The sequence below is a fragment of the Lampetra planeri genome, chromosome 81 (genome assembly GCF_965212315.1).
Source record: "Lampetra planeri chromosome 81, kcLamPlan1.2.h2, whole genome shotgun sequence".
NCBI classification, from domain to species: domain Eukaryota; kingdom Metazoa; phylum Chordata; class Hyperoartia; order Petromyzontiformes; family Petromyzontidae; genus Lampetra; species Lampetra planeri.
In genome coordinates, this window is record NC_136185.1 from 2,360,366 (window position 1) to 2,482,261 (window position 121,896).

The 121,896-nt window shown below is 46.1% G+C and overlaps 6 protein-coding genes across 9 annotated transcripts in view; 5 read left to right on the forward strand and 1 right to left on the reverse strand.

The window, feature by feature from the left end:
- The window catches only part of LOC144738301 (nipped-B-like protein), a gene marked incomplete at its 3' end in the record, with an annotated part of 20,441 nt that extends 6,982 nt beyond the window's left edge, over positions 1–13,459 (reverse strand). The window contains exon 1 of the mRNA XM_078621307.1: positions 13,038–13,459. The remainder of the gene's footprint in view (positions 1–13,037) is intronic.
- Positions 13,460–21,055: 7,596 nt separating this feature from the next.
- On the forward strand, positions 21,056–39,937 carry LOC144738323 (uncharacterized). Of its 3 annotated transcripts, none has more exons than XM_078621344.1 (2): positions 21,056–21,106; positions 23,963–27,052. In XM_078621344.1, exon 2 carries the CDS (start codon positions 24,003–24,005, stop codon positions 25,377–25,379), a length of 1,377 nt encoding a protein of 458 aa, XP_078477470.1. In that variant the 5' UTR covers positions 21,056–21,106; positions 23,963–24,002; the 3' UTR covers positions 25,380–27,052. The 3 variants fall into 3 exon arrangements, with proteins under 3 accessions (XP_078477470.1, XP_078477469.1, XP_078477471.1); XM_078621343.1 differs by lacking the exon at positions 21,056–21,106 and adding an exon at positions 22,805–23,025; XM_078621345.1 differs by lacking the exon at positions 21,056–21,106 and adding an exon at positions 36,223–39,937 and having other exon boundaries at positions 23,032–25,008.
- Positions 39,938–46,802: 6,865 nt separating this feature from the next.
- LOC144738345 (uncharacterized) lies at positions 46,803–49,035 on the forward strand. Its single transcript, XM_078621392.1, has one exon. It carries the CDS (start codon positions 47,243–47,245, stop codon positions 48,656–48,658), a length of 1,416 nt encoding a protein of 471 aa, XP_078477518.1. The 5' UTR covers positions 46,803–47,242; the 3' UTR covers positions 48,659–49,035.
- A 9,346-nt stretch (positions 49,036–58,381) lies between these two features.
- Positions 58,382–121,559, forward strand: LOC144738302 (uncharacterized). The gene is made up of 7 exons (XM_078621308.1): positions 58,382–59,560; positions 68,244–68,777; positions 85,063–85,398; positions 101,810–102,155; positions 107,230–107,235; positions 111,282–111,611; positions 119,387–121,559. The coding sequence occupies exons 1-7, from the start codon at positions 58,406–58,408 to the stop codon at positions 120,370–120,372; spliced, it is 3,693 nt and encodes a 1,230-aa protein (XP_078477434.1). The 5' UTR covers positions 58,382–58,405; the 3' UTR covers positions 120,373–121,559.
- LOC144738348 (uncharacterized) lies at positions 73,170–77,612 on the forward strand. 2 transcript variants are annotated; one of them, XM_078621394.1, is made up of 3 exons: positions 73,170–73,229; positions 73,785–73,851; positions 75,021–77,612. In XM_078621394.1, the coding sequence occupies exon 3, from the start codon at positions 75,049–75,051 to the stop codon at positions 76,273–76,275; it is 1,227 nt and encodes a 408-aa protein (XP_078477520.1). In that variant the 5' UTR covers positions 73,170–73,229; positions 73,785–73,851; positions 75,021–75,048; the 3' UTR covers positions 76,276–77,612. The 2 variants fall into 2 exon arrangements, with proteins under 2 accessions (XP_078477520.1, XP_078477521.1); XM_078621395.1 differs by lacking the exon at positions 73,170–73,229 and having other exon boundaries at positions 73,243–73,851.
- LOC144738279 (uncharacterized) lies at positions 111,716–113,427 on the forward strand (the record flags this gene model as incomplete). Its single annotated transcript, XM_078621289.1, has 1 exon — positions 111,716–113,427. A coding segment is annotated over one exon (1,572 nt), but the record flags the coding sequence as incomplete, so codon positions are not given.
- Positions 121,560–121,896: the final 337 nt, after the last annotated feature.

Below are 121,896 nucleotides of genomic sequence, written 5' to 3' on the forward strand. Positions count from 1 at the left end.
GAGACACACTGAGACACACTGAGATATTGGGAAACACAGAGACACTGAGAGAGACTGTGAGACAGAGACGGCAGGAGAGACCGTGAGACACTGAGAGATATACTATGAGACACTGGGAGACACACAGAGACACAGAGAGACTGTGAGACACTGGGAGACACACTGAAACACACTGGGATATTGGGAGACACAGAGACACTGCGAGAGACTGTGAGACAGAGACGGCAGGATGGGGCCTTTTATCTCCGCAGGGTGACAAAGACTCAATCTGTCGCCTGCACTTAGCACTGTACACATAACACGATGCACCCCACAGACAAAGATCCCCCGCGTAGCCTCTAGCAGGCTGTAGGGGCAAGTGCTGTTAGTAGCATCTATACAGACAAAGATCCCCCGCGTAGCCTCTAGCAGGCTGTAGGGGCAAGTGCTGTTAGTAGCATCTATACAAAGATCCCCCGAGTAGCCTCTAGCAGGCAGTAGGGGCAAGTGCTCTAAGTAGCATCTACACAGACAAAGGTCCCCCGTGTAGCCTCTAGCAGGCTGTAGGGGCAAGTGCTGTTAGTAGCATCTATACAGAGACAAAGATCCCCCGTGTAGCCTCTAGCAGGCTGTAGGGGCAAGTGCTGTTAGTAGCATCTATACAGACAAAGATCCCCCGTGTAGCCTCTAGCAGGCTGTAGGGGCAAGTGCTGTTAGTAGCATCTATACAGACAAAGATCCCCCGTGTAGCCTCTAGCAGGCTGTAGGGGCAAGTGCTGTTAGTAGCATCTATACAGACAAAGATCCCCCGTGTAGCCTCTAGCAGGCTGTAGGGGCAAGTGCTGTTAGTAGCATCTATACAGACAAAGATCCCCCGCGTAGCCTCTAGCAGGCTGTAGGGGCAAGTGCTGTTAGTAGCATCTATACAAAGATCCCCCGAGTAGCCTCTAGCAGGCAGTAGGGGCAAGTGCTCTAAGTAGCATCTACACAGACAAAGGTCCCCCGTGTAGCCTCTAGCAGGCTGTAGGGGCAAGTGCTGTTAGTAGCATCTATACAGAGACAAAGATCCCCCGTGTAGCCTCTATTAGGCTGTAGGGGCAAGTGCTGTCAGTGGCACCTACACACAGACAAAGGTCCCCCGTGTAGCCTCTAGCAGGCTGTAGGGGCAAGTGCTGTTAGTAGCATCTATACAGACAAAGATCCCCCGTGTAGCCTCTAGCAGGCTGTAGGGGCAAGTGCTGTTAGTAGCATCTATACAGACAAAGATCCCCCGTGTAGCCTCTAGCAGGCTGTAGGGGCAAGTGCTGTTAGTAGCATCTATACAGACAAAGATCCCCCGTGTAGCCTCTAGCAGGCTGTAGGGGCAAGTGCTGTTAGTAGCATCTATACAGACAAAGATCCCCCGTGTAGCCTCTAGCAGGCTGTAGGGGCAAGTGCTGTTAGTAGCATCTATACAAAGATCCCCGTGTAGCCTCTAGCAGGCTGTAGGGGCAAGTGCTGTAAGTAGCATCTACACAGACAAAGGTCCCCCGTGTAGCCTCTAGCAGGCTGTAGGGGCAAGTGCTGTCAGTAGCACCTACACACAGACAAAGCTCCCCCGTGTAGCCTCTATCAGGCTGTAGGGGCAAGTGCTGTTAGTAGCATCTATACAGACAAAGATCCCCCGTGTAGCCTCTAGCAGGCTGTAGGGGCAAGTGCTGTTAGTAGCATCTATACAAAGATCCCCGTGTAGCCTCTAGCAGGCTGTAGGGGCAAGTGCTGTTAGTAGCATCTACACAGACAAAGGTCCCCCGTGTAGCCTCTAGCAGGCTGTAGGGGCAAGTGCTGTCAGTAGCACCTACACACAGACAAAGCTCCCCCGTGTAGCCTCTATCAGGCTGTAGGGGCAAGTGCTGTCAGTAGCACCTACACACAGACAAAGCTCCCCCGTGTAGCCTCTCGCAGGCTGTAGGGGCAAGTGCTGTCAGTATCGAGTAGTAGTTTTACCTCAAATACTCTCACAATCCCTACACTGATGAGAGTTTTACCTCAGACATACACTCACACACCACCACTGATTCACCACAATCACTACACTGATGAGGTTTTTACCTCAGAAATACACTCACACTCCCACTGATTCACCACAATCACTACACTGGTGAGGTTTTACCTCAGAAATACACTCACACTCCCACTGATTCACCACAATCACTACACTGGTGAGGTTTTACCTCAGAAATACACTCACACTCCCACTGATTCACCACAATCACTACACTGATGAGGTTTTTACCTCAGACATACACTCACACAGCCACTGATTCACCACAATCACTACACTGGTGAGGTTTTACCTCAGACATACACTCATACTCCCACTGATTCACCACAATCACTACACTGGTGAGGTTTTACCTCAGAAATACACTCACACTCCCACTGATTCACCACAATCACTACACTGGTGAGGTTTTACCTCAGAAATACACTCACACTCCCACTGATTCACCACAATCACTACACTGGTGAGGTTTTACCTCAGAAATACACTCACACTCCCACTGATTCACCACAATCACTACACTGGTGAGGTTTTACCTCAGAAATACACTCACACTCCCACTGATTCACCACAATCACTACACTGGTGAGGTTTTACCTCAGAAATACACTCACACTCCACTGATTCACCACAATCACTACACTGGTGAGGTTTTACCTCAGATATACACTCACACTCCCCACTGATTCACCACAATCACTACACTGATGAAGTTTTACCTCAGACATACACTCACACAGCCACTGATTCACCACAATCACTACACTGATGAGAGTTTTACCTCAGACATACACTCACACTCCCACTGATTCACCACAATCACTACACTGATGAAGTTTTACCTCAGACATACACTCACACAGCCACTGATTCACCACAATCACTACACTGATGAGGTTTTACCTCAGACATACACTCACACCACACCACTGATTCACCACAATCACTACACTGATGAAGTTTTACCTCAGACATACACTCACACTCCCACTGATTCACCACAATCACTACACTGACGAAGTTTTACCTCGGACATACACTCACACTCCCACTGATTCACCACAATCACTGCACTGGTGAGGTTTTACCTCAGACATACACTCACACTCCCACTGATTCACCACAATCACTACACTGATGAAGTTTTACCTCAGACATACACTCACACTCCCACTGATTCACCACAACCACTACACAACCACAAAGAGTGACTTTACCTCAGGAACACAACCACAACAACCACCACTACCACCACCACTACCACAACCACCACCACCATAGCCACAACAACCACCACCACTACCACCACCACGATTAATTTCAACTCAACAACACAGACAACCCGACACGGCTTTACACAACCAGAGTGAAATTACATCAGAAACACGACCACCACCAACAACAACCACCACCACCAACCACAACAACACCCACCACCAATCACAACCAAAACCACCAACCACAACAAAACCAACCACCGCTACAACCACAACCACCACCACAAAACCATCAACCACCGCCACCACCACCAACCACAACCATCACCAACCACAACAACCACAAAAACAACAACCACCACCACAACAACAATCACCGACACAACAATCACCACCACAACAACCGCCACCACAACAATCACCGACACAACAATCACCACCACAACCGCCACAACAACCACCACCACCACTACAACAACTACCACAACAACAACAACAACCACCACCACAATAATCACAACAACCGCCACCACCAACAACAACCACAACAACAACTCTGAACCCCAACCACCCACCAAGGCCCAAGGCTTCTCCTGTCCAGCGGCTCGCTCAGCCCACCGCGGGGGAGGGGCGAGTGGGGGAGGGGAGGGGCGAGTGGGGGGGTGGGAGGGGCGAGTGGGGGAGGGGGAGGGGCGAGTGGGGGGGGTGGGAGGGGCGAGTGGGGGGGGGGGAGGGGCGAGTGGGGGGGGGTGGGAGGGGCGAGTGGGGGGGGGGAGGGGCGGAGTGGGGGGGGTGGGAGGGGCGAGTGGGGGGAGGAGAGGGGGCGAGTGGGGGAGGGGAGGGGCGAGTGGGGGAGGGGAGGGGCGAGTGGGGGAGGGGGAGGGGCGAGTGGGGGTGGGAGGGGCGAGTGGGGGAGGGGGCGAAGTGGGGGAGGGGAGGGGCGAGTGGGGGAGGGGAGGGGCTAGTGGGGGTGGGAGGGGCGAGTGGGGGAGGGGCGAGTGGGGGAGGGGAAGGGCGAGTGGGGGGGTGGGAGGGGCGAGTGGGGGGTGGGAGGGGGCGAGTGGGGGAGGGGAGGGGCGAGTGGGGGGGTGGGAGGGGCGAGTGGGGGAGGGGAGGGGCGAGTGGGGGGGTGGGAGGGGCGAGTGGGGGGGAGGAGAGGGGGCGAGTGGGGAGGGGAGGGGCGAGGTGGGGGGGTGGGAGGGGCGAGTGGGGGGAGGAGAGGGGCGAGTGGGGGAGGGGAGGGGGCGAGTGGGGGTGAGAGGGGCGAGTGGGGGGAGGGGGAGGGGGCGAGTGGGGGGTGGGAGGGGGCGAGTGGGGGGGGAGGGGAGGGCGAGTGGGGGGTGAGAGGGGCGAGTGGGGGAGGGGGAGGGGCGATGTGGGGGAGGGGAGGGGCGAGTGGGGGGAGGGGAGGGGCGAGTGGGGGGGTGGGAGGGGCGAGGTGGGGGGAGGAGAGGGGCGAGTGGGGGAGGGGAGGGGCGAGTGGGGGAGGGGAGGGGCGAGTGGGGGGGGTGGGAGGGGCGAGTGGGGGGAGGAGAGGGGCGAGTGGGGGAGGGGAGGGGCGAGTGGGGGGGGTGGGAGGGGGCGAGTGGGGGGTGGGAGGGGCGAGTGGGGGAGGGGAGGGGCGAGTGGGGGGGTGAGAGGGGCGAGTGGGGGAGGGGAGGGGCGAGTGGGGGAGGGGAGGGGGCGAGTGGGGGAGGGGGGGGGGCGAGTGGGGGAGGGGGGTGGGAGGGGCGAGTGGGGGGGTGGGAGGGGAGGGGCGAGTGGGGGGGTGGGAGGGGAGGGGCTAGTGGGGGGTTGGAGCACCAATCCGCGGCCGTCTTTGTCTCTCCTCGCACTGTGCTCGCCACAACGCGCGCGCGCGCACTGTACACGGCAGTTCAACTCGCTGAGGTAAGCCCCGCCCCCCGTTAGGCCCCTCCCCCCCGTTAAAGCCCCTCCCCCCCCCCCCCCAGTTAGGCCCCCCCTCCCCTCGATAACCCCCTCCCCCCCCCGGAGCCCCTCCACCCCAAACTCGCGCGCGCCAAGCAGCCCCGCCCCTCTATACCACCAGCCCCCCCCCCAAACTCCACCCGGCCCCTCCCCACTCCCGGCCACTCGTCCTTGTCGCGCGCAGAAGGCGGGAAAACAAGAGACGAAAGGGGGGGGGGGGTTAGGTCAGTCAGGCAGAGCCAATAGGAATGCGGGGGAAAGTGAGGGAGAGTAGGAGGGGTGGGTGAGAGGCGGAGCCAATAGGGAGCCGGGGAAAGCGGGCGAGAAGGGGGGGGGGGGTTAAAGAGGCGGAGCCAATAGGGAGCCGGGGAAAGTGATGGGAGACTCAGCACTGCAACCCATAGACTCAGCACTGTCACCCACAGACTCAGCACTGTCACCCACAGACTCAGCACTGTCACCCACAGACTCAGCACTGTCACCCACAGACTCAGCACTGTCACCCATAGACTCAGCACTGTCACCCACAGACTCAGCACTGCAACCCACAGACTCAGCACTGTCACCCACAGACTCAGCACTGTCACCCACAGACTCAGCACTGTCACCCACAGACTCAGCACTGTCACCCATAGACTCAGCACTGTCACCCATAGACTCAGCACTGTCACCCACAGACTCAGCACTGTCACCCACAGACTCAGTACTGTCACCCACAGACTCAGCACTGTCACCCATAGACTCAGCACTGTCACCCACAGACTCAGCACTGTCACCCATAGACTCAGCACTGTCACCCATAGACTCAGCACTGTCACCCATAGACTCAGCACTGTCACCCATAGACTCAGCACTGTCACCCATAGACACTCAGCACTGTCACCCACAGACTCAGCACTGTCACCCATAGACTCAGCACTGTCACCCATAGACTCAGCACTGTCACCCACAGACTCAGCACTGTCACCCATAGACTCAGCACTGTCAGCCATAGACTCAGCACTGTCACCCATAGACTCAGCACTGTCACCCACAGACTCAGCACTGTCACCCATAGACTCAGCACTGTCACCCATAGACTCAGCACTGTCACCCACAGACTCAGCACTGTCACCCATAGACTCAGCACTGTCACCCATAGACTCAGCACTGTCACCCATAGACTCAGCACTGTCACCCACAGACTCAGCACTGTCACCCACAGACTCAGCACTGTCACCCATAGACTCAGCACTGTCACCCATAGACTCAGTACTGCCACCCATAGACTCAGCACTGTCACCCATAGACTCAGTACTGCCACCCATAGACTCAGCACTGTCACCCACAGACTCAGCACTGTCACCCACAGACTCAGCACTGTCACCCACAGACTCAGCACTGTCACCCATAGACTCAGCACTGTCACCCATAGACTCAGTACTGCCACCCATAGACTCAGCACTGTCACCCATAGACTCAGTACTGCCACCCATAGACTCAGCACTGTCACCCACAGACTCAGCACTGTCACCCACAGACTCAGCACTGTCACCCACAGACTCAGCACTGTCACCCATAGACTCAGCACTGTCACCCAGAGACTCAGTACTGCCACCCATAGACTCAGCACTGTCACTCAGACTCAGTACTGTCACCCATAGACTCAGCACTGTCACCCATAGACTCAGCACTGTCACCCATAGACTCAGCACTGTCACCCATAGACTCAGTACTGTCACCCATAGACTCAACACTGCCACCCACAGACTCAGCACTGTCACCCACAGACTCAGCACTGTCACCCGTAGACTCAGCACTGTCACCCATAGACTCAGCATTGCCACACATAGACTCAGCATTGTCACCCATAGACTCAGCACTGCCACCCACAGACTCAGCACTGTCACCCATAGACTCAGCACTGCCACCCACAGACTCAGCACTGTCACCCACAGACTCAGCACTGCCACCCACAGACTCAGCACTGCCACCCACAGACTCAGCACTGTCACCCACAGACTCAGCACTGTCACCCATAGACTCAGCACTGTCACCCACAGACTCAGCACTGCCACCCACAGACTCAGCACTGCCACCCATAGACTCAGCACTGCCACCCACAGACTCAGCACTGCCATAGACTCAACACTGCCACCCACAGACTCAGCACTGTCACCCACAGACTCAGCACTGCCATAGACTCAGCACTGTCACCCATAGACTCAGCACTGTCACCCACAGACTCAGCACTGCCATAGACTCAGCACTGCCACCCATAGACTCAGCACTGTCATCCTTAGACTCAGCACTGTCACCCACAGACTCAGCACTGCCATAGACTCAGCACTGTCACCCATAGACTCAGCACTGCCATAGACTCAGCACTGCCACCCACAGACTCAGCACTGTCACCCACAGACTCAGCACTGTCACCCATAGACTCAGCACTGTCACCCATAGACTCAGCACTGCTACCCATAGACTCAGCACTGCCACCCACAGACTCAGCACTGCTACCCATAGACTCAGCACTGCCACCCACAGACTCAGCACTGTCACCCACAGACTCAGCACTGCCACCCACAGACTCAGCACTGTCACCCACAGACTCAGCACTGTCACCCACAGACTCAGCACTGTCACCCATAGACTCAGCACTGTCACCCATAGACTCAGTACTGCCACCCATAGACTCAGCACTGTCACCCATAGACTCAGTACTGCCACCCATAGACTCAGCACTGTCACCCACAGACTCAGCACTGTCACCCACAGACTCAGCACTGTCACCCACAGACTCAGCACTGTCACCCATAGACTCAGCACTGTCACCCAGAGACTCAGTACTGCCACCCATAGACTCAGCACTGTCACTCAGACTCAGTACTGTCACCCATAGACTCAGCACTGTCACCCATAGACTCAGCACTGTCACCCATAGACTCAGCACTGTCACCCATAGACTCAGTACTGTCACCCATAGACTCAACACTGCCACCCACAGACTCAGCACTGTCACCCACAGACTCAGCACTGTCACCCGTAGACTCAGCACTGTCACCCATAGACTCAGCATTGCCACACATAGACTCAGCATTGTCACCCATAGACTCAGCACTGCCACCCACAGACTCAGCACTGTCACCCATAGACTCAGCACTGCCACCCACAGACTCAGCACTGTCACCCACAGACTCAGCACTGCCACCCACAGACTCAGCACTGCCACCCACAGACTCAGCACTGTCACCCACAGACTCAGCACTGTCACCCATAGACTCAGCACTGTCACCCACAGACTCAGCACTGCCACCCACAGACTCAGCACTGCCACCCATAGACTCAGCACTGCCACCCACAGACTCAGCACTGCCATAGACTCAACACTGCCACCCACAGACTCAGCACTGTCACCCACAGACTCAGCACTGCCATAGACTCAGCACTGTCACCCATAGACTCAGCACTGTCACCCACAGACTCAGCACTGCCATAGACTCAGCACTGCCACCCATAGACTCAGCACTGTCATCCTTAGACTCAGCACTGTCACCCACAGACTCAGCACTGCCATAGACTCAGCACTGTCACCCATAGACTCAGCACTGCCATAGACTCAGCACTGCCACCCACAGACTCAGCACTGTCACCCACAGACTCAGCACTGTCACCCATAGACTCAGCACTGTCACCCATAGACTCAGCACTGCTACCCATAGACTCAGCACTGCCACCCACAGACTCAGCACTGCTACCCATAGACTCAGCACTGCCACCCACAGACTCAGCACTGTCACCCACAGACTCAGCACTGCCACCCACAGACTCAGCACTGTCACCCACAGACTCAGCACTGTCACCCATAGACTCAGCACTGCTACCCACAGACTCAGCACTGCCACCCACAGACTCAGCACTGCCACCCACAGACTCAGCACTGTCACCCACAGACTCAGCACTGTCACCCATAGACTCAGCACTGCTACCCATAGACTCAGCACTGCCACCCACAGACTCAGCACTGCTACCCACAGACTCAGCACTGCCACCCACAGACTCAGCACTGCCACCCACAGACTCAGCACTGTCACCCACAGACTCAGCACTGTCACCCATAGACTCAGCACTGCTACCCATAGACTCAGCACTGCCACCCACAGACTCAGCACTGCCACCCACAGACTCAGCACTGTCACCCACAGACTCAGCACTGCCACCCACAGACTCAGCACTGCCATAGGACTCAGCACTGCCACCCACAGACTCAGCACTGCCATAGGACTCAGCACTGTCACCCACAGACTCAGCACTGCCACCCATAGACTCAGCACTGCCACCCACAGACTCAGCACTGCCATAGACTCAACACTGCCACCCACAGACTCAGCACTGTCACCCACAGACTCAGCACTGCCATAGACTCAGCACTGTCACCCATAGACTCAGCACTGTCACCCACAGACTCAGCACTGCCATAGACTCAGCACTGCCACCCATAGACTCAGCACTGTCATCCTTAGACTCAGCACTGTCACCCACAGACTCAGCACTGCCATAGACTCAGCACTGTCACCCATAGACTCAGCACTGCCATAGACTCAGCACTGCCACCCACAGACTCAGCACTGTCACCCACAGACTCAGCACTGTCACCCATAGACTCAGCACTGTCACCCATAGACTCAGCACTGCTACCCATAGACTCAGCACTGCCACCCACAGACTCAGCACTGCTACCCATAGACTCAGCACTGCCACCCACAGACTCAGCACTGTCACCCACAGACTCAGCACTGCCACCCACAGACTCAGCACTGTCACCCACAGACTCAGCACTGTCACCCACAGACTCAGCACTGTCACCCATAGACTCAGCACTGCTACCCACAGACTCAGCACTGCCACCCACAGACTCAGCACTGCCACCCACAGACTCAGCACTGTCACCCACAGACTCAGCACTGTCACCCATAGACTCAGCACTGCTACCCATAGACTCAGCACTGCCACCCACAGACTCAGCACTGCCACCCACAGACTCAGCACTGTCACCCACAGACTCAGCACTGCCACCCACAGACTCAGCACTGCCATAGGACTCAGCACTGTCACCCATAGACTCAGCACTGTCACCCACAGACTCAGCACTGCCATAGACTCAGTACTGCCACCCACAGACTCAGCACTGTCACCCACAGACTCAGCACTGCCACCCACAGACTCAGCACTGCCACCCAGACTCAGCACTGCCACCCACAGACTCAGCACTGCCATAGACTCAGTACTGCCACCCACAGACTCAGCACTGTCACCCACAGACTCAGCACTGCCACCCACAGACTCAGCACTGCCACCCAGACTCAGCACTGCCACCCACAGACTCAGCACTGCCATAGACTCAGCACTGTCACCCATAGACTCAGCACTGCCACCCACAGACTCAGCACTGCCACAGACTCAACACTGCCACCCACAGACTCAGCACTGTCACCCACCGACTCAGCACTGTCACCCACAGACTCAGCACTGCCACCCACAGACTCAGCACTGTCACCCACAGACTCAGCACTGTCACCCACAGACTCAGCACTGCCACCCACAGACTCAGCACTGTCACCCACAGACTCAGCACTGTCACCCATAGACTCAGCACTGTCACCCACAAACTCAGCACTGCAACCCACAGACTCAGCACTGTCACCCACAGACTCAGCACTGCCATAGACTCAGTACTGCCACCCACAGACTCAGCACTGTCACCCACAGACTCAGCACTGCCACCCACAGACTCAGCACTGCCATAGACTCAGCACTGCCACCCATAGACTCAGCACTGTCATCCATAGACTCAGCACTGTCACCCACAGACTCAGCACTGCCACCCACAGACTCAGCACTGCCACCCACAGACTCAGCACTGCCATAGACTCAGCACTATCACCCATAGACTCAGCACTGCCACCCACAGACTCAGCACTGTCACCCATAGACTCAGCACTGTCACCCACAGACTCAGCACTGTCACCCATAGACTCAGCACTGTCACCCACAGACTCAGCACTGCCACCCACAGACTCAGCACTGTCACCCACAGACTCAGCACTGTCACCCACAGACTCAGCACTGCCACCCACAGACTCAGCACTGTCACCCACAGACTCAGCACTGTCACCCATAGACTCAGCACTGCCACAGACTCAGCACTGTCACCCACAGACTCAGCACTGCCACAGACTCAGCACTATCACCCATAGACTCAGCACTGCCATAGACTCAGCACTGCCACCCATAGACTCAGCACTGCCACCCATACTCAGCACTGCCACAGACTCAGCACTGCCACCCACAGACTCAGCACTGCCACCCACAGACTCACACCATTGCACCACATCAACACTGAGGCTGGCTCTGCCCACGGTAAGGCTTCCGTGGAGGAGGATGTTTAGCTTAGGACGCTGCTTGCTGGGCCAGTGTGCCAGGCTAGGTGCACCTTGAGGCGGCTGCTGGGCAGCTGGAGAGGCAGTCGCCCCTCCAGAAACAACGGAGGAGCGACGCTCACAACAACGAGCGGAGTGCCGGGCGGTTAAAGCACAGCAAGTTGGCACAGTGTGGTGGTACAGCTGGTGCACCTAGCCTGGCAGTGGGGGGGAACATCTGTGCGTATCTGTGTGTGTCTTTGTGTGTCTTTGTGTCTGTGTGTATCTGTGTATTTATGTGTGTATCTATGTGTCTGTGTCTGTCTGTGTGTGTGTGTATCTATGTGTCTGTGTGTGTATCTGTGTGTGTGTCTGTGTGTGTATCTGTGTGTGTATCTGTGTGTGTATCTGTGTGTGTATCTGTGTGTGTATCTGTGTGTGTATCTGTGTGTGTATCTGTGTGTGTATCTGTGTGTGTATCTGTGTGTGTATCTGTGTGTGTATCTGTGTATCTGTGTGTGTGTATCTGTGTGTGTGTATCTGTGTGTGTGTATCTGTGTGTGTGTATCTGTGTGTGTGTATCTGTGTGTGTGTATCTGTGTGTGTGTATCTGTGTGTGTGTATCTGTGTGTGTATCTGTGTGTGTATCTGTGTATCTGTGTGTGTGTATCTGTATGTATATTAGTGTGTGTATCTGTGTGTGTATCTGTGTGTGTATCTGTGTGTGTATCTTAGTGTGTGTATCTGTGTGTGTATCTGTGTGTGTATCTATGTGTGTATGTATGTGTGTCTGTGTGTGTCTGTGTGTGTATCTGTGTGTATCTGTGTGTATCTGTGTGTGTCTGTGTGTGTATATCTGTGTGTGTCTGTGTGTGTATCTGTGTGTGTGTCTGTGTGTGTATCTGTGTGTGTATCTGTGTGTATCTGTGTGTGTGTCTGTGTGTGTATCTATGTGTGTTTGTGTGTATGTCTATGTATCTGTGTGTGTATCTGTATGTGTGTCTGTATCTGTGTGTATCTGTGTGTATCTGTGTGTGTATCTGTGTGTGTATCTATGTGTCTGTGTGTGTATCTGTGTGTGTATCTGTGTGTGTATCTGTCTTTGTATCTGTGTGTCTGTGTGTGTATCTGTGTGTGTATCTGTGTGTGTGTCTATGTGTGTGTGTGTATCTATGTGTATCTGTGTGTGTATCTGTGTGTGTGTATCTGTGTGGGTCTCACCGTCTATAGACTGCAGCTGTGTACTGTACATACTGTGGCTGTGTATACTGTACATAGACTGTAGCTGTATACTGTATATAGACTGTAGCTGTGCACTGTATATATACTGTAGCTGTATACTGTATAGACTGTAGCTGTGTACTGCATGCACTGTAGCTGTGCACTATACGTACTGTATATGTACTGTAGCTGTGTACTGTGTATACTGTATATACAGTACGTACTGTACGTACTGTAGCTGTGTCTCACCTCTTCACTCGCGGTCCAGGCGCCAGCATCGCAGCCTCGGGGCCCTCGTCCCGCGGCCGCCTGTGTCTCTCCCCCCCCCCCCCCCCCCCCACGACCGCCTTTGTCTCTCTCGCTCTCTCTCTCCGACCGCCTGTGTCTCCACCACCACCTACACCACCTCCACCACCACCACCTCCACCACCACCTCCACCACCACCACTCTCTCACTCACCCACCACCTAGGCCGCCTCTGTGTCTCTCTCGCTCTCTCCTCTCGCGCGCGACTCGACCGTCTTTGTATCTCTCTCTCTCTCTATCGTCACGTCCACCTTTGTCTCCCCTCCTCCACCACCACCTCCACCACCTCCACCACCACCTCCACCTCCTCCTCGCGCGGAGCGCCGCTCGCTAAGGCGTCCCTCCACAGAAGAAGAAGCAGAAAATGTCTACCGCGTGACGTCACCCGCGGTAGCCGCTACAACTTTATAGACAACACTTCACTACAACTTTATAGACAACACTGATACAACTTTATAGACAACATTGATACAACTTTATAGACAACACCGATACAACTTTATAAACAACACTGATACAACTTTATAGACAACACTTCACTACAACTTTATAGACAACACTTCACTACAACTTTATAGACAACACTTCACTACAACTTTATAGACAACACTTCACTACAACTTTATAGACAACACTGATACAACTTTATAGAGAACACTTCACTACAACTTTATAGACAACACTGATACAACTTTATAGACAACACTGATACAACTTTATAGACAACATTGATACAACTTTATAGACAACACCGATACAACTTTATAGACAACACTGATACAACTTTATAGACAACACTGATACAACTTTATAGACAACACTTCACTACAACTTTATAGACAACACTGATACAACTTTATAGACAACACTTCACTACAACTTTATAGACAACACTTCACTACAACTTTATAGACAACACTGATACAACTTTATAGACAACATTGATACAACTTTATAGACAACACCGCTACAACTTTATAGACAACACTGATACAACTTTATAGACAACACTGATACAACTTTATAGACAACACTTCACTACAACTTTACAGACAACACTGATACAACTTTATAGACAACACTTTACTACAACTTTATAGACAACACTGATACAACTTTATAGGCAACACTGATACAACTTTATAGGCAACACTGATACAACTTTATAGACAACACTGATACAACTTTATAGACAACATTGATACAACTTTATAGACAACACCGATACAACTTTATAGACAACACTGATACAACTTTATAGACAACACTGATACAACTTTATAGACAACACTTCACTACAACTTTATAGACAACACTGATACAACTTTATAGACAACACTGATACAACTTTATAGACAACACTTCACTACAACTTTATAGACAACACTTCACTACAACTTTATAGACAACACTTCACTACAACTTTATAGACAACACTGATACAACTTTATAGACAACACTTCACTACAACTTTATAGACAACACTGATACAACTTTATAGACAACACTGATACAACTTTATAGACAACATTGATACAACTTTATAGACAACACCGATACAACTTTATAGACAACACTGATACAACTTTATAGACAACACTGATACAACTTTATAGACAACACTTCACTACAACTTTATAGACAACACTGATACAACTTTATAGACAACACTTCACTACAACTTTATAGACAACACTGATACAACTGTATAGACAACACTTTACTACAACTTTATAGACAACACTGATACAACTTTATAGACAACACTGATACAACTTTATAGACAACATTGATACAACTTTATAGACAACACCGATACAACTTTATAGACAACACTGATACAACTTTATAGACAACACCGATACAACTTTATAGACAACACCGATACAACTTTATAGACAACACCGATACAACTTTATAGACAACACCGATACAACTTTATAGACAACACCGATACAACTTTATAGACAACACTGATACAACTTTATAGACAACACCGATACAACTTTATAGACAACACTGATACAACTTTATAGACAACACTGATACAACTTTATAGACAACACCGATACAACTTTATAGACAACACCGATACAACTTTATAGACAACACCGATACAACTTTATAGACAACACTGATACAACTTTATAGATAACACTACAACTTTCTAAACAACACTAATACAATATAACTTTATAGACAAGACAGACGCTGTCTTCCCGACAGACCTGTCTTTAAATTTCGATTTAAAGCTTTCGTGACTGCAGGGATTCATCTTCTTGGTTCAATAATAAAAATAATAAAATAAAACATCTTCAGGTGAAGACGGATGCTTGCGTTGTAGCCGAAACGTCGTGAGAATTATTTTATTATGTTTTATTTTATTATTTTTATTGTTTCCATTCTACGTGACTTTACCGAAAGAACCAAGAAGATGAAGACCTGCCTTTCTCCTGAGGACGGCTGCTTGCGTTGTGGCCGAAACGTCGTGAGAATTGTATTTTATTATTTTATTTTTATTATTTTATAATTATATTTTATTATGTTTTATTTTTATCATTTTATTATTTCCCTTCTACGTGAAAGAACCAAGAAGATGAATCCCTGCAGTCACGAAAGCTTTAAATCGGAATCAAAACACCGTTTGCCGACCTCTGCCGTAAAATGCTACTGCTGCTGTCACCGCGCCAGGCACTGCAGTTGTAGCATGTGACCACAAGGTGGCGATGCAGCACCATGATGGTTAAGTTGGTTAGCGAGTGTCCATGATGGTTAGGTTATTTAGCGAGTTAATTTTAGAACTTTCGTGACTGCAGGAATTATTATTTGGTTCTTTCGGTTAAGTCACGTCTAAAGATAAAATAATAAATTAAATTAAATAATAGAATACGACGTTTCGATTGCAACACAAGCAATCATCATCAGGTATAATGAAATAGCGACATCAAATCTAACCAGAAAACTATAGACAGACATATTAGCAGACAGATATTACCAAAATACATAGCGAGAGTAACACAGGTAACAGAGAGGGGTGATCGTCTCTGTGTGGTGGCCTTAAATAGACAGAGGGGGGGGGGCGGAGGCAGAGAGAGGGAAGGGGGTAGAGAAAAAATTAGCATATCAATTGGTGCTGCAAGAACGATTACACGGCAAGCACGCCTGAAAATCAGGAGAAAGACACACTAAAATTAAATAACCTAGTAAAATTTCGAAATGTTTGAAATACGTAATCAACCAGGCTATGCGTTAATTGTGTGTTGACCGACCCTCTGTGTTGTATTACATTACATTTCGAAATTTTACTAGGTTATTTAATTTTAGTGTGTCTTTCTCCTGATTTTCAGGCTTGCTTGCCGTGTAATCGTTCTTGCAGCACCAATTGATATGCTAATTTTTTCTCTACCCCCCTCCCTCTCTCTGCCTCCGCCCCCCCCCCTCTGTCTATTTAAGGCCACCACACAGAGACGATCACCCCTCTCTGTTACCTGTGTTACTCTCGCTATGTATTTTGGTAATATCTGTCTGCTAATATGTCTGTCTATAGTTTTCTGGTTAGATTTTATGTCGCTATTTCATTATACCTGATGATGATTGCTTGTGTTGCAATCGAAACGTCGTATTCTATTATTTAATTTAATTTATTATTTTATCTTTAGACGTGACTTAACCGAAAGAACCAAATAATATTTAGCGAGTGTCCATGTTGGTTAAGTTGGTTAGCGAGTGTCCATGTTGGTTAGGTTATTTAGCGAGTGTCCATGATGGTTATGTTATTTAGCGAGTGTCCATGTTGGTTAGGTTATTTAGCGAGTGTCCATGTTGGTTAGGTTATTTAGCGAGTGTCCATGATGGTTAGGTTATTTAGCGAGTGTCCATGATGGTTAGGTTATTTAGCGAGTGTCCATGTTGGTTAGGTTGTTTAGCGAGTGTCCATGTTGGTTAGGTTGTTTAGCGAGTGTCCATGTTGGTTTGGTTGTTTAGCGAGTGTCCATGATGGTTAGGTTATTTAGCGAGTGTCCATGTTGGTTAGGTTATTTAGCGAGTGTCCATGTTGGTTAGGTTATTTAGCGAGTGTCCATGTTGGTTAGGTTATTTATCGAGTGTCCATGATGGTTAGGTTATTTAGCGAGTGTCCATGATGGTTAGGTTATTTATCGAGTGTCCATGATGGTTAGGTTATTTAGCGAGTGTCCATGATGGTTAGGTTATTTAGTGAGTGTCCATGTTGGTTAGGTTATTTAGCGAGTGTCCATGATGGTTAGGTTATTTAGCGAGTGTCCATGTTGGTTAGGTTATTTAGCGAGTGTCCATGATGGTTAGGTTATTTAGCGAGTGTCCATGATGGTTAGGTTATTTAGCGAGTGTCCATGATGATTAGGTTATTTAGCGAGTGTCCATGTTGGTTAGGTTATTTAGCGAGTGTCCATGATGGTTAGGTTATTTAGCGAGTGTCCATGTTGGTTAGGTTATTTAGCGAGTGTCCATGTTGGTTAGGTTATTTAGCGAGTGTCCATGATGGTTAGGTTATTTAGTGAGTGTCCATGTTGGTTAGGTTATTTAGCGAGTGTCCATGATGGTTAGGTTATTTAGTGAGTGTACATGATGGTTAGGTTATTTAGCGAGTGTCCATGTTGGTTAGGTTATTTAGCGAGTGTCCATGATGGTTAGGTTATTTAGTGAGTGTCCATGATGGTTAGGTTATTTAGCGAGTGTCCATGATGGTTAGGTTATTTAGCGAGTGTCCATGATGGTTAGGTTATTTAGCGAGTGTCCATGTTGGTTAGGTTATTTAGCGAGTGTCCATGATGGTTAGGTTATTTAGCGAGTGTCCATGATGGTTATGTTATTTAGCGAGTGTCCATGATGGTTATGTTATTTAGCGAGTGTCCATGTTGGTTAGGTTATTTAGCGAGTGTCCATGTTGGTTAGGTTATTTAGCGAGTGTCCATGTTGGTTAGGTTATTTAGCGAGTGTCCATGTTGGTTAGGTTATTTAGCGAGTGTCCATGTTGGTTAGGTTATTTAGTGAGTGTCCATGTTGGTTAGGTTATTTAGCGAGTGTTCATGTTGGTTAGGTTATTTAGCGAGTGTCCATGTTGGTTAGGTTATTTAGTGAGTGTCCATGTTGGTTAGGTTATTTAGCGAGTGTTCATGTTGGTTAGGTTATTTAGCGAGTGTCCATGTTGGTTAGGTTATTTAGTGAGTGTCCATGTTGGTTAGGTTATTTAGCGAGTGTTCATGTTGGTTAGGTTATTTAGCGAGTGTCCATGATGGTTAGGTTATTTAGCGAGTGTCCATGATGGTTAGGTTATTTAGCGAGTGTCCATGTTGGTTAGGTTATTTAGCGAGTGTCCATGTTGGTTAGGTTATTTAGCGAGTGTCCATGTTGGTTAAGTTATTTAGCGAGTGTCCATGTTGGTTAGGTTGTTTAGCGAGTGTCCATGATGGTTAGGTTATTTAACGAGTGTCCATGATGGTTAGGTTATTTAGCGAGTGTCCATGATGGTTAAGTTATTTAGCGAGTGTCCATGTTGGTTAGGTTATTTAGCGAGTGTCCATGTTGGTTAGGTTATTTAGCGAGTGTCCATGATGGTTAGGTTATTTAGCGAGTGTTCATGTTGGTTAGGTTATTTAGCGAGTGTCCATGATGGTTAGGTTATTTAGCGAGTGTCCATGTTGGTTAGGTTATTTAGCGAGTGTACATGATGGTTAGGTTATTTAGCGAGTGTCCATGTTGGTTAGGTTATTTAGCGAGTGTCCATGATGGTTAGGTTATTTAGCGAGTGTCCATGTTGGTTAGGTTATTTACCGAGTGTACATGATGGTTAGGTTATTTAGCGAGTGTCCATGATGGTTAGGTTATTTAGCGAGTGTCCATGATGGTTAGGTTATTTAGCGAGTGTCCATGATGGTTAGGTTATTTAGCGAGTGTCCATGATGGTTAAGTTATTTAGCGAGTGTCCATGTTGGTTAGGTTATTTAGCGAGTGTCCATGATGGTTAGGTTATTTAGCGAGTGTCCATGATGGTTAGGTTATTTAGCGAGTGTCCATGTTGGTTAGGTTATTTAGCGAGTGTCCATGTTGGTTAGGTTATTTAGCGAGTGTCCATGTTGGTGTGTATGTTGAACTTCTTTCACACCATACATAGCCAACCATGCTCACAGGAGGTGCGGGATGAGGACAAAAAACTAAGCACAAAAGCAGTTCTCAAGAAAATTTATTTTCAAACTAGATTCTACAAATGCGTAGCCCCAGTGACTTCCATATAAGAACGGGAGACAGAGCAGAGCCTCACCATTCTGGCGAATTGCCCGATGATGCTGGATGCAATTACCAGCGAAACGTTGTACTACTCAAATTATAAATGTTGTGGTTTCACGCTTCAACACACCGGTGGGCTAAAGCAGTGAACTATTTTGTCTTTTGTCAACGTGACACTTTTTTACTGATTGGCCGTGTCGGGTGGTGGAGGGTTACGACACATTTATAAATAACGCCATCTAAATCCAAAAACGTTGATTATGAATAATATTGGTCGCAAAAACCTCACACGTGTTAAGCTGACTTCCTAATATCGGAAGTGCATCTGAAAGCGTGCAATGCAGCGGCCGTCTTTGTTCAATGACAAGCCAAAATCTGCTGAGAGGATGACCAGAGTTTGCTTGATGGTTTATGCTCTTTGATGATACCAGCAAGGTATTGTGGTTCATTTGTGGCAAGCGCTTTATCTGTAATGAGTGCAACCTTCTAATGTGTGAGTTGGGCAACAGGAAGCCAATGCAGTTCGGTGAGCACTGGACAGATATGGTCGGATTTTGCAGAACGCGTCATGACGCCTGCCAAAGAATTTTGTACACGCTTCAGCTTGGTAATGTTTTTGCCAGATGTGCCGGAGAGTAGCGAGTTGGAATAATTGAGCCCTAACCCTATCCCTAACCCTAAACCCTAACCCCTTACCATAACCCTAAGCTTAACCCCTACCCTAACCCATAACCTTAACCCCTAACCCCAAACGCTAACTCCTAACAATAACCCTCTAACCTTAACTAACCCTAAACCTGTAACCCTAACCCTATAACCCTGAACGCTAAACATTAACCCTAACCCTAGCTCTAAACCCAACCAAAACTAATCCTACCCCTAACCCCTTCCCCTAAACTATAACCCTAACCCCCAACCCTAACTTCTAACCCCTAACCGTTATCCCTACCCTAACCCAACCCTAACACCTAACACTAACCCCTAAACCCTAACCGCTACCCTAACCCCTAACACTAACCCCTACCCATAACCCCTAACCCCTACACGTAACCCTAACCACTAGCCCTAACACATAACCCCTACCACTAACCCCTAACCCTAACATCTAACTTCTAACCCTAACCCCTAACCCAACCCTAACCCTTACCCCTAACCGTAAACCCTAACCCCTAACCGTAAACCCTAACCCCTAACCTAACCCCTAACCGTAAACCCTAACCCCTAACCGTAAACCCTAACCCCTAACGTAACCCCTAACCGTAAACCCTAACCCCTAACCGTAAACCCTAACCCCTAACCGTAAACCCTAACCCAACCCACACCGGGTACTCGTTTGAGGCCGAGTGGACACTGCTGCTCCCTTTCTGTCAACAAACTTGAACTCTGACCCCGCTCTCTGACGTCACCGCGCGGCGTGACCTCATCGGCGTCAAACGCTAGGGGGAGGTGTGCCTCGCTAGTGACGTCATGTCACCTACCCCGACCACCGCGCTTTTGAGCGTGACGTCACCTCTGCTCGGCCACTGCCGATATCTGTCCCAGTGCAAATCCTTATTTGGGCAAAGCCACGCCCGGTGACTGGCGCCTCATTAACATAATTTATTCGTGAAAGCCGTCGCTAGTTGAGAGCCGTTCATTGTGGGAGGGGAGTGTCATCGTACCCCGCAAGTGACGTCATGTCACCTGCTGCCGCGTGACGTCGCGAGGGACCAGAAAGTTGCCGCTCCGCCCGGGAACTGAAATCCGAGGTGAGAAATTCTCATCGCGGTTGTGGTGGTTGTGGTTGTGGTGGTGCTTGTGGTGGTGGTGGTGCTTGTGGTGGTGGTTGTGGTGGGGGTGATGTTGGTTGTGGTGGTGGTACCAATGGTGTAAATGCTTACCCCGAGCTCTCATACTCTTGTAGTAAGTATTTAGGACGCTTTGACGACGGGGTCGGAGGCACACTTATTTATGAATACCAACTCGTGTACAGTAACGGGTACACACACCACTTGAAGGGGTATCGTCCCCTTCACTCGTCTAACAGGGAGACACAACGCCTAACCCCGCTAACCTACGCCCGAGTCCTCCACTACGGAGTCTCCAGACTGGCTCTTATAAGAACGTCAGTCTGGGCTCTCGGGGCCACGCCACCGGCTTTCCCTGGTCGGTCCTGACAAGGACAGCGAGCCAGGGGAGCTCCGGGGCCTATTCTAGCTGGTCTTCACTCTTCACTGGTTAAAGCTAACACTCGACCTCGAGCACTCCGGCTCACCACCTTTTATAGCACTCGGCCCCTGGGAGGGGCCCGTGGGGGATGCAGGTGCGGACGTCGGTGTGAGCACCTCCTCTGTGTACGGCCCTAGCCACGCCCCTTGTGTTTGTTACCCATCCGTGCCCATACATTTCCACAATTACACCTCTACACTCTTATGGTGCATTGTCTTTGAGTTGTGCGCCTTTTGGCGTCATCTGGTCCAACACCATGTGAGACTAGGCTCTAAGGAAAGCTGTCTCGGGTGTGGACCAATCAACTTCAAGGACAGTGCACATACATTATCAGAGTTATGTTTTTTTGTTTGCATTACGACTGCAGGTATTGTGGTCTATGCAAACAAGACTCCTCGTAAAAAAAGGTGTCAGTTTTGTTGCCAGATAGAAAGGTAAAAAACCAATTATCTCTCGCTTAAGTTGAATTTGTCTTCACCCGACTCGCCACTTTGTAACTTTGTTTTACTTTAAATATTAACACAGTTTTTATTTTTACCAGGCCAAGCCCGCTTGAGCTGCTGTACCGCTCTTGTTTTCAGAAGCGACCTGCCCACAACAACAATAACAACAAGGTGGGGCTTGTCAACAGCGTGGTGGTGTTCACTCTGGACGTGTGACGGTGTTCACTCTAGACGCGTGGAGGTGTTCACTCTAGACGCGTGGCGGTGTTCACTCTGGACGCATGGCGGTGTTCACTCTAGACACGTGGCGGTGTTCACTCTAGACACGTGGCGGTGTTCACTCTAGCCACGTGGCGGTGTTCACTCTGGACGCGTGGTGGTGTTCACTGTAGACACATGGCGGTGTTCACTCTAGACACGTGGCGGTGTTCGCTCTGGACGCGTGGCGGTGTTCATTCTAGACGCGTGGTGGTGTTCGCTCTGGACGCGTGGCGGTGTTCACTCGAGATGCGTGGCGGTGTTCACTCTGGACGCGTGGTGGTGTTCACTGTAGACACGTGGCGGTGTTCACTCTAGACACGTGGCGGTGTTCGCTCTGGACGCGTGGCGGTGTTCATTCTAGACGCGTGGCGGTGTTCGCTCTGGACGCGTGGCGGTGTTCATTCTAGACGCGTGGTGGTGTTCGCTCTGGACGCGTGGCGGTGTTCACTCGAGATGCGTGGCGGTGTTCATTCTAGACGCGTGGCGGTGTTCACTCTGGACGCGTGGCGGTGTTCACTCTAGACGCGTGGTGGTGTTCACTGTAGACACGTGGCGGTGTTCACTCTAGACACGTGGCGGTGTTCACTCTGGACGCGTGGCGGTGTTCACTCTCTGCATGTGGAGTGGGGACAAGCGGGGGATCCGGAGGGAAATCCACGCGACCACGGGAAGAGAGAAAGAGACACGCAAACTCCAAATATACAGCAGGCGTCAGGGTCGCGATTGAACCCACGACTTCCTGTATGCCAGGAGAGGTAGTTAACATCTCACCACAGAGAGACACGCAGCCTTGGCAATGTTGATTGATCCTCAATGAATTACTTGGTGGAGTCAGGAAGCATTAATAGTGAGCGGATGAAGGTGGTTAGGCATGGGTCTGGACACACCTCTTAACCATGCCAGTGTGTGACAGTGTAAAGTTTGTGTTGGCAGTAAAGTCTATTAACTCTATTGAACACGGAGGTTATATCACAACAATAGTTTGTTTTCGTTTTCCTCTGAAACGCTTCATAAGAATGGAAACAGTCGAGAAGTTAACACAGCACACACATGCAGCTGAAGTCAGATCAGCATTCAAGGACATCGTAAGCCTGGCTGGCTTCACACCTCTAAGTTGCGATTGAACATTAATTTATGCATTTCTGCATAACACAAATAGTATTATTTTCAACACCTTTTGCTATATCAACTGATCTTCTTGGTTCGGAAAGACAGCGTCTGAATGACGCATTCAGACGCTGCCTTTCCGACAGACCTGTTCTTCACCTGAGGATGGCTGCTTGTGTTGTGGCCGAAACGTTGTGATAATTGTATTATGTTTAATTATTTCATTATTTCCCTTATACGTGACTTTACCGAAAGAGCCAAGAAGATTAATCCCTGCAGTCATGAAAACTTTAAATCGAAATTCATGTAAACTGAATTTAGCTTTTAGAAATATTCCTTTTGTAGCCAGACAGCCGAAATTGTGTGCTCGGAGTTTTGGGTTAACATTCATTTTGAAGATACGAGGGCTTCCAGGCATGTTTATGACCATTCACCCTCATTGTGTGCCATAACAGCCCGTGTGATGAATTTGGTAAACTTTTTCACTATGTCATGAATATATGAATAAGTATAGACTTGTAATTCACGTGTCACTGTGTATATATGCATTCCTCTGTGTGGATATTATTTTTTTTCTGTCTGCAGCTGTCGCTGCCTCTGTCGCTTCATCTGCCGAATTTGTCTGATGGAGCAAAGGCACTCGGCGAAGCTCGGTACGACAAGGCAACAATGCGACCGGTGTGCATACAGCACGGATCATCCTGGAAAATTGACACGGCACCAGAGAACTCACACACGAGAGAAACCCTTCAAGTGCAGTGTGTGTGGGAAGCCGTTTGCACATTCATCTATTCTTGTAATACACCAGAGAACACACACGGGAGAGAAACCTTTCAAGTGCAGTGTGTGTGGGAAGGCGTTTGCACAGTCATCTGCTCTTGTAGCACACCAGAGAACACACACGGGAGAGAAACCCTTCAAGTGCAGTGTGTGTGGGAAGGCGTTTTCAAAGTCATGTGCTCTTAAAAAACACCAGAGAACACACACGGGAGAGAAACCCTTCCAGTGCAGAGTGTGCGGGAAGGCGTTTGCACAGTCATTTGCTCTTGTAGCACACCAGAGAACACACACGGGAGAGAAACCCTTCCAGTGCAGAGTGTGTGGGAAGGCGTTTGCACAGTCATTTGCTCTTGTAGCACACCAGAGAACACACTCGGGAGAGAAACCCTTCAAGTGCACTGTGTGTGGGAAGGCGTTTTCAAAGTCATCTGCTCTTCAAAGACACCAGAGAACACACACGGGAGAGAAACCCTTCAAGTGCAGTGTGTGTGGGAAGGCGTTTGCACATTCATCTGCTCTTGTAATACACCAGAGAACACACACGGGAGAGAAACCCTTCAAGTGCAGTTTGTGTGGGAAGGCGTTTTCAGATCCATCTGCTCTTCATGTCCACCAGAGAAGACACACGGGAGACAAACCCTTCAAGTGCAGTGTGTGTGGGGAGGCGTTTGCACAGTTATCTGCTCTTGAAAGACACCAGAGAACACACATGGGAGAGAAACCCTTCAAGTGCACTGTGTGTGGGAAGGCGTTTGCACATTCATCTGCTCTTGAAAGACACCAGAGAACACACACGGGAGAGAAACCCTTCAAGTGCAGTGTGTGTGGGAAGGTGTTTGCACAGTCATCAAATCTTCAAAGACACCAGAGAAAACAGAAGCATCAGAAGATCCACAAGGAGTGGAGTCTGAAATCAGCTTGTGAAAGTCAAAGTGCCGCAATGAGCCCATCCCTCGTGAAACAAGAACCGGAAGAAAATCCCAGCTTGGACACTTTTAAGGGTATCGAGGTGAAATATGAAGAGGTGAACGTGAAATGTGAAGACGTGATGGTGAAGAGCGAAGAAGTGAAGGTAAAATGTGAAGATGAAGATTCAACTCCCAAATGGGACCTTCACTTCGATGGAGGCAACGTGAAGCAGGAGGAGAATTCTGACTGTGAGGCAGAGCGAGGCAACTCCCAGCAGTTTGTGGAAGTGGAGGTGTGGGTGGACTTCCTCTGAGAATACAAAGTCAAATGGAGACCCGGTAGATGTGTAAGCCTGAGACGATGTCGCTCCAATAGATGCACCTTTGTCACAGGCTGTTAATGACAAGAATGTGAAGTTGAACACTCAATTCCTATGTTCAACCTGCAGGGTAAGAGCGGCCAGTCTTTGTGGACCTGTGGGTTGGGTAGATCTCTAACCAGGAGCGAGAGCCAATAAGCTCCCAAGCATTCACTATGTTATCAATTGCATTTATATGGTGCTTGCTTAATCGCCTCGGCAACTCGGAGTTTTGCATCGTATCTCGTTTCAAACACTCGAAGAGCATCCCCAAGTAGCAGCTGCCCCTGTGTGGCACAAGGTGGTGGCCCTGCACCGGCCTGCATGTGGACAAGAGCCTGTCAGTAGGGGGCGATGGTTGATGTGGCATCTCAGTTGTGGAGTTTGTCGGTAATGTTTAGAATTTCATCAATTTTGACCCAGACGCCAGCATGCAATGGCCGACTCGTTTTGAATGGTGCATTAGTATGTTGTACATACACTGTTAAGCAGATGGTGCGTATATTTTTAATTAGCTTCTTGTTAATAGGATGTAACGTAATGCAGTATATTTCAGTGCAGTAATTCAATTTTGTTAATATGCCTGTCAATAATTTAGAATGAATACTTGTATGATGGTGTGCGTACATGTACCATTTTGTCTATAAGGGTCAAACATTGAATAAGTGATGTTAGGACAAAGTGTGTGTTTTGCAAGTAGCCTGTACAGATCACTCAGGTGAGACTCATTGTTCTTGTGGTACAGGTCAAAGGGTACTTTTGTGTTTTCAGGAAGCATCTCCCTCTGGAGCAACTCATCGTCTTTGAAATAGGGAGCACACTCGGATCATTCATCTGTTACAAGGCATACCACTCAAAAGTTACACATAGTGGAGATACATTCTCAACAACACGAATTATAATTTTGTATTACGTGTTGACGTAGATTTTGTCGAATTAGGACGAGAAATGGTCCTTGCCGATTAACGTCTGGATGTTGACAACCATGGGGTGTAGCAAGCCTGACCGCCTGCGGTGCCCCTCACAACCATTTACGGCCTTGGGCCAGGAAAGTCACGAAAAAAATTGTCCACGAACGACGCATCCACGCAAGCACCCGATGCTCCGTTTTGAAGTTTTAATATGAAACAACTTTGAATTGTATATTGTTTTGCATTTGATAATTGTATTTCTTCATTAAAAGCTTATTCATTGAAAACGACATTTCGTGTGAATTTTCTCTCGTCGTTAAGTAGATGGCCTTTCCGGGGATTGGGTTCGATGCGGACTTTCACCTGGTTGGGATCGCGGGATTGAGATGAGGCGACACAGAGCTGGCCGTGCGAGAAGACCGCCGTCTGCAGATCAATTCCAACGTGATCGAACGTCTGTCCCTGCGCCTCCGTCGTTCATGCAAGGGGAGCGTAGGTTTACAGCGCCCCCTGCATGAAAACGACAAAGTGCAGCGTTCATCACAGTTAAAGTAGTGCGCTTATATATAAATTCATTTTTTGTCTGTCTGTGTGTTCACGCGCTTGCGAGGGATTTGTCTCTCTAACAGTGGGGTTTATGAAAAAAATTTGCCCGGTACCACGCCATAAGCCCTGCGGTTGGCAAACACTATTCAGTTTTCACATCCGTCACCATAAAATTAGTTTAATTAGCGATTTTGTGCGATATTTCGTTATTTATTTATGTAGTTTTGCCGCCCGCTGCGGGACAAAGCACGCAATTGCGCCCCGAGCAACGCACACACGATCGATAAAAATTTCATTCGCGTTAACAATGCTTAAAAATATACACAACACTGAGGTTCATTCTTCACAGTCATATGTTCCCCCCACCCCAATGCGTGCAGTTACTGCTATAAAGTCCGTAATTATTAATATTAGAGCGCTTAGATGGCATTATTGCAGCGTGGGTGGGGAGAGCGGCCCAGCCCCCAGCCTGGCAATGTGTCACCTCCTCCGGCTTGGCAATCTAGGCGAGGCCGCGGGCTCTGCATGGGACTAGGCCTCACCACGGCAATGTGAAGTACAATTTTATTTAATCTTTCGCTAAGAACTCAGGTTTATTGTTTACTATTATGAAACAAATAAGTTGGCAAATATTACAATAAAAATGTTTGTGTGTAGAAAACTAATATTGCACTATTTGGTTGCTAAATATGTTCTTGTTTAACTGTGTTTCTATGAAGCTGAGATGGTGTACTGCCAGTCCGTGCTGTTGCCTGCTCGTTAATTCACGTCGGTGCACTGGCACCATTCTGGCGAATTGCCCGATGCTGGATGTGATTACCAGCGAAACGTCGTACTCAAAAATTGTAAATGTTGTGGATTCACTCTTCAACACACCGGTGGTCTAAAGTAGGGAACTTTTTGTCTTTGTCAACGTGACAGTTTTTTGCTGATTGGCCGTGTCGGGTGGTGGAGGATTACGACACATAAATAATAACGCGATCTAACCCAAAAATGTTTGTAATAAATAATATTGGTCGCGAAAGCCTACATGTTAAACTATTATCTACACTGCTAATTTTGCTTTTGGGCATTGAGTGTATGCCAGTCTATAATCTGTTGCCTGCTTCTTTACCTCACTCGGTGTACTACCAGCCTTTCATGTCGACTGTACCCTGCTTTATCAGCTGCTGACCATATTGCCAGCCTTTCATGTCGACTGTAGCAATGCTTGTGTCATTGAGTCGGCGTACTGGCAGTCTATAATCTCGACTGTAGCCTACTTCTCAACTTACCTATGCGTAATGCTGCTCTTTAATGTAAGCTTATTTAATCATTTCTTCAATGCATTTCTATTGTTTTGATTGCACACGTCACGCTATTTACTGATACGTAGTACTGCGATGCCGATTAATTTGTTATACTGCTAAATACGTTGGATTTTCTTAGCTACAGCCCATTGCATTTCGTCTACCGTTTTGTTACATTCGTGGGAACATCACCCATTAAATTTTTGCCGTACCGCACCTTTACTTTCCACCAAAGCGGGGAGCATGCAGGGAGGTTCAATGCCCCAAATATTGTTGACCTTGCTTTCTTACGGTGGGTGAGGAACATTGTGAGAGAGACATTGTTCCATACCAAGAAAACACCATCGCACAATTTCTTGACACTAACAGAGCATACGATGCCCTACAATAACACATTTTCTTGTCGCAAGGCCAAGATGGGTACCACGTCAAGATTCCTCCAATTACAAATCTGCAGGACAAAGACATCCTCACGAAACTGTCTCCTCTAAAAAAACTTCTATTCCTTCGTGATCATGGACAGAGGAGGACACCACATTGTGGTGCGCCAGCCTCTTTCACCAGTATGTTGTCGATGAGTATGCCAACATTGAGAGTGAGCGCCTTCTTTTACATTCTACTGAATCAAAACCGCCTGCGTGTGAACAGTATGCTCATCTCTGGGACGCCATCAATGCCAAAGGAGATGCAAACTGTCACAATGTGGGCTGATTAGTTTTGCCTTCATCCTTCACAGCTCCACCAAGATACATGCTTGAGAAGACTCGGGATGCCATGACGTACATCAGCCAATATGCCACTCCCCATCTCTTCATCACCTTCACTTGCAATCCCAAATGAAAGGAGTTGCAGGTTTACCTTTATCCAATCCGAAAGCCACCAGACAGACATGACATCTTAGCGAGTGTATAAAACTCAAAGTTTATGGCCTCATGATGCTAATTATGACCAACGAAGGCGGCGTGTTTGGATAGACAAGCAGTAACTTGCACACCGTTGGGTGGCAAAATCGTCGTCCACCTCATGCTCACATTTCGCTATGGATGAGGGAAACAATTGATGCAAGTCACGTTGACACATTTATCAGTGCTGAGCTATCTCACCCCCATCCAGACCCTGCCCTTTTTCTATGCGGTCTGCAACCAAATGGTCCATGGCCCATGTGCCCAGTTCTAGCCAAATGCGCCATGTATGCAAGACCACAGGTGTACCAAGAGGTATCCACGGAACTACTTGCAAGACACTCAGTCGGCCCATGATGGCTATCCTCGATATCGTCACAGAAATACTGAGCATGGTGGATTTCAAACAATGCTCAGACCTGCCACTAACTCGCTAATTAAGGTTCACAACCGGTGGATCGTTCCCTACTGCCCTCTTCTGTGCAAGATCTTCCAGGCCCACTTCACCGTGAAATTCTGCTATTCTAAAAAAAGCCATCAATTATGTTTGCCAATACATCAACAATGGCTCTGACATGGCTGTTTTTGCATTACAAAACAGAGGGGCAAAGTGTGCATGAGCTCAAATTTTTTATCCAAGGAAGATACATCAGCAACAATGAGGCCATTTGCTGAATTCTTGGCTTCCCCATCCATGATCGTCCCCCACAGTCGTCCATTTGGCACTTCACCTCCAAAATGGTCAACGCATCTACGTCACCAAAGGAAATGCCCAACAACAGGCACTGGCTCCACTAGATACCACCCTGATGGCGTTCTTTGTTTTGTGCCCAAGTGACCCATTTGCTGCCAACCTGCTCTACCATTAAGTTCCCTCCTACTATACATGGACTGCTAAAAACATGGAAGCGACGTGCTGCTGACGGTGAATCTGATGGCTTAGGACGAGTCTACACAGTTCATCCCAAGGCAGTGTACGCACACACGCAGTGTACACACACACAATAATGTCCACGTTGTTGTTGTTGAGCTCACACACCCAAGGGGTCTCTGTTCAAGGGAGGGAGCGATGGAAAATGAATCTAAATCAACTTAAACTCTAACCCCGCTCTGTGACGTCACCATTCAGCATTACCTCATCGGCGTGACACGCCAGAGGGAAGTGTTCCTCGCTAGTGACCCCACCCGGCAGAACGGGCCCTTGAGCGTAACGTCACTTCTGCCTGTTTGACTTCCGTTATCTGTTCAAGTACTATCCTTATTTGGGCAAAGCCACACCCAGTGACTGGTGGCTCATTAACACAATTTATTTAAGTTAGAGCCGCTCATTGTGGGAGGGGAGTGTCTTGTACCACGCAAGTGACGTCATGTCACCTGCTGCTGCCGCGTGACGTCACGAGGTAACGGAAAGTTTCCGCTCCGCGCGGGAACTGAAATCCGAGGTGAGAAATTCTCATCGCGGTTGTGGTGGTTGTGGTTGTAGTGGTGGTTGTTGTTGTGGTGGTTGTGGTTGTTGTTTACCGAGGTAGAGCCTCGCTCTCTCTCTCTCGCAGGGATGTTATTTGAGTAGCAGCGAGCATGGAAGCGATGTCCAGATTTAAACTTTACAACGCGGGGCCTTGCCTCCTGCCCTCGCCTGGTCGCGTTCGCTTCAATTCTCTCGCTTAGTTTAGCAATTTCGATTTAAAGCTTCTTTCGTGACTGCAGTGATTCATCTGCTTGGTTCTTTCGGTAAAGTCATCACGTAGAATGGAAATAATAAAACAAAATAATACAAATAAAACATAGCATTTTATTATGTTTTATATCACGTAGAATGGAAACAAAAAATAGTCTTATTTTTAATATTTGTATTATTTTATTATTTCCATTCTACGTGACTTTACCGAAAGAACCAAGAAGATAGTTTAGCAACCTGTGGAAGAACGCGATCAGCCAGGCGATGCGTTAGTTGTGTTAACTCTAGATTTGAAGCTTTCGTCACTGCAGTGATTCATACTCTTAGGTTTGTTCGGTAAAGTCACCGTGTAGGTGAAAAATTTAATAAAAGTAACAATAGAAATAAAATATAAAATAATAAATCACGACGTTTCGGAGGCAACACAAGTCATCAGGTGGGACCGTCACAGCCAGATTTGCTGCATCAAGTGAGGCGTGATTTTTTATTATTTTATTTCTATTTTTACTTTTATTAATTTTAAATTAATTTGTTACCGACATGGTGACTTTACCGAAAACAACCTAAGAGTACGTCAGTTGGTGTGTTGACCGACTCTCTGTGTTGTATTACATTTCAAATATTAAGTTTGTTTGATTAAGTGTCTCTCTCTGTGTGCAGTCACCAAAGCTCCAAATCTCTCATTGACACAAGGCCGTAATTATAATGTTATAATAAATATAATATATATTAATTATAATGTTATAATAAGTATATGTTATAATAATTATAACATGTTATAATAATCATAATATGTTATAATAATTATAATAATCAAATATGCCCCTCCAATATATTTCTGTAAAATATTTGTAAATAATAATTGCGATGCTCTGTTAATAAAAAGAACAATTTGCTAAACCTTGGCCACGAAATCTGGAGTTGTCTTCATATCACAATGCATAGATTTCTGTTCATATGATTGCGTTGTACTTTATGAATCCCTAATCTCTGCCATTACATACTATGAAACAAGAAAAGGTAAAAAAGAAAAAACAGAGCAATGTAATACAATACACTATTAGACATTATTGTATCAAATAAAACAAATTCCATCCCATGTGTTAGTGAACTTTTAAAAATATGTTTGGGAGGAAATGGCAGGAAATGAGTTTTCAAATTTAGATATTTTTCTGGGGGGGGGGACCCCAGACCCCCCTGGAAGATTTGGTCCCCCCCAATGTTGACTCCATGGCTACGGCCTTGCATTGACGTGCTAATTTCTCTACCCCCCCCCCCCTCTCTACCCCCCCCCCCTCACTCTGCCCCCCCCCCCTCTCTCTGCCCCTCTCTCTATTTAAGGCCTCGACACAGGCGTTGTTTCTCTGTGTGCTTGTGTCTCTCTGTGTGTCTCTGTGTCATCTCTCTGTGTCTATGTGTGTGTGTCTCTCTCTGTGTGTCTGTGTCATCTGTCTGTGTGTCTACAGTGAGGGAAAAGAGTATTTGATCCCCTGCTGATTTTGTACGATTGCCCACTGACAAAGAAATGATCAGTCTATAATTTTAATGGTAGGTTTATTTGAACAGTGAGAGACAGAATAACAACAACAAAAATCCAGAAAAACGCATGTCAAAATGTTATAAATGGATTTGCGTTTTAATGAGGGAAATAAGTATTTGACCCCTCTGCAAAACATGACTTAGTACTTGGTGGCAAAACCCTTGTTGGCAATCACAGAGTTCAGACGTTTCTTGTAGTTGGCCACCAGGTTTGCACACATTTCAGGAGGGATTTTGTCCCACTCCTCTTTGCAGATCTTCTCCAAGTCATTAAGGTTTCGAGGCTGACGTTTGGCAACTCGAACCTTCAGCTCCCTCCACATATTTTCTATGGGATTAAGGTCTGGAGACTGGCTAGGCCACTCCAGGACCTTAATGTGCTTCTTCTTGAGCCACTCCTTTGTTGCCTTGGCCGTGTGTTTTGGGTCATTGTCATGCTGGAATACCCATCCACGACCTATTTTCAATGCCCTGGCTGAGGGAAGGAGGTTCTCACCCAAGATTTGACAGTACATGGCCCCGTCCATCGTCCCTTTGATGCGGTGAAGTTGTCATGTCCCTTTAGCAGAAAAACACCCCCAAAGCATAATGTTTCCATCTCCATGTTTGACGGTGGTGATGGTGTTCTTGGGGTGATAGGCAGCATTCCTCTTCCAAACGCGGCGAGTTGAGTTGATGCCAAAGAGCTCCATTTTGATCTCATCTGACCACAACACTTTCACCCAGTTGTCCTCTGAATCATTCAGATGTTCATTGGCAAACTTCAGATGGGCATGTAAATGTGCTTTCTTGAGCAGGGGGACCTTGCGGGCGCTGCAGGATTTCAGTCCTTCACGGCGTAGTGTGTTACCAACTGTTTTCTTGGTGACTATAGTCTCAGCTGCCTTGAGATCATTGACAAGATCCTCCCGTGTAGTTCTGGGCTGATTCCTCACCGTTTTCATGATCATTGCAACTCCACGAGGTGAGATCTTGCATGGAGCCCCAGGCCGAGTGAGATTTACAGTTCTTTTGTGTTTCTTCCATTTGCGAATAATCGCACCAACTGTTGTCACCTTATCGCCAAGCTGCTTGGCGATGGTCTTGTAGCCCATTCCAGCCTTGTGTAGGTCTACAATCTTGTCCCTGACATCCTTGGAGAGCTCTTTGGTCTTGGCCATGGTGGAGAGTTTGGAATCTGATTGATTGATTTCTACTGTGAACAGGTGTCTTTTATACAGGTAACAAGCTGATATTAGGAGCACTCCTTTTAAGAGTGTGCTCCTAATCTCAGCTCGTTACCTGTATAAAAGACACCTGGGAGCCAGAAATCATTCTGATTGAGAGGGGGTCAAATACTTATTTCCCTCATTAAAATGCAAATCAATTTATAACATTTTTGACATGCGTTTTTCTGGATTTTTGTTGTTGTTATTCTGTCTCTCACTGTTCAAATAAACCTACCATTAAAATTATAGACTGATCATTTCTTTGTCAGTGGGCAAACGTACAAAATCAGCAGGGGATCAAATACTTTTTTACCTCACTGTATGTGTGTGTCTCTCTTTGTGTGTCTCTGTGTCATCTCTCTCTGTGTGTCTATGTGTGTGTCTCTCTCTCTGTGTCTTTCTGTCATCTCTCTCTGCTTATGTGTCTGTCTATGTGTCTCTGTGTCTGTTTTGTCTCTCTCTCAAATTGAGCAATCTTTGGAAGAACGTTATCAACCAGTTGGGGTGTTGACTGTTATGTTAGCTGACTCTCTGTTGTATTGCATTACATTTCTAAGTTTACTAGGTTTTTTTTCTCTTTCATTTGTACCTGATGATGATTGCTTGTGTTGCAATCGAAACGTCGTATGCTATTTGCACACAGCGTTGGTTTAGGTGCTTTTTGTGGAATATTTTGCTGTTTTTCCCTGGATTTTAATGTTTGCACAGTCACATAGTCACTTTAAGATGTTTCCTCGTTCATGTTTTAGTTTTTTGTTTGTTACGGTTGCATCCGATTCAAGAGCCGAATGGCTCACGCGGCTATACCAAATAAATGAAACAGAAACTATAAATGTATTTATTTATTTATTCTACGTGACTTTACCGAAAGAACCAAAGAGTATCTTGCTTAAGTTTTAATTTCTCTTCACCTGGCTCGCTACTTTGTAACTTTGTTTTATTTGAAATATTCACACTTTTTTTTTTCATTTTTTACCAGGCCACGCCCGCTTGAGCTGCTGTACCGCTCTTGTTTTCAGAAGCGACCTGCTCACAACAACAACAACAACAAGGTGAGGCTTGTCAACAGCGTGGTGGTGTTCACTCTGGACGCGTGGCGGTGTTCACTCTGGACGCGTGGCGGTGTTCACTCTAGACGCGTGACGGTGTTCACTCTGGACGCGTGGCGGTGTTCACTCTGGACGCGTGGCGGTGTTCACTCTGGACGCGTGGCGGTGTTCACTCTGGACGCGTGGCGTTGTTCACTCTGGACGCGTGGCGGTGTTCACTCTGGACGCGTGGTGGTGTTCACTCTGGACGCGTGGCGGTGTTCACTCTGGACGCGTGGCGGTGTTCACTCTGGACGCGTGGCGTTGTTCACTCTGGACGCGTGGCGGTGTTCACTCGGGACGCGTGGCGGTGTTCACTCTGGACGCGTGGCGGTGTTCACTCTGGACGCGTGGCGGTGTTCACTCTGGACGCGTGGCGGTGTTCACTCTGGACGCGTGACGGTGTTCACTCTGGACGCGTGGCGTTGTTCATTCTGGACGCGTGGCGGTGTTCACTCTGGACGCGTGGCGGTGTTCACTCTGGACGCGTGGCGGTGTTCACTCTGGACGCGTGGCGGTGTTCACTCTGGACGCGTGGCGGTGTTCACTCTGGACGCGTGGCGGTGTTCACTCTGGACGCGTGGCGGTGTTCACTCTGGACGCGTGGCGGTGTTCACTCTGGACACGTGGCGTTGTTCACTCTCTGCATGTGGAGTGGGGACAATCGGGGGATCCGCAGGGAAATCCACGCGACCACGGGAAGAGAGAAAGACACACAAACTAAATATACAGCAGGCGTCAGGGTTGGGATGAATCCACGACTTCCTGTATGCCAGGAGAGGTAGTTAACATCTCACCACGGGGAGCGAGAGAGACACGCAGCCTCAGGGGTGTTGATTAATCCTCATTGAATTACTTTGTGGAGTCAGGAAGCATTAATAGTGAGCAAATGAAGGTGGGTAGGCATGGGTCTGGACACACCTCTTAACCATGCCAGTGTGTGACAGTGTAAAGTTTGTGTTGGCAGTTAAGTCTATTAACTCTATTGAACACGGAGGTTATACTGTATCACAACAATAGTTTGTTTTTGTTTTCCTCTGGAACTTTATAAGAATGGAAACAGTCAAGAAGTTAACACAGCACACACATGCAGCTGAAGTCAGATCTGTTCATTCCAGCGTGCAAGGACATCGTGAGCCTGGCTGGCTTCACACCTCTAAGTTGCGATTGAACATTAATTTATGCATTTTTGCATAACACAATTAGTATTATTTTCAACACCTTTTGCTATGTCAGCTAAATTTAGCTTTCATAAATATTCCTTTTGTAGCTAGACAGCCTAAAATTGCGTGCTCTGAGTTTTGGGTTAACATTCATTTTGAAGATACGAGGGCTTCCAGGCATGTTTATGACCATTCACCCTCTCATTGTGTGCCCTACCAGCCCGTGTGATGAATTTGGGAAACTTTTTCACTATGTCATGAATATATGAATAAGTGTCGACTTATAAGTCATGTGTTACTGTGTAAATATGCATTCCTCTGTGCATCGATACTGACGTGGATGTAACTTTTTTTCTGTCTGCAGCTGTCGCTTCCTCTGCAGAATTGGTCTGATGGAGCAAAGGCACTCGGCGCGGCTCGGTGCAAAAAGGCATCAATGCGACCGGTGTGCATACAGCACGGATCATCCTGGACATTTGACAAGGCACCAGAAAACTCACACAGGAGAGAAACCCTTCAAGGGCAGTGTGTGTGGGAAGGCGTTTTCAGATTCATCTACTCGTGTAAAACACCAGAGAATGCACACGGGAGATAAACCCTTCAAGTGCAGTGTGTGTGGGGAGGCGTTTGCACAGTCATCTGCTCTTGAAAGACACCAGAGAACACACACGGGAGAGAAACCCTTCAAGTGCAGTGTGTGTGGGAAGGCGTTTTCACAGTCAACTAATCTTGTAGCACACCAGAGAACACACACGGGAGAGAAACCCTTCAAGTGCAGTGTGTGTGGGAAGGCGTTTTCACAGTCAACTAATCTTGTAACACACCAGAAAACTCACACGGGAGAGAAACCCTTTAAGTGCAGTGTGTGTGGGAAGGCGTTTTTATTTTCATCTCATCTTGAAATACACCAGAGAACACACACGAGAGAGAAACCCTTCAGGTGCACTCTGTGCGGGGCGGCATTTGCACGTAAAGATTATCTTCAAGTACACCAGAGAACACACACGAGAGAGAAACCCTTCAAGTGCAGTGCGTGTGGGAAGGCGTTTTCAGATGCATCTACTCTTGTAACACACCAGAAAACACACACGGGAGAGAAACCCTTCAAGTGCAGTGTGTGTGGGAAGGCGTTTTCACAGTCAACTAATCTTGTAGCACACCAGAGAACACACACGGGAGAGAAACCCTTCAAGTGCAGTGTGTGTGGGAAGGCGTTTTCACAGTCAACTAATCTTGTAACACACCAGAAAACTCACACGGGAGAGAAACCCTTCAAGTGCAGTGTGTGTGGGAAGGCGTTTGCACTGTCATCTGGTCTTGAAAGACACCAGAGAACACACACGGGAGAGAAACCCTTTAAGTGCAGTGTGTGTGGGAAGGCGTTTGCACAGTCATCTACTCTTCAAAGACACCAGAGAACACACAAGCATCAGAAGATCCACAAGGAGTGGAGTCTGAAATCAGCTTGCGAAAGTAAAAGTGCCGCAATGAGCCCATCCCTCATCAAACAAGAACCGGAAGACAATTCCAGCTTGGACGCTTTTAAAGGTATCGAGGTGAAACGTGAAGAAGTGATGGTGAAGAGTGAAGAAGTGATGGTGAAGAGCGAAGAAGTGAAGGTAAAATGTGAAGATGAAGATTCAACTCCAAAATCGGACCTTCACATCGATGGAGGCAACGTGAAGCAGGAGGAGAATTCTGACTGTGAGGCAGAGCGAGGCAACTCCCAGCAGTTTGTGGAAGTGGAGGTGTGGGTGGACTTCCTCCGAGACAATACAAAGTCAAATGGAGACCCGGTAGATGTGTAAGCCAGTGACGATGTCGCTCCAATAGACGCACCTTTGTGACAGGCTTTTTGTGACAAGAATGAAGTTGAACACTCAATTCCTCGGTTCAACCTGCAGAGTAAGAGCGGCCAGTCTGTGTGGACCTGTGTGTTGGGTAGATCTCTAACCAGGAGCGAGAGCCAATAAGCTCCCAAGCATTCGCTATGTTATCAATTGCATTTATATGGTGCTTGCTTAATCGCCTCGGCAACTCGGAGTTCTATAAACATACAAACAGACATAATTTCAACCGTGATGATGGGTACAAACTTAGTAATCATTGGAAAGATGTTAGCAACCACGCAAAAAAGACTTAATTACACATTTTTGGACCATCTTATCTGACAGGCACTATTTTACTTTACTTTACCGAGTGTTAACATCCCCAGTGTTTAACAGTACTCTCTTCATTGTTCAGCCAGCACTGGTATAAACATGGGCATTTTCGTTCTTTTCTATCATGTGTATCAACAGGTGCTTGTACACAAACATGTCCACGTACACTTGCACCCCACACTCTCTTTTGGCCTCCCCTCCCCCTCTCTGTCCAATGCGTTGGCGTGTGCAGCAGTAGTTGCTTGCGCACAACCACGTCCACGCCGCCGACTCTCGTGTACCACGTCGTGTATTCTTTTGGCCCCGCCCCCCCTCCCCCTCCCGATGCGTTCTACGTGGCACGTCGTGCCGTCTTTGAGCCCCGCGCCCCTCCCTCCCGATACGTTCCATTCATTGGCTACCACATTCTGATGAGCTCCCCCCCCCTCTCCTCCCCCCTCAACTTGCTTTTAAGGGATTACATCTTGAATCATTGCCTCACTTGATGCAGCAAATCTGGCTGTGACGGTCCCACCTGATGACGGAGACTTGTGTTGCCTCCGAAACGTCGTGATTTTTATTTTATTTTACTTTCATTAATTTTAATGTTTTACCTACGTGACTTTACCGAAAGAACCTAAGAATTTGAATCCTTGCAGTCACGAAAGCTTCAAATCTAGAATGAGTTCTATATCGTTTCTCGTCTCAAACACTCGAAGAGCATCCCCGAGTAGCAGCTGCCCCTATGTGGCACAAGGTGGTGGCCGTGCACCGGCCTGCATGTGGACAAGAGCCTGTCAGTAGGGGGCGATGGTTGATGTGGCATCTCAGTTGTGGAGTTTGTAGATAATGTTTTTAGAATTTGCTACATTTTGACCCAGATGCCAGCATGCAATGGCCGACTCGTTTTGAGTGGTGCATTAGTATGTTGTACATACACTGTTAAGCAGACGGTGCGTATTTTTTTAATTAGCTTCTTGTTAATAGGATGTAACCTAATGCAGTATATTTCAGTGCAGTAATTAAATTTTGTTAATATGCCTGTCAATAATTTAGAATGAATACTTGTATGATGGTGTGCGTACATGTACCATTTTGTCTATTAGGGTCAAACATTGAATAAGTGATGTTAGGACAAAGTGTGTGTTTTGCAAGTAACCTGTACAGATCACTCAGGTGAGACTCATTGTTCTTGTGATACAGGTAAAAGGGTATTTTTGTGTTTTCAGGAAGCATCTCCCTCTGGAGCAACTCATTGTCTTTGAAATAGTGAGCACACTCGGATCATTCATCTGTTACAAGGCAAACCACTCAAAAGTTACACGTAGAGGAGATACATTCTCTACAACACGAATTATAATTTTGTATTACGTGTTGACGTAGATTTTGTCTAACTAGGAAGAGAAATACTCCTTGCTGATTAACGTCTGGATATTCGTAATTGTCAGTTGAAGCAACCCCGGCTGCTCTTGAGACGCTGTGCACCAATACGGGTCCACAGGTGGCTTGCACTGAATCAATGACGGACTCCCAGAAGGCTGTGCTAGTTATAGTTTGTGTAAAATATTCCTCTGTTTCATGGAGAGATCGATAAATGAAAGATGTCGTGTCTGCTGATCTGCTTCATAGCAAGGAGGTAATTTTAAGAGCACATTTGAAATGCATTTTTGGTACAGATTTGTATTCGGTTACAAGGCAGAGCACATCTACTAGATACATTCTGCACAACAACACTCATTTTAAATTTGCATGACGTCTTATATGTTGGCGAACTAGGACAAGAAATGGTCCTTGCCGATTAACGTCTGGATGTTCACAACCATGTGTTGAAGCAAGCCTGACCGCCTGCGGCGTCCCTCACAACCATTTATGGCCTTGGGCCAGGAAAGTCACGAAGAAATTGCGCACGAACGACGCATTCACGCAAGCTCCCGATGCTCCGTTTTGAAGTTTTAAAATGAAACAACTTTGAATTGTATTATGTTTTGCATTTGATACTTGTATTTCTTCATTAAAAGCTGATATCATTTTCCATCTGGAAGACTTAATTGAAAACGACATTTCGTGTGAATTTTCTCTAGTCGTTAAGTAGATGGCCTTACCGGGGTTCGGTTCGATGCGGACTTTCACCTGGTTGGGATCGCGGGGCGGAGATAAGGCAACACAGAGCTGGCCGTGCCAGAAGACCGCCATCTTCAGATCGATTCCAACGCGATCGAACGTCTGTCCCTGCTCCTCCGTCGTTCATGTAGGGGGCGCGTAGGTTTGCAGCGCCTCCTGCATGAAAACGAAGGAAAGTGCAGGGTTCATCACAGATGAAGTTGTGTGCTTATATAAGAGTACTCGCGGGAAGTACCCGGCGTGAAATTTCCCGCTTTTTATCGTAATATATAGGATACTAAGGCTAAGCACACCCGAGGATTGCACTTTTGTTAAAAAATGAAGCTGTAAAAATGTGTCCATTATTGGCCAAAAACGGCATATGTTAGTATGCCGATTTTCTATACTGGGACGTGAACATTTCATCATAAAATGTTCCACTTTTAATCTAATACATGGCATACTAAGGGTAAATACAATTGATGAATGAACTTTTTGTTGAAAAAGAAAGCTATGAAAATTTTGCTTATTTTGGTTAAAACCGGCATAAGTATGGCGATTTTATTTTTGGGACGTGAAAATGTAATGGTGAAATTTCCCACTTTTAAAGTAATATAGAGCTTAACAAAATGGAGGAATTCACTTTTTCTTGGAAAATCTAGCTATGAAAATTGAGCAAATTTTGGCCAAGAACGGCATTGGTTAAATATGCTGATTTGATGTTTTTACTTCAAATTTCATGGTGAAATTTCCCACTTTTAATGTAATATATAGGCTACTCAGGCTAACCACAACCGAGGAATGCACTTTTTCTTCAAAATACAGCTGTAAAAATTCGTAAAATTTTAGCCAAAAACGGCAGTATGCCGATTTCCTGTTTGGGACGTGAAAATTTAATGGTGAAATTTCCCACTTTTAATGTAATATAGAGCATACTAATCCTTAACAAAATGGAGGAATTCACTTTTTCTTTTTACTTCTAAATTTCATGCATGAAATTCCACACTTTTTAACGTAATATATAGGCTACTCAGGCTAAACACAACTAAGGAATGCACTTTTCGTTGAAAAATAAAGCTAGGAAAATTGGACCAATTTTGCCAAAAAACGGCCTAGGTTAGTATGGCGATCATCTTTTTAAGGACGTGAAAATGTCATCGTGAAATGTCGAGAGCCAAGCCACGACATCTACAAAGTGCTGCTCATAGCGAGTAGCAGCACCGATGGAGGTCGTCACGGCACACACAGAGGGGGTGGGTGGCCAGCCCCACGCCCGGCCGCCTTTGTCTCCCCAGTGCTGGCGATGTTGACACACCGCACCGGGTTCTCGTTTGAGGCCGTTTCGACACTGCCGCTCCCCTTCTGTCAACAAACTTGAACTCTGACCCCGCCCTCTGACGTCACCACTCAGTGTGACCTCATCGGCGTCAAACGCCAGGGGGAGGTGTGCCTCGTTAGTGACGTCATGTCACCAATCCCCCCACCCCCCGACCGCGAAGCTCTTGAGCGTGACGTCACCTCCGCTCGGCCGCTGCCGATATCTGTCCCAGTGCCAATCCTTATTTGGGCAAAGCTACGGCCGGTGACTGGCGCCTCATTAACATAATTTATTCGTGAAATTCGCGAGTTTTTATGCGACGGGTTCAGCAGCCCCGCCCCATCCCTCCACGTCTGGGCTTGTCTCATTAACATAATTTGTTCAAGTTAAGTCCCGTTCGTCGTGGGAGGTGAGTGTCTTGTAACACGCAAGTGACGTCATGTCACCGCCTGCTGCCGCGTGACGTCACGAGGTAACGGAAAGTTTCCGCTCCGCGCGGGAACTGAAATCCGAGGTGAGAAATTCTCATCGCGGTTGTGGTGGTTGTGGTTGTAGTGGTGGTTGTTGTTGTGGTGGTTGTGGTTGTTGTTTACCGAGGTAAAGCCTCGCTCTCTCTCTCTCGCAGGGATGTTATTTGAGTAGCAGCGAGCATGGAAGCGATGTCCAGATTGAAACTTTACAACGCGGGGCCTTGCCTCCTGCCCTCGCCTGGTCGCGTTCGCTTCAATTCTCTCGCTTCGTTTAGCAATTTCGATTTAAAGCTTCTTTCGTGACTGCAGTGATTCATCTGCTTGGTTCTTTCGGTAAAGTCATCACGTAGAATGGAAATAATAAAACAAAATAATACAAATAAAACATAGCATTTTATTATGTTTTATATCACGTAGAATGGAAACAAAAAATAGTCTTATTTTTAATATTTGTATTATTTTATTATTTCCATTCTACGTGACTTTACCGAAAGAACCAAGAAGATAGTTTAGCAACCTGTGGAAGAACGCGATCAGCCAGGCGATGCGTTAGTTGTGTTAACTCTAGATTTGAAGCTTTCGTGACTGCAGTGATTCATACTCTTAGGTTTGTTCGGTAAAGTCACCGTGTAGGTGAAAAATGTAATACAAATTAATAAAAGTAACAATAGAAATAAAATATAAAATAAAAAATCACGACGTTTCGGAGGCAACACAAGTCTCCGTCATCAGGTGGGACCGTCACAGCCAGATTTGCTGCATCAAGTGAGGCGTGATTTTTTATTATTTTATTTCTATTTTTACTTTTATTAATTTTAAATTAATTTGTTACCGACATGGTGACTTTACCGAAACAACCTAAGAGTACGTCAGTTGGTGTGTTGACCGACTCTCTGTGTTGTATTACATTTCAAATATTAAGTTTGTTTGATTAAGTGTCTCTCTCTGTGTGCAGTCACCAAAGCTCCAAATCTCTCATTGACACAAGGCCGTAGTTATAATGTTATAATAAATATAATATATATTAATTATAATGCTATAATAAGTATAATATGTTATAATAATTCTAACATGTTATAATAATCATAATATGTTATAATAATTATAATAATCAAATATGCCCCTCCAATATGTTTCTGTAAAATATTTGTAAATAATAATTGCGATGCTCTGTTAATAAAAAGAACAATTTGCTAAACCTTGGCCACGAAATCTGGAGTTGTCTTCATATCACAATGCATAGATTTCTGTTCATATGATTGCGTTGTACTTTATGAATCCCTAATCTCTGCCATTACATACTATGAAACAAGAAAAGGTAAAAAAGAAAAAACAGAGCAATGTAATACAATACACTATTAGACATTATTGTATCAAATAAAACAAATTCCATCCCATGTGTTAGTGAACTTTTAAAAATATGTTTGGGAGGAAATGGCAGGAAATGAGTTTTCAAATTTAGATATTTTTCTGGGGGGGGGGACCCCAGACCCCCCTGGAATGTTGACTCCATGGCTACGGCCTTGCATTGACGTGCTAATTTCTCTACCCCCCCCCCTCTCTACCCCCCCCCCTCACTCTGCCCCCCCCCCCTCTCTCTGCCCCTCTCTCTATTTAAGGCCTCGACACAGGCGTTGTTTCTCTGTGTGCTTGTGTCTCTCTCTGTGTGTCTCTGTGTCATCTCTCTGTGTCTATGTGTGTGTGTCTCTCTCTGTGTGTCTGTGTCATTTGTCTGTGTGTCTACAGTGAGGGAAAAGAGTATTTGATCCCCTGCTTATTTTGTACGATTGCCCACTGACAAAGAAATGATCAGTCTATAATTTTAATGGTAGGTTTATTTGAACAGTGAGAGACAGAATAACAACAACAAAAATCCAGAAAAACGCATGTCAAAATGTTATAAATGGATTTGCGTTTTAATGAGGGAAATAAGTATTTGACCCCTCTGCAAAACATGACTTAGTACTTGGTGGCAAAACCCTTGTTGGCAATCACAGAGTTCAGACGTTTCTTGTAGTTGGCCACCAGGTTTGCACACATTTCAGGAGGGATTTTGTCCCACTCCTCTTTGCAGATCTTCTCCAAGTCATTAAGGTTTCGAGGCTGACGTTTGGCAACTCGAACCTTCAGCTCCCTCCACATATTTTCTATGGGATTAAGGTCTGGAGACTGGCTAGGCCACTCCAGGACCTTAATGTGCTTCTTCTTGAGCCACTCCTTTGTTGCCTTGGCCGTGTGTTTTGGGTCATTGTCATGCTGGAATACCCATCCACGACCTATTTTCAATGCCCTGGCTGAGGGAAGGAGGTTCTCACCCAAGATTTGACAGTACATGGCCCCGTCCATCGTCCCTTTGATGTGGTGAAGTTGTCATGTCCCTTTAGCAGAAAAACACCCCCAAAGCATAATGTTTCCATCTCCATGTTTGACGGTGGTGATGGTGTTCTTGGGGTGATAGGCAGCATTCCTCTTCCAAACGCGGCGAGTTGAGTTGATGCCAAAGAGCTCCATTTTGGTCTCATCTGACCACAACACTTTCACCCAGTTGTCCTCTGAATCATTCAGATGTTCATTGGCAAACTTCAGATGGGCATGTAAATGTGCTTTCTTGAGCAGGGGGACCTTGCGGGCGCTGCAGGATTTCAGTCCTTCACGGCGTAGTGTGTTACCAACTGTTTTCTTGGTGACTATAGTCTCAGCTGCCTTGAGATCATTGACAAGATCCTCCCGTGTAGTTCTGGGCTGATTCCTCACCGTTTTCATGATCATTGCAACTCCACGAGGTGAGATCTTGCATGGAGCCCCAGGCCGAGTGAGATTTACAGTTCTTTTGTGTTTCTTCCATTTGCGAATAATCGCACCAACTGTTGTCACCTTATCGCCAAGCTGCTTGGCGATGGTCTTGTAGCCCATTCCAGCCTTGTGTAGGTCTACAATCTTGTCCCTGACATCCTTGGAGAGCTCTTTGGTCTTGGCCATGGTGGAGAGTTTGGAATCTGATTGATTGATTTCTACTGTGAACAGGTGTCTTTTATACAGGTAACAAGCTGATATTAGGAGCACTCCCTTTAAGAGTGTGCTCCTAATCTCAGCTCGTTACCTGTATAAAAGACACCTGGGAGCCAGAAATCATTCTGATTGAGAGGGGGTCAAATACTTATTTCCCTCATTAAAATGCAAATCAATTTATAACATTTTTGACATGCGTTTTTCTGGATTTTTGTTGTTGTTATTCTGTCTCTCACTGTTCAAATAAACCTACCATTAAAATTATAGACTGATCATTTCTTTGTCAGTGGGCAAACGTACAAAATCAGCAGGGGATCAAATACTTTTTTACCTCACTGTATGTGTGTGTCTCTCTTTGTGTGTCTCTGTGTCATCTCTCTCTGTGTGTCTATGTGTGTGTCTCTCTCTCTGTGTCTTTCTGTCATCTCTCTCTGCTTATGTGTCTGTCTATGTGTCTCTGTGTCTGTGTTTTGTCTCTCTCTCAAATTGAGCAATCTTTGGAAGAACGTTATCAACCAGTTGGGGTGTTGACTGTTATGTTAGCTGACTCTCTGTTGTATTGCATTACATTTCTAAGTTTACTAGGTTTTTTTTCTCTTTCATTTGTACCTGATGATGATTGCTTGTGTTGCAATCGAAACGTCGTATGCTATTTGCACACAGCGTTGGTTTAGGTGCTTTTTGTGGAATATTTTGCTGTTTTTCCCTGGATTTTAATGTTTGCACAGTCACATAGTCACTTTAAGATGTTTCCTCGTTCATGTTTTAGTTTTTTGTTTGTTACGGTTGCATCCGATTCAAGAGCCGAATGGCTCACGCGGCTATACCAAATAAATGAAACAGAAACTATAATTTTATTTATTTATTTATTCTACGTGACTTTACCGAAAGAACCAAAGAGTATCTTGCTTAAGTTTTAATTTCTCTTCACCTGGCTCGCTACTTTGTAACTTTGTTTTATTTGAAATATTCACACTTTTTTTTTTCATTTTTTACCAGGCCACGCCCGCTTGAGCTGCTGTACCGCTCTTGTTTTCAGAAGCGACCTGCTCACAACAACAACAACAACAAGGTGAGGCTTGTCAACAGCGTGGTGGTGTTCACTCTGGACGCGTGGCGGTGTTCACTCTGGACGCGTGGCGGTGTTCACTCTAGACGCGTGACGGTGTTCACTCTGGACGCGTGGCGGTGTTCACTCTGGACGCGTGGCGGTGTTCACTCTGGACGCGTGGCGGTGTTCACTCTGGACGCGTGGCGTTGTTCACTCTGGACGCGTGGCGGTGTTCACTCTGGACGCGTGGTGGTGTTCACTCTGGACGCGTGGCGGTGTTCACTCTGGACGCGTGGCGGTGTTCACTCTGGACGCGTGGCGTTGTTCACTCTGGACGCGTGGCGGTGTTCACTCTGGACGCGTGGCGGTGTTCACTCTGGACGCGTGGCGGTGTTCACTCTGGACGCGTGGCGGTGTTCACTCTGGACGCGTGGCGGTGTTCACTCTGGACGCGTGGCGGTGTTCACTCTGGACACGTGGCGTTGTTCACTCTCTGCATGTGGAGTGGGGACAATCGGGGGATCCGCAGGGAAATCCACGCGACCACGGGAAGAGAGAAAGACACACAAACTAAATATACAGCAGGCGTCAGGGTTGGGATGAATCCACGACTTCCTGTATGCCAGGAGAGGTAGTTAACATCTCACCACGGGGAGCGAGAGAGACACGCAGCCTCAGGGGTGTTGATTAATCCTCATTGAATTACTTTGTGGAGTCAGGAAGCATTAATAGTGAGCAAATGAAGGTGGGTAGGCATGGGTCTGGACACACCTCTTAACCATGCCAGTGTGTGACAGTGTAAAGTTTGTGTTGGCAGTTAAGTCTATTAACTCTATTGAACACGGAGGTTATACTGTATCACAACAATAGTTTGTTTTTGTTTTCCTCTGGAACTTTATAAGAATGGAAACAGTCAAGAAGTTAACACAGCACACACATGCAGCTGAAGTCAGATCTGTTCATTCCAGCGTGCAAGGACATCGTGAGCCTGGCTGGCTTCACACCTCTAAGTTGCGATTGAACATTAATTTATGCATTTTTGCATAACACAATTAGTATTATTTTCAACACCTTTTGCTATGTCAGCTAAATTTAGCTTTCATAAATATTCCTTTTGTAGCTAGACAGCCTAAAATTGCGTGCTCTGAGTTTTGGGTTAACATTCATTTTGAAGATACGAGGGCTTCCAGGCATGTTTATGACCATTCACCCTCTCATTGTGTGCCCTACCAGCCCGTGTGATGAATTTGGGAAACTTTTTCACTATGTCATGAATATATGAATAAGTGTCGACTTATAAGTCATGTGTTACTGTGTAAATATGCATTCCTCTGTGCATCGATACTGACGTGGATGTAACTTTTTTTCTGTCTGCAGCTGTCGCTTCCTCTGCAGAATTGGTCTGATGGAGCAAAGGCACTCGGCGCGGCTCGGTGCAAAAAGGCATCAATGCGACCGGTGTGCATACAGCACGGATCATCCTGGACATTTGACAAGGCACCAGAAAACTCACACAGGAGAGAAACCCTTCAAGGGCAGTGTGTGTGGGAAGGCGTTTTCAGATTCATCTACTCGTGTAAAACACCAGAGAATGCACACGGGAGATAAACCCTTCAAGTGCAGTGTGTGTGGGGAGGCGTTTGCACAGTCATCTGCTCTTGAAAGACACCAGAGAACACACACGGGAGAGAAACCCTTCAAGTGCAGTGTGTGTGGGAAGGCGTTTTCACAGTCAACTAATCTTGTAGCACACCAGAGAACACACACGGGAGAGAAACCCTTCAAGTGCAGTGTGTGTGGGAAGGCGTTTTCACAGTCAACTAATCTTGTAACACACCAGAAAACTCACACGGGAGAGAAACCCTTTAAGTGCAGTGTGTGTGGGAAGGCGTTTTTATTTTCATCTCATCTTGAAATACACCAGAGAACACACACGAGAGAGAAACCCTTCAGGTGCACTCTGTGCGGGGCGGCATTTGCACGTAAAGATTATCTTCAAGTACACCAGAGAACACACACGGGAGAGAAACCCTTCAAGTGCAGTGCGTGTGGGAAGGCGTTTTCAGATGCATCTACTCTTGTAACACACCAGAGAACACACACGGGAGAGAAACCCTTCAAGTGCAGTGTGTGTGGGAAGGCGTTTTCACAGTCAACTAATCTTGTAGCACACCAGAGAACACACAACAGAGAGAAACCCTTCAGGTGCACTCTGTGCGGGACGGCATTTGCACGTGATCAAACTCTTCAAGTACACCAGAGAACACACACGGGAGAAAAACCCTTCAAGTGCAGTGTGTGTGGGAAGGCGTTTGCACTGTCATCTGGTCTTGAAAGACACCAGAGAACACACACGGGAGAGAAACCCTTCAAGTGCAGTGTGTGTGGGAAGGCGTTTGCACAGTCATCAAATTTTCATGTACACCAGAGAACACACAAGCATCAGAAGGTCCACCAGGAGTGGAGTCTGAAATCAGCTTGTGAAAGTCAAAGTGCTGCAATGAGCCCATCCCTCATCAAACAAGAACCAGAAGAAAATCCCAGCTTGGACACTTTTAAAGGTATCGAGGTGAAATATGAAGAGGTGAAGGTGAAATGTGAAGAAGTGATGGTGAAGAGTGAAGAAGTGATGGTAAAATGTGAAGATGAAGATTCAACTCCCAAATGGGACCTTCACTTCGATGGAGGCAACGTGAAGCAGGAGGAGAATTCTGACTGTGAGGCAGAGCGAGGCAACTCCCAGCAGTTTGTGGAAGTGGAGGTGTGGGTGGACTTCCTCCGAGACAATACAAAGTCAAATGGAGACCCGGTAGATGCGTAAGCCTGAGACGATGTCGCTCCAATAGATGCACCTTTGTCACAGGCTATTAATGACAAGAATGAAGTTGAACACTCAATTCCTAGGTTCAACCTGCAGGGTAAGAGCGGCAAGTCTGTGTGGACCTGTGTGTTGGGTAGATCTCTAACCAGGAGCGAGAGCCAATAAGCTCCCAAGCATTCGCTATGTTATCAATTGCATTTATATGGTGCTTGCTTAATCGCCTCGGCAACTCGGAGTTCTATAAATATACAAACACAGACATAATTTCAACCGTGATGATGGGTACAAACTTAGTAATCATTGGAAAGATGTTATCAACCACGCAAAAAAGACTTAATTACACATTTTTGGACCATCTTATCTGACAGGCACTATTTTACTTTACTTTACCGAGTGTTACCATCCCCAGTGTTTAACAGTACTCTCTTCATTGTTCAGCCAGCACTGGTATAAACATGGGCATTTTCGTTCTTTTCTATCATGTGTATCAACAGGTGCTTGTACACAAACATGTCCACGTACACTTGCACCCCACACTCTCTTTTGGCCTCCCCTCCCCCTCTGTCCAATGCGTTGGCGTGTGCAGCAGTAGTTGCTTGCGCACAACCACGTCCACGCCGCCGACTCTCGTGTACCACGTCGTGCATTCTTTTGGCCCCGCCCCCCCTCCCGATGCGTTCTACGTGGCACGTCGTGCCGTCTTTGAGCCCCGCGCCCCTCCCTCCCGATACGTTCCATTCATTGGCTACCACATTCTGATGAGCTCCCCCCCCCTCTCCTCCCCCCTCAACTTGCTTTTAAGGGATTACATCTTGAATCATTGCCTCACTTGATGCAGCAAATCTGGCTGTGACGGTCCCACCTGATGACGGAGACTTGTGTTGCCTCCGAAACGTCGTGATTTTTATTTTATTTTACTTTCATTAATTTTAATGTTTTACCTACGTGACTTTACCGAAAAAACCTAAGAATATGAATCCTTGCAGTCACGAAAGCTTCAAATCTAGAATGAGTTCTATATCGTTTCTCGTCTCAAACACTCGAAGAGCATCCCCGAGTAGCAGCTGCCCCTATGTGGCACAAGGTGGTGGCCGTGCACCGGCCTGCATGTGGACAAGAGCCTGTCAGTAGGAGGCGATGGTTGATGTGGCATCTTAGTTGTGGAGTTTGTAGGTAATGTTTAGAATTTTATCTATTTTGACCCAGATCCCAGCATGCAATGGCCTACTCGTTTTGAATGGTGCATTAGTATGTTGTACATACACTGTTAAGCAGACGGTGCGTATTTTTTAAATTAGCTTCTTGTTAATAGGATGTAACCTAATGCAGTATATTTCAGTGCAGTAATTCCATTTTGTTAATATGCCTGTCAATAAGTTACAATGAATACTTGTCTGATTGGGTTTGTACATGTAACCTTTTGTCTATAAGAGTCAAACATTGAATAAGTGATGTTAGGACACTGTGTTTTTGGAGTTACCTGTACAGATAACTCAGGTGAGACTCATTGTTCTTGTGATACAGGTCAAAGGGTACTTTTGTGTTTTCAGGAAGCATCTCCCTCTGGAGCAACTCATTGTCTTTGAAATAGGGAGCACACTCGGATCATTCATCTGTTACAAGGCATACCACTCAAAAGTTACACGTAGAGGAGATACATTCTCTACAACACGAATTATAATTTTGTATTACGTGTTGACGTAGATTTTGTCTAACTAGGGCTAGAAATGCTCCTTGCTGATTAACGTTTGGATGTCAGTAACTATCGGTTGAAGCAAGCCCGGCTGCTCTTGAGACGCTGTGCACCAATAAGGGTCCCCAGGTGGCTTGCACTGAATCAATGACGGACTCCCAGAAGGCTTTGCTAGTTATAGTTTGGGTAAAATATTCCTCTGTTTCATGGAGAGATCGATAAATGAAAGATGTCGTGTCTGCTGATCTGCTTCATAGCAAGGAGGTAATTTTAAGAGCACATTTGAAATGCATTTTTGGTACAGATTTGTATTCGGTTACAAGGCAGAGCACATCTAGTAGATACATTCTGCACAACAACACTCATTTTAAATTTGCATGACGTCTTATATGTTGGCGAACTAGGACAAGAAATGGTCCTTGCCGATTAACGTCTGGATGTTCACTACCATGTGTTGAAGCAAGCCTGACCGCCTGCGGCGTCCCTCACAACCATTTATGGCCTTGGGCCAGGAAAGTCACGAAGAAAATTGCGCACGAACGACGCATTCACGCAAGCTCCCGATGCTCCGTTTTGAAGTTTTAAAATGAAACAACTTTGAATTGTATTATGTTTTGCATTTGATACTTGTATTTCTTCATTAAAAGCTGATATCATTTTCCATCTGGAAGACTTCATTGAAAACGACATTTCGTGTGAATTTTCTCTAGTCGTTAAGTAGATGGCCTTACCGGGGTTCGGTTCGATGCGGACTTTCACCTGGTTGGGATCGCGGGGTGGAGATGAGGCGACACAGAGCTGGCCGTGCCAGAAGACCGCCATCTTCAGATCGATTCCAACGCGATCGAACGTCTGTCCCTGCTCCTCCGTCGTTCATGCAGGGGGCGCGTAGGTTTGCAGCGCCTCCTGCATGAAAACGAAGGAAAGTGCAGGGTTCATCACAGATGAAGTTGTGTGCTTATATAAGAGTACTCGCGGGAAGTACCCGGCGTGAAATTTCCCGCTTTTTATCGTAATATATAGGATACTAAGGCTAAGCACACCCGAGGATTGCACTTTTGTTGAAAAATGAAGTTGCAAATATTTGTCCATTATTGGCCAAAAACGGCATAGGTTAGTATGCCGATATTCTATATTGGGACGTGCACATTTCATCATAAAATTTTCAACTTTTAATCTAATACATAGCATACTAAGGATAAATACAATGGAGCAATGAACTTTTGTCGACAAATAAGGCTGAAAGTTTGGCCAATTTTATTCTTTTACTTTTAAATTTCATGGTGAAATTTCCCACTTTTTTTTTACGTAATCTATATAGGATACTAAGGCTAAACACACCCGAGGATTGCACTTTTGTTAAAAAATGAAGCTGTAAAAATGTGTCCATTATTGGTACGTGAACATTTCATCATAAAATATTCCACTTTTAATCTAATACACGGCATACTAAGGGTAAATACAATTGATGAATGAACTTTTTGTTGAAAAAGAAAGCTATGAAAATTTTGCTTATTTTGGTTAAAACCGGCATAAGTATGGCGATTTTATTTTTGGGACGTGAAAATGTAATGGTGAAATTTCCCACTTTTAAAGTAATATAGAGCATACTAATGCTTAACAAAATGGAGGAATTCACTTTTTATTGGAAAATCTAGCTATGAAAATTGAGAAAATTTTGGCCAAGAACGGCATAGGTTAACTATGCCGATTTGATCTTTTTACTTAAAATTTAATGGTGAAATTTCTCACTTTTAATGTAATATATAGACTACTCAGGCTAAACACAACCGAGGAATGCACTTTTTGTTAAAAAATACAGCTGTAAAAATTCGTTAAATATTAGCCAAAAACGGCAGAGGTTAGTATGTTGATTTTCTGTTTGGGACGTGAACATTTCATCGTGAAATTTTCCACTTTTAATCTAATACATAGCAAACTAAGGCTAAATACAATGGAGCAATGAACCTTTGTCGACAAATAAGGCTGTGAAATTTTGGCCGATTTTATTTTTTTACTTTAAAATTTCATGGTGAAATTTACCACTTTCTTTTTACGTAATATATAGGATACTAAGGCTAAGCACACCCGAGGATTGCACTTTTGTTGAAAAATGAAGCTGTAAAAATTTGCCCATTATTGGCCAAAAACGGCATAGGTTAGTATGCTGAAAACGGCATTTTAATCTAATACATGGCATACTACGGGTAAATACAATAGAGGAATAAACTTTCGTCCTAAAATAAAGCTGTGAAAGTTGGGCTTATTCAGCCTAAAAACGGCACAGTATGCCGATTAACTTTTTTACATAAGAAAATTTCATGCATGAAATTCCCCACTTTTTGACGTAATATATGGGCTACTCAGGCTAAACACAACCAAGGAATGCACTTTTCGTTGCAAAAAAAGCTAAAAAAAAATGGATCAATTTTGCCAAAAAACGGCCTAGGTTAGTATGGCGATTTTCCTTTTATGGACGTGAAAATGTCATCGTGAAATGTCGCCAGCGGTGTGCTGGAGAGCCAAGCCACGACATCTACAAAGTGCTGCTCATAGCGAGTAGCAGCACCGATGGAGGTCGTCACGGCACACGAGGGGGTGGGTGGCCAGCACCACGTCCGGCCGCCTTTGTCTCCCTAGTGGCGATGTTGACACACCGCACCGGGTACTCGTTTGAGGCTGAGTCGACGAAGGGGAGGCTCAGGACCGGCTCAGAAAGTCGTCACTGGCGGTGTTGGCCACGAGCGGGAATGGAACTCGGCTGGTCGGTACGGAGAGTAGCGCTCACCACGACACTGCCGCTCCCCTTCTGTCAACAAACTTGAACTCTGACCCCGCCCTCTGACGTCACCGCTCAGCGTGACCTCATCGGCATCAAACGCGAGAGGGAGGTGTACCCCGCAAGTGACGTCATGTCACCTGCTGCCGCGTGACGTCACGAGGTAACGGAAAGTTGCCGCTCCGCGCGGGAACTGAAATCCGAGGTAAGAAATTCTCATCGCGGTTGTGGTGGTTGTTGTTGTTGTGGTGGTTGTGATGGTGGTTGTTGTTGTGGTGGTGGTGGTGGTTGTGGTTGTTGTTTACCGAGGTAGAGCCTCGCTCTCTCTCTCTCGTAGGGATGTTATTTGAGTAGCAGCGAGCATGGAAGCGATGTCCTGATTGAAACTTTACAACGCGGGGCCTTGCCTCCTGCCCTCGCCTGGTCGCGTTCGCTTCAATTCTCTCGCTTCGTTTAGCAATTTCGATTTAAAGCTTCTTTCGTGACTGCAGTGATTCATCTGCTTGGTTCTTTCGGTAAAGTCATCACGTAGAATGGAAATAATAAAAGAATAAACATAAACCAATGAAATAATAAAAAAAAACATAATAACCTTTTAATATGTTTTACATCACGTAGAATGAAAATAATAAAATAGTAAAACTAATATGTTTAATATTTGTATTATTTTATTATTTCCATTCTACGTGACTTTACCGAAAGAACCAAGAAGATAGTTTAGCAACCTGTGGAAGAACGCGATCAGCCAGGCGATGCGTTAGTTGTGACTGCAAGGATTCATGCCCTTAGGTTTGTTCGGTAAAGTCACCGTGTAGGTGAAAAATTAAATAAAAATTAATAAAAGTAACAATAGAATAAAATATAAAATAAAAAATCACGACGTTTCGGAGGCAACACAAGTCATCTGGTGGGACCGTCACAGCCAGATTTGCTGCATCAAGTGAGGCGTGATTTTTTTATTATTTTATTTCTATTTTTACTTTTATTAATTTTAATTTAATTTTCTACCTACATGGTGACTTTATCGAAATAACCTAAGAGTACGTTAGTTGGTGTGTTGACCGACTCTGTGTTGCATTACATTTCAAATATTAAGTTTGTTGTGTCTCTCTCTGTGTGCAGTCACCAAAGCTCAAAATCTCTCATTGACACAAGGCCGTAGTTATAATGTTATAATAAATATAATATATATTAATTATAATGTTATAATAAGTATAATATGTTATAATAAATATAACATGTTATAATAATCATAATATGTTATAATAATTATAATAATCAAATATGCCCCTCCAATATATTTCTGTAAAATATTTGTAAATAATAATTGCGATGCTCTGTTAATAAAAAGAACAATTTGCTAAACCTTGGCCACGAAATCTGGAGTTGTCTTCATATCACAATGCATACATTTCTGTTTACATGATTGCGTTGTACTTTATGAATCCCTAATCTCTGCCATTACATACTATGAAACAAGAAAAGGTAAAAAAGAAAAAAACAGAGCAATGTAATACAATACACTATTAGACATTATTGTATCAAATAAAACAAATTCCATCCCATGTGTTAGTGAACTTTTAAAAATATGTTTGGGAGGAAATGGCAGGAAATGAGTTTTCAAATTTAGATATTTTTCTGGGGGGGGGGGACCCCAGACCCCCCTGGAAGATTTGGTCCCCCCCCAATGTTGACTCCATGGCTACGGCCTTGCATTGACGTGCTAATTTCTCTACCCCCCCCCTCTCTACCCCCCCCTCTCTCTGCCCCTCTCTCTATTTAAGGCCTCGACACAGGCGTTGTTTCTCTGTGTGCTTGTGTCTCTCTCTGTGTGTCTCTGTGTCATCTCTCTGTGTCTATGTGTGTGTGTCTTTCTCTCTGTGTCTGTGTCATCTGTCTGTGTGTCTACAGTGAGGGAAAAGAGTATTTGATCCCCTGCTGATTTTGTACGATTGCCCACTGACAAAGAAATGATCAGTCTATAATTTTAATGGTAGGTTTATTTGAACAGTGAGAGACAGAATAACAACAACAAAAATCCAGAAAAACGCATGTCAAAATGTTATAAATGGATTTGCGTTTTAATGAGGGAAATAAGTATTTGACCCCTCTGCAAAACATGACTTAGTACTTGGTGGCAAAACCCTTGTTGGCAATCACAGAGTTCAGACGTTTCTTGTAGTTGGCCACCAGGTTTGCACACATTTCAGGAGGGATTTTGTCCCACTCCTCTTTGCAGATCTTCTCCAAGTCATTAAGGTTTCGAGGCTGACGTTTGGCAACTCGAACCTTCAGCTCCCTCCACAGATTTTCTATGGGATTAAGGTCTGGAGACTGGCTAGGCCACTCCAGGACCTTAATGTGCTTCTTCTTGAGCCACTCCTTTGTTGCCTTGGCCGTGTGTTTTGGGTCATTGTCATGCTGGAATACCCATCCACGACCTATTTTCAATGCCCTGGCTGAGGGAAGGAGGTTCTCACCCAAGATTTGACAGTACATGGCCCCGTCCATCGTCCCTTTGATGCGGTGAAGTTGTCCTGTCCCTTTAGCAGAAAAACACCCCCAAAGCATAATGTTTCCATCTCCATGTTTGACGGTGGGGATGGTGTTCTTGGGGTCATAGGCAGCATTCCTCTTCCAAACACGGCGAGTTGAGTTGATGCCAAAGAGCTCCATTTTGGTCTCATCTGACCACAACACTTTCACCCAGTTGTCCTCTGAATCATTCCGATGTTCATTGGCAAACTTCAGATGGGCATGTAAATGTGCTTTCTTGAGCAGGGGGACCTTGCGGGCGCTGCAGGATTTCAGTCCTTCACGGCGTAGTGTGTAAACCAACTGTTTTCTTGGTGACTATAGTCTCAGCTGCCTTGAGATCATTGACAAGATCCTCCCGTGTAGTTCTGGGCTGATTCCTCACCGTTTTCATGATCATTGCAACTCCACGAGGTGAGATCTTGCATGGAGCCCCAGGCCGAGTGAGATTTACAGTTCTTTTGTGTTTCTTCCATTTGCAAATAATCGCACCAACTGTTGTCACCTTATCGCCAAGCTGCTTGGCGATGGTCTTGTAGCCCATTCCAGCCTTGTGTAGGTCTACAATCTTGTCCCTGACATCCTTGGAGAGCTCTTTGGTCTTGGCCATGGTGGAGAGTTTGGAATCTGATTGATTGGTTTCTACTGTGAACAGGTGTCTTTTATACAGGTAACAAGCTGATATTAGGAGCACTCCCTTTAAGAGTGTGCTCCTAATCTCAGCTCGTTACCTGTATAAAAGACACCTGGGAGCCAGAAATCATTCTGATTGAGAGGGGGTCAAATACTTATTTCCCTCATTAAAATGCAAATCAATTTATAACATTTTTGACATGCGTTTTTCTGGATTTTTGTTGTTATTCGGTCTCTCACTGTTCAAATAAACCTACCATTAAAATTATAGACTGATCATTTCTTTTTCAGTGGGCAAACGTACAAAATCAGCAGGGGATCAAATACTTTTTTACCTCACTGTATGTGTGTGTCTCTCTTTGTGTGTCTCTGTGTCATCTCTCTCTGTGTGTCTATGTGTGTGTCTCTCTCTCTGTGTCTTTCTGTCATCTCTCTCTGCTTATGTGTCTGTCTATGTGTCTCTGTGTCTGTGTTTTGTCTCTCTCTCAAATTGAGCAATCTTTGGAAGAACGTTATCAACCAGTTGGGGTGTTGACTGTTATGTTAGCTGACTCTCTGTTGTATTGCATTACATTTCTAAGTTTACTAGGTTTTTTTTCTCTTTCATTTGTACCTGATGATGATTGCTTGTGTTGCAATCGAAACGTCGTATGCTATTTTTACACAGCGTTGGTTTAGGTGCTTTTTGTGGAATATTTTGCTGTTTTTCCCTGGATTTTAATGTTTGCACAGTCACATAGTCACTTTAAGATGTTTCCTCGTTCATGTTTTTGTTTTTTGTTTGTTACGGTTGCATCTGATTCAAGAGCCGAATGGCTCATGGGGCTATACCAAATAAATGAAACTGAAAGTATAATGTAATTTATTTATTTATTCTACGTGACTTTACCGAAAGAACCAAAGAGTATCTTGCTTAAGTTTTAATTTCTCTTCACCTGGCTCGCTACTTTGTAACTTTGTTTTATTTGAAATATTCACACTTTTTTTTCATTTTTTACCAGGCCACGCCCGCTTGAGCTGCTGTACCGCTCTTGTTTTCAGAAGCGACCTGCTCACAACAACAACAAGGTGAGGCTTGTCAACAGCGTGGTGGTGTTCACTCTAGATGCGTGGCGGTGTTCACTCTGGACGTGTGGCGGTGTTCACTCTGGACGCGTGGCGTTGTTCACTCTGGACACGTGGCGTTGTTCGCTCTCTGCATGTGGAGTGGGGACAATCGGGGGATCCGGAGGGAAATCCACGCGACCACGGGAAGAGAGAAAGACACACAAACTAAATATACAGCAGGCGTCAGGGTTGGGATGAATCCACGACTTCCTGTATGCCAGGAGAGGTAGTTAACATCTCACCACGGGGAGCAAGAGAGACACGCAGCCTCGGCGATGTTGATTAATCCTCATTGAATTACTTTGTGGAGTCAGGAAGCATTAATAGTGAGTGGATGAAGGTGGCTAGGCATGGGTCTAGACACACCTCTTAACCATGCCAGTGTGTGACAGTGTAAAGTTTGTGTTTGCAGTTAAGTCTATTAACTCTATTGAACACGGAGGTTATGCTGTATCACAACAATAGTTTGTTTTTGTTTTCCTCTGGAACTTTATAAGAATGGAAACAGTCAAGAAGTTAACACAGCACACACATGCAGCTGAAGTCAGATCTGTTCATTCCAGCGTGCAAGGACATCGTGAGCCTGGCTGGCTTCACACCTCTAAGTTGCGATTGAACATTAATTTATGCATTTTTGCATAACACAAATAGTATTATTTTCAACACCTTTTGCTATGTCAGCTAAATTTAGCTTTCATAAATATTCCTTTTGTAGCTAGACAGCCTAAAATTGTGTGCTCGGAGTTTTGGGTTAACATTCATTTTGAAGATACGAGGGCTTCCAGGCATGTTTATGACCATTCACCCTCTCATTGTGTGCCAGAACAGCCCGTGTGATGAATTTGGGAAACTTTTTCACTATGTCATGAATATATGAATAAGTGTCGACTTATAAGTCATGTGTTACTGTGTAAATATGCATTCCTCTGTGCATCGATACTGACGTGGATATAACTTTTTTTCTGTCTGCAGCTGTCGCTTCCTCTGCAGAATTGGTCTGATGGAGCAAAGGCACTCGGCGCGGCTCGGTGCAAAAAGGCAACAACGCGACCGGTGTGCATACAGCACGGATCATCCTGGACATTTGACAAGGCACCAGAAAACTCACACAGGAGAGAAACCCTTCAAGGGCAGTGTGTGTGGGAAGGCGTTTTCAGATTCATCTACTCGTGTAAAACACCAGAGAATGCACACGGGAGAGAAACCCTTCAAGTGCAGTGTGTGTGGGAAGGCGTTTTCACAGTCAACTAATCTTGTAGCACACCAGAGAACACACACGGGAGAGAAACCCTTCAAGTGCAGTGTGTGTGGGAAGGCGTTTTCACAGTCAACTCATCTTGTAGCACACCAGAGAACACACACGAGAAAGAAACCCTTCAAGTGCAGTGTGTGTGGGAAGGCGTTTTCACAGTCATCTACTCTTGTAACACACCAGAGAACACACACCGGAGAGAAACCCTTCAGGTGCACTCTGTGCGGGACGGCATTTGCACGTAAACAAAATCTTCAAGTACACCAGAGAACACACACGGGAGAGAAACCCTTCAAGTGCAGTGTGTGTGGGGAGGCGTTTGCACAGTCATATGCTCTTGAAAGACACCAGAGAACACACATGGGAGAGAAACCCTTCAAGTGCAGTGTGTGTGGGAAGGCGTTTGCACGTTCATCTGCTCTTGAAAGACACCAGAGAACACAGAAGCATCAGAAGATCCACAAGGAGTGGAGTCTGAAATCAGCTTGCGAAAGTCAAAGTGCCGCAATGAGCCCATCCCTCGTGAAACAAGAACCGGAAGACAATTCCAGCTTGGACGCTTTTAAAGGTATCGAGGTGAAACATGAAGAGGTGAAGGTGAAATTTGAAGAAGTGATGGTGAAGAGCGAAGAAGTGATGGTGAAATGTGAAGAAGTGATGGTGAAGAGTGAAGAAGTGATGGTGAAGAGCGAAGAAGTGATGGTGAAGAGCGAAGAAGTGAAGGTAAAATGTGAAGATGAAGATTCAACTCCAAAATCTGACCTTCACATCGATGGAGGCAACGTGAAGCAGGAGGAGAATTCTGACTGTGAGGCAGAGCGAGGCAACTCCCAGCAGTTTGTGGAAGTGGAGGTGTGGGTGGACTTCCTCCGAGACAATACAAAGTCAAATGGAGACCCGGTAGATGCGTAAGCTTGAGACGATGTCGCTCCAATAGATGCACCTTTGTCACAGGCTTTTAATGACAAGAATGTGAAGTTGAACACTCAATTCCTAGGTTCAACCTGCAGAGTAAGAGCGGCCAGTCTGTGTGGACCTATGGGTTGGGTAGATCTCTAACCAGGAGCGAGAGCCAATAAGCTCCCAAGCATTCGCTATGTTATCAATTGCATTTATATGGTGCTTGCTTAATCGCCTCGGCAACTCTGAGTTTTGCATCGTATCTCGTTTCAAACACTCGAAGAGCATCCCCAAGTAGCAGCTGCCCCTGTGTGGCACAAGGTGGTGGCCGTGCACCGGCCTGCATGTGGACAAGAGCCTGTCAGTAGGGGGCGATGGTTGATGTGGCATCTTAGTTGTGGAGTTTGTAGGTAATGTTTAGAATTTCATCAATTTTGACCCAGATGCCAGCATGCAATGGCCTACTCGTTTTGAATGGTGCATTAGTATGTTGTACATACACTGTTAAGCAGACGGTGCGTATTTTTTTAATTAGCTTCTTGTTAATAGGATGTAACCTAATGCAGTATATTTCAGTGCAGTAATTCAATTTTGTTAATATGCCTGTCAATAATTTAGAATGAATACTTGTATGATGGTGTGCATACATGTATAATTTTGTCTATAAGGGTCAAACATTGAATAAGTGATGTTAGGACAAAGTGTGTGTTTTGCAAGTAACCTGTACAGATCACTCAGGTGAGACTCATAGTTCTTGTGATACAGGTCAAAGGGTACTTTTGTGTTTTCAGGACGCGACGGCCTTTGGAGCAACTCATTGTCTTTGAAATAGGTAGCACACTCGGATCATTCATCAGTTACAAGGCGACCACTCAAAAGTTACACGTAGAGGAGATACATTCTCAACAACACGAATTATAATTTTGTATTACGTGTTGACGTAGATTTTGTCGAATTAGGACGAGAAATGGTCCTTGCTGATTAACGTCTGGATGTTGACAACCATGGGTTGAAGCAAGCCTGACCGCCTGTGGTGCCCCTCAACCATTTACGGCCTTGGGCCAGGAAAGTCATGAAAAAAATTCACACGAACGACGCATCCACGCAAGCACCCGATGCTCCGTTTAAAAGTTTTAAAATGAAACAACTTTGAATTGTATTATTTTTGAATTAGATAATTGTATTTCTTCATTAAAGCTTATTTCATTTTACAACTGGAAGACTTCATTGAAAACAACATTTCGTGTGAAATTTCTCTAGTCGTGAGGTAAATGGCCTTACCAGGGTTCGGTTCGATGCGGACTTTCACCTGGTTGGGATCGCGGGGTGGAGATAAGGCGACACAGAGCTGGCTGTGCCAGAAGACCGCCGTGTGCAGATCGATTCCAACGCGATCGAACGTCTGTCCCTGCTCCTCCGTCGTTCATGTAGGGGGCGAGTAGGTTTGCAGCGCCTCCTGCATGAAAACGAATGCAAAGTGCAGTGGTCATCACAGATGAAGTTGTGTGCTTATATAAGAGTACTCGCGGGAAGTACCCGGCGTGAAATTTCCCACCTTGTATCGTAATCTATAGGATACTAAGGCTAAGCACACCCGAGGATTGCACTTTTGTTGAAAAATTAAGTTGCAAATATTTGTCCATTATTGGCCAAAAACGGCATAGGTTAGTATGCCGATTTTATATATTGGGACGTGCACATTTCATCATAAAATGTTCAACGTTTAATCTAATACATAGCATACTAAGGCTAAATACAATGGAGCAATGAACTTTTGTCGACAAATAAGGCTGAAAGTTTGGCCAATTTTGGCCGATTTTATTCTTTTACTTTAAAATTTCATGGAGAAATTTCCCACCTTGTATCGTAATGTATAGGAAACTAAGGCTAAACACACCCGAGGATTGCACTTTTGTTAAAAAATGAAGTTGTAAAAATGTGTCCATTATTGGTACGTGAACATTTCATCATAAAATATTCCACTTTTAATCTAATACACGGCATACTAAGGGTAAATACAATTGATTAATTAACTTTTTGTTGAAAAGGAGAGCTATGAAAATTTTGCTTATTTTGGTTAAAACGGGCATAAGTATGGCGATTTTATTTTTGGGACGTGAAAATTTAATCGTGAAATTTCCCACTTTTAAAGTAACATAGAGCATACTAATGCTGAACAAAATGGAGGAATTCACTTTTTCTTGGAAAATTTAGCTATGAAAATTGAGAAAATTTTGGCCAAGAACAGCATTGGTAAAGTATGCCGATTTGATCTTTTTACTTCAAATTTCATGGTCAAATTTCCCACTTTTAATGTAATATATAGGCTAGTCAGTCTAAACACAACCGAGGAATGCACTTTTTGTTAAAAAATACAGCTGTAAAAATTCGTTCAATTTTAGCCAAAAACGGCAGAGGTTAGTATGTCGATTTTCTGTTTGGGACGTGAACATTTCATCGTGAAATTTTCCACTTTTAATCTAATACATAGCATACTAAGGCTAAATACAATGGAGGAATTAACTTTCGTCCTAAAATAAAGCTGTCACAAAGTTGGGCTTATTGAGCCTAAAAACGACACAGTATGCCGGTTAACTTTTTTACATTCGAAAATTTCATGCATGAAATTCCCCACTTTTTAACGTAATATATGGGCTACTCAGGCTAAACACAACCAAGGAATGCACTTTTCGTTGCAAAAAAAAGCTAAAAAAATGTTGATCGATTTTGCCAAAAAACGGCCTAGGTTAGTATGGCGATTATCTTTTATGGACGTGAAAATGTCATCGTGAAATGTCGTCAGCGGTGTGCTGGAGAGCCAAGCCACGACATCTACAAAGCGCTGCTCATAGCGAGTAGCAGCACCGATGGAGGTCGTCACGGCACACACAGAGGGGGTGGGTGGCCAGCCCCACGCCCGGCCGCCTTTGTCTCCCCAGTGCGAGCGATGTTGACACACCGCACCGGGTTCTCGTTTGAGGCCGTTTCGACACTGCCGCTCCCCTTCTGTCAACAAACTTGAACTCTGACCCCGCTCTCTGACGTCACCGCTCAGCGTGACCTCATCGGCATCAAACGCCAGGGGGAGGTGTACCCCGCAAGTGACGTCATGTCACCTGCTGCCGCGTGACGTCACGAGGTAACGGAAAGTTGCCGCTCCGCGCGGGAACTGAAATCCGAGGTAAGAAATTCTCATCGCGGTTGTGGTGGTGGTTGTTGTGGTGGTTGTTGTTGTGGTGGTTGTTGTGGTGGTGGTTGTGGTTGTTGTTTACCGAGGTAGAGCCTCGCTCTCTCTCTCTCGTAGGGATGTTATTTGAGTAGCAGCGAGCATGGAAGCGATGTCCTGATTGAAACTTTACAACACGGGGCCTTGCCTCCTGCCCTCGCCTGATCGCGTTCGCTTCAATTCTCTCGCTTAGTTTAGCAATTTCGATTTAAAGCTTTCGTGACTGCAGTGATTCATCTGCTTGGTTCTTTCGGTAAAGTCATCACGTAGAATGGAAATAATAAAATAATAAACATAAAACAATAAAAATGTAACATAATAAACTTTTAATATGTTTTACATCACGTAGAATGGAAATAATAAAATAGTAAAACTAATATGTTAAATAATTTTTATTATTTTATTATTTCCATCTACGTGACTACCGAAAGAACCAAGAAGATAGTTTAGCAACCTGTGGAAGAACGCGATCAGCCAGGCGATGCGTTAGTTGTGTTAACTCTAGATTTGAAGCTTTTGTGACTGCAAGGATTCATGCCCTTAGGTTTGTTCGGTAAAGTCACCGTGTAGGTGAAAAATTAAATAAAAATTAATAAAAGTAACAATAGAATAAAATATAAAAGAAAAAATCACGACGTTTCGGAGGCAACACAAGTCATCAGGTGGGACCGTCACAGCCAGATTTGCTGCATCAAGTGAAGCGTGATTTTTTTATTATTTTATTTCTATTTTTACTTTTATTAATTTTAATTTAATTTTCTACCTACATGGTGACTTTACCAAAATAACCTAAGAGTACGTTAGTTGGTGTGTTGACCGACTCTGTGTTGCATTACATTTCAAATATTAAGTTTGTTTGATTAAGTGTCTCTCTCTGTGTGCAGTCACCAAAGCTCCAAATCTCTCATTGACACAAGGCCGTAATTATAATGTTATAATAAATATAACATGTTACAATAATCATAATATGTTATAATAATTATAATAATCAAATATGCCCCTCCAATATGTTTCTGTAAAATATTTGTAAATAATAATTGCGATGCTCTGTTAATAAAAAGAACAATTTGCTAAACCTTGGCCACGAAATCTGGAGTTGTCTTCATATCACAATGCATAGATTTCTGTTTATATGATTGCGTTGTACTTTATGAATCTCTAATCTCTGCCATTACATACTATGAAACAAGAAAAGGTAAAAAAGAAAAAACAGAGCAATGTAATACAATACACTATTAGACATTATTGTATCAAATAAAACAAATTCCATCCCATGTGTTAGTGAACTTTTAAAAATATGTTTGTGAGGAAATGGCTGGAAATGAGTTTTCAAATTTAGATATTTTTCTGGGGGGGGGACCCCAGACCCCCCTGGAAGATTTGGTCCCCCCCCAATGTTGACTCCATGGCTACGGCCTTGCATTGACGTGCTAATTTCTCTACCCCCCCCTCTCTACCCCCCCCCCTCTCTCTGCCCCCCCCCTCTCTCTGCCCCTCTCTCTATTTAAGGCCTCGACACAGGCGTTGTTTCTCTGTGTGCTTGTGTCTCTCTCTGTGTGTCTCTGTGTCATCTCTCTGTGTCTATGTGTGTGTGTCTCTCTCTGTGTGTCTGTGTCATTTGTCTGTGTGTCTACAGTGAGGGAAAAGAGTATTTGATCCCCTGCTTATTTTGTACGATTGCCCACTGACAAAGAAATGATCAGTCTATAATTTTAATGGTAGGTTTATTTGAACAGTGAGAGACAGAATAACAACAACAAAAATCCAGAAAAACGCATGTCAAAATGTTATAAATGGATTTGCGTTTTAATGAGGGAAATAAGTATTTGACCCCTCTGCAAAACATGACTTAGTACTTGGTGGCAAAACCCTTGTTGGCAATCACAGAGTTCAGACGTTTCTTGTAGTTGGCCACCAGGTTTGCACACATTTCAGGAGGGATTTTGTCCCACTCCTCTTTGCAGATCTTCTCCAAGTCATTAAGGTTTCGAGGCTGACGTTTGGCAACTCGAACCTTCAGCTCCCTCCACAGATTTTCTATGGGATTAAGGTCTGGAGACTGGCTAGGCCACTCCAGGACCTTAATGTGCTTCTTCTTGAGCCACTCCTTTGTTGCCTTGGCCGTGTGTTTTGGGTCATTGTCATGCTGGAATACCCATCCACGACCTATTTTCAATGCCCTGGCTGAGGGAAGGAGGTTCTCACCCAAGATTTGACAGTACATGGCCCCGTCCATCGTCCCTTTGATGCGGTGAAGTTGTCATGTCCCTTTAGCAGAAAAACACCCCCAAAGCATAATGTTTCCATCTCCATGTTTGACGGTGGTGATGGTGTTCTTGGGGTGATAGGCAGCATTCCTCTTCCAAACGCGGCGAGTTGAGTTGATGCCAAAGAGCTCCATTTTGGTCTCATCTGACCACAACACTTTCACCCAGTTGTCCTCTGAATCATTCAGATGTTCATTGGCAAACTTCAGATGGGCATGTATATGTGCTTTCTTGAGCAGGGGGACCTTGCGGGCGCTGCAGGATTTCAGTCCTTCACGGTGTAGTGTGTTACCAACTGTTTTCTTGGTGACTATAGTCTCAGCTGCCTTGAGATCATTGACAAGATCCTCCCGTGTAGTTCTGGGCTGATTCCTCACCGTTTTCATGATCATTGCAACTCCACGAGGTGAGATCTTGCATGGAGCCCCAGGCCGAGTGAGATTTACAGTTCTTTTGTGTTTCTTCCATTTGCGAATAATCGCACCAACTGTTGTCACCTTATCGCCAAGCTGCTTGGCGATGGTCTTGTAGCCCATTCCAGCCTTGTGTAGGTCTACAATCTTGTCCCTGACATCCTTGGAGAGCTCTTTGGTCTTGGCCATGGTGGAGAGTTTGGAATCTGATTGATTGATTTCTACTGTGAACAGGTGTCTTTTATACAGGTAACAAGCTGATATTAGGAGCACTCCCTTTAAGAGTGTGCTCCTAATCTCCTAATCTCAGCTCGTTACCTGTATAAAAGGCACTCCCTTTAAGAGTGTGCTCCTAATCTCAGCTCGTTACCTGTATAAAAGACACCTGGGAGCCAGAAATCATTCTGATTGAGAGGGGGTCAAATACTTATTTCCCTCATTAAAATGCAAATCAATTTATAACATTTTTGACATGCGTTTTTCTGGATTTTTGTTGTTGTTATTCTGTCTCTCACTGTTCAAATAAACCTACCATTAAAATTATAGACTGATCATTTCTTTGTCAGTGGGCAAACGTACAAAATCAGCAGGGGATCAAATACTTTTTTACCTCACTGTATGTGTGTGTCTCTCTTTGTGTGTCTCTGTGTCATCTCTCTCTGTGTGTCTATGTGTGTGTCTCTCTCTCTGTGTCTTTCTGTCATCTCTCTCTGCTTATGTGTCTGTCTATGTGTCTCTGTGTCTGTGTTTTGTCTCTCTCTCAAATTGAGCAATCTTTGGAAGAACGTTATCAACCAGTTGGGGTGTTGACTGTTATGTTAGCTGACTCTCTGTTGTATTGCATTACATTTCTAAGTTTACTAGGTTTTTTTTCTCTTTCATTTGTACCTGATGATGATTGCTTGTGTTGCAATCGAAACGTCGTATGCTATTTGCACACAGCGTTGGTTTAGGTGCTTTTTGTGGAATATTTTGCTGTTTTTCCCTGGATTTTAATGTTTGCACAGTCACATAGTCACTTTAAGATGTTTCCTCGTTCATGTTTTAGTTTTTTGTTTGTTACGGTTGCATCCGATTCAAGAGCCGAATGGCTCACGGGGCTATACCAAATAAATGAAACAGAAACTATAATTTTATTTATTTATTTATTTATTCTACGTGACTTTACCGAAAGAACCAAAGAGTATCTTGCTTAAGTTTTAATTTCTCTTCACCTGGCTCGCTACTTTGTAACTTTGTTTTATTTGAAATATTCACACTTTTTTTTTTCATTTTTTACCAGGCCACGCCCGCTTGAGCTGCTGTACCGCTCTTGTTTTCAGAAGCGACCTGCTCACAACAACAACAACAACAAGGTGAGGCTTGTCAACAGCGTGGTGGTGTTCACTCTGGACGCGTGGCGGTGTTCACTCTGGACGCGTGGCGGTGTTCACTCTGGACGCGTGGCGTTGTTCACTCTGGACGCGTGGCGGTGTTCACTCTGGACGCGTGGCGGTGTTCACTCTGGACGCGTGGCGGTGTTCACTCTGGACGCGTGGCGTTGTTCACTCTGGACGCGTGGCGGTGTTCACTCTGGACGCGTGGCGGTGTTCACTCTGGACGCGTGGCGGTGTTCACTCTGGACGCGTGGCGGTGTTCACTCTGGACGCGTGGCGGTGTTCACTCTGGACGCGTGACGGTGTTCACTCTGGACGCGTGGCGTTGTTCACTCTGGACGCGTGGCGGTGTTCACTCTGGACGCGTGACGGTGTTCACTCTGGACGCGTGGCGGTGTTCACTCTGGACGCGTGGCGGTGTTCACTCTGGACGCGTGGCGGTGTTCACTCTGGACGCGTGGCGGTGTTCACTCTGGACGCGTGGCGGTGTTCACTCTGGACGCGTGGCGGTGTTCACTCTGGACACGTGGCGTTGTTCACTCTCTGCATGTGGAGTGGGGACAATCGGGGGATCCGCAGGGAAATCCACGCGACCACGGGAAGAGAGAAAGACACACAAACTAAATATACAGCAGGCGTCAGGGTTGGGATGAATCCACGACTTCCTGTATGCCAGGAGAGGTAGTTAACATCTCACCACGGGGAGCGAGAGAGACACGCAGCCTCAGGGGTGTTGATTAATCCTCATTGAATTACTTTGTGGAGTCAGGAAGCATTAATAGTGAGCAAATGAAGGTGGGTAGGCATGGGTCTGGACACACCTCTTAACCATGCCAGTGTGTGACAGTGTAAAATTTGTGTTGGCAGTTAAGTCTATTAACTCTATTGAACACGGAGGTTATACTGTATCACAACAATAGTTTGTTTTTGTTTTCCTCTGGAACTTTATAAGAATGGAAACAGTCAAGAAGTTAACACAGCACACACATGCAGCTGAAGTCAGATCTGTTCATTCCAGCGTGCAAGGACATCGTGAGCCTGGCTGGCTTCACACCTCTAAGTTGCGATTGAACATTAATTTATGCATTTTTGCATAACACAATTAGTATTATTTTCAACACCTTTTGCTATGTCAGCTAAATTTAGCTTTCATAAATATTCCTTTTGTAGCTAGACAGCCTAAAATTGCGTGCTCTGAGTTTTGGGTTAACATTCATTTTGAAGATACGAGGGCTTCCAGGCATGTTTATGACCATTCACCCTCTCATTGTGTGCCCTACCAGCCCGTGTGATGAATTTGGGAAACTTTTTCACTATGTCATGAATATATGAATAAGTGTCGACTTATAAGTCATGTGTTACTGTGTAAATATGCATTCCTCTGTGCATCGATACTGACGTGGATGTAACTTTTTTTCTGTCTGCAGCTGTCGCTTCCTCTGCAGAATTGGTCTGATGGAGCAAAGGCACTCGGCGCGGCTCGGTGCAAAAAGGCATCAATGCGACCGGTGTGCATACAGCACGGATCATCCTGGACATTTGACAAGGCACCAGAAAACTCACACAGGAGAGAAACCCTTCAAGGGCAGTGTGTGTGGGAAGGCGTTTTCAGATTCATCTACTCGTGTAAAACACCAGAGAATGCACACGGGAGATAAACCCTTCAAGTGCAGTGTGTGTGGGGAGGCGTTTGCACAGTCATCTGCTCTTGAAAGACACCAGAGAACACACACGGGAGAGAAACCCTTCAAGTGCAGTGTGTGTGGGAAGGCGTTTTCACAGTCAACTAATCTTGTAGCACACCAGAGAACACACACGGGAGAGAAACCCTTCAAGTGCAGTGTGTGTGGGAAGGCGTTTTCACAGTCAACTAATCTTGTAACACACCAGAAAACTCACACGGGAGAGAAACCCTTTAAGTGCAGTGTGTGTGGGAAGGCGTTTTTATTTTCATCTCATCTTGAAATACACCAGAGAACACACACGAGAGAGAAACCCTTCAGGTGCACTCTGTGCGGGACGGCATTTGCACGTAAAGATTATCTTCAAGTACACCAGAGAACACACACGGGAGAGAAACCCTTCAAGTGCAGTGCGTGTGGGAAGGCGTTTTCAGATGCATCTACTCTTGTAACACACCAGAGAACACACACGGGAGAGAAACCCTTCAAGTGCAGTGTGTGTGGGAAGGCGTTTTCACAGTCAACTAATCTTGTAGCACACCAGAGAACACACACCAGAGAGAAACCCTTCAGGTGCACTCTGTGCGGGACGGCATTTGCACGTGATCAAACTCTTCAAGTACACCAGAGAACACACACGGGAGAAAAACCCTTCAAGTGCAGTGTGTGTGGGAAGGCGTTTGCACTGTCATCTGGTCTTGAAAGACACCAGAGAACACACACGGGAGAGAAACCCTTCAAGTGCAGTGTGTGTGGGAAGGCGTTTGCACAGTCATCAAATTTTCATGTACACCAGAGAACACACAAGCATCAGAAGGTCCACCAGGAGTGGAGTCTGAAATCAGCTTGTGAAAGTCAAAGTGCTGCAATGAGCCCATCCCTCATCAAACAAGAACCAGAAGAAAATCCCAGCTTGGACACTTTTAAAGGTATCGAGGTGAAATATGAAGAGGTGAACGTGAAATGTGAAGAAGTGATGATGAAGAGCCAAGAAGTGAAGGTAAAATGTGAAGATGAAGATTCAACTCCAAAATCGGACCTTCACTTCGATGGAGGCAACGTGAAGCAGGAGGAGAATTCTGACTGTGAGGCAGAGCGAGGCAACTCCCAGCAGTTTGTGGAAGTGGAGGTGTGGGTGGACTTCCTCCGAGACAATACAAAGTCAAATGGAGACCCGGTAGATGTGTAAGCCTGAGACGATGTCGCTCCAATAGATGCACCTTTGCACAGGCTGTTAATGACAAGAATGTGAAGTTGAACACTCAATTCCTATGTTCAACCTGCAGGGTAAGAGCGGCCAGTCTTTGTGGACCTGTGGGTTGGGTAGATCTCTAACCAGGAGCGAGAGCCAATAAGCTCCCAAGCATTCACTATGTTATCAATTGCATTTATATGGTGCTTGCTTAATCGCCTCGGCAACTCTGAGTTTTGCATCGTATCTCGTTTCAAACACTCGAAGAGCATCCCCAAGTAGCAGCTGCCCCTGTGTGGCACAAGGTGGTGGCCCTGCACCGGCCTGCATGTGGACAAGAGCCTGTCAGTAGGGGGCGATGGTTGATGTGGCATCTCAGTTGTGGAGTTTGTAGGTAATGTTTATAATTTCATCAATTTTGACCCAGACGCCAGCATGCAATGGCCGACTCGTTTTGAATGGTGCATTAGTATGTTGTACATACACTGTTAAGCAGATGGTGCATATATTTTTAATTAGCTTCTTGTTAATAGGATGTAACGTAATGCAGTATATTTCAGTGCAGTAATTCAATTTTGTTAATATGCCTGTCAATAATTTAGAATGAATACTTGTATGATGGTGTGCGTACATGTACCATTTTGTCTATAAGGGTCAAACATTGAATAAGTGATGTTAGGACAAAGTGTGTGTTTTGCAAGTAACCTGTACAGATCACTCAGGTGAGACTCATTGTTCTTGTGGTACAGGTCAAAGGGTACTTTTGTGTTTTCAGGAAGCATCTCCCTCTGGAGCAACTCATCGTCTTTGAAATAGGGAGCACACTCGGATCATTCATCTGTTACAAGGCATACCACTCAAAAGTTACACATAGTGGAGATACATTCTCAACAACACGAATTATAATTTTGTATTACGTGTTGACGTAGATTTTGTCGAATTAGGACGAGAAATGGTCCTTGCCGATTAACGTCTGGATGTTGACAACCATGGGGTGTAGCAAGCCTGACCGCCTGCGGTGCCCCTCACAACCATTTACGGCCTTGGGCCAGGAAAGTCACGAAAAAAATTGTCCACGAACGACGCATCCACGCAAGCACCCGATGCTCCCTTTTGAAGTTTTAATATGAAACAACTTTGAATTGTATATTGTTTTGCATTTGATTATTGTATTTCTTCATTAAAAGCCGATATTTTCCATCTGGAAGACTTCATTGAAAACAACATTTCGTGTGAATTTTCTCTAGTCGTGAGGTAAATGGCCTTTCCGGGGTTCGGTTCGATGCGGACTTTCTCCTGGTTGGGATCGCGGGGTGGAGATAAGGCGACACAGAGCTGGCCGTGCCAGAAGACCGCCGTCTGCAGATCGATTCCAACGCGATCGAACGTCTGTCCCTGCTCCTCCGTCGTTCATGTAGGGGGCGAGTAGGTTTGCAGCGCCTCCTGCATGAAAACGAAGGAAAGTGCAGCGTTCATCACAGATGAAGTTGTGTGCTTAGATAAGAGTACTCGCGGGAAGTACCCGGCGTGAAATTTCCCACTTTTTATCGTAATATATAGGATACTAAGGCTAAGCACACCCGAGGATTGCACTTTTGTTGAAAAATTAAGTTGCAAATATTTGGCCATTATTGGTCAAAAACGGCATAGGTTAGTATGCCGATTTTCTATATTGGGATGTGAACATTTCATCACAAAATGTTCCACTTTTAATCTAATACATAGCATACTAAGGGTAAATACAATTGATGAATTAACTTTTTGTTCAAAAAGAAAGCTATGAAAATTTGGCTTATTTTGGTTAATACCGGCATAAGTATGCCGATTTTATTTTTGGGACCTGAAAATTTAATCGTGAAATTTCCCACTTTTAAAGTAACAGAGCATACGAATGCTTAACAAAATGGAGGAATTCACTTTTTCTTTGAAAATCTAACTATGAAAATGTACCAAATTTTGGCCAAGAACAGCATTGGTAAAGTATGCCGATTTGATGTTTTTACTTAAAATTTCATGGTGAAATTTCTCACTTTCAATGTAATATATAGACTACTCAGGCTAAACACAACCGAGGAATGCACTTTTTGTTCAAAAATACAGCTGTAAAAATTCGTAAAATTTTAGCCAAAAACGGCAGAGGTTCGTATGGCGATTTCCTGTTTGGGACGTGAAAACTTAATGGTGAAATTTCCCACTTTTAATGTAATAGAGCATACTAATGCTTAACAAAATGGAGGAATTCACTTTTTTAAATCCTTTATATCAAGTTCGCTTGCTTGCTTGCGTGCTTGCTTGCTTACGACCGTGCAAATCTTTCGGTCGTTTTTTAACCCACTTCCCGTGATCCAATCGAGCTGACATTTTGCACACAGACTCGTTGTGCGAGACAATGTTCGTGAAAAAAATGTCAAAAATTTTACACTTTTTAGGCAAAAAAAAGTATTTTACATTTATTCAAATAGAACTCATTCATGGCTTTGGCTGAACGTCACAGTGTAGGAGCCCAGAGCGTAACCCCTCCACAGGCCGTGGTGGAGTAGCGCAGTTGGTAGCGCCCTCGCTTCCCATGCCAAAGGTCGCGGGATCGATCCCCGCGTCCTCCACAGGCGAATATATTTTTAAATCCTTTATATTAAGTTCGCTTGCTTGCTTAGGACCGTGCAAATCTTTCGCTCGTTTTTTAACCCACTTCCCGTGATCAAATCGAGCTGACATTTTCCACACAGACTCGTTGTGCGTGACAATAAATTTTCGTGAAATTTTTTTTCCAAAATTTTACAGTTTAGGGAATTTTTTTAAAATATTTAATTACCAATTGCTTAATGGTGGCAGACAATCATCTGACCCATAGGTGGCAGCCATCTCAAGCCAGAGAACGAGAGGACTCTAGCCGCCACGCATATAAAGGATTTAGAGTGAAAAACTTTGTTTTTACGGGTTAATTTTTCTTTTTACTTCTAAATTTCATGCATGAAATTCCACACTTTTTAACGTAATATATAGGCAACACAACCAAGGAATGCACTTTTCGTTGAAAAATAAAGCTACGAAAATTGGACCAATTTTGCCAAAAAACGGCCTAGGTTAGTATGGCGATTTTCCTTTGATGGACGTGAAAATGTCATCGTGAAATGTCGCCAGCGGTGTGCTGGAGAGCCAAGACACGACATCTACAAAGTGCTGCTCATAGCGAGTAGCAGCACCGATGGAGGTCGTCACGGCACACGAGGGGGTGGGTGGCCAGCACCACGCCCGGCCGCCTTTGTCTCCCCAGTGCTGGCGATGTTGACACACCGCACCGGGAACTCGTTTGAGGCCGTTTCGACACTGCCACTCCCTTTCTGTCAACAAACTTGAACTCTGACCCCGCTCTCTGACGTCACCGCTCAGCGTGACCTCATCGGCATCAAACGCGAGGGGGAGGTGTACCCCGCAAGTGACGTCATGTCACCTGCTGCCGCGTGACGTCGCGAGCGACCAGGAAGTTGCCGCTCCGCCCGTAAACTGAAATCCGAGGTGAGAAATTATCATCGCGGTTGTGGTGGTGGTTGTTGTAGTGGTGGTTGTAGTGGTGGTGGTGGTTGTAGTGGTGGTTGTAGTGGTGGTGGTGGCTGTAGTGGTGGTTGTTGTGGTGGAGGTTGTGGTGGGGGTGATGGTGGTTGTGGTGGGGGTGATGGTGGTGGTTGTGGTGTTGGTTGTGGTGGTGGTGGTTGTTGCGTACCGAGGTAGAGCCTCGCTCTCTCTCTCGTAGGGATGTCAATTGAGTAGCAGCGAGCATGGAAGCGATGTCCAGGTTGGAACTTTACAACGCGGGACCTTGCCTCCTGCCCTCGCCTGGTCGCGTTTGCTTCAATTCTCTCGCTCAGAGTTGTGTGTTTTGTTTGCGTTCCGACTGCAGATATTGTGGTCTATGCAAACATGACTCCTCGTAAAAAAGGTGTCAGTTTTCTTGCCAGATAGAAGAATAAAAAAACAATTATATCTCGCTTAAGTTGAATTTGTCTTCACCCGGCTCGCCACTTTGTAACTTTGTTTTACTTTAAATATTAACACAGTTTTTATTTTTACCAGGCCACGCCCGCGTGAGCTGCTGTACCGCTCTTGTTTTCACAAGCGACCTGCCCACAACAACAACAAGGTGGGGCTTGTCAACAGCGTGGTGTTCACTCTGGACATGTGACGGTGTTCACTCTAGACGCGTGGTGGTGTTCACTCTAGACGCGTGGCGGTGTTCACTCTGGACGCGTGACGGTGTTCACTCTGGACGCGTGGCGGTGTTCACTCTGGACGCGTGGCGGTGTTCACTCTGGACGCGTGGCGGTGTTCACTCTGGACGCGTGGCGGTGTTCACTCTGGACGCGTGGCGGTGTTCACTCTGGACGCGTGGCGGTGTTCACTCTGGACACGTGGCGTTGTTCACTCTCTGCATGTGGAGTGGGCACAATCGGGGGATCCGCAGGGAAATCCACGCGACCACGGGAAGAGAGAAAGACACACAAACTAAATATACAGCAGGCGTCAGGGTTGGGATGAATCCACGACTTCCTGTATGCCAGGAGAGGTAGTTAACATCTCACCACGGGGAGCGAGAGAGACACGCAGCCTCAGGGGTGTTGATTAATCCTCATTGAATTACTTTGTGGAGTCAGGAAGCATTAATAGTGAGTGGATGAAGGTGGCTAGGCATGGGTCTAGACACACCTCTTAACCATGCCAGTGTGTGACAGTGTAAAGTTTGTGTTTGCAGTTAAGTCTATTAACTCTATTGAACACGGAGGTTATGCTGTATCACAACAATAGTTTGTTTTTGTTTTCCTCTGGAACTTTATAAGAATGGAAACAGTCAAGAAGTTAACACAGCACACACATGCAGCTGAAGTCAGATCTGTTCATTCCAGCGTGCAAGGACATCGTGAGCCTGGCTGGCTTCACACCTCTAAGTTGCGATTGAACATTAATTTATGCATTTTTGCATAACACAAATAGTATTATTTTCAACACCTTTTGCTATGTCAGCTAAATTTAGCTTTCATAAATATTCCTTTTGTAGCTAGACAGCCTAAAATTGTGTGCTCGGAGTTTTGGGTTAACATTCATGTTGAAGATACGAGGGCTTCCAGGCATGTTTATGACCATTCACCCTCTCATTGTGTGCCAGAACAGCCCGTGTGATGAATTTGGGAAACTTTTTCACTATATCATGAATATATGAATAAGTGTCGACTTATAAGTCATGTGTTACTGTGTAAATATGCATTCCTCTGTGCATCGATACTGACGTGGATGTAACTTTTTTTCTGTCTGCAGCTGTCGCTTCCTCTGCAGAATTGGTCTGATGGAGCAAAGGCACTCGGCGCGGCTCGGTGCAAAAAGGCAACAATGCGACCGGTGTGCATACAGCACGGATCATCCTGGACATTTGACAAGGCACCAGAAAACTCACACAGGAGAGAAACCCTTCAAGGGCAGTGTGTGTGGGAAGGCGTTTTCAGATTCATCTACTCGTGTAAAACACCAGAGAATGCACACGGGAGATAAACCCTTCAAGTGCAGTGTGTGTGGGGAGGCGTTTGCACAGTCATCTGCTCTTGAAAGACACCAGAGAACACACACGGGAGAGAAACCCTTCAAGTGCAGTGTGTGTGGGAAGGCGTTTTCACAGTCAACTAATCTTGTAGCACACCAGAGAACACACACGGGAGAGAAACCCTTCAAGTGCAGTGTGTGTGGGAAGGCGTTTTCACAGTCAACTAATCTTGTAGCACACCAGAGAACACACACGAGAAAGAAACCCTTCAAGTGCAGTGTGTGTGGGAAGGCGTTTTCACAGTCATCTACTCTTGTAACACACCAGACAACACACACCGGAGAGAAACCCTTCAGGTGCACTCTGTGCGGGACGGCATTTGCACGTAAACAAAATCTTCAAGTACACCAGAGAACACACACGGGAGAGAAACCCTTCAAGTGCAGTGTGTGTGGGGAGGCGTTTGCACAGTCATATGCTCTTGAAAGACACCAGAGAACACACACGGGAGTGAAACCCTTCAAGTGCAGTGTGTGTGGGAAGGCGTTTGCACGTTCATCTGCTCTTGAAAGACACCAGAGAACACAGAAGCATCAGAAGATCCACAAGGAGTGGAGTCTGAAATCAGCTTGCGAAAGTCAAAGTGCCGCAATGAGCCCATCCCTCGTGAAACAAGAACCGGAAGACAATTCCAGCTTGGACGCTTTTAAAGGTATCGAGGTGAAACATGAAGAGGTGAAGGTGAAATTTGAAGAAGTGATGGTGAAGAGCGAAGAAGTGATGGTGAAGAGCGAAGAAGTGATGGTGAAGAGCGAAGAAGTGATGGTGAAGAGCGAAGAAGTGAAGGTAAAATGTGAAGATGAAGATTCAACTCCAAAATCTGACCTTCACATCGATGGAGGCAACGTGAAGCAGGAGGAGAATTCTGACTGTGAGGCAGAGCGAGGCAACTCCCAGCAGTTTGTGGAAGTGGAGGTGTGGGTGGACTTCCTCCGAGACAATACAAAGTCAAATGGAGACCCGGTAGATGCGTAAGCTTCAGACGATGTCGCTCCAATAGATGCACCTTTGTCACAGGCTTTTAATGACAAGAATGTGAAGTTGAACACTCAATTCCTAGGTTCAACCTGCAGAGTAAGAGCGGCCAGTCTGTGTGGACCTATGGGTTGGGTAGATCTCTAACCAGGAGCGAGAGCCAATAAGCTCCCAAGCATTCACTATGTTATCAATTGCATTTATATGGTGCTTGCTTAATCGCCTCGGCAACTCTGAGTTTTGCATCGTATCTCGTTTCAAACACTCGAAGAGCATCCCCAAGTAGCAGCTGCCCCTGTGTGGCACAAGGTGGTGGCCGTGCACCGGCCTGCATGTGGACAAGAGCCTGTCAGTAGGGGGCGATGGTTGATGTGGCATCTCAGTTGTGGAGTTTGTAGATAATGTTTTTAGAATTTGCTACATTTTGACCCAGATGCCAGTATGCAATTGCCGACTCGTTTTGAATGGTGCATTAGTATGTTGTACATACACTGTTAAGCAGACGGTGCGTATTTTTTAAATTAGCTTCTTGTTAATAGGATGTAACCTAATGCAGTATATTTCAGTGCAGTAATTCAATTTTGTTAATATGCCTGTCAATAATTTAGAATGAATACTTGTATGATGGTGTGCGTACATGTACAATTTTGTCTATAAGGGTCAAACATTGAATAAGTGATGTTAGGACAAAGTGTGTGTTTTGCAAGTAACTTGTACAGATCACTCAGATGAGACTCATAGTTCGTGTGATACAGGTCAAAGGGTACTTTTGTGTTTTCAGGAAGCGTCTGCCTTTGGAGCAACTCATTGTCTTTGAAATAGGGAGCACACTCGGATCATTCATCATTTACAAGGCATACCACTCAAAAGTTACACATAGTGGAGATACATTCTCAACAACACGAATTATAATTTTGTATTACGTGTTGACGTAGATTTTGTCGAATTAGGACGAGAAATGGTCCTTGCCGATTAACGTCTGGATGTTGACAACCATGGGGTGTAGCAAGCCTGACCGCCTGCGGTGCCCCTCACAACCATTTCGGCCTTGGGCCAGGAAAGTCACGAAAAAAATTATCCACGAACGACGCATCCACGCAAGCACCCGATGCTCCCTTTTGAAGTTTTAATATGAAACAACTTTGAATTGTATATTGTTTTGCATTTGATTATTGTATTTCTTCATTAAAAGCCGATATTTTCCATCTGGAAGACTTCATTGAAAACAACATTTCGTGTGAATTTTCTCTAGTCGTGAGGTAAATGGCCTTACCGGGGTTCGGTTCGATGCGGACTTTCTCCTGGTTGGGATCGCGGGGTGGAGATAAGGCGACACAGAGCTGGCCGTGCCAGAAGACCGCCGTGTGCAGATCGATTCCAATGCGATCGAACGTCTGTCCCTGCTCCTCCGTCGTTCATGCAGGGGGCGAGTAGGTTTGCAGCGCCTCCTGCATGAAAACGAAGGAAAGTGCAGCGTTCATCACAGATGAAGTTGTGTGCTTATATAAGAGTACTCGCGGGAAGTACCCAGCGTGAAATTTCCCACCTTGTATCGTAATATATAGGATACTAAGGCTAAGCACACCCGAGGATTGCACTTTTGTTGAAAAATGAAGTTGCAAATATTTGTCCATTATTGGCCAAAAACGGCATAGGTTAGTATACCGATTTTATATATTGGGACGTGCACATTTCATCATAAAATGTTCAACTTTTAATCTAATACATAGCATACTAAGGGTAAATACAATTGATGAATGAACTTTTTGTTGAAAAAGAAAGCTATGAAAATTTGGCTCATTTTGGTTAAAACCGGCATAAGTAAGTATCCCCGATTTTATTTTTGGGACGTGAAAATGTAATCGTGAAATTTCCCACTTTTAAAGTAATATAGAGCATACTAATGCTCAACAAAATGGAGGAATTCACTTTTTATTGGAAAATCTAGCTATGAAAATTGAGAAAATTTTGGCCAAGAACGGCATTGGTAAAGTATGCCGATTTGATCTTTTTACTTCAAATTTCGTGGTGAAATTTCTCACATATAGGCTACTCATGCTCAACACAACCGAGCAATGCACTTTTTGTTAAAAAATACAGCTGTAAAAATTCGTTCAATTTTAGCCTCGCTAGTGACGTCATGTCACCAAGGTATTCGCCCCACCCCCCCGACCGCGAAGCTCTTGAGCGTGACGTCACCTCCGCTCGGCCGCTGCCGATATCTGTCCCAGTGCCAATCCTTATTTGGGCAAAGCCACGCCCGGTGACTGGCGCCTCATTAACATAATTTATTCGTGAAATTCGCGAGTTTTTTTGCGACGGGTTCAGCAGCCCCGCCCCATTCCTCCACGTCTGGGCTGGTCTCATTAACATAATTTATTCAAGTTAAGTCCCGTTCGTCGTGGGAGGAGAGTGTCTCGTACGCCGCAAGTGACGTCATGTCACCTGCTGCTGCCGCGTGACGTCACGAAGTAACGGAAAGTTGCGGCTCCGCGCGGGAACTGAAATCCGAGGTAAGAAATTCTGATCGCGGTTGTGGTGGTTGTGGTTGTAGTGGTGGTTGTTGTTGTGGTGGTTGTGGTTGTTGTTTACCGAGGTAGAGCCTCTCTCTCTCTCGCAGGGATGTTATTTGAGTAGCAGCGAGCATGGAAGCGATGTCCAGATTTAAACTTTACAACGCGGGGCCTTGCCTCCTGCCCTCGCCTGGTCGCGTTCGCTTCAATTCTCTCGCTTCGTTTAGCAATTTCGATTTAAAGCTTTCGTGACTGCAGTGATTCATCTGCTTGGTTCTTTCGGTAAAGTCATCACGTAGAATGGAAATAATAAAACAAAATAATACAAATAAAACATAGCATTTTATTATGTTTTATATCACGTAGAATGGAAACAAAAAATAGTCTTATTTTTAATATTTGTTTTATTTTATTATTTCCATTCTACGTGACTTTACCGAAAGAACCAAGAAGATAGTTTAGCAACCTGTGGAAGAACGCGATCAGCCAGGCGATGCGTTAGTTGTGTTAACTCTAGATTTGAAGCTTTCGTGACTGCAGTGATTCATACTCTTAGGTTTGTTCGGTAAAGTCACCGTGTAGGTGAAAAATTTAATAAAAATTAATAAAAGTAACAATAGAAATAAAATATAAAATAAAAAATCACGACGTTTCGGAGGCAACACAAGTCATCAGGTGGGACCGTCACAGCCAGATTTGCTGCATCAAGTGAAGCGTGATTTTTTATTATTTTATTTCTATTTTTACTTTTTTAAATTTAATTTTCTACCTACATGGTGACTTTATCGAAACAACCTAAGAGTACGTTAGTTGGTGTGTTGACCGACTCTGTGTTGCATTGCATTTCAAATATTAAGTTTGTTTGATTAAGTGTCTCTCTCTGTGTGCAGTCACCAAAGCTCCAAATCTCTCATTGACACAAGGCCGTAGTTATAATGTTATAATAAATATAATATATATTAATTATAATGTTATAATAAGTATAATATGTTATAATAATTATAACATGTTATAATAATCATAATATGTTATAATAATTATAATAATCAAATATGCCCCTCCAATATATTTCTGTAAAATATTTGTAAATAATAATTGCGATGCTCTGTTAATAAAAAGAACAATTTGCTAAACCTTGGCCACGAAATCTGGAGTTGTCTTCATATCACAATGCATAGATTTCTGTTTACATGATTGCGTTGTACTTTATGAATCCCTAATCTCTGCCATTACATACTATGAAACAAGAAAAGGTAAAAAAGAAAAAACAGAGCAATGTAATACAATACACTATTAGACATTATTGTATCAAATAAAACAAATTCCATCCCATGTGTTAGTGAACTTTTAAAAATATGTTTGGGAGGAAATGGCAGGAAATGAGTTTTCAAATTTTGATATTTTTCTGGGGGGGGGGACCCCAGACCCCCCTGGAAGATTTGGTCCCCCCCAATGTTGACTCCATGGCTACGGCCTTGCATTGACGTGCTAATTTCTCTACCCCCCCCCCCCTCTCTACCCCCCCCCCCTCACTCTGCCCCCCCCCCCTCTCTCTGCCCCTCTCTCTATTTAAGGCCTCGACACAGGCGTTGTTTCTCTGTGTGCTTGTGTCTCTCTGTGTGTCTCTGTGTCATCTCTCTGTGTCTATGTGTGTGTGTCTCTCTCTGTGTGTCTGTGTCATCTGTCTGTGTGTCTACAGTGAGGGAAAAGAGTATTTGATCCCCTGCTGATTTTGTACGATTGCCCACTGACAAAGAAATGATCAGTCTATAATTTTAATGGTAGGTTTATTTGAACAGTGAGAGACAGAATAACAACAACAAAAATCCAGAAAAACGCATGTCAAAATGTTATAAATGGATTTGCGTTTTAATGAGGGAAATAAGTATTTGACCCCTCTGCAAAACATGACTTAGTACTTGGTGGCAAAACCCTTGTTGGCAATCACAGAGTTCAGACGTTTCTTGTAGTTGGCCACCAGGTTTGCACACATTTCAGGAGGGATTTTGTCCCACTCCTCTTTGCAGATCTTCTCCAAGTCATTAAGGTTTCGAGGCTGACGTTTGGCAACTCGAACCTTCAGCTCCCTCCACATATTTTCTATGGGATTAAGGTCTGGAGACTGGCTAGGCCACTCCAGGACCTTAATGTGCTTCTTCTTGAGCCACTCCTTTGTTGCCTTGGCCGTGTGTTTTGGGTCATTGTCATGCTGGAATACCCATCCACGACCTATTTTCAATGCCCTGGCTGAGGGAAGGAGGTTCTCACCCAAGATTTGACAGTACATGGCCCCGTCCATCGTCCCTTTGATGCGGTGAAGTTGTCATGTCCCTTTAGCAGAAAAACACCCCCAAAGCATAATGTTTCCATCTCCATGTTTGACGGTGGTGATGGTGTTCTTGGGGTGATAGGCAGCATTCCTCTTCCAAACGCGGCGAGTTGAGTTGATGCCAAAGAGCTCCATTTTGATCTCATCTGACCACAACACTTTCACCCAGTTGTCCTCTGAATCATTCAGATGTTCATTGGCAAACTTCAGATGGGCATGTAAATGTGCTTTCTTGAGCAGGGGGACCTTGCGGGCGCTGCAGGATTTCAGTCCTTCACGGCGTAGTGTGTTACCAACTGTTTTCTTGGTGACTATAGTCTCAGCTGCCTTGAGATCATTGACAAGATCCTCCCGTGTAGTTCTGGGCTGATTCCTCACCGTTTTCATGATCATTGCAACTCCACGAGGTGAGATCTTGCATGGAGCCCCAGGCCGAGTGAGATTTACAGTTCTTTTGTGTTTCTTCCATTTGCGAATAATCGCACCAACTGTTGTCACCTTATCGCCAAGCTGCTTGGCGATGGTCTTGTAGCCCATTCCAGCCTTGTGTAGGTCTACAATCTTGTCCCTGACATCCTTGGAGAGCTCTTTGGTCTTGGCCATGGTGGAGAGTTTGGAATCTGATTGATTGATTTCTACTGTGAACAGGTGTCTTTTATACAGGTAACAAGCTGATATTAGGAGCACTCCTTTTAAGAGTGTGCTCCTAATCTCAGCTCGTTACCTGTATAAAAGACACCTGGGAGCCAGAAATCATTCTGATTGAGAGGGGGTCAAATACTTATTTCCCTCATTAAAATGCAAATCAATTTATAACATTTTTGACATGCGTTTTTCTGGATTTTTGTTGTTGTTATTCTGTCTCTCACTGTTCAAATAAACCTACCATTAAAATTATAGACTGATCATTTCTTTGTCAGTGGGCAAACGTACAAAATCAGCAGGGGATCAAATACTTTTTTACCTCACTGTATGTGTGTGTCTCTCTTTGTGTGTCTCTGTGTCATCTCTCTCTGTGTGTCTATGTGTGTGTCTCTCTCTCTGTGTCTTTCTGTCATCTCTCTCTGCTTATGTGTCTGTCTATGTGTCTCTGTGTCTGTTTTGTCTCTCTCTCAAATTGAGCAATCTTTGGAAGAACGTTATCAACCAGTTGGGGTGTTGACTGTTATGTTAGCTGACTCTCTGTTGTATTGCATTACATTTCTAAGTTTACTAGGTTTTTTTTCTCTTTCATTTGTACCTGATGATGATTGCTTGTGTTGCAATCGAAACGTCGTATGCTATTTGCACACAGCGTTGGTTTAGGTGCTTTTTGTGGAATATTTTGCTGTTTTTCCCTGGATTTTAATGTTTGCACAGTCACATAGTCACTTTAAGATGTTTCCTCGTTCATGTTTTAGTTTTTTGTTTGTTACGGTTGCATCCGATTCAAGAGCCGAATGGCTCACGCGGCTATACCAAATAAATGAAACAGAAACTATAAATGTATTTATTTATTTATTCTACGTGACTTTACCGAAAGAACCAAAGAGTATCTTGCTTAAGTTTTAATTTCTCTTCACCTGGCTCGCTACTTTGTAACTTTGTTTTATTTGAAATATTCACACTTTTTTTTTTCATTTTTTACCAGGCCACGCCCGCTTGAGCTGCTGTACCGCTCTTGTTTTCAGAAGCGACCTGCTCACAACAACAACAACAACAAGGTGAGGCTTGTCAACAGCGTGGTGGTGTTCACTCTGGACGCGTGGCGGTGTTCACTCTGGACGCGTGGCGGTGTTCACTCTAGACGCGTGACGGTGTTCACTCTGGACGCGTGGCGGTGTTCACTCTGGACGCGTGGCGGTGTTCACTCTGGACGCGTGGCGGTGTTCACTCTGGACGCGTGGCGTTGTTCACTCTGGACGCGTGGCGGTGTTCACTCTGGACGCGTGGTGGTGTTCACTCTGGACGCGTGGCGGTGTTCACTCTGGACGCGTGGCGGTGTTCACTCTGGACGCGTGGCGGTGTTCACTCTGGACGCGTGGCGGTGTTCACTCGGGACGCGTGGCGGTGTTCACTCTGGACGCGTGGCGGTGTTCACTCTGGACGCGTGGCGGTGTTCACTCTGGACGCGTGGCGGTGTTCACTCTGGACGCGTGACGGTGTTCACTCTGGACGCGTGGCGTTGTTCATTCTGGACGCGTGGCGGTGTTCACTCTGGACGCGTGGCGGTGTTCACTCTGGACGCGTGGCGGTGTTCACTCTGGACGCGTGGCGGTGTTCACTCTGGACGCGTGGCGGTGTTCACTCTGGACGCGTGGCGGTGTTCACTCTGGACGCGTGGCGGTGTTCACTCTGGACGCGTGGCGGTGTTCACTCTGGACACGTGGCGTTGTTCACTCTCTGCATGTGGAGTGGGGACAATCGGGGGATCCGCAGGGAAATCCACGCGACCACGGGAAGAGAGAAAGACACACAAACTAAATATACAGCAGGCGTCAGGGTTGGGATGAATCCACGACTTCCTGTATGCCAGGAGAGGTAGTTAACATCTCACCACGGGGAGCGAGAGAGACACGCAGCCTCAGGGGTGTTGATTAATCCTCATTGAATTACTTTGTGGAGTCAGGAAGCATTAATAGTGAGCAAATGAAGGTGGGTAGGCATGGGTCTGGACACACCTCTTAACCATGCCAGTGTGTGACAGTGTAAAGTTTGTGTTGGCAGTTAAGTCTATTAACTCTATTGAACACGGAGGTTATACTGTATCACAACAATAGTTTGTTTTTGTTTTCCTCTGGAACTTTATAAGAATGGAAACAGTCAAGAAGTTAACACAGCACACACATGCAGCTGAAGTCAGATCTGTTCATTCCAGCGTGCAAGGACATCGTGAGCCTGGCTGGCTTCACACCTCTAAGTTGCGATTGAACATTAATTTATGCATTTTTGCATAACACAATTAGTATTATTTTCAACACCTTTTGCTATGTCAGCTAAATTTAGCTTTCATAAATATTCCTTTTGTAGCTAGACAGCCTAAAATTGCGTGCTCTGAGTTTTGGGTTAACATTCATTTTGAAGATACGAGGGCTTCCAGGCATGTTTATGACCATTCACCCTCTCATTGTGTGCCCTACCAGCCCGTGTGATGAATTTGGGAAACTTTTTCACTATGTCATGAATATATGAATAAGTGTCGACTTATAAGTCATGTGTTACTGTGTAAATATGCATTCCTCTGTGCATCGATACTGACGTGGATGTAACTTTTTTTCTGTCTGCAGCTGTCGCTTCCTCTGCAGAATTGGTCTGATGGAGCAAAGGCACTCGGCGCGGCTCGGTGCAAAAAGGCATCAATGCGACCGGTGTGCATACAGCACGGATCATCCTGGACATTTGACAAGGCACCAGAAAACTCACACAGGAGAGAAACCCTTCAAGGGCAGTGTGTGTGGGAAGGCGTTTTCAGATTCATCTACTCGTGTAAAACACCAGAGAATGCACACGGGAGATAAACCCTTCAAGTGCAGTGTGTGTGGGGAGGCGTTTGCACAGTCATCTGCTCTTGAAAGACACCAGAGAACACACACGGGAGAGAAACCCTTCAAGTGCAGTGTGTGTGGGAAGGCGTTTTCACAGTCAACTAATCTTGTAGCACACCAGAGAACACACACGGGAGAGAAACCCTTCAAGTGCAGTGTGTGTGGGAAGGCGTTTTCACAGTCAACTAATCTTGTAACACACCAGAAAACTCACACGGGAGAGAAACCCTTTAAGTGCAGTGTGTGTGGGAAGGCGTTTTTATTTTCATCTCATCTTGAAATACACCAGAGAACACACACGAGAGAGAAACCCTTCAGGTGCACTCTGTGCGGGGCGGCATTTGCACGTAAAGATTATCTTCAAGTACACCAGAGAACACACACGAGAGAGAAACCCTTCAAGTGCAGTGCGTGTGGGAAGGCGTTTTCAGATGCATCTACTCTTGTAACACACCAGAAAACACACACGGGAGAGAAACCCTTCAAGTGCAGTGTGTGTGGGAAGGCGTTTTCACAGTCAACTAATCTTGTAGCACACCAGAGAACACACACGGGAGAGAAACCCTTCAAGTGCAGTGTGTGTGGGAAGGCGTTTTCACAGTCAACTAATCTTGTAACACACCAGAAAACTCACACGGGAGAGAAACCCTTCAAGTGCAGTGTGTGTGGGAAGGCGTTTGCACTGTCATCTGGTCTTGAAAGACACCAGAGAACACACACGGGAGAGAAACCCTTTAAGTGCAGTGTGTGTGGGAAGGCGTTTGCACAGTCATCTACTCTTCAAAGACACCAGAGAACACACAAGCATCAGAAGATCCACAAGGAGTGGAGTCTGAAATCAGCTTGCGAAAGTAAAAGTGCCGCAATGAGCCCATCCCTCATCAAACAAGAACCGGAAGACAATTCCAGCTTGGACGCTTTTAAAGGTATCGAGGTGAAACGTGAAGAAGTGATGGTGAAGAGTGAAGAAGTGATGGTGAAGAGCGAAGAAGTGAAGGTAAAATGTGAAGATGAAGATTCAACTCCAAAATCGGACCTTCACATCGATGGAGGCAACGTGAAGCAGGAGGAGAATTCTGACTGTGAGGCAGAGCGAGGCAACTCCCAGCAGTTTGTGGAAGTGGAGGTGTGGGTGGACTTCCTCCGAGACAATACAAAGTCAAATGGAGACCCGGTAGATGTGTAAGCCAGTGACGATGTCGCTCCAATAGACGCACCTTTGTGACAGGCTTTTTGTGACAAGAATGAAGTTGAACACTCAATTCCTCGGTTCAACCTGCAGAGTAAGAGCGGCCAGTCTGTGTGGACCTGTGTGTTGGGTAGATCTCTAACCAGGAGCGAGAGCCAATAAGCTCCCAAGCATTCGCTATGTTATCAATTGCATTTATATGGTGCTTGCTTAATCGCCTCGGCAACTCGGAGTTCTATAAACATACAAACAGACATAATTTCAACCGTGATGATGGGTACAAACTTAGTAATCATTGGAAAGATGTTAGCAACCACGCAAAAAAGACTTAATTACACATTTTTGGACCATCTTATCTGACAGGCACTATTTTACTTTACTTTACCGAGTGTTAACATCCCCAGTGTTTAACAGTACTCTCTTCATTGTTCAGCCAGCACTGGTATAAACATGGGCATTTTCGTTCTTTTCTATCATGTGTATCAACAGGTGCTTGTACACAAACATGTCCACGTACACTTGCACCCCACACTCTCTTTTGGCCTCCCCTCCCCCTCTCTGTCCAATGCGTTGGCGTGTGCAGCAGTAGTTGCTTGCGCACAACCACGTCCACGCCGCCGACTCTCGTGTACCACGTCGTGTATTCTTTTGGCCCCGCCCCCCCTCCCCCTCCCGATGCGTTCTACGTGGCACGTCGTGCCGTCTTTGAGCCCCGCGCCCCTCCCTCCCGATACGTTCCATTCATTGGCTACCACATTCTGATGAGCTCCCCCCCCCTCTCCTCCCCCCTCAACTTGCTTTTAAGGGATTACATCTTGAATCATTGCCTCACTTGATGCAGCAAATCTGGCTGTGACGGTCCCACCTGATGACGGAGACTTGTGTTGCCTCCGAAACGTCGTGATTTTTATTTTATTTTACTTTCATTAATTTTAATGTTTTACCTACGTGACTTTACCGAAAGAACCTAAGAATTTGAATCCTTGCAGTCACGAAAGCTTCAAATCTAGAATGAGTTCTATATCGTTTCTCGTCTCAAACACTCGAAGAGCATCCCCGAGTAGCAGCTGCCCCTATGTGGCACAAGGTGGTGGCCGTGCACCGGCCTGCATGTGGACAAGAGCCTGTCAGTAGGGGGCGATGGTTGATGTGGCATCTCAGTTGTGGAGTTTGTAGATAATGTTTTTAGAATTTGCTACATTTTGACCCAGATGCCAGCATGCAATGGCCGACTCGTTTTGAGTGGTGCATTAGTATGTTGTACATACACTGTTAAGCAGACGGTGCGTATTTTTTTAATTAGCTTCTTGTTAATAGGATGTAACCTAATGCAGTATATTTCAGTGCAGTAATTAAATTTTGTTAATATGCCTGTCAATAATTTAGAATGAATACTTGTATGATGGTGTGCGTACATGTACCATTTTGTCTATTAGGGTCAAACATTGAATAAGTGATGTTAGGACAAAGTGTGTGTTTTGCAAGTAACCTGTACAGATCACTCAGGTGAGACTCATTGTTCTTGTGATACAGGTAAAAGGGTATTTTTGTGTTTTCAGGAAGCATCTCCCTCTGGAGCAACTCATTGTCTTTGAAATAGTGAGCACACTCGGATCATTCATCTGTTACAAGGCAAACCACTCAAAAGTTACACGTAGAGGAGATACATTCTCTACAACACGAATTATAATTTTGTATTACGTGTTGACGTAGATTTTGTCTAACTAGGAAGAGAAATACTCCTTGCTGATTAACGTCTGGATATTCGTAATTGTCAGTTGAAGCAACCCCGGCTGCTCTTGAGACGCTGTGCACCAATACGGGTCCACAGGTGGCTTGCACTGAATCAATGACGGACTCCCAGAAGGCTGTGCTAGTTATAGTTTGTGTAAAATATTCCTCTGTTTCATGGAGAGATCGATAAATGAAAGATGTCGTGTCTGCTGATCTGCTTCATAGCAAGGAGGTAATTTTAAGAGCACATTTGAAATGCATTTTTGGTACAGATTTGTATTCGGTTACAAGGCAGAGCACATCTACTAGATACATTCTGCACAACAACACTCATTTTAAATTTGCATGACGTCTTATATGTTGGCGAACTAGGACAAGAAATGGTCCTTGCCGATTAACGTCTGGATGTTCACAACCATGTGTTGAAGCAAGCCTGACCGCCTGCGGCGTCCCTCACAACCATTTATGGCCTTGGGCCAGGAAAGTCACGAAGAAATTGCGCACGAACGACGCATTCACGCAAGCTCCCGATGCTCCGTTTTGAAGTTTTAAAATGAAACAACTTTGAATTGTATTATGTTTTGCATTTGATACTTGTATTTCTTCATTAAAAGCTGATATCATTTTCCATCTGGAAGACTTAATTGAAAACGACATTTCGTGTGAATTTTCTCTAGTCGTTAAGTAGATGGCCTTACCGGGGTTCGGTTCGATGCGGACTTTCACCTGGTTGGGATCGCGGGGCGGAGATAAGGCAACACAGAGCTGGCCGTGCCAGAAGACCGCCATCTTCAGATCGATTCCAACGCGATCGAACGTCTGTCCCTGCTCCTCCGTCGTTCATGTAGGGGGCGCGTAGGTTTGCAGCGCCTCCTGCATGAAAACGAAGGAAAGTGCAGGGTTCATCACAGATGAAGTTGTGTGCTTATATAAGAGTACTCGCGGGAAGTACCCGGCGTGAAATTTCCCGCTTTTTATCGTAATATATAGGATACTAAGGCTAAGCACACCCGAGGATTGCACTTTTGTTAAAAAATGAAGCTGTAAAAATGTGTCCATTATTGGCCAAAAACGGCATATGTTAGTATGCCGATTTTCTATACTGGGACGTGAACATTTCATCATAAAATGTTCCACTTTTAATCTAATACATGGCATACTAAGGGTAAATACAATTGATGAATGAACTTTTTGTTGAAAAAGAAAGCTATGAAAATTTTGCTTATTTTGGTTAAAACCGGCATAAGTATGGCGATTTTATTTTTGGGACGTGAAAATGTAATGGTGAAATTTCCCACTTTTAAAGTAATATAGAGCTTAACAAAATGGAGGAATTCACTTTTTCTTGGAAAATCTAGCTATGAAAATTGAGCAAATTTTGGCCAAGAACGGCATTGGTTAAATATGCTGATTTGATGTTTTTACTTCAAATTTCATGGTGAAATTTCCCACTTTTAATGTAATATATAGGCTACTCAGGCTAACCACAACCGAGGAATGCACTTTTTCTTCAAAATACAGCTGTAAAAATTCGTAAAATTTTAGCCAAAAACGGCAGTATGCCGATTTCCTGTTTGGGACGTGAAAATTTAATGGTGAAATTTCCCACTTTTAATGTAATATAGAGCATACTAATCCTTAACAAAATGGAGGAATTCACTTTTTCTTTTTACTTCTAAATTTCATGCATGAAATTCCACACTTTTTAACGTAATATATAGGCTACTCAGGCTAAACACAACTAAGGAATGCACTTTTCGTTGAAAAATAAAGCTAGGAAAATTGGACCAATTTTGCCAAAAAACGGCCTAGGTTAGTATGGCGATCATCTTTTTAAGGACGTGAAAATGTCATCGTGAAATGTCGAGAGCCAAGCCACGACATCTACAAAGTGCTGCTCATAGCGAGTAGCAGCACCGATGGAGGTCGTCACGGCACACACAGAGGGGGTGGGTGGCCAGCCCCACGCCCGGCCGCCTTTGTCTCCCCAGTGCTGGCGATGTTGACACACCGCACCGGGTTCTCGTTTGAGGCCGTTTCGACACTGCCGCTCCCCTTCTGTCAACAAACTTGAACTCTGACCCCGCCCTCTGACGTCACCGCTCAGTGTGACCTCATCGGCGTCAAACGCCAGGGGGAGGTGTGCCTCGTTAGTGACGTCATGTCACCAATCCCCCCACCCCCCGACCGCGAAGCTCTTGAGCGTGACGTCACCTCCGCTCGGCCGCTGCCGATATCTGTCCCAGTGCCAATCCTTATTTGGGCAAAGCTACGGCCGGTGACTGGCGCCTCATTAACATAATTTATTCGTGAAATTCGCGAGTTTTTATGCGACGGGTTCAGCAGCCCCGCCCCATCCCTCCACGTCTGGGCTGGTCTCATTAGCATAATTTGTTCAAGTTAAGTCCCGTTCGTCGTGGGAGGTGAGTGTCTTGTAACACGCAAGTGACGTCATGTCACCGCCTGCTGCCGCGTGACGTCACGAGGTAACGGAAAGTTTCTGCTCCGCGCGGGAACTGAAATCCGAGGTGAGAAATTCTCATCGCGGTTGTGGTGGTTGTGGTTGTAGTGGTGGTTGTTGTTGTGGTGGTTGTGGTTGTTGTTTACCGAGGTAAAGCCTCGCTCTCTCTCTCTCGCAGGGATGTTATTTGAGTAGCAGCGAGCATGGAAGCGATGTCCAGATTGAAACTTTACAACGCGGGGCCTTGCCTCCTGCCCTCGCCTGGTCGCGTTCGTTTCAATTCTCTCGCTTCGTTTAGCAATTTCGATTTAAAGCTTCTTTCCTGACTGCAGTGATTCATCTGCTTGGTTCTTTCGGTAAAGTCATCACGTAGAATGGAAATAATAAAAGAATAAACATAAAATAATAAAAATGTAACATAATAAACTTTGAATATGTTTTATATCACGTAAAATGGAAATAATAAAATAATAAACATAAACCGATAAAATAATAAAAATAAAACATAACCTTTTAATTTGTTTTATATCACGTAGAATGGAAATAATAAAATAATAAAAATAAAACAAACTTTTATTATGTTTCACATCACGTAGAATGAAAATAATAAAATAGTAAAACTAATATGTTTAATATTTGTATTATTTTATTATTTCCATTCTACGTGACTTTACCGAAAGAACCAAGAAGATAGTTTAGCAACCTGTGGAAGAACGCGATCAGCCAGGCGATGCGTTAGTTGTGACTGCAAGGATTCATGCCCTTAGGTTTGTTCGGTAAAGTCACCGTGTAGGTGAAAAATTAAATTAAAATTAATAAAAGTAACAATAGAATAAAATATAAAATAAAAAATCACGACGTTTCGGAGGCAACACAAGTCATCAGGTGGGACCGTCACAGCCAGATTTGCTGCATCAACTGAAGCGTGATTTTTTTATTATTTTATTTCTATTTTTACTTTTATTAATTTTAATTTAATTTTCTACCTACATGGTGACTTTACCAAAATAACCTAAGAGTACGTTAGTTGGTGTGTTGACCGACTCTGTGTTGCATTACATTTCAAATTATAAGTTTGTTGTGTCTCTCTCTGTGTGCAGTTTGGGAGGAAATGGCAGGAAATGAGTTTTCAAATTTAGATATTTTTCTGGGGGGGGGGACCCCAGACCCCCCTGGAAGATTTGGTCCCCCCCCAATGTTGACTCCATGGCTACGGCCTTGGATTGACGTGCTAATTTCTCTACCCCCCCCCCCCTCTCTACCCCCCCCCCTCTCTCTGCCCCCCCCCCTCTCTCTGCCCCTCTCTCTATTTAAGGCCTCGACACAGGCGTTGTTTCTCTGTGTGCTTGTGTCTCTCTCTGTGTGTCTCTGTGTCATCTCTCTGTGTCTATGTGTGTGTGTCTCTCTCTGTGTGTCTGTGTCATCTGTCTGTGTGTCTACAGTGAGGGAAAAGAGTATTTGATCCCCTGCTGATTTTGTACGATTGCCCACTGACAAAGAAATGATCAGTCTATAATTTTAATGGTAGGTTTATTTGAACAGTGAGAGACAGAATAACAACAACAAAAATCCAGAAAAACGCATGTCAAAATGTTATAAATGGATTTGCGTTTTAATGAGGGAAATAAGTATTTGACCCCTCTGCAAAACATGACTTAGTACTTGGTGGCAAAACCCTTGTTGGCAATCACAGAGTTCAGACGTTTCTTGTAGTTGGCCACCAGGTTTGCACACATTTCAGGAGGGATTTTGTCCCACTCCTCTTTGCAGATCTCCAAGTCATTAAGGTTTCGAGGCTGACGTTTGGCAACTCGAACCTTCAGCTCCCTCCACAGATTTTCTATGGGATTAAGGTCTGGAGACTGGCTAGGCCACTCCAGGACCTTAATGTGCTTCTTCTTGAGCCACTCCTTTGTTGCCTTGGCCGTGTGTTTTGGGTCATTGTCATGCTGGAATACCCATCCACGACCTATTTTCAATGCCCTGGCTGAGGGAAGGAGGTTCTCACCCAAGATTTGACAGTACATGGCCCCGTCCATCGTCCCTTTGATGCGGTGAAGTTGTCATGTCCCTTTAGCAGAAAAACACCCCCAAAGCATAATGTTTCCATCTCCATGTTTGACGGTGGTGATGGTGTTCTTGGGGTGATAGGCAGCATTCCTCTTCCAAACGCGGCGAGTTGAGTTGATGCCAAAGAGCTCCATTTTGGTCTCATCTGACCACAACACTTTCACCCAGTTGTCCTCTGAATCATTCAGATGTTCATTGGCAAACTTCAGATGGGCATTTAAATGTGCTTTCTTGAGCAGGGGGACCTTGCGGGCGCTGCAGGATTTCAGTCCTTCACGGCGTAGTGTGTTACCAACTGTTTTCTTGGTGAATATAGTCTCAGCTGCCTTGAGATCATTGACAAGATCCTCCCGTGTAGTTCTGGGCTGATTCCTCACCGTTTTCATGATCATTGCAACTCCACGAGGTGAGATCTTGCATGGAGCCCCAGGCCGAGTGAGATTTACAGTTCTTTTGTGTTTCTTCCATTTGCAAATAATCGCACCAACTGTTGTCACCTTATCGCCAAGCTGCTTGGCGATGGTCTTGTAGCCCATTCCAGCCTTGTGTAGGTCTACAATCTTGTCCCTGACATCCTTGGAGAGCTCTTTGGTCTTGGCCATGGTGGAGAGTTTGGAATCTGATTGATTGATTTCTACTGTGAACAGGTGTCTTTTATACAGGTGTAGGGCTGTTACGGGAGGGCTGTGGGTGCATACGATCCAACGGGTAACAAACACAGTGGGCGGAGTTACGGGAGTACACGGGGGGGGGTGCCCGCAACGACGTCCGCATCAGGCAGCCTGGGGGGTTGTGATCCTGACGGGGGGTATAAAGGGGGAGGACAGAGAGAGCTCGGGGCTCAGTCTGGGAACGAAGGAGGAAGAAGGAAGATCTTCTAGTTAGAAGCCCTGGACTCCCCTCGACACCGCCCTTGTAAGGGCTGCGGAGGATCGAGCCAGAGGCGTGGTTCCGTGAACCAGGGTCAGTACCCTGGGACTCCGGAGACCGTAGCCCGACTCACCAGTGTCGGGCCAGTTAGCCTCCCCTAGCCCGTTAGTGGAGGACTTGGGAGTAGGTCAGGACTAGCTAGGGTGTATCCCCAGTTATCCGGGTGAGGGGGCCGCTACCCCCTCTAGTGCTGTCCTGTACCGACAAGCTTGAATAAACATACGTGTGCCTCAACCTGGGTGTCCAGCGTACTTACCGGTACTTCATCTGGTGTCAGAAGAACTACGGACATGGAAACACGCCAGACAGCTCGAGCCAGAGTACCGGAGGAGGACACTGCTGAAGTCATTGAGCCCGAGACGGCTCACCAAGACATGGCGCAGCCGGGGGCCGACGCGTTCCTACCGGGGCATCGGCATGAGGAGGGGCCGCAGCCAGACGCGCTACGGCTGGCTCACGAGAGACTGGCGGAGCTACTGTACGCCGCTGCCGCCACGCTGGAAAACATCACGCGGCTGGGGGCTGGTGGTCCACCACGGGGCGAGGGGAGTCGTCGACCTGAGCGCCTTCCCGCCATTTCTGAAGACTCCAACTTTGAATTTCCCGCCATCGTTACGGCAGCTGCAGAGGGCGTGGCCGGGCTCAACCTTGGGTCCGACACCGCTCTCGCTGGGACAGCTGCGTCATCACCAGCGGAGGGAGCGTCATCACATCGGCGACAGGCGATTCCATCTGCCATTTGCGCCGACGCACAGCCGAGTCCCGGGAATAACAGCCTGCAGACTTCCAAGGCGAAAGCTGCGCTGCAACAACGGCTGCCTCCGCTGAAAGAATTTGTTGGTGCAGAGGGCGACTGGGGCGGCTTCCAGCGACGCTTCATCGCCCACCAAGAAATGGCAAGGTGGTCCGACGATGAAGCCCTCTGCGCGCTGCCGGCGCTCCTCGACGCAGACGCGCTCGCCGCCCTCACATCGGCGCCGAAAGAGAAGCGGTCTACTCTGCCGAAGGCGCTACAACTGCTGGCCGGGGTCTATGGACCTTCAGCAGAATGCAGAGAGCAGTTCTACGAGCGCAAGCGGGGTGAAAAGGAGTCGCCCCTGGCATACAGGACGAGCCTCCTAGCGCTGGCTAAGACGGCTTTTCCCCGTATGGACGACGACGACGTGGACGCGATGGTCACGGAGAAAATACTCCTCCTGGCAGACGACCTGGACATCGCTGTCGTCGCACAGGAGGACGCTGAGATGACCTCTCTTCAGGCGGCGCGCCTCCTTCACGCCAACCTTCTGTCCCTGCGGCGGAAAGCCAGCAGGGCATCGGCAGGGCGTGCGGTGGCTGCAGCCACCCTTCCGACGGAGGAGCTCTTCGCCGTCGACCATCGACGGCAACAGGCGCAAGAAGTACGGTCGGCCCGGGACGGGTCAAGCCGTTTCAACCGCCCATCGTCTCCACCGGGGCTCCCGCGGTGTTTCAACTGCGGCGTCCGGGGCCACGTCGCCTCGGGGTGCCGCTCTCCGCGACAGCGCGGGACGACGGGACGCCGGCCCTCCTCTTCCCAAGCTCCAGCAACATGATCCGGCGAGTCGCGGCACCACACATGCTTGGCCAAAGCACCCACCCGTTGCACACTCTCGCACCACAACAAACGGGGGGCCGATGTCGCGTTGCAAGGGGCCAACGCGGATCACTGCGGGGACTCAAATCGAGCCCAAACAGTGGTCCGTGTTGGCCCATCGCGTGGTAGCCGCGTCGTCAGGGTCGTCGGCCGTGGTCGGACACATTGACGGGGTAGAAGTACGCATCTTGGTCGATACGGGGGCATCGGCGACAATCATTTCGGAATTAATTTACAATATTCTGCCCGTACAAAGCCGGCCTTTAATGCCGGTTAACGTCCCATTCTATGCCGCTAACGGGGGGCTCTCTCGGCATCATGGGACAGATTCGAGCGCAAATTTCTATTGGGGACATCAAATTGTCGGGGCCGATTTTCGTTTCCTCCTCGCTGGCGGTTCCGTGCCTGCTGGGGACGGATTTTTTAGGCAAAATGCCCATTCGTATTTTGATCGACCAAGGATGCATTGAGCTTCCGTCGGGGCGGCGCATGGCGTTCCTGCCATCCCCTGCGGCGGCTCCGACGGCGTTCGCGACGGTACCGGCGTTCGTTGTTAAGACTGTTCGTGTGCCGCCGGGAGCTCAAATGCTAGTGCCTCTGAAACTTCGTAAGCCCTTCGCTAAGGGCATAGGGGATCAGGGTGTTTTGCTGGGACCGTCTAGGGCCGGGGTTAATGGACCTCATTTGATTCCGGCCCAGACCGTTGTAAGAGGGGACGGGGACCCTTTCATCGCGGTCCTCAATGTGGGATCGCAGACGGTGGTGGTTCCTCAAGGGACGGTGCTCGCGCATGCGACGCCGATGCCCTGCGAGGTACCTGTCGCGAACCACGTTGGCTCTGCTTCCCGGATGCTCCCACATTCGGACAGCGATGAAGGGTGGCTCGACGCGCTTTGTGCGGAATCGACGGACCTGACAAATTCAGAGCGCCAACAGCTTAGAAGGCTACTGAGGGAATTTTCCGACGTTTTCAGTCGTGATAAATATGATTTGGGTTGCACTCACCTGCTGCGTCACCATATTGACACGGGTGACAGCGCGCCAATTCGCCAAAATCCGTTTCGGTTAAGTCCCGCCGAAAAGGACCATGTCAAATCGGCTGTTGATGACATGTTAGCCGCCGACATCATTTCTCCCTCCACCAGCCCGTGGGGAGCGCCGATCGTCCTGGTTAAAAAGCAGGACGGCTCGTTGCGGTTTTGCGTGGATTTTCGGCGCCTTAATAAAATTTCGGTTGCCGACGCATACCCGCTCCCACGGATGGACGAATCGCTGGACGCTTTGGCGGGAGCGCGATTCTTCTCCACACTAGATTTACTTTCGGGATTCTGGCAGCTTCCTCTGGACGATGATTCTAAGCCTAAAACTGCTTTCCGTACACCGCACGGCCTGTTCCAATTCAACCGGTTGCCGATGGGCTTACACTCAGCGCCGGCAACTTTCCAGCGATTGATGGAATTGGTTTTGGCTGGGTTGCAATGGGAGTCGTGCCTGATTTATTTGGATGACGTTATTGTCTTTGGTAAAACTTTTGACGAACATCTCCAGAGGTTGCGGGCGGTTTTCCTAAAGATGCGGGCTGCTAATTTGAAATTTAAGCCCCAGAAATGCCATTTGTTACGCGAGTCGGTGCGTTATTTGGGGCACATCGTAGGGCGCTCGGGTATTGCTACCGATCCCGCCAAAACGCAGTGTGTCAGCTCCTGGCCGACTCCAACCACGGTGGGAGAGGTCAGGAGTTTTATTGGCTTCGCATCATATTACCGACGCTTCGTCGCTAATTTTGCAACCATTGCAAAACCCCTACACGCGTTAACATCTAAAGGGGTCCGGTTCCACTGGGGTCAGGATGAGGAAGCTGCTTTCTGCTCCCTTCGGGACGCGCTGGTGAAGGCTCCTCCCTTGATTTACCCAGATTTTTCGAGGCCGTTTTTGCTCGACACCGACGCGAGCAACACGGGTATTGGAGGCGTGCTTTCCCAGGTGGTTGACGGCGTGGAACGGGTGGTCGCGTACGGCAGTCGGGTGTTGTCTCCAACGGAGCAAAGATATTGTGTCACCCGTAGGGAACTGTTGGCAATTGTCTATTTCATCCAACAGTATCGCCCATATCTGTACGGTCGGCATTTCACCGTCCGCACAGATCATGCGGCACTGCAGTACGCCCTGAATGTTCAACAGCCATCGGGACAATTGTCCCGATGGCTGGAGGTCCTCCAGGATTTCAGTTTTGAAACCACTTATCGTAAGGGCGTTCGCCACACCAACGCTGACGCTCTGTCACGGATGCCAACCGCCTCCGAATGCGCATGCCTCCTGGGGTCGGGGCGTTGCAAGCCAGTAGGGGACATGATGGTTCCGGTCCTGGCGGCGGCCGCCGACGATGAAACGGTAGTCCCCATTGATATCGCCGAACAGGGGAGAGATTCCCTGCTTGGATTGCCCGTTGATGAATGGGGGCGCCTCCAGTTGGAGGATGCCTCCCTCCTCGCGTTGCGTCGTCGCGCCGGGGAGAGGGGGCGTGTGACGGGTCATGCCGACGCATGAGAAACCCATGCGGGCTTGCTTATGCATTGGGACGGGAAATCCCAGCGTCACCGGCTGGTGGTCCCTTCTGGCCTACGGGGTAAGGTGGTGTGGGCTGCTCATGAGCGCCTCCTCCACCTAGGTACCCAGAAAACACTCGCCTTGCTCCAGCTGAATTATTTTTGGCCGGGCATGACTAGGGATGTCGCTGATCTGTTGGCGGCATGCCCTCAGTGTGCGCAGCGCAAACCACCAGCATGGGAGTCGAACCCGCCCTTGCAGTCCATCCAGGTCTCCAGAATAAATGAACTGGTCGCACTGGACATTCTGGGGCCATTCCCCGCCACCCCCAGGGGAAATAAATATTTGCTTACTGGGGTCGAATATTTTACGCGCTGGCCTATGGCCTGGCCCCTGGCGAATCAGTCGGCAGCAGCCATCGTCGACGCCTTTGTCCAAGGTTATGTCATGGACAAAGGTGCCCCGGAGCGGTTGTTGACCGACCAGGGTAGAAATTTTTCCGGGAAACTCCTAAAACAAGTCTGTGATCTCCTAGGAACGAAAAAAATTCGAACCTCTCCTTATCACCCGCAAACGGACGGGATGGTCGAGCGTCTGCATCGCACCATCTCGTCTATGTTGTCGCAGCAAGTCTCGGACTCACAGACTGATTGGGACTTACAAATTCAAGGGGTTCTAGCGGCATACAGATTGGCTCCCCATGCTGCGACGGGATTTTCACCATTCTTTCTTATGTATGGCCGCGAACCCGACCCACCTGTTCCGGCACAGCTGCAGATCCCCGCGCCGCTGGGTAAAATTAAATTGGATGAACACGTTAAATTTAACCTTGACAAACTGACTGAGGCGCGGGATGCTGCGAGGCTAAATTCTGACAGGCGTCAAAAGGCGAACGAGCGCCTCAGGCGGGCTCGCGCGCACGTGCTGCAGTGGAAGCCGGGGGACAGGGCATGGCTGCACTGTCCCCCAGGTACCACTCGCGACCTCCTCTAAACTCGTGCGCCCGTGGCGGGGCCCCGTCGAGGTTGTCGAGGTTTTGAGGCCTCAGTGCGTTCGAATCAAATGGGGCAGGCGCCGGTGGTTTGTACACCCCTCTAGGCTAAAACCGTTTGTTGCGGTGCGAGGGCCCACTCCACACGCGCGGGGCCAAGCATGTGGGGGGTCGACCGACTCGGATGGTCCGTCGCTGCTCTCGCCTGATGTGTTGCCGGCTGTCCCACCCACAGGTGCACCGGGAATGACGGGCTCACGCCCTAGAACCCACACGGGTGATGCCGACAGTCGCGCGACTTCAATCGCGACCTCACCTCGAATGGGACAGCCGCCACCGGATGGTCCGCCGTCCGGGGTTGCCCCGTGTGACGGGCCTGCGGCAAGGACGCGCGCTAAAATGCGCAGACTCTTATAATATACAGAAGGAAGAAAAAGAATTTTTTATTTTTTATTTTATTTATTTTCCTTCACGTGTCATGGTTACTGTATGCTGCGTCGGTGGTGTGCTCCTTGCACACTGTGTGTGTTGTGTTGTGTGGGCGCGGTGTGTGTGTGTGGGTGGGTGCGTTGTGTGTCGTGGGTGTGCTGTGTGTGCTGGGGGGAGTTCCTGGCTAGTTGTATATACGTGCTTTTACGGATTTCGTATTTATGCGGGAGGGGGGGGTGCGTCGGACATTCCCTTCGGGGGTAGGGTTGTTGTTCTTGTTGTTCTTCAATTTGCATTTTGTTGGAAAAAAATGAGGCACACACGGGGTCGAGGGGTAAATGTTCCTTTATTTGGAATTGTTGCAGCCGGGACGGCTGCGAGCTGTAATGGGGGGGGTGATGTAGGGCTGTTACGGGAGGGCTGTGGGTGCATACGATCCAACGGGTAACAAACACAGTGGGCGGAGTTACGGGAGTACACGGGGGGGGGGTGCCCGCAACGACGTCCGCATCAGGCAGCCTGGGGGGTTGTGATCCTGACGGGGGGTATAAAGGGGGAGGACAGAGAGAGCTCGGGGCTCAGTCTGGGAACGAAGGAGGAAGAAGGAAGATCTTCTAGTTAGAAGCCCTGGACTCCCCTCGACGCCGCCCTTGTAAGGGCTGCGGAGGATCGAGCCAGAGGCGTGGTTCCGTGAACCAGGGTCAGTACCCTGGGACTCCGGAGACCGTAGCCCGACTCACCAGTGTCGGGCCAGTTAGCCTCCCCTAGCCCGTTAGTGGAGGACTTGGGAGTAGGTCAGGACTAGCTAGGGTGTATCCCCAGTTATCCGGGTGAGGGGGCCGCTACCCCCTCTAGTGCTGTCCTGTACCGACAAGCTTGAATAAACATACGTGTGCCTCAACCTGGGTGTCCAGCGTACTTACCGGTACTTCACAGGTAACAAGCTGATATTAGGAGCACTCCCTTTAAGAGTGTGCTCCTAATCTCAGCTCGTTACCTGTATAAAAGACACCTGGGAGCCATAAATCATTCTGATTGAGAGGGGGTCAAATACTTATTTCCCTCATTAAAATGCAAATCAATTTATAACATTTTTGACATGCGTTTTTCTGGATTTTTGTTGTTGTTATTCTGTCTCTCACTGTTCAAATAAACCTACCATTAAAATTATAGACTGATCATTTCTTTTTCAGTGGGCAAACGTACAAAATCAGCAGGGGATCAAATACTTTTTTACCTCACTGTATGTGTGTGTCTCTCTTTGTGTGTCTCTGTGTCATCTCTCTCTGTGTGTCTATGTGTGTGTCTCTCTCTCTGTGTCTTTCTGTCATCTCTCTCTGCTTATGTGTCTGTCTATGTGTCTCTGTGTCTGTGTTTTGTCTCTCTCTCAAATTGAGCAATCTTTGGAAGAACGTTATCAACCAGTTGGGGTGTTGACTGTTATGTTAGCTGACTCTCTGTTGTATTGCATTACATTTCTAAGTTTACTAGGTTTTTTTTCTCTTTCATTTGTACCTGATGATGATTGCTTGTGTTGCAATCGAAACGTCGTATGCTATTTGCACACAGCGTTGGTTTAGGTGCTTTTTGTGGAATATTTTGCTGTTTTTCCCTGGATTTTAATGTTTGCACAGTCACATAGTCACTTTAAGATGTTTCCTCGTTCATGTTTTTGTTTTTTGTTTGTTACGGTTGCATCTGATTCAAGAGCCGAATGGCTCACGGGGCTATACCAAATAAATGAAACTGAAAGTATAATGTAATTTATTTATTTATTCTACGTGACTTTACCGAAAGAACCAAAGAGTATCTTGCTTAAGTTTTAATTTCTCTTCACCTGGCTCGCTACTTTGTAACTTTGTTTTATTTGAAATATTCACACTTTTTTTTCATTTTTTACCAGGCCACGCCCGCTTGAGCTGCTGTACCGCTCTTGTTTTCAGAAGCGACCTGCTCACAACAACAACAAGGTGAGGCTTGTCAACAGCGTGGTGGTGTTCACTCTAGATGCGTGGCGGTGTTCACTCTGGACGCGTGGCGGTGTTCACTCTGGACGCGTGGCGGTGTTCACTCTGAACGCGTGGCGGTGTTCACTCTGGACGCGTGGCGTTGTTCACTCTGGACACGTGGCGTTGTTCGCTCTCTGCATGTGGAGTGGGGACAATCGGGGGATCCGGAGGGAAATCCACGCGACCACGGGAAGAGAGAAAGACACACAAACTAAATATACAGCAGGCGTCAGGGTTGGGATGAATCCACGACTTCCTGTATGCCAGGAGAGGTAGTTAACATCTCACCACGGGGAGCAAGAGAGACACGCAGCCTCGGCGATGTTGATTAATCCTCATTGAATTACTTTGTGGAGTCAGGAAGCATTAATAGTGAGTGGATGAAGGTGGCTAGGCATGGGTCTAGACACACCTCTTAACCATGCCAGTGTGTGACAGTGTAAAGTTTGTGTTTGCAGTTAAGTCTATTAACTCTATTGAACACGGAGGTTATGCTGTATCACAACAATAGTTTGTTTTTGTTTTCCTCTGGAACTTTATAAGAATGGAAACAGTCAAGAAGTTAACACAGCACACACATGCAGCTGAAGTCAGATCTGTTCATTCCAGCGTGCAAGGACATCGTGAGCCTGGCTGGCTTCACACCTCTAAGTTGCGATTGAACATTAATTTATGCATTTTTGCATAACACAAATAGTATTATTTTCAACACCTTTTGCTATGTCAGCTAAATTTAGCTTTCATAAATATTCCTTTTGTAGCTAGACAGCCTAAAATTGTGTGCTCGGAGTTTTGGGTTAACATTCATTTTGAAGATACGAGGGCTTCCAGGCATGTTTATGACCATTCACCCTCTCATTGTGTGCCAGAACAGCCCGTGTGATGAATTTGGGAAACTTTTTCACTATGTCATGAATATATGAATAAGTGTCGACTTATAAGTCATGTGTTACTGTGTAAATATGCATTCCTCTGTGCATCGATACTGACGTGGATGTAACTTTTTTTCTGTCTGCAGCTGTCGCTTCCTCTGCAGAATTGGTCTGATGGAGCAAAGGCACTCGGCGCGGCTCGGTGCAAAAAGGCAACAATGCGACCGGTGTGCATACAGCACGGATCATCCTGGACATTTGACAAGGCACCAGAAAACTCACACAGGAGAGAAACCCTTCAAGGGCAGTGTGTGTGGGAAGGCGTTTTCAGATTCATCTACTCGTGTAAAACACCAGAGAATGCACACGGGAGAGAAACCCTTCAAGTGCAGTGTGTGTGGGAAGGCGTTTTCACAGTCAACTAATCTTGTAGCACACCAGAGAACACACACAGGAGAGAAACCCTTCAAGTGCAGTGTGTGTGGGAAGGCGTTTTCACAGTCAACTAATCTTGTAGCACACCAGAGAACACACACGAGAAAGAAACCCTTCAAGTGCAGTGTGTGTGGGAAGGCGTTTTCACAGTCATCTACTCTTGTAACACACCAGAGAACACACACCGGAGAGAAACCCTTCAGGTGCACTCTGTGCGGGACGGCATTTGCACGTAAACAAAATCTTCAAGTACACCAGAGAACACACACGGGAGAGAAACCCTTCAAGTGCAGTGTGTGTGGGGAGGCGTTTGCACAGTCATATTCTCTTGAAAGACACCAGAGAACACACACGGGAGAGAAACCCTTCAAGTGCAGTGTGTGTGGGAAGGCGTTTGCACGTTCATCTGCTCTTGAAAGACACCAGAGAACACAGAAGCATCAGAAGATCCACAAGGAGTGGAGTCTGAAATCAGCTTGCGAAAGTCAAAGTTCCGCAATGAGCCCATCCCTCGTGAAACAAGAACCGGAAGACAATTCCAGCTTGGACGCTTTTAAAGGTATCGAGGTGAAACATGAAGAGGTGAAGGTGAAATTTGAAGAAGTGATGGTGAAGAGCGAAGAAGTGATGGTGAAATGTGAAGAAGTGATGGTGAAGAGTGAAGAAGTGATGGTGAAGAGCGAAGAAGTGATGGTGAAGAGCGAAGAAGTGAAGGTAAAATGTGAAGATGAAGATTCAACTCCAAAATCTGACCTTCACATCGATGGAGGCAACGTGAAGCAGGAGGAGAATTCTGACTGTGAGGCAGAGCGAGGCAACTCCCAGCAGTTTGTGGAAGTGGAGGTGTGGGTGGACTTCCTCCGAGACAATACAAAGTCAAATGGAGACCCGGTAGATGCGTAAGCTTGAGACGATGTCGCTCCAATAGATGCACCTTTGTCACAGGCTTTTAATGACAAGAATGTGAAGTTGAACACTCAATTCCTAGGTTCAACCTGCAGAGTAAGAGCGGCCAGTCTGTGTGGACCTATGGGTTGGGTAGATCTCTAACCAGGAGCGAGAGCCAATAAGCTCCCAAGCATTCACTATGTTATCAATTGCATTTATATGGCAACTCTGAGTTTTGCATCGTATCTCGTTTCAAACACTCGAAGAGCATCCCCAAGTAGCAGCTGCCCCTGTGTGGCACAAGGTGGTGGCCGTGCACCGGCCTGCATGTGGACAAGAGCCTGTCAGGGGGCGATGGTTGATGTGGCATCTTAGTTGTGGAGTTTGTAGGTAATGTTTAGAATTTCATCAATTTTGACCCAGATGCCAGCATGCAATGGCCTACTCGTTTTGAATGGTGCATTAGTATGTTGTACATACACTGTTAAGCAGACGGTGCGTATTTTTTAAATTAGCTTCTTGTTAATAGGATGTAACCTAATGCAGTATATTTCAGTGCAGTAATTCAATTTTGTTAATATGCCTGTCAATAATTTAGAATGAATACTTGTATGATGGTGTGCGTACATGTATAATTTTGTCTATAAGGGTCAAACATTGAATAAGTGATGTTAGGACAAAGTGTGTGTTTTGCAAGTAACCTGTACATATCACTCAGGTGAGACTCATAGTTCTTGTGATACAGGTCAAAGGGTACTTTTGTGTTTTCAGGACGCGACGGCCTTTGGAGCAACTCATTGTCTTTGAAATAGGGAGCACACTCGGATCATTCATCAGTTACAAGGCGACCACTCAAAAGTTACACGTAGAGGAGATACATTCTCAACAACACGAATTATAATTTTGTATTACGTGTTGACGTAGATTTTGTCGAATTAGGACGAGAAATGGTCCTTGCTGATTAACGTCTGGATGTTGACAACCATGGGTTGAAGCAAGCCTGACCGCCTGTGGTGCCCCTCACAACCATTTACGGCCTTGGGCCAGGAAAGTCATGAAAAAAATGCACACGAACGACGCATCCACGCAAGCACCCGATGCTCCGTTTAAAAGTTTTAAAATGAAACAACTTTGAATTGTATTATTTTTGAATTAGATAATTGTATTTCTTCATTAAAGCTTATTTCATTTTACAACTGGAAGACTTCATTGAAAACAACATTTCGTGTGAAATTTCTCTAGTCGTGAGGTAAATGGCCTTACCAGGGTTCGGTTCGATGCGGACTTTCACCTGGTTGGGATCGCGGGGTGGAGATAAGGCGACACAGAGCTGGCTGTGCCAGAAGACCGCCGTGTGCAGATCGATTCCAACGCGATCGAACGTCTGTCCCTGCTCCTCCGTCGTTCATGTAGGGGGCGAGTAGGTTTGCATCGCCTCCTGCATGAAAACGAATGCAAAGTGCAGTGGTCATCACAGATGAAGTTGTGTGCTTATATAAGAGTACTCGCGGGAAGTACCCGGCGTGAAATTTCCCACCTTGTATCGTAATCTATAGGATACTAAGGCTAAGCACACCCGAGGATTGCACTTTTGTTGAAAAATTAAGTTGCAAATATTTGTCCATTATTGGCCAAAAACGGCATAGGTTAGTATGCCGATTTTATATATTGGGACGTGCACATTTCATCATAAAATGTTCAACGTTTAATCTAATACATAGCATACTAAGGCTAAATACAATGGAGCAATGAACTTTTGTCGACAAATAAGGCTGAAAGTTTGGCCAATTTTGGCCGATTTTATTCTTTTACTTTAAAATTTCATGGTGAAATTTCCCACCTTGTATCGTAATGTATAGGAAACTAAGGCTAAACACACCCGAGGATTGCACTTTTGTTAAAAAATGAAGTTGTAAAAATGTGTCCATTATTGGTACGTGAACATTTCATCATAAAATATTCCACTTTTAATCTAATACACGGCATACTAAGGGTAAATACAATTGATTAATTAACTTTTTGTTGAAAAGGAGAGCTATGAAAATTTTGCTTATTTTGGTTAAAACGGGCATAAGTATGGCGATTTTATTTTTGGGACGTGAAAATGTAATCGTGAAATTTCCCACTTTTAAAGTAACATAGAGCATACTAATGCTGAACAAAATGGAGGAATTCACTTTTTCTTGGAAAATCTAGCTATGAAAATTGAGAAAATTTTGGCCAAGAACAGCATTGGTAAAGTATGCCGATTTGATCTTTTTACTTCAAATTTCATGGTCAAATTTCCCACTTTTAATGTAATATATAGGCTAGTCAGTCTAAACACAACCGAGGAATGCACTTTTTGTTAAAAAATACAGCTGTAAAAATTCGTTCAATTTTAGTATGTCGATTTTCTGTTTGGGACGTGAACATTTCATCGTGAAATTTTCCACTTTTAATCTAATACGTGGCATACTAAGGCTAAATACAATGGAGGAATTAACTTTCGTCCTAAAATAAAGCTGTCAAAGTTGGGCTTATTGAGCCTAAAAACGACACAGTATGCCGATTAACTTTTTTACATTCGAAAATTTCATGCATGAAATTCCCCACTTTTTAACGTAATATATGGGCTACTCAGGCTAAACACAACCAAGGAATGCACTTTTCGTTGCAAAAAAAAGCTAACAAAATTTTGATCGATTTTGCCAAAAAACGGCCTAGGTTAGTATGGCGATTATCTTTTATGGACGTGAAAATGTCATCGTGAAATGTCGCCAGCGGTGTGCTGGAGAGCCAAGCCACGACATCTACAAAGTGCTGCTCATAGCGAGTAGCAGCACCGATGGAGGTCGTCACGGCACACACAGAGGGGGTGGGTGGCCAGCACCACGCCCGGCCGCCTTTGTCTCCCTAGTGGCGATGTTGACACACCGCACCGGGTACTCGTTTGAGGCTGAGTCGACGAAGGGGAGGCTCAGGACCGGCTCAGAAAGTCGTCACTGGCGGTGTTGGCCACGAGCGGGAATGGAACTCGGCTGGTCGGTACGGAGCGCAGCGCTCACCACGACACTGCCGCTCCCCTTCTGTCAACAAACTTGAACTCTGACCCCGCCCTCTGACGTCACCGCTCAGCGTGACCTCATCGGCATCAAACGCGAGGGGGAGGTGTACCGCGCAAGTGACGTCATGTCACCTGCTGCCGCGTGACGTCACGAGGTAACGGAAAGTTGCCGCTCCGCGCGGGAACTGAAATCCGAGGTAAGAAATTCTCATCGCGGTTGTGGTGGTTGTTGTTGTGGTGGTGGTTGTGGTTGTTGTTTACCGAGGTAGAGCCTCGCTCTCTCTCTCTCGTAGGGATGTTATTTGAGTAGCAGCGAGCATGGAAGCGATGTCCAGATTTAAACTTTACAACGCGGGGCCTTGCCTCCTGCCCTCGCCTGGTCGCGTTCGCTTCAATTCTCTCGCTTAGTTTAGCAATTTCGATTTAAAGCTTTCGTGACTGCAGTGATTCATCTGCTTGGTTCTTTCGGTAAAGTCATCACGTAGAATGGAAATAATAAAACAAAATAATACAAATAAAACATAGCATTTTATTATGTTTTATATCACGTAGAATGGAAACAAAAAAATAGTCTTATTTTTAATATTTGTTTTATTTTATTATTTCCATTCTACGTGACTTTACCGAAAGAACCAAGAAGATAGTTTAGCAACCTGTGGAAGAACGCGATCAGCCAGGCGATGCGTTAGTTGTGTTAACTCTAGATTTGAAGCTTTCGTGACTGCAGTGATTCATACTCTTAGGTTTGTTCGGTAAAGTCACCGTGTAGGTGAAAAATTAAATAAAAATTAATAAAAGTAACAATAGAAATAAAATATAAAATAATAAATCACGACGTTTCGGAGGCAACACAAGTCATCAGGTGGGACCGTCACAGCCAGATTTGCTGCATCAAGTGAGGCGTGATTTTTTATTATTTTATTTCTATTTTTACTTTTATTAATTTTAATTTAATTTTCTACCTACATGGTGACTTTACCGAAACAACCTAAGAGTACGTTAGTTGGTGTGTTGACCGACTCTCTGTGTTGTATTACATTTCAAATATTAAGTTTGTTTGATTAAGTGTCTCTCTCTGTGTGCAGTCACCAAAGCTCCAAATCTCTCATTGACACAAGGCCGTAATTATAATGTTATAATAAATATAATATATATTAATTATAATGTTATAATAAGTATAATATGTTATAATAATTATAACATGTTATAATAATCATAATGTTATAATAATTAAAATACTCAAATATGCCCCTCCAATATATTGCTGTAAAAATCTTTAAAAATAATAATTGCGATGCTCTGTTAATAAAAACAACTATTTGCTAAACCTTGGCCACAAAATCTGGACTTGTCTTCATATAACGATGCATAGATTTCTGTTTACATGATTGCGTTGTACTTTATGAATCCCTAATCTCTGCCATTACATAATATGAAACAAGGAAAGGTAAAAAAGAAAAAACAGAGCAATGTAATACAACACACTATTAGACATTATTGTATCAAATAAAACAAATTCCATCCCATGTGTTAGTGAACTTTTAAAAATATTTTTGGGAGGAAATGGCAGGAAATGAGTTTTCAAATTTAGATATTTTTCTGGGGGGGGACCCCAGACCCCCTGGAAGATTTGGTCCCCCCCGATGTTCTCTGTGTGTCTCTGTGTGTGTCTCTCTCTGTGTCTGTCATGTCTCTGTGTGTGTCTCTGTGTGTGTGTCTGTGTCATCTATCTGTGTGTCTCTGTGTGTGTGTGTCTCTCTCTGTGTCTGTCATGTCTCTGTGTGTGTCTCTCTCTGTGTGTCTGTGTCATCTATCTGCGTGTCTCTGTGTGTGTGTGTCTCTCTCTGTGTCTGTCATGTCTCTGTGTGTGTCTCTCTCTGTGTGTCTGTGTCATCTATCTGTGTGTCTCTGTGTGTGTGTGTGTCTGTCATGTCTCTGTGTGTGTCTCTCTCTGTGTGTCTGTGTCATCTATCTGTGTGTCTCTGTGTGTGTGTGTGTCTCTCTCTGTGTCTGTCATGTCTCTGTGTGTGTCTCTGTGTGTCTGTGTCATCTCTCTGTGTGTCTCTGTGTGTGTGTGTCTCTCTCTGTGTCTGTCATGTCTCTGTGTGTGTCTCTCTCTGTGTGTCTGTGTCATCTCTCTGTGTGTCTCTGTGTGTGTGTCTCTCTCTGTGTCTGTCATGTCTCTGTGTGTGTCTGTCTCTGTGTGTGTGTGTGTCTCTCTCTGTGTCTGTCATGTCTCTGTGTGTCTCTCTCTGTGTGTCTGTGTCATCTCTCTGTGTGTCTCTGTGTGTGTGTCTGTCTCTCTCTCTGTGTCTGTCATGTCTCTGTGTGTGTCTCTCTCTGTGTGTCTGTGTCATCTCTCTGTGTGTCTCTGTGTGTGTGTGTGTCTCTCTCTGTGTCTGTCATGTCTATGTGTGTGTCTCTCTCTGTGTCTCTGTGTCATCTCTCTGTGTGTCTCTGTCATCTCTCTCTGTGTGTCTATGTGTGTATCTCTCTCTCTCTCTGTGTCTTTCTGTCATCTCTCTCTGCTTATGTGTCTGTCTATGTGTCTCCGTGTCTGTGTTTTGTCTCTCTCTCAAATTGAGCAATCTTTGGAAGAACGTAATCAACCTGTTGGGGTGTTGACTGTTATGTTAGCCGACTCTCTGTGTTGTATTGCATTGCATTTCTAAGTTTACTAGGTTTGTTTCCTCTTTCATTTGTACCTGATGATGATTGCTTGTGTTGCAATCGAAACGTCATTTGCTATTTGCACACAGCGTTGGTGTACGGTGCTTTTTGTGGAATATGTTGCTGTTTTTCCCTGGATTTTATGTTTGCACAGTCACATAGTCACTTTAAGATGTTTTCTCGTTCATGTTTTTGTTTGTTGCGGTTGCATCCGATTCAAGAGCCGAATGGCTCACGGGGCTATACCAAATAAATGAAACAGAAACTATAATTTTATTTATTTATTTATTCTATGTGACTTTACCGAAAGAACCAAAGAGTATCTTGCATAAGTTTTAATTTCTCTTCACCTGGCTCGCTACTTTGTAACTTTGTTTTATTTGAAATATTCACACTTTTTTTTTCATTTTTTACCAGGCCACGCCCGCTTGAGCTGCTGTACCGCTCTTGTTTTCAGAAGCGACCTGCTCACAACAACAACAAGGTGAGGCTTGTCAACAGCGTGGTGGTGTTCACTCTGGACGCGTGGCGGTGTTCACTCTGGATGCGTGGCGTTGTTCACTCTGGACGCGTGGCGGTGTTCACTCTGGACGCGTGGCGGTGTTCACTCTGGACGCGTGGCGTTGTTCACTCTGGACACGTGGCGTTGTTCACTCTAGACGCGTGGCGGTGTTCTAGACGCGTGGTGGTGTTCACTCTAGACGCGTGGCGGTGTTCACTCTAGACACGTGGCGGTGTTCACTCTAGACGCATGGTGGTGTTCACTCTAGACGCGTGGCGGTGTTCACTCTAGACGCGTGGCGGTGTTCACTCTAGACGCGTGGCGGTGTTCACTCTAGACGCGTGGAGGTGTTCACTCTAGACGCTTGGCGGTGTTCACTCTGGACGCGTGGCGGTGTTCACTCTGGACGCGTGGCGGTGTTCACTCTGGACGCGTGGCGGTGTTCACTCTGGACGCGTGGCGGTGTTCACTCTGGACGCGTGGCGGTGTTCACTCTAGACGCGTGGCGGTGTTCACTCTGGACATGTGGAGGGGATACCTGGGGATTGGGAAGGAAATCAACGCGACCACTGGGAGAGAGAGAGAGACACGCAGCCTCGGCTGTGTTGGTTGATCCTCAATGAATTACTTGGTGGAGTGAGGAAGCATTAATACTGAGCAGGTGAAGGTGGCCAGGCGTGGGTCTGGACACACCACCACCTGTGAACCATGCTGCCAGTGTGTGACAGTGGTGGAGCCAGTGGGGGTGGGGTGGCACGTGCCCCCCCAACGATCCGATCGAAATCTCTAATTTCGATGGGATCATTGGGGTTTATTAGTAACTAGCTTCACTACCCGGCTTTGCCCGGGACTTGGATTCTTGTCTTGGATTAAAACACGTCCTACGCGGAGTGTTTGGGGGGGGGGGGTGACGTCAGCAAGCACGCTATGTAATGCTTCCGCATGCGGGTGTGACATCACAGATATGACGTCACCGCTCACTTGCGTGCAAAATAAATGCATTATTGCGCCCCACCCCCTCCCCCCCAAAATACACAAGTCTATTTTTATACTTTTCGCATTGTGTACAGTCTGGAAGCTACCCACATGCCTAATTTTAAGTTTGTTGCATGTTTTCGAACAGACAATCACAAATTTCCCTTTTATATATATAGATAAATCAGCATTTTGCGACCCCCACCGCCACCGTGTGGCATGTTATTACGTGCCAGGGACTCTGAGAGGACAACAGTCCGTGTCCATAATTGGCAATAAGAAACGGCAAAGCAGTTACAAGCGACTCGCAGAATTGTGCGCAGTTGCGTCTACAGTACACGACTTCCCTGAAGGCATCAACACCTTCAGTGAGCACGATGCCGATCACACGCGTCAAATAAAAAGCAAGGGACAAGTTCTTACAACTCCTTACTAACAACTTCTTGCTTAATAACTGGAGGGGTTTCCCCCCGTACCTGAAAATCCTGGCTCCGCCTCTTGAGTGTGTGACAGTATGAAGTTTATAGTTGCAGTAAAGTCTATTAACTCCATTGAGCACGGAGGTTTTTCCAAAACAGTAGTTGTATTTTTTTTCATCTGGAACTCTTTATAAGAATGGAGTCAGGAAGTTATCACAGCACACGGTGCAGCTGAAGTCGGAACTGTTCATCCCAGCATTCAAGGACATCTGTGCCTGGCTTCACACCTCTAAGTTGTGATTGAACATTAATTTATGCATTTCTGCAGAACAAAAATTGTATTATTTTCAACACCCTTTGCTATGTCAGCTGAATTTATCTTTCATAAATATTCCTTTTGAAGCCAGACAGCTGAAATTTTGTGCTCGGAGTTTTGGGTTAACATTCATTTTGAAGATACGAGGGCTTCCAGGCACGGTTATAACCATTTGCCCTCTCATTGTGTGCCAGAACAGCCCGTGTGATGAATTTGGGACACTTTTTCACTTTATCATGAATATATGAATAAGTATAGACGTGTAAGTCACGTGTGACTGTGTATATGCATTCTTCTGTGCATCGATATTGATGTGTAGATGGTGTGGATATTCTTTTTTTCTGTCTGCAGCTGTCGCTGCCTCTGCAGAATTGGTCTGATGGAGCAAAGGCAGTCGGCGCGGTTCGGTGCAAAAAGGCAACAATGTGACCGGTGTGCATACAGCACGGATCATCCTGGAAATTTGACACAGCACCAGAGAACTCACACAGGAGAGAAACCGTGCAAGTGCAGTGTGTGTGGGAAGGCGTTTGCACGTTCAGCTCATCTTGTAGAACACCAGAGAACACACACGGGAGAGAAACCCTTCAAGTGCAGTGTGTGTGGGAAGGCGTTTTCATATTCATCTTCTCTTCATGTACACCAGAGAATACACACGGGAGAGAAACCCTTCAAGTGCAGTGTGTGTGGGAAGACGTTTTCAGATTCATCTAGTCTTGTAACACACCAGAGAATACACACGGGAGAGAAACCCTTCAAGTGCAGTGTGTGTGGGAATGCATTTGCACAGTCATCTGTTCTTGAAAGACACCAGAGAACACACACGGGAGAGAAACCCTTCAAGTGCAGTGTGTGTGGGAAGGCGTTTGCACGTTCATCTGCTCTTCATGCACACCAGAGAACACACACGGGAGAGAAACCCTTCAAGTGCAGTGTGTGTGGGAAGGCGTTTTCACAGTCAATTAATCTTGTAGCACACCAGAGAACACACACAGGAGAGAAACCCTTCAAGTGCAATGTGTGTGGGAAGTTGTTTTCACATTCATGTCTTAGAAGACACCAGAGAACACACACGGGAGAGAAACCCTTCAAGTGCAGTGTGTGTGGGAAGGCGTTTTCAGATTCATCTACTTGTGTAATACACCAGAGAACACACACGGGAGAGAAACCGTTCAAGTGCACTGTGTGTGGGAAGGCGTTTTCAGATTCATCTGCTCTTGTAACACACCAGAGAATACACACAGGAGAGAAACCCTTCAAGTGCAGTGTGTGTGGGAAGGCGTTTTCACAGTCAATTCATCTTGTAGCACACCAGAGAACACACACAGGAGAGAAACCCTTCAAGTGCACTGTGTGTGGGAGGGCGTTTGCACAGTCATCCGCTCTTGTAACACACCAAAGAACACACACGGGAGAGAAACCCTTCAAGTGCAGTGTGTGTGGGAAGGCGTTTTCACAGTCAATTAATCTTGTAGCACACCAGAGAACACACACAGGAGAGAAACCCTTCAAGTGCAATGTGTGTGGGAAGTTGTTTTCACATTCATGTTCTCTTGTAGCACACCAGGGAACTCACAGAGGAGAGAAACCCTTCAAGTGCAGTGTGTGTGGGAAGGCGTTTTCATATTCATCTTCTCTTCATGTACACCAGAGAATACACACGGTAGAGAAACCCTTCAAGTGCAGTGTGTGTGGGAAGACGTTTTCAGATTCATCTAGTCTTGTAACACACCAGAGAATACACACGGGAGAGAAACCCTTCAAGTGCAGTGTGTGTGGGAAGGCATTTGCACAGTCATCTGTTCTTGAAAGACACCAGAGAACACACACGGGAGAGAAACCCTTCAAGTGCAGTGTGTGTGGGAAGGCGTTTGCATGTTCATCTGCTCTTCATGCACACCAGAGAACACACACGGGAGAGAAACCCTTCAAGTGCAGTGTGTGTGGGAAAGCGTTTGCATGGTCATCACATCTTGAACAACACCAGAGTACACACACGGGAGAGAAACCGTTCAGGTGCAGTTTGTGCAGGAAGGCGTTTGCACAGTCATCTGCTCTTGAAAGACACCAGAGAATACACACGGGAGAGAAACCCTTCAAGTGCAGTGTGTGTGGGAGGGCGTTTGCACGTTCAGCTCATCTTGAAAAACACCAGAGAACACAGAAGCATCAGAAGATCCACAAGGAGTGGAGTCTGAAATCAGCTTGTGAAAGTCAAAGTGCCGCAATGATCTCATCCCTCATCAAACAAGAACCGGAAGAAAATCCCAGCTTGGACACTTTTAAAGGTGTCAAGGTGAAATATGAAGAGGTGAAGGTGAAATGTGAAGACGTGATGGTGAAGAGCGAAGAAGTGAAGGTAAAATGTGAAGATGAAGATTCAACTCCCAAATCGGACCTTCACATCGATGGAGGCAACGTGAAGCAGGAGGAGAATTCTGACTGTGAGGCAGAGCGAGGCAACTCCCAGCAGTTTGTGGAAGTGGAGGTGTGGGTGGACTTCCTCCGAGACAATACAAAGTCAAATGGAGACCCGGGAGATGCGTAAGCCTTAGACCAGTGGTTCTTAAGCTGGGTTCGATCGAACCCCAGGGGTTCGGTGAGTCAGTCTCAGGGGTTCGGCGGAGGTTAAGACACACACCTGACTCATGATTGTGCACCAGTAAAACATGTACCTATGTTTTGAATTTGAAAACATATTTTATTTTTCCAATTAAGAAGTGTTCTGTGAATGCGCATATGAAACTGGTGGGGTTCAGTACCTCCAACAAGGTTAAGAACCACTGCCTTAGACGATGCCGCTCCAATAGATGCACCTTTGTCACATGCCTTTAATGACAAGAATGTGAAGTTGAACACTCAGTTCCTAGGTTCAACCTGCAGGGTAAGAGCGGCCAGTCTTTGTGGACCTGTGGGTTGGGTAGATCTCTAACCAGGAGCGAATGCCAATAAGCTCCCAAGCATTCACTGTTATCAATTGCATTTATATTGTGCTTGCTTAATTGCCTCGGCAACTCGGAGTTTTGTATCGTATCTCGTCTCAAACACTCCAAGAGCATCCCCAAGCAGCAGCTGCCCCTGTGTGGCACAAGGTGGTGGCCCTTTACCGGCCTGCATGTGGACAAGAGCCTGTCAGTAGGGGGCGATGGTTGATGTGGCATCTCAGTTGTGGAGTTTGTAGGTAATGTTTAGAATTTGCTAAATTTTTACCCAGATGCCAGCATGCAATGGCCGACTCGTTTTGAATGGTGCATTAGTATGTTGTACATACACTGTTAAGCAGACGGTGCGTATTTTTTTAAATTAGCTTGTTATTAGGATGTAACCTAATGCAGTATATTTCAGTGCAGTAATTATTGCCTGTCAATAATTTAGAATGAATACTTGTCTGATTGTGTGCGTACATGTACCATTTTGTCTATAAGGGTCAAACATTGAATAAGTGATGTTAGGACAAAGTGTGTGTTTTGCAAGTAACCTGTACAGATCACTCAGATGAGACTCATAGTTCGTGTGATACAGGTCAAAGGGTACTTTTGTGTTTTCAGGAAGCGTCTGCCTCTGGAGCAACTCATTGTCTTTGAAATAGGGAGCACACTCGGATCATTCATCTGTTACAAGGCATACCACTCAAACGTTACACGTAGAGGAACATTCTCTACAACATGAATTATAATTTTGTCTTACGTGTTGACGTAGATTTTGTCTAACTAGGAAGAGAAATACTCCTTGCTGATTAACGTCTGGATATTCGTAATTGTCAGTTGAAGCAACCCCGGCTGCTCTTGAGACGCTGTGCACCAATACGGGTCCACAGGTGGCTTGCACTGAATCAATGACGGACTCCCAGAAGGCTGTGCTAGTTATAGTTTGTGTAAAATATTCCTCTGTTTCATGGAGAGATCGATAAATGAAAGATGTCGTGTCTGCTGATCTGCTTCATAGCAAGGAGGTAATTTTAAGAGCACATTTGAAATGCATTTTTGGTACAGATTTGTATTCGGTTACAAGGCAGAGCACATCTAGTAGATACATTCTGCACAACAACACTCATTTTAAATTTGCATGACGTCTTATATGTTGGCGAACTAGGACAAGAAATGGTCCTTGCCGATTAACGTCTGGATGTTCACAACCATGTGTTGAAGCAAGCCTGACCGCCTGCGGCGTCCCTCACAACCATTTATGGCCTTGGGCCAGGAAAGTCACGAAGAAAATTGCGCACGAACGACGCATTCACGCAAGCTCCCGATGCTCCGTTTTGAAGTTTTAAAATGAAACAACTTTGAATTGTATTATGTTTTGCATTTGATACTTGTATTTCTTCATTAAAAACTGATATCATTTTCCATCTGGAAGACTTCATTGAAAACGACATTTCGTGTGAATTTTCTCTAGTCGTTAAGTAGATGGCCTTACCGGGGTTCGGTTCGATGCGGACTTTCACCTGGTTGGGATCGCGGGGTGGAGATAAGGCGACACAGAGCTGGCTGTGCCAGAAGACCGCCGTGTGCAGATCGATGCCAACGCGATCGAACGTCTGTCCCTGCTCCTCCGTCGTTCATGTAGGGGGCGAGTAGGTTTGCAGCGCCTCCTGCATGAAAACGAAGGAAAGTGCAGCGTTCATCACAGATGAAGTTGTGTGCTTAGATAAGAGTACTCGCGGGAAGTACCCGGCGTGAAATTTCCCACTTTTTATCGTAATATATAGGATACTAAGGCTAAGCACACCCGAGGATTGCACTTTTGTTGAAAAATTAAGTTGCAAATATTTGGCCATTATTGGTCAAAAACGGCATAGGTTAGTATGCCGATTTTCTATATTGGGATGTGAACATTTCATCATAAAATGTTCCACTTTTAATCTAATACATAGCATACTAAGGGTAAATACAATTGATGAATTAACTTTTTGTTAAAAAAGAAAGCTATGAAAATTTGGCTTATTTTGGTTAATACCGGCATAAGTATGCCGATTTTATTTTTGGGACCTGAAAATTTAATCGTGAAATTTCCCACTTTTAAAGTAACAGAGCATACGAATGCTTAACAAAATGGAGGAATTCACTTTTTCTTTGAAAATCTAACTATGAAAATGTACCAAATTTTGGCCAAGAACAGCATTGGTAAAGTATGCCGATTTGATGTTTTTACTTAAAATTTCATGGTGAAATTTCTCACTTTCAATGTAATATATAGACTACTCAGGCTAAACACAACCGAGGAATGCACTTTTTGTTCAAAAATACAGCTGTAAAAATTCGTAAAATTTTAGCCAAAAACGGCAGAGGTTCGTATGGCGATTTCCTGTTTGGGACGTGAAAACTTAATGGTGAAATTTCCCACTTTTAATGTAATAGAGCATACTAATGCTTAACAAAATGGAGGAATTCACTTTTTTAAATCCTTTATATTAAGTTCGCTTGCTTGCTTGCGTGCTTGCTTGCTTACGACCGTGCAAATCTTTCGGTCGTTTTTTAACCCACTTCCCGTGATCCAATCGAGCTGACATTTTGCACACAGACTCGTTGTGCGAGACAATTGATGTTCGTGAAAAAAATGTCAAAAATTTTACACTTTTTAGGCAAAAAAAAGTATTTTACATTTATTCAAATAGAACTCATTCATGGCTTTGGCTGAACATCACAGTGTAGGAGCCCAGAGCGTAACCCCTCCACAGGCCGTGGTGGAGTAGCGCAGTTGGTAGCGCCCTCGCTTCCCATGCCAAAGGTCGCGGGATCGATCCCCGCGTCCTCCACAGGCGAATATATTTTTAAATCCTTTATATTAAGTTCGCTTGCTTGCTTAGGACCGTGCAAATCTTTCGCTCGTTTTTTAACCCACTTCCCGTGATCCAATCGAGCTGACATTTTCCACAGACTCGTGTGTGACAATTAATTTTCGTGAAAAATAATTTCCAAAATTTTACACTGTTTAGGGAAAACAAATTAAATATTTAATTACCAATTGCTTAATACTGGCAGACAATCATCTGACCCATAGGTGGCAGCCATCTCAAGCCAGAGGACGAGAGGACTCTAGCCGCCACGCATATAAAGGATTTAGAGTGAAAAACTTTGTTTTTACGGGTTAATTTTTCTTTTTACTTCTAAATTTCATGCATGAAATTCCACACTTTTTAACGTAATATATAGGCAACACAACCAAGGAATGCACTTTTCGTTGAAAAATAAAGCTACGAAAATTGGACCAATTTTGCCAAAAAACGGCCTAGGTTAGTATGGCGATTTTCCTTTTATGGACGTGAAAATGTCATCGTGAAATGTCGCCAGCGGTGTCCTGGAGAGCCAAGACACGACATCTACAAAGTGCTGCTCATAGCGAGTAGCAGCACCGATGGAGGTCGTCACGGCACACACAGAGGGGGTGGGTGGCCAGCACCACGCCCGGCCGCCTTTGTCTCCCCAGTGCTGGCGATGTTGACACACCGCACCGGGAACTCGTTTGAGGCCGTTTCGACACTGCCGCTCCCTTTCTGTCAACAAACTTGAACTCTGACCCCGCTCTCTGACGTCACCGCTCAGCGTGACCTCATCGGCATCAAACGCCAGGGGGAGGTGTACCCCGCAAGTGACGTCATGTCACCTGCTGCCGCGTGACGTCGCGAGGGACCAGGAAGTTGCCGCTCCGCCCGTAAACTGAAATCCGAGGTGAGAAATTATCATCGCGGTTGTGGTGGTGGTTGTTGTAGTGGTGGTTGTAGTGGTGGTGGTGGTTGTAGTGGTGGTTGTAGTGGTGGTGGTGGCTGTAGTGGTGGTTGTTGTGGTGGAGGTTGTGGTGGGGGTGATGGTGGTTGTGGTGGGGGTGATGGTGGTGGTTGTGGTGTTGGTTGTGGTGGTGGTGGTTGTTGCGTACCGAGGTAGAGCCTCGCTCTCTCTCTCGTAGGGATGTCAATTGAGTAGCAGCGAGCATGGAAGCGATGTCCAGGTTGGAACTTTACAACGCGGGACCTTGCCTCCTGCCCTCGCCTGGTCGCGTTTGCTTCAATTCTCTCGCTCAGAGTTGTGTGTTTTGTTTGCGTTCCGACTGCAGATATTGTGGTCTATGCAAACATGACTCCTCGTAAAAAAGGTGTCAGTTTTCTTGCCAGATAGAAGAATAAAAAAACAATTATATCTCGCTTAAGTTGAATTTGTCTTCACCCGGCTCGCCACTTTGTAACTTTGTTTTACTTTAAATATTAACACAGTTTTTATTTTTACCAGGCCACGCCCGCGTGAGCTGCTGTACCGCTCTTGTTTTCACAAGCGACCTGCCCACAACAACAACAAGGTGGGGCTTGTCAACAGCGTGGTGTTCACTCTGGACGTGTGACGGTGTTCACTCTAGACGCGTGGAGGTGTTCACTCTAGACGCGTGGTGGTGTTCACTCTAGACGCGTGGCGGTGTTCACTCTCGACACGTGGCGGTGGTCACTCTAGATGCGTGGCGGTGTTCACTCTGGACGCGTGGTGGTGTTCACTCTGGACGCGTGGCGGTGTTCACTCTGGACGCGTGGCGGTGTTCACTCTGGACACGTGGCGGTGTTCACTCTGGACACGTGGCGTTGTTCGCTCTCTGCATGTGGAGTGGGGACAATCGGGGGATCCGGAGGGAAATCCACGTGACCACGGGAAGAGAGAAAGACACACAAACTAAATATACAGCAGGCGTCAGGGTTGGGATGAATCCACGACTTCCTGTATGCCAGGAGAGGTAGTTAACATGTCACCACGGGGAGCAAGAAAGACACGCAGCCTCGGCGATGTTGATTAATCCTCATTGAATTACTTTGTGGAGTCAGGAAGCATTAATAGTGAGTGGATGAAGGTGGCTAGGCATGGGTCTAGACACACCTCTTAACCATGCCAGTGTGTGACAGTGTAAAGTTTGTGTTTGCAGTTAAGTCTATTAACTCTATTGAACACAGAGGTTATGCTGTATCACAACAATAGTTTGTTTTTGTTTTCCTCTGGAACTTTATAAGAATGGAAACAGTCAAGAAGTTAACACAGCACACACATGCAGCTGAAGTCAGATCTGTTCATTCCAGCGTGCAAGGACATCGTGAGCCTGGCTGGCTTCACACCTCTAAGTTGCGATTGAACATTAATTTATGCATTTTTGCATAACACAAATAGTATTATTTTCAACACCTTTTGCTATGTCAGCTAAATTTAGCTTTCATAAATATTCCTTTTGTAGCTAGACAGCCTAAAATTGTGTGCTCGGAGTTTTGGGTTAACATTCATGTTGAAGATACGAGGGCTTCCAGGCATGTTTATGACCATTCACCCTCTCATTGTGTGCCAGAACAGCCCGTGTGATGAATTTGGGAAACTTTTTCACTATATCATGAATATATGAATAAGTGTCGACTTATAAGTCATGTGTTACTGTGTAAATATCCATTCCTCTGTGCATCGATACTGACGTGGATGTAACTTTTTTTCTGTCTGCAGCTGTCGCTTCCTCTGCAGAATTGGTCTGATGGAGCAAAGGCACTCGGCGCGGCTCGGTGCAAAAAGGCAACAATGCGACCGGTGTGCATACAGCACGGATCATCCTGGACATTTGACAAGGCACCAGAAAACTCACACAGGAGAGAAACCCTTCAAGGGCAGTGTGTGTGGGAAGGCGTTTTCAGATTCATCTACTCGTGTAAAACACCAGAGAATGCACACGGGAGATAAACCCTTCAAGTGCAGTGTGTGTGGGGAGGCGTTTGCACAGTCATCTGCTCTTGAAAGACACCAGAGAACACACACGGGAGAGAAACCCTTCAAGTGCAGTGTGTGTGGGAAGGCGTTTTCACAGTCAACTAATCTTGTAGCACACCAGAGAACACACACGGGAGAGAAACCCTTCAAGTGCAGTGTGTGTGGGAAGGCGTTTTCACAGTCAACTAATCTTGTAGCACACCAGAGAACACACACGAGAAAGAAACCCTTCAAGTGCAGTGTGTGTGGGAAGGCGTTTTCACAGTCATCTACTCTTGTAACACACCAGAGAACACACACGGGAGAGAAACCCTTCAAGTGCAGTGTGTGTGGGGAGGCGTTTGCACAGTCATATGCTCTTGAAAGACACCAGAGAACACACACGGGAGTGAAACCCTTCAAGTGCAGTGTGTGTGGGAAGGCGTTTGCACGTTCATCTGCTCTTGAAAGACACCAGAGAACACAGAAGCATCAGAAGATCCACAAGGAGTGGAGTCTGAAATCAGCTTGCGAAAGTCAAAGTGCCGCAATGAGCCCATCCCTCGTGAAACAAGAACCGGAAGACAATTCCAGCTTGGGCGCTTTTAAAGGTATCGAGGTGAAACATGAAGAGGTGAAGGTGAAATTTGAAGAAGTGCTGGTGAAGAGCGAAGAAGTGATGGTGAAGAGCGAAGAAGTGATGGTGAAGAGCGAAGAAGTGATGGTGAAGAGCGAAGAAGTGAAGGTAAAATGTGAAGATGAAGATTCAACTCCAAAATCTGACCTTCACATCGATGGAGGCAACGTGAAGCAGGAGGAGAATTCTGACTGTGAGGCAGAGCGAGGCAACTCCCAGCAGTTTGTGGAAGTGGAGGTGTGGGTGGACTTCCTCCGAGACAATACAAAGTCAAATGGAGACCCGGTAGATGCGTAAGCTTCAGACGATGTCGCTCCAATAGATGCACCTTTGTCACAGGCTTTTAATGACAAGAATGTGAAGTTGAACACTCAATTCCTAGGTTCAACCTGCAGAGTAAGAGCGGCCAGTCTGTGTGGACCTATGGGTTGGGTAGATCTCTAACCAGGAGCGAGAGCCAATAAGCTCCCAAGCATTCACTATGTTATCAATTGCATTTATATGGCAACTCTGAGTTTTGCATCGTATCTCGTTTCAAACACTCGAAGAGCATCCCCAAGTAGCAGCTGCCCCTGTGTGGCACAAGGTGGTGGCCGTGCACCGGCCTGCATGTGGACAAGAGCCTGTCAGTAGGGGGCGATGGTTGATGTGGCATCTCAGTTGTGGAGTTTGTAGATAATGTTTTTAGAATTTGCTACATTTTGACCCAGATGCCAGTATGCAATTGCCGACTCGTTTTGAATGGTGCATTAGTATGTTGTACATACACTGTTAAGCAGACGGTGCGTATTTTTTAAATTAGCTTCTTGTTAATAGGATGTAACCTAATGCAGTATATTTCAGTGCAGTAATTCAATTTTGTTAATATGCCTGTCAATAATTTAGAATGAATACTTGTATGATGGTGTGCGTACATGTACAATTTTGTCTATAAGGGTCAAACATTGAATAAGTGATGTTAGGACAAAGTGTGTGTTTTGCAAGTAACTTGTACAGATCACTCAGATGAGACTCATAGTTCGTGTGATACAGGTCAAAGGGTACTTTTGTGTTTTCAGGAAGCGTCTGCCTTTGGAGCAACTCATTGTCTTTGAAATAGGGAGCACACTCGGATCATTCATCATTTACAAGGCATACCACTCAAAATTTACACGTAGAGGAGATACATTCTCAACAATACGAATTATAATTTTGCATTACGTGTTGACGTAGATTTTGTCGAATTAGGGCGAGAAATGGCCCTTGCCGATTAACTTCTGGATGTTCACAACCATGGGTTGAAGCAAGCCTGACCGCCTGCGGTGCCCCTCACAACCATTTACGGCCTTGGGCCAGGAAAGTCACGAAAAAAATTCACACGAACGACGCATCCACGCAAACTCCTGATGCTCCGTTTTGAAGTTTTAATATGAAACAACTTTGAATTGTATATTGTTTTGCATTTGATAATTGTATTTCTTCATTAAAAGCTTATTCATTGAAAACGACATTTCGTGTGAATTTTCTCTCGTCGTTAAGTAGATGGCCTTTCCGGGGATTGGGTTCGATGCGGACTTTCACCTGGTTGGGATCGCGGGATTGAGATGAGGCGACACAGAGCTGGCCGTGCGAGAAGACCGCCGTCTGCAGATCAATTCCAACGTGATCGAACGTCTGTCCCTGCGCCTCCGTCGTTCATGCAGGGGGAGCGTAGGTTTACAGCGCCCCCTGCATGAAAACGACAAAGTGCAGCGTTCATCACAGTTAAAGTAGTGCGCTTATATATAAATTCATTTTTTGTCTGTCTGTGTGTTCACGCGCTTGCGAGGGATTTGTCTCTCT

Excerpts from the sequence above, each read along its gene's own strand:
- LOC144738345 (XM_078621392.1), top strand. The coding sequence starts at position 47,243 with ATGGAGCAAAGGCACTCGGCGCGGCTCGGTGCAAAAAGGCATCAATGC.
- LOC144738323 (XM_078621345.1), top strand. The coding sequence starts at position 24,003 with ATGGAGCAAAGGCACTCGGCGAAGCTCGGTACGACAAGGCAACAATGC. Across the intron at positions 25,009-36,222 it reads GGTGTTTGCACAGTCATCAA|ATTTGACAAGGCACCAGAAA; the intron begins ATCTTCAAAGAC and ends ATCATCCTGGAC.
- LOC144738302 (XM_078621308.1), top strand. The coding sequence starts at position 58,406 with ATGGAGCAAAGGCACTCGGCGCGGCTCGGTGCAAAAAGGCAACAACGC. Across the intron at positions 59,561-68,243 it reads AGTCAAATGGAGACCCGGTA|TGTAACTTTTTTTCTGTCTG; the intron begins GATGCGTAAGCT and ends TACTGACGTGGA. Across the intron at positions 111,612-119,386 it reads GTGTGGGAAGGCGTTTGCAC|ATTCATCTACTCGTGTAAAA; the intron begins GTTCATCTGCTC and ends AGGCGTTTTCAG.
- LOC144738348 (XM_078621394.1), top strand. The coding sequence starts at position 75,049 with ATGGAGCAAAGGCACTCGGCGCGGCTCGGTGCAAAAAGGCAACAATGC.